This window comes from Adiantum capillus-veneris, chromosome 18, assembly GCF_014529385.1.
Source record: "Adiantum capillus-veneris isolate H3 chromosome 18, ASM1452938v2, whole genome shotgun sequence".
Taxonomy (NCBI): Eukaryota; Viridiplantae; Streptophyta; class Polypodiopsida; order Polypodiales; family Pteridaceae; genus Adiantum; species Adiantum capillus-veneris.
Window position 1 is genome coordinate 127,161,580 of NC_140948.1, and position 144,179 is coordinate 127,305,758.

Consider the following 144,179-nt stretch of genomic DNA (forward strand, 5'->3'; position numbering starts at 1 on the left):
ACATTGCTAAATTCAAAGCTGATTTGAATGCTACTTTCAAGATGAAAGACTTGGGGATTTTTCATCATTACTTGGACATACTGTTTAAGTAGTGTGATGGGGGTATGGCCTTGTGTCAAACAAGTTACATAGAGACATTACTATGTAAGTTTGACCTTGAGAAATGTAAATCTATTGCTACTCCAATGGAGACATGTTTGAAATTAATTCTTCATGATGCTGGTGATCCTGCCAATGTCACTCTTTATCATATTGTTGTTAGATGCCTAATTTATGTATGCAATATGAGGCGAAATATTCGGTTTGCAGTCTCACACATTGGCAGATTTATGCATACCCAAGGTCTAAGCATTGACATGCTATCAAAAAAATCTTTCGCTACTTGAGTGGCACTTTACATCTTGGGTTGTTTTATCCCAATGGGAGATCATTGTCACCAGATTTTCATGCTTTTTTGGATTCAGATTGGACTGGTTGTTATGACACACAAGTATCCACAAGTGGTTTTCGTTTCATGCTCGGTAGCTCATGCATATCATGGTTGAGAAAGAAGAAACCTAATGCGGCCACTTTCGATTGTGAAGTTGAGTACGGGGTAGTCTTCACAGCAGCTACAATTGAGTGTATATGGCTCAGATGCCTTATGGCTAATTTGGGTGTTGGAAAGGACACTACGAACATCATCTACACTGACAATCACAGTGCGTTGGCAGTTGAGAGGAAAGTTTTTCATGCTCTTACAAAGCACATTGAGGTGCATTATCATTGTGTCAGAGAGAGACTCTCAGCGAGAGTGATCAACTTGGCTTATGTGCCGACACAGGACAACCTTGCAAATCTGTTCACAAAGGCATTGCCTCGTGACAAGTTTGAAGTTTTATGCAAAGATTTGGGCTTGCTTCCCTTTGTGGATTGATCATGCCCTTATGTCATGGCACTTCCATATACACTATGTGATATCCCTTGTTCACTGCATCACTCCCGGGGGGTATTTGGTACCATATATGTGGTAGTGATGTGTATGAACACACTTAGGACCGTTGGAGAATTGTTTCTCTCACTAGGAGGTTTTTTCCCCCGTGCATTGTATATACGCACATCATTCTAGGGCTAACTTATCTTTCTGTTGTGCACTAAGAAACACACTCTGTTATGCGCCTTGATCTTCTTCATCTTCTCTAAGCTGTGTGTGCATCCCTGCAACCCTAATTTCAACATTATCTGTAGGGTAGTTTGACCTAACTATTTTCAATCTCAAACGCACTCTAGAGCTTAGCAATGATATCCTAATACCCCTCCTATGCATAAAATACAACTGGATATATAAAACTTGAGTTATGAGCAAATTAGACAAGGACTAGCTACAATAAAATCACAAATTTATTGCAAGGAGCTTATAATGTCACGTAGAGCTTTCAGTTGTGAATGCAATGGCACAGACAGCGCTCTAAGTAAATTCTTTGCAAGAGAGTTACAAGCTTGAGATGGAAGAATGAGAGAACATCGTGCTCAATAAGCACAGAGAATGCTTATTATAACTTTGAGTGGTTTACAAAAATTGGCCTTTATGCCTTAGCCATAATGTTTTTGGAAATGTGAAACTGGCTCGATTTGAGTAAGGATTAAAGATGACCTTAAATTTACATCTTTGGACACGACGATATTTTTATATAAAAAATGATAGAGATTACAAAAGTAGGCTCAAAAATGTGCAGAATTGTGTTGTCGGGTAAGCCTGCTTGTAAAAATTATCATAACATTTCTTTAAATGTGAATAACATACAAAAGTCCATTTTAAATCTACTTGGTAGCCAGAGAGAGAGAGAGAGAGAGAGAGAGAGAGAGAGAGAGAGAGAGAGAGAGAGAGAGAATTTCCCTCAGTAATTAGAGAGGCAATATTATTGAATAGAGCCTAACTAGAGAGCTAAATGTACACGCCACTACTTTAATTGATTCTCTATCTGATCAATGTTAAGTTAGCCAACATAATTAATGGCAAAAGGAATGTGACTAAAACCTTAAGTACATAATCACATTAACTTATCTTCTTGTGGTTAGTGAGACTGTTGCTAATTAAATCTTGTCCCCATATTATAGTAGTGTTGTATGTGAACTCACATAGGACCATAAGGGCACTTTTGTCCTTCGTTAGGAGGTCTTTTTTCCCTATCTTGTGCCCATCATTCTAGGGTTCAAAATATTCTAGATTTTGAAGAATATTTCATCCATCCTTACAAAAGAATCCAAATGACAAATAGAGAAGCTTCTAGTACATTCTACTAAATTCTTCTCTTACAAACTTCTAGATGCTTCTAACCAAATACCTATAGATCATTGTATGCCTATATAAAGGCCATTACACACACATTGTAACTTGGTGCACTTGCATAGCACCCACTTTGTAACCATCATTATGATAATGCTATCAAGCTTATTTGGCTTCATTGTGCTTAGTCTCCATCTCTCCACAATGTCCACCATGTTCCTACTCAATTAAGAAACTTTCTCGTGATTAGGCTTTTTTAATATGATCTGAAGCTTCCACATTATCTTGTCACCCTAATTATCCCAATTAGTGGTGCACATACTAAGGATTATGCTATGAAGCTCCAATCACTTAAGATGTGATTGGCATTCCCAAATAATCAGAGCTTGCCTTGAGCCTAATCTCTTCTTCCTGAAGCCCTTTATTACCCTGTTCATGAAGCCCCATCCAAGCTTTACTAAAGCAAATTTTCCACCTTATGTGTATCATTACGAGCCTCTAGTTTTATTCGCTTGGCCGTCACTTTGAGCCAATCTCACAGATCTTCCTGGATTGAGAACCTTTATCATTGAAAGCTAGATTTGTTACCCTTGTGATGATACTATTCTTAATGTGCATGAAAAAAATCAGGTCCACCCAGCAAGAAAACTATGATTAGACAAAGCAGGGGGCATGCACTTGCATGAGCACCCACCCTGAAGGTGTTAGCTTTGCAGTATTTGATTTTGTTTCTTGTTCTTTTTGTCTATGGTTGACAATAACGAAGTCTAAATAGTCATATATTGATCCATAACATAAGTTCTAGCAAACAAGTCTACCTACCATGATGTGGGAGACTTCATGAGCAGCAGAGGGCCCCAGGGTTGACAGTTCTGCTCTACCCACTGACACATTATGGAGCTGACAGTGCCATGGTTTTGGCTTGAACAGGAGGTTGGATCGGTGGGAGAGAATTCGACCTATGCAATCAAGCGCTTTTAAGCACACAGGTGGATCCATGGTATGGGATCCTATGGTGCCGGTACCACCCCTACAAGACAAAGCCCCAGTGTTTATATCGATGACCATTCAATTACAACTAGACATGCTAGATATTGCGAGAAGCTTATGACCATATAACAAGAAACAAACAAAAACATATTAGGCAATACAAAGCCTTCCATGTTTTTTGGCATTCTTAATCTTTCGCCTTTAAGCTTTTAACATTCCCCCAACAATGGCAACAAACAAATGTTTATTTACAGTACAAGTATGCAGCCACATACTCATCAAAACTGCCCATTTCCACCATAAAGAATGTTGCATAACACTTCAAATTCTGAGGGTTATGTTGAGGCCATTAAGTATCCTTACAATCCTATCACCACTAGATTATAAACAAGGGGCTTTGCAGACATTGCATCAATCTGTACAAGAGGGGACTTTAGGCAATGGTGTTTCTGCGTATGAGAGCTTGCCATCACTGTCCACCGTACGCAGATGACAAACAATACAAAGAATGTGGTGCGAACCAAGACAGCTGTCGTTTTATGACCCAAGATCAAAATCCATTGTATAGTCGTATTCGATAGTCGGGATGACTGATGCCACAAACTTCAAAAAGAGAAAAAGATACCTGGCAAATGAAGATTTTTCAAGTAAGTAGGTGACCCCCGTCTGTTTAAATGAAAAATCCAACAAATGCGAAAGCAGTTATCAATTGAGGCGTGTAGAACCTTCAAAGGAAGATGGAAAGTTCAATGAAAAGCAGAGTTACATTTCACTCAGTATCTATGGAGATTACAATACCTCTCTCTCTCTCTCTCTCTCTCTCTCTCTCTCTCTCTCTCGGAGATGACGACTGCACATGGGTTAGCCATACTTAAGCGATTTCCTGGAGCAGCCGGTTTCACATGCTTTCCACACAGACACGGGGCCAGTACAGTGGACTATGTTATGGCACAACCGAGCTTTATTCCTTGTATTCACGATTTCATAGTGGGAGCCAGACCACTGGGTGTAGCAGTGGATCATGCATGCACTTTTGACATTTTCTGTTTCATTTCAGTATAGTACAGCCCAAACATCAGGAGGTAGGTCACATACCCGTTATACATTTACACCATAGACTGACTCATTTTATACAGAGGAGATCTATAGCCGTCTATGCACAGCTGGTCTTGGCCTCTCAGTGGAGGAGTGCACCACATTACTGATTGAGACACTGCATGGTGCAGCATCAGAGGCATACCCACACACTCAGCCGGGTTGGAGGCGACATTCTGGGAGCATGCCCCAGAATAGTTGGTATAATGAGGAGTGCAGAGAGATGAGAGCCCAGCTTCAGAGGGATCTTCTTTTAGGAGTCATCACTTACAGACAATCTCGGATTGCTTCCTGACGCCTTGTGCGACGGAAGAAACAAGCTTACTTGGCCCAGATGGAGTGAGACTTGTATCAGCTGTTCTTGAGTAGAGACTCAGGAGAGGCATGGCGATTCTTTCATGAGCACTCCCCTCCCCCAGTGATTACTTCTCCTGATGTGTGGGGCCAGTATGCCTCATCGTTATATACGTTTCCTGGTCACGACCCCCTTCCAGATCCTACAGAGCCATGCCCGCCTACCAGCACCTTCTTTACCACTGAGATGGTAAAGAGAGCCATTGACACGATGAGGACCAGCAGGGCACATGATCATGATGGTTTAGTAGCAAAGCACTTTACACATGCTAGAGATATGTTGGTAGAGGTTCTTGCAGTGTTGTTCAATCGTGCCATGTGTGAGGGGTTACCTGAGACTTGGAGATTGTCTACTATTGTGCCTATCTTCAAAGCAGGTGATCCTACAAAGCATGGGAATTACCGCACTATTATGGTTGGGCACACATTGGCACAATTGTATGCATCCATTCTTAAGCAGCAGTTGAGTAATTGGACAGATGTCACGTGACACATCCAACCCTATGTGTCCGTGGACAAGCTACAGCATGACCAAGGTTCGGTTCAATCAAGTCAGTCTAGAATAGGAAGTGATCTCGCACTTTTGTGAGTCTGTTCGCAAACCGTGCATGTGTAGACACTTAGATTAGATGCATATCCTCTGGTTGCACACAGCATGATCATCAACATTTCCATCAGAATCCATAAACCTATTTTCCCTATTTTTGACATTTTTCACTTATTTATTAAGTGACTTTTGTTGGGAACTAGGTAGTGCAATTTTGCTAAGATAATACATAAGCAAACCAGAGTTAAGCACTTTCTGGCAGAGGAGGCAGTAGGAGCATTGCTCAACAGGCCCACTCTCAGCAAGAACAAGAACCCAGCAGCTGGCGTTTCCCACCAAGCAACTCAGCGTTTTTCAAGCAGCCTAATCAGCGTTTTCAGCCAGGAAATTCAGCAAGAGAGAACCTCTGCATTTCAGCGGTTTTAAAGCCTTCAAAACAGCGTTTGCAGCAGCCAGCAATTAGCGTTTTTCTACAAAAGCAGATGGCGTTTTCCAGCAGTGCAGGCCAGCGTTTTTGAACAGTATGGACAGCGTTTTGAAGCAGTAAGGATCAGCGTTTTGGGACAGCCTTAGGGCAGCGTTTTTGCACATGCTGTCCAGCGTTTCCAAGCCATAGAAACCGCGGTTCCAGCCGTAGGAAACAGAGAGTTTTCAGCCATCAAGTTCGCAGATCATCCTTCGACTTGGTGCCACAGTTACCGACTCGAAGCACTCAGTTTCAGCATTAGCCTCGTCCTCGTCATCCACACCGTCGACATCGACATCACAGCATTTAGACTCATTGCATTAGCATCTTGTATCAGATTGTGCAATCAATAGTAGAACACTCTCGCCATAGAGAGTGGGGCCTTCGGAGGAGGGTTTGACAACATCTCTGGTGTCGTATTCTCTTCTTTCTCTATCTCTCAGTCTCAGCACCTTCACGCACAGTGTCTATTCACTTTGTTTGTGATCACTTATCTCTCTCATTAAGGGTACGGAAGGCTCTCCCTTCGTAAGTAAAAGGAACCTTGAGCGCGATCGGATCACTCATTCTGAGAAAGAACATCATTCACTTCTGCTACACCTTACATTGGTATCAGAGCTTTGGCAATGTTCTGTATCACTCAAGGAAAGAACCACATTAAAAAAATTTCCTTGTTGCGGTCGCACGTCACCCAAGACCTCTTGAGCGTGTCGATTCTTAATAGTGTTTTTGAAAAGTGACAGGAAACCCAAGAAAGAAGGGCTTGTCCAACCTCCCCTTGTGCCTCTTTTCACTCATTGAGAGCAGACCGTGCACTTAGCGGCCAGCCAATCGACGTGAGGTGGGAAAAAGCAACCTTGGTGTGAGCGCAAGGCCGCCAAGGGGTGCGCCCGCGGGAAAGAGAAGAACTCGGGTGAAGAGAAGATCCTTCTCTAACACAGATTGCAAGCTAAAGAAGAACTCAAGAACCTTAAGAACCAAGAACCCAAGTTCCTCATGAACTTAAGAACCCAAGACCACAAGAACCCACTACTTCAGAATGGTCATCACTCGAAGCGGAATGGATACTTCGCTTGGAGGTGATGAGCATGAGAGAGGCGAAGAAGAACTTTTCCCACCAGGAGGTTTTTCCGACCCTCCCCCTTCCCCATCCATGGCAAGGATTGCACCAGTTCCTATGGAGGAGTTGGAGCAATTGTTTATGAAAAGGAAGTTAGAACGCGAAGAAAGAAAAGCAGAAAAAGAAGCAGAAAGAAAGGCCTACGAAGAAAGGAGGGCAGCCATAGATTGTGAATACGAAGAAAGAATGGCAGCCATAGAGCGTGAGCACGAGCGCGAGAACAAAGATAGAGAAACAGAATTTGATCGCAAGAACAAAGCAAGACAAGCAGAATTTGATCGCGAGAACAAAGCAAGAAAAGAAAAGAGCGACCAACTCATGAAAGAGTTCTTGCGACTTTGTTCTATGTTTGCACAATCAGGAAAAGGAGACTTTCTCAGTCTCTTCTTTTCCAAAGCATGACACACAGGATTTGCATGATGATTTGAATGATAATGATAAGCATGATGATTTGCGTGATCAAGATGTGATTTCTCCCAAGCATGATGAATTGCAAGATCACAATGTGATTGTTCACAAGGATGATGGTTTAGTTAATACTTTTTCTAGTGAAGCTAACCTCATTGCAGATTCGATCGATCACAAAGAACCGATCTTGGCTTTCGAGTCGAGGTCCACAGATCCCCCACAAGAAGATTCGATAGATCCCGAAGAACCGATCTTGGCTCTCGAGCCTAAGTCCAAAGAACCCCCTCAGGAAGAACCGATCTTGGCTCTCAAGCCTAGGTCCAAAGAACCCTCACAAGAAGTACTATATATTCGCATGATTAGTCAGCACGCATTGTTTGAGTGTTTCATTCGTGATCGTTTCCTGTATTTTAGTCAATGTCTTCATGTGATTCCTTTTCCTAGGCATGACATATTGTACGTTGAACACGTTTCACTCATGAATGAGCACCGATGTATGCGGATTATTCATGAAAAACTGAAAAGTATGCATTCAAGGGAGTCACATTCCATGTCTCTTCCTTGGCACGACATAGTTGTAGAAAGAGCATAAGAAAGTATAAGGCTTAAGCATCAAGCATCAGCATTTCCATTGTGTTTTTCCACAGTTGATTGATTTAGACCAAAACATCAAGATTCCACCCCATTGTTTGCATGTGCTTGATGAACGGGTTGACACTCCGTCTTTATGTTCATATACATTGCATGCACAGTTTGTTCGAAAGATTAGATTTTTTCCATTCACTTTACATGGAATGGGTATGTTCATGTTTTTGTGTTAGAAGTGGTTTCAGCCTTGGAGATTCTTGAAGAAGATGGACCTACGTCCATAGACAGAGTTGACGTATTGAAGGAGCCACAGAAGACTTTGTGTCGCTTTCGGCACAGCCCAAAGAAGCAAGCATTGCAGACCTTTATGAAGTTCAAGTATCGCATGACCCACACCTCAGGATGGGCCGGTGAAGAGTCCTTTCCAAGATTCCGGATGTTATTGGCGATCTCCCTCGACGCCATACAGTTCGGTACCAGTACCTCACTTTGAAAAGGAGGGGATGTCATGTGACACATCCAACCCTATGTGTCCGTGGACAAGCTACAGCATGACCAGGGTTCAGTTCAATCAAGTCAGTCTAGAATAAGAAGTGATCTGGCACTTTTATGAGTCTGTTTGCAGACCGTGCATGTCCAGACACTTAGATTAGATGCATATCCTCCGGTTGCACACAACATGATTATCAGCATTCCCATCAGAATCCATCAAGGGAATTTTCCAGTGCATTAAATCTATTTTTCCTATTTTTGACATTTTTCACTTATTTATTAAGTGACTTTTGTTGGGAACTAGGTAGTGCAATTTTGCTAAGATAATATATAAGCAAACCAGAGTTAGCACTTTCTGGCAAAGGAGGCAGTAGGAGCATTGCTCAACAGGCCCACTCTCAACAAGAACAAGAACCCAGCAGCTGGCGCTTCCCACCAAGCAACTCAGCGTTTTTCAAGCAGCCTAATCAGCATTTTCAGCCAGGAAATTCAGCAAGAGAGAACCTCTGCATTTCAGCATTTTTCAAGCCTTCAAAACAATGTTTGCAGCAGCCAGAAATTAGCGTTTTTGTACAACAGCAGATGGCGTTTTCCAGCAGTGCAGGCCAGCGTTTTTGAACAGTATGGACAGCGTTTTGAAGCAGTAAGGATCAGCGTTTTGGGACAGCCTTAGGGCAGCGGTTTTGCACATGCTGTCCAGCATTTCCAAGCCATAGAAACCGCGGTTCCAGCCATAGGAAACAACGAGTTTTCAGCCATCAAGTTTGCAGATCATCCTTCGACTTGGTGCCATAGTTACCGACTCGAAGCACTCAGTTTCAGCATTAGCCTCGTCCTCGTCGTCCACACCGTCGACATCGACATCACAACATTTAGACTCATTGCATCAGCATCTTGTATCAGATTGTGCAATCAATAGTAGACCACTCTCGCCATAGAGAGTGGGGCCTTCGGAGGAGGGTTTGACAACATCTCTGGTGTCGTATTCTCTTCTTTCTCTATCGCTCAGTCTCAGCACCTTCACGCACAGTGTCTATTCACTTTGTTTGTGATCACTTACACTCTTTCATTAAGGGTACGGAAGGCTCTCCCTTCCGTAAGTAAAAGGAACCTTGAGCGCGATCGGATCACTCATTCTAAGAAAGAACATCATTCACTTCCGCTGCACCTTACAATAGAGGGTGAGGATGTACGAGCAAAGGGCCAGGCGGTTTCAGGAGGGGTTTCTCCACTCTTGATCATATTCTGACACTCAGAGCCATCATTGAGGAGGGCAGGTCACATGGGAGACGGATTTATTGTTGCTTTGTGGATTTCGGCAAAAGCATTTGACATGGTACTGAGAGCTTGATTGATGCGCAGACTGCAGGAGATGGGGTGCCCATAGTGTTGATTTGGGGAATTATGGCTCTATACAGATTAGTGATGGGACATGTACGCACTCCGGAGGGGATATCTGATTTAGTTCACTCCACCATTGGGGTGAAACAAGGTTGCCCATTGTCTCCTACTCTATTTGATATGTATGTTGATGAGGTGTCTGATTACATTGACAGAGAGGGTGATAGAGGTGCCCAGCTGGCAGAGATGTGGATCCCACTGTTGTTATATGCTGATGATATTGTGTTGATCTCTGACTCACCAGAGGGTATGCAACGACAGTTGGATTCATTACACAAATTTGCAGAGGATAGTGGATTGTTTGTAAACCTTCGTAAAACCAAGGTTATGGTGTTTAACACCACACCACAGTGGATCAAGAGATCAGCACCGACTTTCACATATGGTCATGAGATTGTAGAGTATACAGATGCATACACTTACCTTGGGGTTGTCTTCATTGGGCCGAGGTTTTCTTTCGGGAGAGCAGCAGAGACTAGACTGACTAGAGCTTTTGCGGCCTTGGGAGGCTTGGAGAGGATGTGTTCACAGGTTCAGTTCCAGGAACCTCGGACAAAGTTACGGCTCTTGGATACCTTAGTAGCCTCAGCTATGTTGTATGGGGTGCAGACATGGGCACCTTCTGTAGGCCAGGATGGTTGGAGACGCATGGAGAGGCCCTTGGTATCTATGATCTCTCGACTGATCAAAGCCAAGGCCTCCGTACCCCACGCTATCATTCGAGCAAAGCTAGCTACCCCTCCTATGGAGATTGAGGCGCTTACTAGATCAGTCTCCTTTGTGCACAGCTTGTGGGATACTACTAGAGATAGATATGCTAGACTAGGCCTTGAGTCTTCCAGACAGTTAGCTCTTCAGGGAGACACATCATGCTCGAATGCACAGATGACATCATGGTTTCAGACGCATGGTTTCACCATGGACAGGCTTCCCCCTTTCCAATACTCTCTTCAAGCACCCTCGATGTCTCTTACACGGGTGGAGATTACTAGATTCATTCGTGAGGACCTAATCCAACTGGATACCGGGAGGACATGGATAGAGCCGCCACAGGCGTTGGGCACGAAGATGGCTTTCTACAGAGAGCATCTTCTCCACCTCACAGGATATGGGTTTGTGATTCGACCCAGCTACATGGACACACACATGTCTCATGGTTTGCGGTGTGCCATTAGTCAGATACGAAGATCCTCACATCAGCTTGAGATTGAGACTGGTAGATTTAGTGGGATACCAGCAGACAGCAGGATATGCTGCTTATGCCAGTTAGAGCCAGAGACAGAGCTACATTACATATGTCATTGCACAGTGTACTATGAGATACGAGGCAGTTTCCATTGCTTATTCAGAGAAGGTTTCGGTCCTTTCTCTAGGGTCATGAGTTACGAGGATCAGAGATGTCTTGGGCTATATCTACTTGAGTTACACACATATAGAGACACTTTACTGGGGAGAGATAGAGAGAGACAGTCCCAGAGACAGATTACAGATTTCTTTTCACTAGATATGGGACAGCCAGAGGAGCAGTCATCATTGCAGAGCTCGGCCCACACTCATTCGGCCATTACTGGCACTCTCATCGACCGAGCACTGGAGCTATAGAGATCCAGACGGCCACGATTCACCAACGGAGACTACAGCAAAGGATTCGATCCATACTCTCTCGATATCCAGAGTGCAAATGAGGATGGACTCTAGTAGTAGTATCCAGTTAGTTCTTTTGTACCCAGACATGGTATTAGATTCACCATTTTGTAACAGATTGGTCTCATAGGTTATTTTCGCCTTATGAAGACGTTAATATAACATTTCATTTCATTTCATCTCTCTCTCTCTCTCTCTCTCTCTCTCTCTCTCTCTCTCTCTCTCTCTCTCTCTCTCTCTCTCTCTCTCTCTCTCTCTCTCTCTCTCTCTCTCTCTCTCTCTCTCTCTCTCTCTCTCTCTCTCTCTCTCTCTCTCTCTCTCTCAGAGATGTACCTCAGAGCTATCATTGAGGAGGGTCGAGCACATGGTAGACGGATATACTGCAACTTTGTGGATTTCCGCAAAGCCTTTGACACAGTGCCGAGGGCCAGATTGATGCACCGGCTTATGGAATTGGGGGTACCCACAGAGCTGATGTGGGGGATCATGGCATTGTACAGTTCAGTGATGGGTCATGTACGCACATCAGAGGGGATATCTGACAGTTCACTCCACTATCGGAGTGAAACAGGGATGCCCACTGTCCTCTACTTTATTTGGTATGTATGTTGATGGGGTCTCTGATTATATTGACAAAGGAGGAGATAGAGGTGCTCAGCTTGCAGGGACATGGATCCCTCTTTTATTGTATGCTGACGATATCGTGTTGATATCAGACTCGCCAGAGGGTATGCAGAGACATTTGGACGCATTGCATAGTTTTGCAGAGGATAGTGGATTGTCTGTCAACCTTGGTAAAACCAAGGTCATGGTATTTAATACCACGCCACAGTGGGTTAGGAGATCAGCACCTACTTTCACATATGGGCAGGACAGTATGGAGTACACTGATGCATACACATATCTTGGGGTGGTCTTTAGTGGACCGAGGTTCACACTGAAAGTGGCAGCAGACACTAGATTGACTCGTGCCTATGCAGCCCTAGGTGGTTTAGAGAGAATTTGTTCGCAGGTTCAGTTCCAGGAACCTCAAACAAAGCTCTAGCTTTTCGATACTTTGGTCGCTTCAGTTATGCACTACGGGGTTCAAGTTTGGGGACCGTCTATTGACAGTGCTGGATGGAGTAATATGGAGAGACCCCTGATATCTATGATTTCTAGGCTGATTAGAGCCAAGGCCTCAGTCCCACATGACATCATACGAGCGGAGCTGGCTGCCCCACCTATGGAGGTTGAGGCACTCACCAGATCAGTATCATTTGTACACAGCTTATGGGACACCACCAGGGACAGGTATGCCAGGCTTGCTCTTGAGTCATCCAGACAGCTGGCATTACAGGGAGATACATCATGTTGGTATGCACAGATGAGCTCATGGTTTCAGAGGCATGGTTTCAGCATGGACAGGCTGCCCCCTTTCCAGTATTCTCTTGATGCACCATCCTTGGCTCTTACATGGATGGAGACTACTAGACTCATTCGGCAGGATCTTATCCAGCTTGATAGCAAGAGGACATGGATAGAGCCATCACGGGAGTTGGGTACGAAGAGGGTTTTCTATAGAGAACATCTTCTTCAACTCACGACAGACGGATTTGTCACACGGCCCAGTTACATGGACACACATCTATCTCATAGGTTACGATGTGCTATAGGCCAGATTCGCACATCTTCACACCAGCTTGGGATTGAGACAGGTAGATTCAGAGGCATACCAGCAGACAGTAGGATATGTCAGTTATGCCATGCAGAGCCAGAGACAGAGTTTCACTACATATGTCGCTGCACAGTCTACTATGAGATACGGGGACGCTTTCATTGTCTATTCAAAGATGGTTTTGACTCGTTAGACAGAGTCATGAAATATCAGGATCAAAGATGTCTCGGATTATTCCTACTTGAGATTCAGAGACATAGAGACGCTCTATTGAATGGGCAAAGACAGAGACAGTCCCAGAGACGCATCTCAGATTTCTTCAGTCTGAGTACCACAGAGGCAGAGGGGACACCACCACCACAGAGCTCGGTTCCCACCCATACACACACCAGCGGTACTCTCATTGATCGAGCTATAGAGTTAGGGAGATCGAGACGACCGCGACTGAGGAGGGGAGCCACGCAGCACCGGCGGAGATTGCGGCAAAGGATCCACAGGATTCTAGCACGACACCCAGAGTGTCGATCAGGATAGGCTTCATGCTACTGCTATATTGTATCATGGTGACACTTTTCCCCACTTTGTACCTTTATGGCATGATACCATTGCTCAGCCTGCCAGCCACCCATAGGAGTCGGTAGCACTCCTATCAGTTCTTTGTTTGTAGTTTTCTTTGTTTGTACCCAGACTTGGTACTAGACTCATCATTGTAATCAGTTGGTCTCATAGGTCATTTTGGCCTTTTGTAGACGTTAATATATCATTTCATTTCATTTTTCTCTCTTTTTTTTTTTTTTTTTTGGGAAAGAGTCAAGGTTGTATATTACTGAGTACAATATAATCCCAAGCGGATGCCAAAATAGCCTATCACGTGGGGTGTACAAGCTGAATGTAAGGAGGAGAGCCACTATAGTGACAACTCGACTAGAACAATCTCATGGTGGTCGGTGTGATGAGTGGAGGAGAAACCACTGAGGAGGGGCATAATGCCACGTAATCTGGCTACCTGTAAGTGTGAAGAAGAGTGGGGATCGTGCCCAACGCCGAAGGAAGGTAAATCGGTGAGTCTCGGCTGCTCGAGATGTACATGAGGAAGAATCCCACTGCCAAATCAGGGTATGAATGATGTTTAGCCAAATGGCAGTGAGGGTATCGTGAAGGAGCTGTGGAGCCGCACTTAGAATGTGGAGACAACGAGCTCTCCAAACATTCCATAGTGTAATACTAGTGATGGCTGAAAAAAATTCATCACGTGTCTGAGAACCCCCCTGCCAAGCAATCTGTGATAGCATAGCCAAAGTACCTCGCCGATAACCAGCCGATGTGAGCATAAAGGCTGGATCTGTGTCTGAGCCCTCGTAGAAAAGATGGGGGCCGGGCATCGGCATCAACCATGAGACAGATCCCCAAGTAAGAAATCCATGCTAAACACCTGCTCTGCTAAGTAGAAAGCAAACTGCAAGCCACACTACATGGGAAGCTGAGCATGACAAAAGACAGTGTGCAGGTGACTCAAGTAGTCGCAAAGGACAGCGAGTACATAACGGATCATGACCCATAGTAGCTAGCCAAGTCCCAACTGGAAGTCCCGCATGTGCAATCATCCACATGAAAAAAGAAATACGACGAGCCGCATGTAAATCCCAGATGGCGGACCAAAACTGTTGCAGATAGGCATGGGAGAGGCCTGAATGTAACCAGAAACGCATACGAGTGGGCTGCTCTGGTTGCTGTCTCATCAATGCTAACCATCCAATCCTGACACTGTACTCAAAGAAGGATACAGGTGCACCGGTGGAGTCAGAGTGAGGCCAATGCCACTCGCCTGGGTCCCAATAAAGCTGAGATAAGGCACGACCCTCCCACACCCAAAGCCTCCAAAGTGCAGCATCAGCGGAAGCGAAACGAGGGTCAACACAACGACGCTTCCCGCGGGAGCCAACTACTCTGATGGCCTCCCATCGAGCTCCGGGAAGGGCAAGGTGCGGAGAGGTGGCATCATATGTCAATCTGGCATGAATCCCCTGAGACTGGTCAGTATCAACTGTGAATAGCATGGTGTCTAAACGAGCTAATAAGAGAGTGCTCTGAGCAAAGAGGCCTTCCCAGCCACAATGGGGAGGCATCTGAACCGTGTCTCTCATGACTGCATCCCACTGTGAAGGAACGGCGGAATCAATCTCAAGCAGTCTGTCTGTCACCCCGCGACCAATGTCATAATGTTCTGCCACAAAATCAGCATCCAGCATACATGTCTCGTGAAACAACCGCATAGAGGCAGCAGGGCCAGTGTCCCAGGCAGCCCAATCAATGTGAGTCCTCTCTCCAAGCTGACGGGGTGGATCAACCGAAGAATCAAGAACTCCAGCATTCCAAATGAGAGGCTGGCGCTCAATCTCCTCACGACATGAGGGAGGTGAGCGTATGATAGCCCGTCGCATGGAAACCCAAATCTGAAGGAGCGATCGGATGAAGGGTGAGAGGGAGGCGGTGGACAAGGGGGCATCAGTAAAGAGAAAACGATACCCTGTCTGCCAAGTATGACCATCTCTAGTGCCGAGTCGTGGAGTCACTGCGCAAAGAGCGGCCTGAAGAAGCATCTTCCAAGGTTCTTGTCCGAGAAAAAGACCCCGAACAATAAGCTTGGTAAGAAGGGCGCGGCTCTGTAACTTCGGATCAATAATGCCAAGGCCTCCCTCTGACCTAGGACGAATAATCATGGACCAGCGAACTCGAGCACGGGTATCAGTAATCCCATCTGTGCCACTCCATAAAAAGTTCCGCACTAAGCGGCGGAGCGGAGCTATCACACCAGAATGTAACATCCAACAAGAAGCCGTATACCATACTGTAGCCAGAATGACCTGGTTGGCGACCAATGTACGGCCAGCCAACGACAGATGACGTGAAGACCAATGGCATAGCTTCCTACGAATAGACTGTAGTACAGGTGCAAACTGCTGCTGTGAGGTAACATCGAATCCAACCTGAAAGCCCAGATATCTGCATGTCTGACCCGGTCCGCAGCCATGTGAAACCATCAGCTACCCCCCAAGTAGGTATGTCATCACTGCCAACCAGTAACCCATAGGATTTATGCCAATTAATGTGTGCGCCACTAGCAATGCAAAAAACCTCTAGGGCCTCCCGCATAGCATCAAGAGCAGCTAGCAAATAGCGTAACATGAGCATAGTGTCATCAGCAAACTCCTGATTGATAAGGTCTCGAGCTGTAGGTACTGGCATGGTCAAGCCACAAAATGCATGACTCTGAGCACGAAGAAAGTCGGACAGTCTCTCCTACAAACAGATACAGATATGCAACTAGAGGACATCCCTGACGGACAGATCGAGAAAGCTCAAAACTGCGACTGACACGGCCACCAATAGTAATAGCACTGCTGGCAGTCCTGAAGAGAGCGGAAATGCCTGAGATCCATCTCGAAGGGAAACCCATCTTGGCTAAAGTTCCTTCAAGAAAGTCCCACTCAACACAATCGTATGCTTTCTCGAAGTCAAGGATGAAAAAAGCGAGAGGCTCAGAAGATGATCTGGCCCACTCTACTGCCTCATAAAAAGTGAAGATATTATCCAGGATGCATCGATCCATGACAAAGCCTGTCTGAGACGTATGAATAATATCTGGTAAGAACGGCCGCAAGCGATGGCTGATCACTAACGCTAATATCTTATAGACCGAAGGGAGTAGGGTAATAGGTCTCCACTGTCGGAGCTGAGTGGTGTCACCCCCCTTCAGAATAAGAGATATGAGACCTGAACAAAGATCCGAATGCATATATCCTGATGCAAAGATGTCTTGACAACCGCAAAGCAGTGGTATATGCAATACATCCCAATATGTCAAAAAGAAAGCTCTGGTGAGGCCATACTCTCCTGGACAGGAGGATGGATCAAGACTCTCTATAGCAGCATGGAGCTCTGCAAGTGTGAAGGGTGCCAACAAGATCTCTGCCATAGTGTCTGTACAACGGTGTCTCGTGTGATGCCAGATCTGTTCACGGGCAAGTAAAACCTCAGTAGTGCATACATCAGCAGTGAACAATGTCTCAAAATAATCTGCAGACATATCAAGTATAACATCAGGATGCATATGTAGTGTCCCCTGAGCATCACACAAAGTCCAAAGGGTGGTGCCAGGAGGCCGCTCTTTATGCGCAGCGAAGAAGTCTTTATTCATTCGATCAGCTTTAGCTATCCAATGAGATACTGAAGCATGATGAGTGAACTCAAACCTAGCATCCTGTACGCGACGAATCTCCTCTGTGAGCTCTGTCTGTCTAGCAGCGAGGTATGCATCCTGAGGCCACTCCTCAAGCAAGCGCTGAGTGGAACCAAGAGGGATGTGAAGATCAGACTCCCGTACTCTCAACTGACGATGAATAATAGCGGTCTGATCACAGGCAATAAATACTAGACTGAGTAATGCAATGAGCAAGAAACTCTCCAGGGGGTCCACAATAAGAAGCATCCGTGGACCATAAGTCACGAATCTGCTGCTGCAATACTTGGGTGGTGAGAACACTGTCAGGGATGCGGCAGCCTCGTCTCTGTGCAGAGGATCTAGTGAAGGAGATAAACAATGAGATGGATAAATGATCTGAGAGGCTGGTCCCTCTCCATATAGTAGTGAATCCGCCTAGAGCTGCTGCCCAAGGGCCAATGTAAAAACCATCAAGTCGCTCTAATAATCTCCCCTGCTGTCTCTGAAACCCCCAAGAGTAATGAAGTGTAGCAAGGTGATGACCAAAAGAGGGTATGTGCCAGGCGTCAACACCTTGAATAGCTAGAAGAAATCGATCCCAAGCTGGCTGCTCATCGGGAGAGATGGATGATAGAACTGGAGGTGTGATGGCTCGCCAATCAGAGTCACTCTCAATGTTGTTGAAGTCACCTCCAACAACCCAAGAGTCTACAGCAGGTAGAACAGCAGCCAAAGAGGACCAAAATGTAGCCCTCTCCCGAGGAGTAGTGGGTGCATAGACTGACATAAAACCAATGATAGATTCCCGAATCCGAATAGAAACATAAACTGCTCTGCCAGCGACAAGGGTGCCATGCTATTGAACTGAGGCCAAGTAACGTGGTCCCACTGAGATGCATACACCGCAACTCTGTCCATGAAGGCCCAGAGCAGGCTCCCAAAAAGTGCGGGCGCCCGAGGGCATGAGATTGCCAAAGGGAGTGGCAATCTTATGCTCCTGTACTAGCAATATATCCACAGTGCCCACTACATGAGTGTGTAAATCTCTGAGAAGTAAAAGCTTATGGGAACCTTTTACCCAAGAAGTCTGTAAACCATTAGCATTCCAAGAAACTACATGTAAATCCATAGACTGCATGAAAGAGTTTGAATAGCATATGACTAACTGCGCATCTTCTTGGAGGCAGCTGGGCCATCCAAGGGGTGAGCTTCAGGCGGTAGGAAAGCTACCCGCAAGCCCTCTCTAAGATATGGTGTCTCATTGCACCAACTGCGTACCTCAGCTTGTTTACATTGCATTACCGATGCTGCAGCTTTGACACCCCAAATGCGCATATACATAGGAAGCACCACATCTGAGGATACATTAATGACCATAGGCAATGAATAGCAAGCATAAACACATCACTCCACTCCATAGCACCAATACATGAAGGGTAGTGAGGAGACAAAACATCAGGAGCGGAAGTAGATGACCATAAATGAAGCTGAGCCATAGTCTGTGCGTGCACAAAATGTAGAACCTGATCCTCGGTCCATTCCTGAGCAGCGTGGAATGGAAGGAAAAAGGAATGGGTAGGCTGAGAGCAACTGCCTATTAAAGAGGGAACACAACCTGTCTTGTGATGCATAAGATAGAGCTGCACTCGCAATGGCCCTTCTGAGTCACCGCACATCTCAGCCCGATGAGTGCCCCAGGAAAGAGGACAAGAGCTGAGAAAACTGCGTGAGACGTAGGTATGAGCTGCTGAGGAGGGGGAGGACCAGAAGGCGGAGGGAGGGGAGTAAGGGCGAGAGGAAAAGGAGGAGAAGGGAGAGGTAGTAGCGGTGAATGATCCATCTGCATGGGAACAGGGACCTCGGGAAGAGGGAAGGAGCGGGCGGGGAAACTGCAGGTGAAGGAGGAGCTGGTAGCAGAGGCAAGTGATCCTGTCGCGAAGAAGAAGAATGGCGAGGAGATGCAGGGGGTAAGGGGGTGGTGGAAACTTGAGAGGGAGCAAGAGAGGTAACACTGGGAGCTGGCTGCGTTGTTGGTTTCTGACGAGGACGGAAGGAATGATTACGACCCACTGTCTGCCATGCTACCCCAGTGGGAGCTGAAGTGGAGGGAGGAACATGGACGACAGGAGCTCGAGGAGCGCCTATAGACTGTTGAGGTGCTTGAGTAGTAGATGGGAAAGGAGGAGGAACCGGCTGTTGACGCTGACCACGTGGCTGAGCATGACTGCCGCGGGCCGGCTGTTGTTGCCGCCGATGTCGTGGCAGGGTGGGGCAATCTCGCGCCAAGTGTCCCATCTCGTGACAGTGTAAGCACTGTCTTGGGCGGCCAGTGACTACCATACGGAGAGAGTAGTCTCGATCGCGCACAGCCACAGTAACTCTATCTGGTAATGAAGTATCCCCAAACACCAAGACCTGAATGCGAGGTGGGCCAGATGAGAAGATGCAGGATCCTATAACTACCGTGCCAAAATGAGCAGCAATCATCTGGAGGAGATGTTCATCGATAAAATGGAGCGGCATATCCGAGAAGGAGAGCGTCAGAGGGAATCTAGGAATAAGGTGTCGACTGTCAAACTCCTCAGTGGAAAACCCGGGATACCACCTCGTCAAGTATATCATCCTGCGATCAGAGAGTATCAGAGAGCGAGCCAGGAGAGCTGAGGCGGTGGTAGGATCTCAAAGACGTACCATGAATATGCCTCTGCCAAGGAGTATAAGCTCCGAGATCCGTCCCTGAGTAGTGCCCAATGCAATCTGACACCAATCACGGATAGAAGATCGAGGTGGAGACTGTCCGATCATCCGGCCAACTAAGGCATGCTGAGCCAAGTGTTGTACTTTGGAGTCAATGCGTGTCAATAGGTCGCCAATGCAATCCACGCGACAGGCAAGTGGTGATGGAGCACCATGAGGAGCACTCAAGACCGGCAAAGCCGCCATGAAGAATGGGCGAGACTGGCAAATGATAAAAGCAGGACCCAAAGTGAAGCTTGGTTCTCTCTCTCTCTCTCTCTCTCTCTCTCTCTCTCTCTCTCTCTCTCTCTCTCTCTCTCTCTCTCTCTCTCTCTCTCTCTCTCTCTCTCTCTCTCTCTCTCTCTCTCTCTCTCTCAGGCAGTAGGCAAATGCGCGCAGCCCACAGTTAGGGTTTCGCACAATTAGGATTTTGGACAGTTAGGGTTTCGCACAGTTAGGGTTTCGGGCTGGCGGCAGCAGCTTCGCGCAGGCAGCAGGTTCGCCACGCGCAGGCAGCAGATTCGCACGCAGCCACAGTGAAGTTTCGCTCGCAGGCAGCAGGCAGCAGGCAGAAGGCAGAATTGCGCAACAGGGGGCAGAGTTAGGGTTAGCGCGCAGAGTTAGGGTTCGCGCGGCAGGGTTAGGGTTCGCGCAGCAGGGGGCAGAGTTAGGGTTCGCACGCAGGGGCAGGGTTCGCGCAGGGTTAGGGTTCGCGCAGCAGGGGCAGGGTTCGCGTCTCTCTCTCTCTCTCTCTCTCTCTCTCTCTCTCTCGCTCTCTCTCTCTCTCTCTCTCTCTCTCTCTCTCTCTCTCTCTCTCTCTCTCTCTCTCTCTCTCTCTCTCTCTCTCTCTCTCTCTCTCTCTCTCTCTCTCTTTGTGTGTGCGCACGCGCGCGTTCTATGAAATCTCCCAAAACACCCAAATGGTGCCTATTCTAAGAGCAAGTACATATTTGTTTACATAGCAGGTCTGTAGACTTCAATCTGAAAATTCTAAAACTAGATACAACTAGGCAAACGGCCAAATGAAGAAAATGGAAGGCCAAGGTAAAACACCTCTCCTAAAGAGAGTAAAAAGTGTTGCAAGCAAAGTGGAGAGAGGATGTCAGGAGCCTCTCAAAGATAGGCACTTCGACCAAAAGCCCAGTCAGTAACTATAAATCAAGAACTAGAGCTACAAGAAGCCATCAGCGGTGAAGATGATAATGAGCAGCTACCAGAAGCTTCATGTCAGGCAAATGCCTGCCAACTGGTAAGATCTGACAGCAACACGTATTGGAGGAATAGAACGGAGAGAGCACTTGGTGACGAAGATGAGGGTGAAGAGGCAACTGACATCACCAAGATACTTCAGGAGAATGGCACAAGGTGGGTAACAAAGCACCGCACTGGAGCTGACAAGGAGCTTTCATCCAGGGGTGAGCAATCCACTTGCTGGGAAGGTGGCTCCTAAAGACCATAGTTGGAGAGGGAACTTCTAGGAGACGAGGAGAAGCTTGGTAGAGAGAGCAGAGACGACAAAAGCTAGCCACCCCGAACAAACCAGACACTCACAAGCAACAACAATAACCAAAACCCCAAACAAACAACCCAAGCCCATCACAAAAAGAAGAAAGAAGACAAAAAAAAAACAACAGCAATAGAAACCAAAAACTCAACAAAACAAGCTTCCACTTCCACGCACACCCCCCCCCCGAAAGCAAGCCCTCAAAGGGCAACGAGGGCAACAAAAGAGCACATACAAACTCTAAAGGCAAGCTTCCATGCCCACACCCCTAAAAGCAAGCCAACAAAGGGACACATAGACACACACCCACAAAAGAACAAAATAGGCAACAAAAACAGAAAGAAGCAACAAAAGAGAAAACAGAAACCAAAACCGGAACATAATGAGCACCGACGAGCCAGCAGGATCGGCATAGGGAGAAACACCTGAACAATTGCCATGTAGTCTGCAGGCCCAAGAGGGGGAAGCTGGTGTGGGAGGCAAGGTCGTGTAGACAGATACCAAGCCCATATTAATGTGGAGATCTGCTCAACTATCACTGTCGTGAAATATCTTTATAAGTATGTCTACAAGGGACATGATCGAGCCACTATTGTTCTTCAAGATTGTGAAGGAGCTACTGATGAGATCAAGAGTTATCTCAATGCACGTTATGTTTCTTCATCTGAGGCTATGTGGAGAATATTTGGCTTCGACATGCATAGTGAAAGGCCAACTATTCAACGATTGCAAGTACACCTTCCATTGCAGAATATGGTTACATTTCAAGATGGTGATGATGTATCACATTTGCTGGATAATGAGCAAAATAAAAAAACTACCTTGACAAGAATCTTAAGCAACGAAGAGGACAAGGAGGGGTCGCATGTATGGTTAAGAAAGGATTGGAAGATTTTGTGTCAATTGTGAAAGATGACAAGTACAAACGTTATGTATGGCTGAAAATTATGACACCAAAAAGAGCACCCATTTTTGTAGCCGGTTGCTACATTCCTCGTCATGATTTCCCCTTTTATGCTTGCAAGGATAGAGATCAGCCATTTTTTTATTTAGAAGAGGACATTGCTTATTTCAAAGGTGAAGGTGATGTTATTGTATTTAGGGATATGAATGCTCGCACAAAAACATTGCAACATAATACTCAACAATTTGATATGCCATACATTCCAAGGGAGTTGGAGAAAGTTCACTTGTATGATCGTTCTTCAATGGATGAGAAAGAGCCGGATCACTATTAAAAGTTACTTTTATACATGTGTAATAGCACGGGTATGCTCATTGCCCAATGGTGTATCTTTGTGGAGTGGAACCAATGGATTTACATGTAGGAGACATAATGGGGACAGTGTGATTGACTATATACTACTCTACGAAGCCATCATGTATCACATAAAGAGTTTTATGTTTGGCCAATGGACCCCGGAATCCGACCATCGCACCTTATGTATTGACCTTTCATGTGAAAAAGCAACTAAGCATGATATTCTCAACCAAAGAAAAGAGAAATTATCACTATGTATTGATTTCAAACAAGCACCAATGTACATTGAAATGGTTGAGCAAAAATTATGCATGAAGAATCTTCAATATGATACACCATTGGAAACTAAATGGGAAGCTTTCAAGAAAGTTATTTGTTCTTGTGCCGAAGAATGCTTTGTTATAAAGATCTCCATGGTATCAACAAAGATAGATCACGCAAAAGGTGGTTTAATAAAGAATGTCAAGATGCTCGAAAGTCTTTGATAAAGCTTGATGCAACTATGGACAAAAACAACTATCAAAGTCATTTGCATACATACAAGGCATTGATTCAAAAGAAGAGAAGAAGATGGAAAGTAAAGCAACAACTTTTTCAAGTCCAAGAAGAGGCACATGCATGTGGAAGATTTTGAAGAAACTTGAGGGACAAGCGGGTTGAGAATTTTGGTAACTTGAGTCTTGTGGATATATACACACATTGTAGGCAATTATATGAGCAAGCAAATGCTGAAAAAAATGCCATTTTATGGTTCACTCCCATGTATGCCTTCATTTTTACTACTGAGGATGTATGAGGTGGGCTTGAAAAGTTGGCCACTCACAAAGCGGGAGATCAGCAACGTATCAAGCCAGAGATGATCAAATGGACGGGAGATTTTACTCATGAGTTGATGTGTGATATGTTCAACCTTGCACGTCAACATGGTATGCCTTATGATTGGAGTACTAATTGGGTTAATCCTTTGCATAAAGGAAGGGATGTAAAGAATGTAAACAACTACCGGACTATAATGATTAGTATCTTATGCCAAAGTTGTTTGGGTGTATCATGGAGATGAAATTGAGTGATTGGGCTGACAAGCGTGCAAAGGGACAAGCAAGTTTTTGTCGATGTCATAGCACCATTGATCATCTTGTCACTCTTCGTGTTCTCATGGAGGAAAGTCGGTTGAAAGGCAAGCGGTTGTATTGTTGTTTTTTGGACTTTAAGAAAGCCTTTGATATGATTCCACGTAACAATTTGTGGAGAAGGATAGAAGAACTCGAAGTGCCAAGTGAGTTTATGCTTGCGGTTTCTCGAATCTATGAGAAGGTGATTTGTCAATTGCGCATAAAAAGAGAAATTTCAGAAATTTTTGTAAGCACTATTGGAGTTAAACAAGGATGTCCGTTGTCACCAACTCTCTTTGGTCTATGCATCGATCAATTGGAACAAATGGTACTTGACTTTATGCAAGAAGAAGGCATTGAAGATGTCACTATTTGCAATGCGGTAATCATGCTCTTGTTGTATGCGGATGATGTAGTGCTTCTAGCACACTTTAGAAGATGCACAAAAGCTTATGATTGTCCTTGAGAACTTTTGCTTGCATAGTGGGTTGATTGTGAATGAATCCAAAACAAAGGTTATGCTTGTGAAAACCAACCATAAGGAAAAGCCATGCATTGTGTACAACAAAGAGACACTTGAAGTTGTTGAGAGCTTTTTAAGTACCTTGGCGTTGAGGTTCCGTCCAATCACAAGTAGCATGAATGTGCTATGCGTCGTTTGGAAGCGGAAAAGAGGGCATATTATGCATTTGAGAACATGTGTAATGCAAGAAACATCAAGTGATGGATTCTCAAGAAGTATCTTTTTGATGCATTGGTGACACCGGTTCTTCTTTATGGAGTTGAAATGTGGGGCGGGAGCATCTCAAAGTCTACTTGGAAAGAGTTTGAGAATGTCCAAAAGCATTTTCTTACAAACTTTCTCCAAGTGAAGACACAAACACCATATATGCTCCTACTTCTTGAGTTGGGATGTCTTCCAATTGAGGTTATGGGCATGGAAAGGGTTGTGGAGTACATGATAAAGATGCGTCAAAACCCCTCACATCGACTTCCTACAATTGCATGGGAAGCAAGCAAAAAAGTTCAAAAGACACATAAAAGCAAGATCTTGAGCACGGGATGGATGCAAGACATAAAGAAGTGGTTTGGGAGATGGGATGCATTACACTTACTACATGATTCTTCAATTGACTCCCAAATGAATGAAGCTATTCTACAATGCCAATGTATTTACGGCTTGGGAGAAATCCGGTGGGTCACGCTTCATACATTACACCACCCAGATTGCCCCCAACTACAAAACCATGTTCTTTGTTGAAAGAGGAAACCGTACTCACACTTACATGCTTGAGCCTATCCCCTTGTCGGCGATACGCACTATCGCAGCCATTCGACTTAGCTCCCATTTCCTTCGATGCGAGACAGGGTGTTGGGGAAATGAAGAAGAGTCAAATCGACTGTGCACATTATGCTCACTGCAAGTTCAAGAGTCTGAATACCACACACTACTAGAGTGCTCAGCTTTTGGTCAACTTGCTTCTCACATTTTCAGCCATAACTTAGACCTACACACTTTCCTCTCCCAACCAAAGTGTGGGCTCTCCATTGCGACTCTCATCACCACAATTTTGGAGCATTGAGTCACTCATCAGCCATACACATACTACATCACATGTAACTTTGGTCCCATACGTCATATTTGACCTCCGAGGACGATAATAAAATCTCTCTCTCTCTCTCTCTCTCTCTCTCTCTCTCCAAGAAAAAGGGGTTGTATTCTGTGTACATAAGAGACCTCTAGAGATGCTCAATGGCCTATCACCCAAAGGAAGTACAGAAGTGGGCTAACAATGTGTAGGCTATGTAAACATCAAGGTTAAAAAAAAAAAAAAAAAAAAAATCATCATCATCAAGGAAAAACGCGAGCTCGCTACTGCTGCTCCACCTGCGCACGCCTAGCTTCACACCCCCCCTCCCCCTCCCTCCTCAACCCGCTGCCTCCCCCCCTGCCCCGCTGCCCACCCCCGCGCTGCCTGTCAACCTACGCCGCCCCCCGCCAACCCGCCCGCTGCCTGCCCGCGCTACCTCCAGCCCGCCCGTTGCCTGCCTTTTGCCGCCCGCTACCTACCCGTTGCCCCCCCCCCCCCCCCCCCGCCTCGGTTTCTCCCCGTCAACCACTGCAGTACGGCATCCTAGGCATTGCTTCATTTTCTAGGGCAGTGTCTCCTGCGCCTGATTGCAGCGTCCGCCCGTCGACCTCTTCTTACGACACAGCAGTAGACATAGATGGAGGCTCCAGCTTCGCCACAGAGGGACTCGCCAGAAGCCCCCTCACCCGACCCCGTCGAGCCCACCATTCGACTTGCTCTATCGCCGATAGAGCAAGCGAGCCTTGCCGCTGAGGTAGAGCGATTGCAGGCGACTTCGGTCATCTGCAAAATTCTCGGCACCCGACCTAGCAGAGGAGAGCTGCGAGACCTTCTCCAGGCCCCCCTTCTCGCAGAGGTGGGCAAGATCTTGGATGTCCAGATTCTCGGACGGGGGTACTATCAGATCGAGTTCGAGACCTGCGAGATGGCTTCCAAGGTCATAGCTATGAGTCCACTGGCCATCCGAGCATCACGCGCCCACTTTCGACAGCGGCGACATGGTTTTGACCCGACTTCGGAGGTGCTAGTAGAGGAGGCAGGCATCCCCATCTCAGTTTGCTTTCCAGGTTTACGAAGGGAGTACCTACCACTTCTTTCCAGGATTGGCTCCGCCATCGAGATTGTCCTGGAGACACCTCGTACGGCAGCATCAGTAGCTGCCAAGGCGGCTGGCATCCCCACAGTTCGAGTTTTGGTCAGAGATACCCACACGCTCCCGAAGGTCATTCTTCTGCCTCAGGTGAGTGGGGGTTGGTTTAGACAGAGTGTGGAGTACTCGGGTCTCCCGAACCAGTGCTTCATTTTCCGACGGATGGGCCACCTAGCGAAGGCCTGTCCACGGATGAGGCCACAAACTGCACCCCAGCCTCAGTCCCAGCCTGCCAAGGCTGGGCCGCAACCACAATCAGCGGCACAGCGCAAAGATTCAGAGCCACCCTCCGAGCCTGGGGCTCCAGCGGAGGAGGGGTGGCAGCAGGCCCGTGGCCGTCGACGCCAGGGGCCACAGCAACAGCCTGGCACTCAGAGTGGCCCTCAGGTGCCTACTCAGCAGCAGTGGGTTCCCACGGGGAACCGCTTTGGTCCTCTTGAGCAGGAGGAGTCCCCTACGCCAGCCTCCACCTCCGCTTCACCCTCGACAGTTGCTCCCCCTTCAAAGTTCCCCTCCTCCTCCTCATCCTCCTCCCCGCGTCGCCTCTCCACCTCGCCCCTCTACCTCTATCGCCCCACCCTGCTCCTCTTCCCCTCCGCTCCCCCCAGCTCCTTCTCCCCCCCCCCTCCAACTCCAGTTCCACAGTCGACTCAGGAGACTGGTCCCTTGCCGGCGGCTAGGAGATCTCTTCGCAGCACCTTTGCCACGAGTCCCCTAGCGAGAGAGGGTCAGCCCTTCTTGCGACCCCCCTGCAGATTCAGACATCTTCCCTTGCAGCTATCCACCGTGGCCTGAAGAGCATTGACCTCCGACGCCGCTGGGATTTCTTCGACTACGGGTTCACTCGCTTTCTCGGCGATTCCGCAACAGACCACGCGGCAGCCTGCTTCAGGGTCCATGCTTTGTTCCTCGCCGCTAGGGGAACCGAGGCCTTGGACTCGGCACTTGGTTTCTCCTTCCCCCTCTCTGGTAGGGCCGAGACAGAGTGGTCCCTCGACTCAGTGTTGGGATGGTTGCATACACAGGTTCTCGAGTTCTCTCATCACATGGGAGAACTTGGAGTTACAGATTTGCTGCAGACTTTGTGGCCACTGGCCAAGTTTGCGGTGACACCCCCAGACTCAGCAGGATGTAGGCACATTGTGGTGTACTTTTTTGCTGATACGCAGTGTTTGCCTTGCTATGTATACATTCATGAGGACTCATGGCCAGAGGAGGTTGCTTTACGCACGGCTCGCTCTGCTTGGGCTCGGGCTAGGCACTCACTGCAGCCTCGCCTACCTAGAGGACGCTCGGATGCGGATTACTCCCCATCCAAGCCAGCCTCGAAGATAGCCCGTCTTGCTGCTGCGGCAGCATCTGTTCTCTCTCCCTCCCCATGAGGATCGTCTCGTGGAACGTGCAGGGACTAGGTGGACCCTAGTTTCAGCGACAACGGGGCCGATTGCGTCAGGAGCTTTAGCGTAACCTTGTGGGAGGAGAGATTGATCTCCTTATGCTTCAGGAGCACCATCTGTGTGAGAGCCGCATTCGGCGATGTGATCAGATTTTGCGTGGACGATATGATACCTTTTGGTCAGCTGCTTTTGGACCTAGAGGCATCCAGGGTGGGGTATGTATGACTATTGCGGACTCATTACAGCAGGCCATTGTGGGCAGAGGGATTATTGTGCCAGGCAGAGCTCAATGGATTACTATGCAGGTTCAGGGTGGCCTTGTGGGTTTCCTGAACATCTATCCGCCCAATGTGGCCGGTGCTCGTGCAGAGTTTTGGTCACACATTGTTGAGTCTTTGCCGCAGGCCGATCATTGGTGTATAGGAAGGGACTTCAACATGTTGAAGGACCCTTCTGGCAGGATTGGTGGCAGCCATGCTACTGTGCATGGAATCGAGTTGGTAGCTTGGTAGAGGTTGTGTATGACTTTGAGGGTCTCGGATACATGGTAGTACTCTGGGTTTGTGAGGCCCCCAGACAGTCTTGCCTTCTCTAGATCGGACCGCAGAGTGGGAGGAGTGAATCTATCGCGGATAGATCGCTTCTACACTAGTGACCACTTCAGTGACTTGGGGGGATCAGTGGGCATCCTGGCAGGGACCTCCTTCTCGGACCATGCACCAGTGATCCTCACAGCGGAAAACAGGCAGAGGAGTGGGAGCACGATGCTTCACATCCCAGAGAGGGTCTTGTTGGACTCAGCACTCAGAGAGAGGGTAGAGGCTCTCTGGACAGAGGGCATGGACAGCCAGGATTCACCTGCAGACAAAGTGTCCTCAGGCCTAGCTCAGCTTAGCCACTTTTTTCTTCAGGAGTCTCTGGCTCGCCGGGCTGCAGCAAGAGAGGCGGAGTAGCGTCTCAGACGAGGCATTGCTTCACTACAGAGGATGCAGGAGCAGCATCGAGACAGTCCATGGTTGGAGGAGCACTTACAGCAGGCTCGACAGGAGCTTGCTAGCACAGAGGAGAGGCGTCATGAGTTTGCCTTCCATCGACAGGCATCTCAGTGGACTCAGGTGGGTGACAGAGTGGCTGGTGCTTTTTTTGAGAAAGTGGGACCTCGGCACTCGCATGCCAAGGTCAGTCAGTTGAGGAGGCTCGATGGGTCAGTTGCTTGTGAGCCCGAGGATATGCGTGCAGTTGCTACTGACTTTTACCGTGAGTTACTGTCCGTTGAGCCCCAATCAGAGCGGCACGATGCATGCAGGGAGCAGGTTTGGGCACAGATGCCATGTCTTGTGACTGAGGAGATGCACTATAGGCTAGAGATGCCACTCCAGCTGGAGGAGCTGCACACGGCTCTTAGGGCCCTCCCCCGTGGTAGCTGTCCAGGTGAGGATGGGTTGACTCCCAGCTTTTTCTTAGAGTACTGGGACCTGCTTGGCCCAGATCTTTGTAGTGCCTTTCAGTACATTTTGCACACAGGAGTGATGCTGGATAGCATGAGTGAGGGCCTGATTTACCTCATTCCAAAGAGGGTGGCTCCTTGGATGAGATTCGACAGTGGCGCCCCATCACCATCCTCAACTCAACCTACAAAATTCTTGCCAAGGCTCTGAGTTTGAGGATTCAGCCACTCTTGGAGAGCCTTATACATGGGACTAAGACAGGTTGTGTCAAGGAACGCAGTATCCTTGACAACATCTTTACTTTCTGGGAGGCTTCTGCCCTGGCATGGCTCCGTGTGGAGGACCTTGTGATTCTTCTTCTCGATTTTGAGAAGGCGTACGACAGAGTTGACTGGGACTTTCTAGAGGGCACTCTACGCAGGATGGGCTTCTCAGATGCTTGGATCAGAGGGGTGTCAGCTTTGTACAGACAGGCTCACAGTCAGGTGCTTTTGGCAGGAGGTAGAGGTGAGCGCTTCATGCTCACACGCTCGATCAGACAGGGTTGTCCTCTTGCCTCCTTTCTCTTTCTGTTCTATGCGGAGGCGATGAGCAGTTTTTTGGTGTCACAGCAGGTTGGTCTAAGGGGCTTAGCACTCCCTATTCGGGGAGATGAGCTACTGGACATCTCAGTTTGCCGATGACTCAGCCTTGTACTTAAGAGGGTCAAGAGGCCGATCTACACAGATGTGAGCACGCTTTGGAGACCTTCTGTTGTGCATCGAGCGCACTCATCAACTGGAGAAAGATAGTGGCTTTCTTGGTTGGCAGTGCTCCTGTGCCAGATTGGATGCCAGGAGAGGGTTTCAGGTGGATTCCCCCAAGGAGTGCAGTTCGGTACTTGGGTTGTCAGGTTGGTTTGGACTTGTCCCCCGAGTAGCAGATTGCTCCTCTTCTCCTGTCCATCAGGAGAAAGCTGTTACATTGGAGGTCAGCACGACGTTCGCTGGCTTGTAGAGTAGTAGTTGCCAACCAGGTGTTGTTGGCAACTATGTGGTACATCACTTCTTGCTGGATCTTCTCGAGTTCTTGTATCAGCCAGGTAGAGAGGCTGATCAGGAACTTCCTTTGGTCATGTCGTGACACTCAGATTGCCCGAGCCAAGGTGGCTTGGTCGGTCATCACACTTCCTTGTTCTCAGGGAGGGCTTGGGATCATTCATCCAGCACAGCAGAGCAGAGCCCTTCTTGGGAAGTTCGTAGTCAGAGGACTTCTTCCAGGAGAGGAGCCCTGGAAGGAGTTCTTGCTGCAGAGGCTTCGTGCCAGGGTGCCTCAGTCAGGAGACCCTTGGCAACCTTCGACCAGATGGATCTTTACAGAGTTGCGCCGAGTTGGTTTCAGCAGGAGATTGGAGGACCGCTTCGCTGTGAGTTTGCTTCGATCTTGGGAGCTCTTACGGCGTGGCCTAGAGCAGAGACAGCCGACGTGCATGGAGGAGCGCCTACGGCAGCCCCTCGTCTGGAACCCCATGGTTAGCACTCAAAGAGGCCACTTGGTTGGTAGTCGGCCTCATGTTTCTTGGGGTCCCATGGCAGCAGGTCCAGCGCGCTCTCTAGGTGACTGGCTAGAGTTCACAGGTTTGTCAGAGGAGGTGCAAGGTTTCCAGCTACAGGGCATGAGAGGGGTGCACAGGATGTGTCAGGACATCTCAGAGTCAGTTCGAGCTGAGTGGCTCACGCCTCTCGAGCCAGTAGCACCCCGGTGGATGGGAGCCTTCACACGACTGGAGGTTCTAATTTCAGTAAGGGCCTGCTCAGAGTCTGTCTCAGCCCTGGTCTTCGAGCTTCAAGGTGGGGGACGACTACAACGAGTTGCAGTAGAGGCCCCGCAAGTAGCAGAGTGCTGTTTTCAGAGGATCCGAGTAGTGGGCATCTGTGGGCGGACCTACGTCATAGACCCTGATCCAGCAGTTCTTGAGACAGGACACTGGAGGCTATGGGCTTGGGAGTGTTGTCCGTTGGCATGAGTACAGTGGGATCCCGGTGAGTGGCTATGGAGGGACCCCTTCTCTTCTGCAGACCACGCAGGAGCCCCGTTCTTTCAGTACACTGTTCGACTGGGACATCATATTCTAGCAGCACAGAGAGAGGCCCTCCCCGCTACAGCACGTCATTGGCAGGAGGAGGGTCTCACAGTCGAGTTCTTGGCAGACTTTTGGGAGAGGTTGTGGGACTCCAGGCAGCCGAGGCGAGTCACCTTGTTTCAGTGGTTGGTCGCACATTGAGCCACAGCAGTAGGGAGTTGGCTAGTGCATAGTGGTCTCTCGGCCACATGTGCAGCTTGTGACCATTTGGTGGAGAGTTAGCGTCACTGTCTTTGGGACAGTCCCTCTGCCCAACAGGTGTGGCTACGAGTTCTTCAGTTGATGCTTGCTCTCTCCACGGCTCGACAGTACACTTGGGGGGCAGCGGCTGGTCCACCCTTACGAGCCCGGCACTTCAGTTTGAGCTATCTTCCACCAGCAGGATGATAGTGATGCAGGGGGGGCGACCTACACTCCAGCCTGCTACAGAGCTTAATCCACAGGAGTGGTGCAATGAGAGAGAGGAGTGTTGGGAGCTCATCAGTGGCCTGACACTTTGGTTCATCTGGCGGGCCCGCTGTTTCCGCATCTTTGAGGCTCGCCCTGTGCCACCAGCAGAGACTGTTCGTGACTTTTGGCTAGAGCTGATCCATACTCTCAGAGGACAGCTTGAGGGACTACAGGGCAGCTCCGACCGCATGCGGGAGCGCCGCGAGGCTTTCCTTCGACTCTGGCGCCCTGGGCCTTTCTACACCATAGTCCAGAGGGTGCTCCGATGGCACTACTGTCCACCTGTGTGGCTCTTCCCTCCTCCCATCTCTTGATTTAGCCTCATTGTATATATGCTGTTTTTTCATTGGGAGAGTCTCCCCATCATGCTTGTTGTACCTTTCTCTTGCAGAGGTGGTTGTAGCCCTATGGGCAGTTTTCATTAACTAATAGAAGGATCTTTTTCTCGGGGAAAAAAAAAAAACATCAAGGTGGTCAGACAATGAATGCAAAAGGAACCATTGTGGGGGTGCATAATGCCACGTGATGTGGGCATGATCCCGGCAGAAAAGAACTGACAATCTCATACACGCATCGATGCTGATCCGTTGCCTTGGAGGAGCCGGCTGAAGAATCCCACTCACTGTGAAGAGTATGCAACAACTCTATCCAAATGGCTATCAAAATGGTGAACATAGCAAGTCAGGCATCGACGGGCTCGCTTCTGCTGCTGTCTTGCGCGCTCGCCATCGCTTCAATCCCTCCAGCTCCCCCTCGCGCTGCCCTAAACCCCCCCCCCCCCCCCCCCCTCTCTCTCACGCTGCTGCACTGAGCTGCCCGCCCGCCCCCCACTCCCCCCTCCTTGCGCTGCCCGCAGCCTGCCCACCATTCCCCCACTCCCACCTCGTGCTTCCTTCGGTGTTGTTTTCCAGGGACACCAGCTCGCCTCACTGTTTCATTTCGTTCTCATCAATGACCTAGACTCCCCTTCGCTCACCTTCACAGCAGCAAACATAGATGGAGGATTCTGCTGCGCCACAAAGGGACTCCAGTGAAGCCCCCTCGCCCGACCCTGCAAAACCCACCATCCGACTTGCTCTTTCGCCGACAAAGCAAGCGAGCTTAGAGGAAGAGGTGGCGCACCTTCAGGCCACCTCCGTTATCTGCAAGATTCTCGACACCATGCCCAGCAGAGGGGAGGTGTGTTATCTCCCCCAGGTCCGCCTTCTTGCAAATGTGGACAAGATCCTCGATGTTCAGCCTCTCGAACGTGGCTACTACCAGATAGAGTTTGAGACTCCTGAGATGGCGTCCAAGGTCATTGCAATGAGTCCCTTGACCATCCGAGCACTTCGAGCTTACTTTCGACAGTGGCACCATGGTTTCAACCCAGCTACCGGGGAGGCAGACCTTCTCATCTCAGTCTACTTCCCCGGCTTGAGAAGAGAGTACCTTCCGCTTCTGTCCAGGATTGGTTCAGAGATTGCGACTGTTCTGGAGACACCTCGCACGGCAACCTTTGTAGCTGCCAAGGCAGCTTGCATTCCCACAGTACTTGTAGCAGCAGCAAACAGAGTCACAGGGTACTCAGGTAGCCTCACACTCCGAGCCTGGGGCTCAGGCAGAGGAGGGTTGGCAGCAGGTTCGTGGCCGGCGTCGATAGGGACCACCACGTCAACCTCGCCCTCAAGGTGGTCGCCAGGCTCCACGCCAGCAGCAGTGGGTTCCCACAAGGAGCCGTTTTGACCCTCTTTAGCAAGACGAGGTCTCCGCTCCACCCACCACCTCAACCTCTCCTTCGACAACCCCTCCTCCCCCCAAGTTCCCTCAGTCCCCCTCCCCCTTCTTCCTCCTCCTCGCCTCCCCCTTCTCCTTCCGCCACTCCCTGCTCCCCCACTCCATTCCCAACTACCCCCCCCCCCCCCCCCCCCCGTCTTCCGCATCTCCTCCCGCTTCTACCCCGCAGCCGACCCATGGGGTAGGATCTTCCTCGACTGCTAGGAGGTCTCTTGGCAGCGCTTTTGCCACGAGCCGCTTAGCGAGAGAGGGACAGCCTTTCTTGCGAACCCCCCTTTTGATGCAGGCGTCTCCCTTTGCAGCAGTTCCTTGTGAACTTACGAGCTTCGACATTCGTCGTAGGTGGGACTTCTTCGCCTACGACTTCACTCGGTTTCTCAACGACCCTTCACCAGACTTTGAGGCAGCTTGCTTCAGAGTCCATGTATTGTTCCTTGTAGCTAGAGGGATAGAGGCCTTGGACACAGCGGTTGGCTTCTCTTTTTCCCTATGTGGCAGGAACCAGTCTGGGTGCCGAAAAGAGCTCGCTACTGCTGCCCACCTACGCACGCCTAGCTTCACACACACACCCCCCCCCCCTCCTCAGCCCGCTGCCTCTCCCCCCTACCCCTTTGCCCCGCTGCCCACCCCCGCGCTGCCTGTCATCCTGCGACGCCCCCTGCCAGCCCTCCCGCTGCATGCCCTCTGCCGCCCCCACCCATCACCCCCTCCTCCTGCTGCCGCCAGCGTTTCCGCCTTCCCCTACCCGCTGCCCCCACCCACCCCCCCCCCCCCCCGCCTCGGTTTCTCCCCGTCAACCACTGCAGTTCGGCCTCCTCGGCATTGCTTCATTTTTTGGGGCAGTGTCTCCTGCACCTTATTGCAGCGTCCGCCCGTCGACCTCTTCTTACAACACAGCAGTAGACACAGATGGAGGCTCCAGCTTTGCCACAGAGGGACTCGCCAAAAGCCCCCTCGCCCGACCCCGCTGAGCCCACCATTCGACTTGCTCTATCGCCGACAGAGCAAGCGAGCCTAGCCACTGAGGTAGAGCGATTGCAGGCGACTTCGGTCATCTGCAAAATTCTCGGCACCCGTCCTAGCAGAGGAGAGCTGCGAGACCTTCTCCAGGCCCGCCCTCTCGCAGACGTGGGCAAGATCTTGGATGTCCAGATTCTCGGACGGGGGTACTATCAGATCGAGTTCGAGACCTCCGAGATGGCTTCCAAGGTCATAGCTATGAGTCCACTGGCCATCCGAGCATCACGCGCCCACTTTCGACAATGGCAACATGGTTTTGACCCGACTTCGGATGTGCTAGTAGAGGAGGCAGACATCCCCATCTCAGTCTGCTTTCCGGGTTTACGGAGGGAGTACCTACCACTTCTTTCCAGGATTGGCTCCGCCATCGGGACTGTCCTGGAGACACCTCGTACGGCAGCATCAGTAGCTGCCAAGGCGGCTGGTATCCCCTCAGTTCGAGTTTTGGTCAGAGATACCCACACGCTCCCGAAGGTCATCCTTTTGCCTCGCGTGAGTGGGGGTTGGTTTAGACAGAGTGTGGAGTACTCGGGCCTCCCGAACCAATGCTTCATTTGTCGACAGATGGGCCACCTAGCGAAGGCCTGTCCACGGAGGAGGCCACGACCTGCACCTCAGCCTCAGCCCCAACCTGCCAAGGCTGGGCTGGCCACAGTCAGCGGCACAGCACACAGATTCAGAGCCACCCTCCGAGCATGGGGCTCCAGCGGAGGAGGGGTGGTAGCATGCCCGTGGCCGTCGACGCCAGGGGCCACAGCGATAGCCCCTAGCACTCAGAGTGGCCCTCAGGTGCCTACTCAGCAGCAGTGGGTTCCCACGGGGAACCGCTTTGGTCCTCTTGAGCAGGAGGAGTCCCCTACGCCAGCCTCCACCTCCGCTTCACCCTCGACAGCCGCCCCCCCTTTCGAGTTCCCCTCCTCCTCCTCATCCTCCCCCCCGCCCTCTCCTCCGGTCGCCTCTCCAACTCGCCCCTCTACCTCTGTCGCCCCACCCCGCTCCTCTTCCCCTCCTTCTCCCCCCCCTCCTGCTCGAGTTCCACAGTCGACTCAGGGGACTGGTCCCTCGCCGGTGGCTAGGAGATCTCTTGGCAGCGCCTTTGCCACGAGTCGCCTAGCGAGAGAGGGTCAGCCCTTCTTGCGACCCCCTCTGCAGATTCAGACATCTTCCCTTGCAGCTATCCCTCGTGGTCTGACGAGCATTGACCTCCGACGCCATTGGGATTTCTTCGACTACGGGTTCACTCGCTTCTCGGCGATTCCGCAGCAAACCACGAGGCAACCTGCTTCAGGGTCCATGCTTTGTTCCTCGCCGCTAGGGGGACAGAGTCCTTGGACTCATCACTTGGTTTCTCCTTCCCCCTCTCTGGTAGGACCGAGACAGAGTGGTCCCTCCACTCAGTGTTGGGATGGTTGCATACACAGGTTCTCGAGTTCTCTCATCACATGGGAGAACTTGGAGTTACAGATTTGCTGCAGACTTTGTGGCCACTAGCCAAGTTTGCGGTGACACCCCCAGACTCAGCAGGATGTAGGCACATTGTGGTGTACTTTTTTCCTGATACGCAGTGTTTGCGTTGCTATGTATACATTCATGAGGACTCCTGGACACAGGAGGTTGCTTTACGCACGGCTCGCTCTACTTGGGCTTGGGCTAGGCACTCACTGCAGTCTCCCCTATCTAGAGGACGCTCGGATGCGGACTACTCCCCATCCAAGCCAGCCTCGAAGATAGCCCGTCTTGCTGCTACGACAGCATCTGTTCTCTCTCGCTCCCCATGAGGATCGTCTCGTGGAACGTGCAGGGACTAGGTGGGCCCCAGTTTCAGCGACAGCGGGGCCGATTGCGTCAGGACCTTCAGCGTTGCCTTGTGGGAGGAGAGATTGATCTCCTTATGCTTCAGGAGCACCATCTATGTGAGAGCCGCATTCGGCGATGTGGTCAGATTTTGCGTGGACTGTATGATACCTTTTGGTCAGCTGCTTTTGGACCTGGAGGCATCCAGCATGGGGTATATATGACTATTGCGGACTCATTGCAACAGGCCATTGTGGGCAGAGGGATTATTGTGCCAGGCAGGGCTCAGTGGATTACTATGCAGGTTCAGGGTGGCCTTGTGGGCATCGTGAACATCTATGCGCCCAATGTGGCGAGTGCTCGTGCAGAGTTTTGGTCACAGATTGTTGAGTCTTTGCCGCAGGCTGACCATTGGTGTGTAGGAGGGGACTTCAACATATTGGAGGACCCTTCTGACAGGATTGGAGGCAGCCATGCTACTATGCATGGAGTCGAGTTAGCAGCTTGGGAGAGGTTGTGTATGACTTTGAGGGTCTCGGATACATAGCACCACTCTGGCTTTGTGAGGCCTCCAGCCAGTCTTGCCTTCTCTAGATCGGACTGCAGAGTGGGAGGAGTGAATCTATCGCGGATAGATCGCTTCTACACTAGTGACCACTTCAGTGACTTGGGGGGATCAGCGGGCATCCTAGCAGGGACATCCTTCTCGGACCATGCACCAGTGATCCTCACAGTGGCAAACAGGCAGAGGAGTGGGAGCACGATGCTTCGCATCCCAGAGCGGGTCTTGTTGGACTCAACACTCAGAGAAAGTGTAGAGGCTCTCTGGACAGAGGGCATGGACAGCCAAGTTCTACCTACAGACAGAGTGGCCTTAGGCCTAGCTCAGCTTAGCCACTTTTTTCTCCAAGAGTCTCTGGCTCGCCGCGCTGCAGCGAGGGAGGAGCAGCAGCGTCTCAGACGAGGCATTGCTTCACTACAGAGGATGCAGGAGCAGCATCCAGACAGTCCATGGTTGGAGGAGCAGTTACAGCAGGCTCAATAGGACCTTGCTAGCACAAAGGAGAGGCGTCATAGGTTTGCCTTTCACCGACAGGCATCTCAGTGGACTCAGGTGCGTGACAGAGTGACAGGTGCTTTTGTTGAGACAGTGGGACCTCGGCACTCGCATGCCAAGGTCAATCAGTTGAGGAGACCCGATGGGTCAGTTGTTTGTGAGCCCGAGGATATGCGTGCAATTGCTACTGACTTTTACCGTGAGTTACTGTCGGCTGAGCCCCAGTCATAACGGCAGGATGCATGCAGGGAGCAGGTTTGGGCACAGATGCCTTGTCTTGTGACTGAGGAGATGCGCCAGACGCTAGAGATGCCACTTCAGCTTGAGGAGCTGCACACGGCTCTTAGGGCCCTCCCTCGTGGTAGCTGTCCAGGTGAGGATGGGCTGACTTCCAGCTTCTTCTTGGAGTACTGGGACCTGCTTGGCCCATATCTTTGTACCAGATCTTTGTAGTGCCTTTCAGTACATTTTGCACACAGGAGTGATGCCGGATAGCATGAGTGAGGACCTGATTTACCTCATCCCATAGGAGGGTGGCTCCTTGGATGAGATTTGACAGTGGCGCCCCATCACCATCTTGAACTCAGCCTACAAAATTCTTGCCAAGGCTCTGAGTTTGAGGATTCAGCCACTTCTGGAGAGCCTTAAACATGGGACTCAGACAGGTTTTGTCAAGGAACGCAGTATCCTTGACAACATCCTCACTTTCTGAGAGGCTTCTTCCCTGGCACGTCTCCGTGGGGAGGACCTTGTGATTCTTCTCCTCGATTTTGAGAAGGCATACGACAGAGTTGACTCGGACTTTCTAGAGGGCACTCTACGCAGGATGGGCTTCTCAGATGCTTGGATCAGAAGGGTGTCAACTTTGTACAGACAGGCTCACAGTCAGGTGCTTTTGGCAGGAGGTATAGGTGACCTCTTCATGCTCACACGCTCGACCAGACAGGGTTGCCCTCTTGCCCCCTTTTTCTTTTTGTTCTATGCGGAGGCGATGAGCAGATTTTTGGTGTCAGAGCAGGTTGGTCTGAGGGGCTTAGCACTCCCGATTCGGGGAGATGAGCTACTGGACGCTGAGTTTGCCGATGACTCCACCTTGTACTTAGAGGGCCAGGAGGCCAATCTACACAGATGTGAGCAGGCTTTGGAGACCTTCTGTTGTGCATCGGGCGCACTGATCAACTGGAGAACGACAGTGGCTTTCTCGTTTGGCAATGCTCCTGTGTCAGATTCGATGCAAGGAGAGGGTTTCAGGTGGATTCCCCCAGGGACTGCAGTTCGGTACTTGGGTTGTCAGGTTGGTTTGGACTTGTCCCCCGAGCAGCAGATTGCTCCTCTTCTCCTGGCCATCAGGAGAAAGCTGTTACATTGGAGCTCATCACGACTTTTGCTGGCTGGTAGAGTAGAAGTTGCCAACTAGGTGTTGTTGGCGACTATGTGGTACATCACTTCTTGCTGGATCTTCTCGAGTTCTTGTATCAGCCAGGTAGAGAGGCTGATCAGGAACTTCCTTTGGTCAGGTCGTGACACTCAGATTACCCGAGCCAAGGTGGCTTGGTCGGTCATCACACTTCCTTGTTCTCAGGGAGGGCTTGGGATCATTGATCCAGCACAGCACAGGAGAGCCCTTCTTGGGAAGTTCGTAGTCAGAGGACTTCTTCCAAGAGAGGAGCCCTGGAAGGAGTTCTTGCTGCAGAGGCTTCGTGCCAGGGTGCCTCAGTCAGGAGGCCCTTGGCAACCTTCGACCAGATGGATCTTTACAGAGTTGCGCCGAGTTGGTTTGAGAAGGAGACTGGAGGACGGCTTAGCTGTGAGTTTGCTTCGATCTTGGGAGCTCTTACGGAGTGGCCTAGAGCAGAGACAGCCGACGTGCACGGAGAAGTGCCTACGGCAGCCCCTCGTCTGGAACCCCATGGTTAGCACTCAGAGAGGCCACTTGGTTGGGAGTCGGCCTCATGTTTCTTGGGGTCCCATGGCAGCAGGTCCAGCGCACTCTCTAGGTGACTGGCTAGAGTTCACAGGTTTGTCAGAGGAGGTGCAGGGTTTCCAGCTGGAGGGCATGAGAGGGGTGTAGAGCATGTGTCAGGACATCTCAGAGTCAGTTCCAGCTGAGTGGCTCACGCCTCTCGAGCCAGTAGCACCCCGGTGGATGGGAGCCTTCACACGACTGGAGGTTCTCATTTCAATAAGGGCCTGCTCAGAGTCTGTCTCAACCTTGTTCTTCGAGCTTCAAGGTGGGGGACGACTACAGCGAGTTGTAGTAGAGGCCCCGCAGATAGCAGAGTGCTGTTTTCAGCTGACCCAGCAGTTCTTGAGACAAGACACTCGAGGCTTTGGGCTTGGGAGTGTTGTCTGTTGGCACGAGTAGAGTGGGATCCTGGTGAGTGGCTATGGAGGGACCCTTTCTCTTCTGCAGACCACCCAGGAGTCCCGTTCTTTCAGTACACTGTTCGACTAGGACGTCATATACTAGCAGCACAGAGAGAGGCCCTCCCCGCTGCAGCACGTCATTGGCAGGAGGAGGGTCTCACAATCGAGTTCTTGGCAGACTTTTGGGAGAGGTTGTGGGACTCCAGACAGCCGAGGCGAGTTACCTTGTTTCAGTGGCTGGTCGCACATAGAGCCATAGCAGTAGGGAGCTGGCTTGTGCATAGTGGTCTCTCGGCCACATGTGCAGCTTGTGACCATTTGGTGGAGAGTCAACATCACTGTCTTTGGGACTGTCCCTCGGCCCAGTAGGTGTGGCTACGAGTTCTTCGGCTGATGCCTGCTCTCTCCACAGCTCGACAGTACACTTGGGGGGCAGCGGCTTGGTCCACCCTCACGGGCGCAGCACTTCAATTTGAGCTATCTTCCACCAGCAGGATGATAGTGATGCAGGGGGGGCGACCTACACTCCAGCCTGCTACAGAGCTTACTCCACAGGAGTGGTGCAGTGAGAGAGAGGAGTGTTGGGAGCTCATCAGTGACCTGACACTTTGGTTCATCTGGCGGGCCCGCTGTTTCCGCATCTTTGAGGCTCGCCCTGTGCCACCAGCAGAGATTGTTCGTGACTTTTGGCTAGAGCTGATCCATACTCTCAGAGGACAGCTTGAGGGACTACAGGGCAGCTCCGACCGCATGCGGGAGCGCCGCGAGGCTTTCCTTCGACTCTGGCGCCCTGGGCCTTTCTACACCATAGTCCAGGGGGTGCTCAGATGGCACTACTGTCCACCTGTGTGGCTCTTTCCTCCTCCCATCTCTTGATTTAGCCTCATTGTATATATGCTGTTTTTTCATTGGGAGAGTCTCCCCATCATGCTTGTTGTAGCCCTCTCTTGCAAAGGTGGTTGTAGCCCTATGGACAGTTTTCATTAACTAATAGAAGAATCTTTTTCTCGGAAAGAAAAAAGGAACCAGTCTGGGTGGACTCTAGACTCAATGATGGAGTGGCCGTAGGCACACGCCCTCGAGTTCTCTCACCACATGAGAGACATGGGGGTTACAAAACCTAGTACAGACTTTGTGGCCGTTGGCCAAGTTCTCGGTGACACCTCCGGACACGACAGGATGTAGACACATTGTGGTACACTTCTTTGTGGACACGCAAAGCCCACCATGCTATGTATACATACATGAGGACTCACGGATAGAGGAGGTTGCCTTGCGCACGGCACGCTCTTCTTGGGCCTGCGCCAGACACTCTTTGCACTCACACCTATCTAGGGGACGCTCGGATGCGGATTATTCCCCATCCAAGTTAGCCTCGAAGATAGCACGGTTAGCTGCTACTGCAGCATCAGTTCTTTCTCGTTCTCCATGAGGATTGTCTCATGGAACGTGTACGGATTAGGTGGGCTCAGTTTCAACGCAAGCAGGGTCGATTACGTCAAGAGCTTTAGCGATGCCTTGTGGGCGAAGAGATTGATATTCTTATGCTGTAGGAGCATCATCTTTGTGAGAGCCGCATTGACGTTGTGGTCAGCTTTTGCGTGGACGGTATGAGACATTTTGGTCAGTGGCAAGTTTTGCACCAATAGTATACATCACGTACTATTGAAGGCCACCAAAATCCTGCTCTTAAAGTTCGAAACAAAACCCAGTCTTTAGAACTCTTTACTCTGATACCCACTTTCCTCATGGCACTGTTGCAACACCATGCCAATTTCTTCTTTGTAAAGCACCCTTCACAACACTTCATCACATATAAACCTATACTTGCACTTTGCTGCTTGCAAGATGGTCTACTTCTTGGTTCTACTCTCTTTCCTTGCAGCGCCTTTCAGTACATCTTGCACACAGGAGAGATGCCTGACAGCATGAGTGAGGGCTTGATCTACCTCATTCCTAAGGAGGGTGGCTCCTTGGATGAGATTCGGCCAAGGTAGGATCCGTACGTACGTACCTTACCGTACGGTACGGTACGGTACCGTACCGTACGGATCCGTACTGTACAATCATTTTTTTGTTGGGAAAAAAACCACAGCGGGTCTGCAAAATTGAGTTCGCCCATCAATTTTTTGTGTGCAAATTGGCAAATCATGATCAATGTGAACTTACAAGTTCTCTACAGTAACTAGTTTGTTGTGAAACTGCAAATTTTAGGTTGTGTATATTTGAGTTGTATCTGTTCTTGTCACTTCAATGTTGATTCATTGAATGTCGAGCAAGGAGTCACGACTTGCTTCTGGTATTTGTATGAAACCTTTCCCTTGGTTTGTAGAATAGTGAACTAACATGCTTGAAGTGATACTTGTGAAATTTTTATCAAGTATGGACTGTATTGTAGGTTTTTGGCTTTTAGAAAAAAAAAACATATGAATTTTACGTACCTAACAACTCTATCCATTCGGTACTACGTACAAGACGTACCGAATACGTACCGTACCTTATGTACTTTACCACCTTGGATTCGGCAGTGGCGACCCATTACCATCGTCAAAGCCTACAAAATTCTAGCCAAGGCTCTGAGTTTGAGGATTCAGCCACTTCTTGAGAGCATTATACATGGGACCCACACAGGTTTTGTCAAGGAGTGTAGTATCCTTGCATCTTCACTTTCTGGGAGGATTCTGCCCTCCCGCGTATGCTTAGGTGAGGATCTCGTGATACTTCTTCTCGATTTTGAGAAAGCCTACGACAGAGTTGACTCGAACTTCTTGGAGGGCACTCTACACAGGATGGGTTTCTAACATCCTTGGATCACAGGGGTGTCAGCTTTCTAGAGACATGCACACAGTCAGGTGCTTTTGGCAGGAGGTAGAGGAGACCGTTTCATGCTCACATGCTTGGTCAGACAGGGCTGTCCTCTAGCCCCCTTCCTCTTTATGTTCTATGTTGAGGCGATGAGCAGATTCTTGGTTTCTCAGCAGGTTGGCCTACATGGCTTAGCGCTCCCTATTCCCGGCGATGAGCTACTGGATGTTGAGTTTGTCGACGACTCCGCTTTGTACTTGGAGGGCCTGTAGCAGACTTGGACACTCCAAGCCAAGATTCTACCGCGACACGACAAGAATTCACTTCAAAACAATTCATAGTTCACAATTGATTCGACACGGCCCCGGTGAAGTTCCGTGCCTAGAGATATTGGCCCCAAAGACTGGCGCCCCTTTCGGTATTTCTTTTTGTATTAATCTGCAACTCAAAGTACAAGGGAGTGGGAGGCTCTCACTCTCAGACCCTGCGTCCAGATGCTCTCCGAAGTGGGAGGCCTGCCCACTTATTTATTCATTACAAGGGATGTCAAAAGCAAAGCCCCAAAAGCTTCAAAGTTAAAAGCCTTTTAAAAATAAAGCAGTGCTTCAAAAACTCTCTCTCTCTCTCTCTCTCTCTCTCTCTCTCTCTCTCTCTCTCTCTCTCTCTCTCTCTCTCTCTCTCGCTTTTGCGTAAAATAAAGCAACTCCAAATTCTACCGCTGCTGCAGTGAACAGTGCCACAAAAAGCAGAAACTCCGTACACTGCCGTGAATCGCACCGCGTTTTGCGGGGGCTACCGTACAGCCATGCCACGTCAGCATTTTTCCCGGGACTGTCCATCAAAGGGAGGGTGAGTGTACTGCGCAGCCACGTCACCAGTTTGTGACATACCCCCCAGTTTGTGGTATACCCCCTACCCCCCTCTTGAAAGCATTGTAATCGCCCTCGATTACGCCTGCAAAACAAACAGAAGCCATAAACTGTCTTAGCAGACACTGACTGTTAGTACCGACGCACTAGGAACACACATCTAGTACATGTACCAATCGACAGTCACATCACGCGACATCACAAGACATCAGAAGACAAATCACATTCAACATTCATTCCGATCTCAGACCATGATTTATCGGCAACGCAATTAACAATCGCATCTAGATCCACTCAAGACCTCATAACTGCCTGATTGACTAATCCTTATTGTAACCATGTCTATCGAGATCGTTCATACCGAAATCCTGCAGTCATTTCGTCTATCAATTCCTGCACTTAAACAAGTCAAGAACAAATCAGTATCATGTTCGGGAATTCCAGTTCATAAAGTCATTCAGCAGAATACTGTCAGCTCACAATATCCTTGAAACTCAAAAGAGACTTCAGTGACTTTAGTATCAAAAATCGAGGCAATCTGTTGACAAAGGAGCGGAGCAACTCCCCTCTTGTGCATACCCATTGCACCAGACTCCGCCCAAGCTGAGTTCGGGGTTCCATTTAGAGTAGACTATGCTAAACCAAATGCTTCGAGGTAAAGATTCACAATCTAAGGAGTATCTGCCAGGTCCTCCTCCTCCATTCACTTTGCATCCAATGCGGAGTAGGTCTTGAATTTAACCAAGAACCGTCTAATCACTTTACCTTCTTTCTTTCTGTGCCAATATTTGTTCTGGAACGAGTAGCTCCTCGTTTCTTCCACTTTGGGTTGCTCATGGGGCTCCCCATCATTGGGCACATCGCCTTCAAAAGGCTTCAAGAGACTCGCATGAAAAATATTGTGAGTTCTCCAAGTATCAGGCGGCTTCAATCTAAAGGAGACATCATTTTGAAATGAAGTGATTGGTCTCATAGAGTCTCATCATGTGGAGATCTTCAAGGTATCAAGCCGGAGATGATCAAATGGACGGGAGATTTTACCCATGAGTGGATGTGTGATATGTTCAACCTTGCACTTCAACATGGTATGCCTTATGATTGGAGTACTGATTGGGTTAAGCCTTTGCATAAAGGAGGGGATGTAAAGAATGTAAACAACTACCGGACTATAATAATTGGGTCTCTTATGGAAAAGTTGTTTGGGTGCATAATGGAGATGAAATTGAGTGATTGGGCTGAAGAGAATGACAAGCGTGCAAAAGGACAAGCGGGTTTTTGTCGATGCCATAGCACCATTAATCATCTTGTCACTCTTCTTGTTCTCATGGAGGAAATTCGGTTGAAAGGCAAACAATTGTATTGTTGTTTTGTGGACGCCTTTGATATGATTCCATATAACAATTTGTGGAGAAGGATGGAAGAACTCAAAGTGCCAAGTGAGTTTATGCTTGCGGTTTCTCGAATCTATGAGAAGGTGATTTGTCAATTGCGCATGGAAAGAGAAATTTCAGAAATTTTTGTAAGCACTATTGAGGTTAAACAAGAATGTCCGTTGTCACCAACTCTCTTTGGTCTATGCATCGATCAATTGGAACAAATGGTACTTGACTTTATGCAAGAAGAAGACATTGAAGAGGTCACTATTTGCAATACGGTATTCATGCTTTTGTTGTATACGAATGATGTAGTGCTTCTAGCACACACTTTAGAGGATGCACAAAAGCTTATGGTTGTCCTTGAGAACTTTTGCTTGCATAGTGGGCTAATTGTGAATGAATCCAAAACAAAGGTTATGCTTGTGAAAACCAACCATAAGGAGAAGCCATGCATTTTGTAAAGCAATGAGACACTTGAAGTTGTTAAGAGTTTTAAGTACCTTGGCCTTGAGGTTCCGTCCAATCACAAGTGGCATGAATGTACTATGGTCGTTTAGAAGAGGGGAAGAGAGCGTATTATGCATTTGAGAATATGTGTAATGCGGGAAATAATCTTCAAGGCAGGTGATCCTACAGAACCTAGGAACTACCACACTATTATGGTTGGACACACATTGGCACGGTTGTATGCATCCATTCTTGAGCAGCAGTTGAGTAATTGGGCAAAGGGTGAGGGTGTATGAGCAAAGGGTCGGGCCGGTTTTTCAAGAGGGGTTTCTCCACTCTTGATCATATTCTGGCACTCAGAGCTATCATTGAGGAGGGCAGGTCACATGGGAGACGAATTTATTGTAGCTTTGTCGATTTCTGCAAAGAATTTGACATGGTACCAAGAGCTCGATTGATGCGCAGACTACAGGAGATGGGGCTTCCCATAGAGTTGATTTTTGGGGATTATGGCTATGTACAAATCAGTGATGGGACATGTACGCACTCCAGAAGGAATATCTGATTTAGTTCACTTTACTATCGGGGTGAAACAAGGCTGCCCATTGTCTCCTACTCTATTTGGTATGTATGTTGATGAGGTGTCTAATTACATTGACAGAGAGGGTGACAGAGGTGCCCAGCCGGTAGGGACATGGATCCCATTGTTGTTATATACTAATGATATTGTGTTGATATCTGACTCACCAGAGGGTATGCAACGACATTTGGATGCACTACACAGTTTTGCAGAGGATAGTGGATTGTGTGTAAACCTTGGTAAAACCAAGGTTATGGTGTTTAACACCACGCCACATTGGATCACGAGATCAGCACCTACTTTCACATATGGTCCGGAAATTGTGGAGTATACAAATGTATACACTTACTTGGGGGTACTCTTTATTGGGCCGAGATTTTCTTTTGAGAAGAGCAGCAGAGACTAGACTGAATAGAGCTTATGCGGCTTTGGGAGGATTGGAGAGAATGTGTTCGCAGGTTCAGTTCCAGGAACCTAGGACAAAGTTACGACTCTTTGATACTTTGGTTGCCTCTACTATGCTATATGGGGTGCAGGTTTGGGGACCTTCTGTAGGCCAGGATGGCTGAAGACATATGGAGAGGCCCTTGGTATCTATGATCCCTCAGCTGATTAGAGCCAAGGGCTCCGTACTGCATGATATCATTCGAGCGGAGTTAGCTGCCTTCCCTATGGAGATTGAGGCGCTTACCAGATCAGTCTCCTTTGTACACAGCCTATGGGATATAACCAGAGATAGATATGCCAGGTTGGCCCTAGAATCCTCCAGACAGTTAGCTCTACAGGGGGATACATCATGCTGGTATGCAAAGATGACATCATGGTTTCAGACACATGGCTTCACCATGGATAGGCTGCCACTCTCTACAAGGACCCTTGATGTCTCTAACACGGGTGGAGATTAATAGACTCATTCGTCAGGATCTGATCCAGCTGGACATGAAGAGGACATGGATAGAGCCGGTACAGGAGTTGGGGACGAAGATGGATTTCTATAGAGAGCATCTTCTCCACCTCACAAGGGATGGGTTTGTGATTCGACCTAGCTATATGGACACACATCTTACTCATGGTTTGCGTTGTCCCATTGGCCAGATACGGACATCCTCACATCAGCTCGAGATTGAAACTGGCAGATTCAAAGGGATACCATCATATGCTGCTTATGTCATCTAGAGCCAAAAGACAAAGTTACATAACATATGCCATTGCACAATGTACTATGAGATACGAGGCCGTTTTCATTATCTATTTAGAGAGGGTTTTGGGCCTCTATCTAGGCTACTTGAGCTACACAGGCATAGAGACACTTTACTGAGGAGAGCTGGAGAGAGACAGTCCCAGAGACAGATTACAGATTTCTTTACACTAGATATTGGACACCCATAGTAGCAGCCAGAGGAGCAGCCACCATTGCAAAGCTCTGCCCGCACTCATACTACCATTACTGGCAATCTCATAGACCGAGCATTGGAGCTAGGGAGATCTAGACGACTGCAATTGAGGAGAGGAGCTACACAGTATCGACGGAGACTATAGCAGAGGATTCAAGCCATACTTTCTAGACTTCCATAGTGCAGATCGGGATGGATCTCTACGATATGCGCCCCCCCCCCCCCCCCCCCCCAAATTGTACTACACATTGTATTGGGCACCTTTTGTATTAGCTGGCACATCCATACAGTCCCAGTTTGTAGTAGTTTTATTTTTTGTTTCAGTTCTTTTTTATTCCGTACATGGTATCAGATTCACTATGTTGTAACAGCTTGGTCTCATAGGTCATTTTGGCCTTCTGAAGACGTTAATATATCATCTCTCTCTCTCTCTCTCTCTCTCTCTCTCTCTCTCTCTCTCTCTCTCTCTCTCTCTTTCCTTTTTGCCTCTACATTCCTTTCACCATTGTGCTCTTGTTCTAAGTATGTAATTATTTAAGAGATGAGAGAGTAGAAAATAGTCTTATTGCATTTTTAAAGGCAATTGTTAAGTAGAAAGCTTTGTATGTTTGAACAAAGAATCCATACTTGTCGATTGCTGGTTCCACTCCACGGCTCAATAATACATCAATTATTTTTTTCATGACAGCTCCATGTCTACAGGGATGGACAGAAGCGTGCTTGCCAGCCATATGTGGATGATCCTCTATAGTGACCTGTAGAGAAAAGTATCAAATAAAAAAGCACTAGTTCTGAAGACCCTACATGCCTCATGCTACTCTACAATATACCGTTTTGCGGGCATGATCTTGGCTGACATCCTCCAAGATCAGCTCAGCTTGTAGTGGCATTCGGGACTGCAAACCAAAGAAGCGTGATACAAGTCATTAAAGGTACCCAGCAATACAGAAATGCATAAAGATACCAAGCCTAAGATGCATAAACCCAAAGCATTTTCAAAAATAGATACAAATGACATCACATCAAGCAAACCACCTTACCTCGTCATAACCTGTCAACCAAACACGAGGGGTTTGATAATATTTATCATACCTGGCCCAAAAATAAACGAGGATATGTTACTTCGGACCTTTTATTTCGCTTTACCACGCTACTGAATCAGAAAAATAAAGTCGATCACCTACGTTATGCTGACATCATATGTTCTTGTCCGAAGAATGTTATCCTCATCAGGTTCTTGAGCTGTGAAGTAAGATGGCTCCAATGTTGCCTGTGAATGAATTATCCCTTCAATTAATTAGCGCCCAACCGTTCGAACAGGAAGACCTTCAAATATCCTCATAGCCTTCTAGCCAATGAGGGCAAAACATGAGGCTTCATATTGTCTTTTCAAATAAGAATGATTGAACATGGCTTATTAATCCAGAGCACGCTATGAGCTAACAACTGTTGAAAGACTTCGTCAAAACGAGAAGAGGGGAGAAACTTATAAAATAGCATTTTCCAAAATAGATTAGAGCTTAATAACAATGACAGCATTGAAAACATTGAAGTGAATCGAAAAGAAGTATCTCTCTACCCACTTCGCGAGCTCGCTGCTGCTGCTGTCCCGTCCCCTCCCCCTGCGCTGCCTCTTGGCTGCCCGCCCCCACATTCTTTCCCCCTCGCTCCAGCCCCGCCCGTCACCGCTCCCCTCGCCCTATCCCCTCCTCGCTGCCCCCTCCCGCTGGCTGCCTCCCTCCCCCCCCGCCCGCCCTCAGCCCCCGCTGCCCTCTCCCCTGCGCCAACTGCGCTACCCTCCCGCTTGCCCCAGCCCGCTGCCCCCCCCCCCCCCTCTCGGCCCGTTCGCCCGCCCGCTTCTTTCACCTCGACAGCTCCCTGCAGTTCGGCCCGAGATGGCGTCCAAGGTCATAGCTATGAGTCCACTGGCCATCCGAGCATCACGTGCCCACTTTCGACAGTGGTGACATGGTTTTGACCCGGCTTCGGATGTTCTAGTAGAGAAGGCAGACCTCCCCATCTCAGTCTGCTTTCCGGGTTTACAGAGGGAGTACTTACCACTTCTTTCTAGGATCGGCTCCGCCATTCGGACTGTCCTGGAGACACCTCGTACGGCAGCATCAATAGCTGCCAAGACGGCTGGCATTCCCTCAGTTTGAGTTTTGGTCAGAGATACCCACACCCTCCCGAAGGTTATCCTTTTGCCTCGGGTGAGTGGGGGTTGGTTTAGACAGAGTGTGGAGTACTCGGGCCTCCCGAACCAGTGCTTCATTTGCCGACAGATGGGCCATCTAGCGAAGGCCTATCCACGGAGGAGGCCGCGACCTGCACCACAGCCTCAGCCCTAGCCTACCAGGGCTGGCCCACAGCCACAGTCAACGGCACAGCGCACACATGCAGAGCCACCCTCCGAGCCTGGGGCTCTAGCGGAGGAGGGGTGGCAGCAAGCCAGTGGTCGACGATGCCAAGGGCCACAGCGTCAACCTGGCACTCACAGTGGCCCTCAGCAGCAGTGGGTTCCCACGGGAAACCACTTTGGTCCTCTTGAACAGGAGGAGATCCCTGCGCCAGCCCCCACCTCGCTTCACCCTCGACAACCTCTCCCCCCCAAGAGTTCCCCCCCTCTTCCTCATCCTCCCCCCCCGCCTTCTGCTCCCGTCGCCTCTCCACCTCGCCCCTCTACCTCTGTCGCCCCATCCTGCCCCTCTTCTCCTCCGCTCCCCCCAACTCCTTCTCTCCCCCCTCCTGCTCCAGTTCCACAATCGACTCACGAGACAGGTTCTTCTCCAGCGGGTAGGAGATCTCTTGGCAGCGCCTTTGCCACAAGTCGCCTAGCGAGAGAGGGTCATCCCTTCTTACGGCCCCTTTGCAGATTCAGACATCTTCCCATGCAACTATCCATCGTCGTCTGACGAGCATTGACATCCGACGCCGCTGGGACTTCTTCGACTACGGGTTCACTCGCTTTCTCGGCGATTCCGCAGCAGACCACGCGGCAGCCTGCTTCAGGGTCCATGCTTTGTTCCTTGCCGCTAGGGAGACAGAGACCTTGGACTCAGCAATTGGTTTCTCCTTCCCCCTCTGTGGTAGGGCCGAGACAGAGTGGTCCCTCGACTCAGTGTTGGGATGGTTGCATACACAGGTCCTAGAGTTCTCTCACCAGATGGGAGAACTTAGAGTTATAGATATGCTGCAGACTTTGTGGCCATTGGCCAAGTCTGCGGTGACACCCCCAGACTCAGCAGGATGTAGGCACATTGTGGTGTACTTCTTTCCTGATACGCAGTGTTTGCCTTGCTATGTATACATTCATCAGGACTCCTGGACAAGGGAGGTTGCTTTACGCACGGCTCGCTTTGCTTGGGCTTGGGCTAGGCACTCACTGCAGTCACGCCTATCTAGAGGACGCTCGGATGCGGATTACTCCCCATCCAAGCCAGCCTCGAAGATAGCCCGTCTTGCTGTTGCGGCAGCATCTGTTCTCTCTCGCTCCCCATGAGCATCGTCTCATGGAACGTGCAGGGACTAGGTGGGCCCCAGTTTCAGCGACAGCGGGGCCGATTGCGTCAGGACCTTCAGCGTTGCCTTGTGGGAGGAGAGATTGATCTCCTTATGCTTCAGGAGAACCATCTGTGTGAGAGCCGCATTCGGCGATGTGGTCAGATTTTGCGTCGACGATATGATACCTTTTGGTCAGCTGCTTTTGGACTTGGAGGCATCCAGGGTGGGGTATGTATGACTATTGCGGACTCATTGCAGCAGGCCATTGTGGGCAGAGGGATTATTGTGCCAGGCAGAGCTCAATGGATTACTATGCAGGTTCAGGGTGGCCTTGTGGGTTTCCTGAACATCTATCCGCCCAATGTGGCCAGTGCTCGTGCAGAGTTTTGGTCACAGATTGTTGAGTCTTTGCCGCAGGCCGATCATTGGTGTATAGGAAGGGACTTCAACATGTTGAAGGACCCTTCTTGCAGGATTGGTGGCAGCCATGCTACTGTGCATGGAATCAAGTTGGTAGCTTGGTAGAGGTTGTGTATGACTTTGAGGGTCTCGGATACATGGTAGCACTCTGGTTTTGTGAGGCCCCCAGACAGTCTTGCCTTCTCTAGATCGGACCGCAGAGTGGGAGGAGTGAATCTATCGCGGATAGATCGCTTCTACACTAGTGACCACTTCAATGACTTGGGGGGATCAGTGGGCATCCTGGCAGGGACCTCCTTCTCGGACCATGCACCAGTGATCCTCACAGCGGAAAACAGGCAGAGGAGTGGGAGCACGATGCTTCACATCCCAGAGAGGGTCTTGTTGGACTCATCAGAGAGAGGGTAGAGGCTCTCTGGACAGAGGGCATGGACAGCCAGGATTCACCTGCAGACAAAGTGTCCTCAGGCCTAGCTCAGCTTAGCCACTTTTTTCTTCAGGAGTCTCTGGCTCGCCGGGCTGCAGCAAGAGAGGCGGAGTAGCGTCTCAGACGAGGCATTGCTTCACTACAGAGGATGCAGGAGCAGCATCGAGACAGTCCATGGTTGGAGGAGCAGTTACAGCAGGCTCGACAGGAGCTTGCTAGCACAGAGGAGAGGCGTCATGAGTTTGCCTTCCACCGACAGGCATCTCAGTGGACTCAGGTGGGTGACAGAGTGGCTGGTGCTTTTTTTGAGAAAGTGGGACCTCGGCACTCGCATGCCAAGGTCAGTCAGTTGAGGAGGCTCGATGGGTCAGTTGCTTGTGAGCCCGAGGATATGCGTGCAGTTGCTACTGACTTTTACCGTGAGTTACTGTCGGTTGAGCCCCAATCAGAGCGGCACGATGCATGCAGGGAGCAGGTTTGGGCACAGATGCCATGTCTTGTGACTAAGGAGATGCACTATAGGCTAGAGATGCCACTCCAGCTGGAGGAGCTGCACACGGCTCTTAGGGCCCTCCCCCGTGGTAGCTATCCAGGTGAGGATGGGTTGACTCCCAGCTTTTTCTTAGAGTACTGGGACCTGCCTCGCCCAGATCTCTGTAGTGCTTTTCGGTACATTCTACACACAGGAGTGATGCCTAACAGCATGAGTGAGGGCTTGATCTACCTCATTCCCCAAGGAGGGTGGCTCCTGGGATGATATTCGACAGTGGCGCCCCATCAACATCCTCAACTCAACCTACAAAATTCTTGCCAAGGCTCTGAGTTTGAGGATTCAGCCACTTTTAGAGTGCCTTATACATGGGACTCAAACAGGTTGTGTCAAGGAACGCAGTATCCTTGACAACATCTTTACTTTCTCGGAGGCTTCTGCCCTGGCACGGCTCCGTGGTGAGGACCTCGTGATTCTTCTTCTCGATTTTGAGAAGGCATACGACAGAGTTGACTGGGACTTTCTAGAGGGCACTCTGTGCAGGATGGGCTTCTCAGATGCTTAGATCAGAGGGGTGTCAGCCCTGTACAGACAGGCTCACAGTCAGGTGCTTTTGGCAGGAGGTAGAGGTGACCGCTTCATGCTTACTCGCTCAGTCAGAGAGGGTTGTCCTCTTGCCCCCTTTCTCTTTCTGTTCTATGCGGAGGCGATGAGCAGATTTTTGGTGTCACAGCAGGTTGGTCTACGGGGCTTAGCACTCCCTATTCGGGGAGATGAGCTACTGGACGCTGAGTTTGCCGATGACTCAACCTTGTACTTGGATGGCCAGGAGGCCAATCTTCACAGTTGTGAGCAGGCTTTGGAGACCTTCTGTTGTGCATCGGGCGCACTGATCAACTGGAGAAAGACAGTGGCTTTCTCGGTTGGTAGTGCTCCTATGCCAGATTGGATGCCAGGAGAGGGTTTCAGGTGGATTCCCCCAGGGACTGCAGTTCGGTACTTGGGTTGTCAGGTTGGTCTGGACTTGTCTCCCGAGCAGCAGATTGCTCCCCTTCTCCTGTCCATCAGGAGAAAGTTGTTACACTGGAGCTCAGCACGACTTTCTTTGGCTGGTAGAGTAGTAGTTGCCAACCAGGTGTTGTTGGCGACTATGTGGTACATCACTTCCTGCTGGATCTTCTCGAGTTCTTGTATCATCCAGGTAGAGAGGCTAATCAGGAACTTCCTTTGGTCAGGACGTGACACTCAAATAGCCCGAGCCAAGGTGGCTTGGCAGGTCATCACGCTTCCTTGTTCTCAGGGAGGGCTTGGGATCATTGATCCAGCACAGCAGAGCAGAGCCCTTCTTGGGAAGTTCATAGTTCAAGGACTTCTTCCAGGTGAGGAGCCCTGGAAGGAGTTCTTGCTGCAGAGGTTTCGTGCCAGGGTGCCTCAGTCAGGAGGCCCTTGGCAACCTTCGACCACATGGATCTTTACAGAGATGCGCAGAGTTGGTTTCAGCAGGAGACTGGAGGACCGCTTCGCTGTGAGTTTGCTTCGATCTTGGGAGCTCTTACGGCGTGGCCTGGAGCAGAGACAGCCAACGTGCACGGAGGAGCGCCTACGGCAGCCCCTCGTCTAGAACCCCATGGTTAGCACTCAGAGAGGCCACTTTGTTGGTAGTCGGCCTCATGTTTCCTGGGGTCCCATGGCAGCAGGTCCAGCGCGCTCTCTAGGTGACTGGCTAGAGTTCACAGGTTTGTCAAAGGAGGTGCAGGGTCTCCAGCTACAGGGCATGAGAGGAGTGCAGAGCATGTGTCAGGACATCTCAGAGTCAGTTCCAGCTAAGTGGCTCACGCCTCTCCAGGCAGTAGCACCCCAGTGGATGGGAGCCTTCACACGACTGGAGGTTCTCATTTCAGTCAGGGCCTGCTCAAAGACTGTCCCAGCCCTTTTCTTCAAGCTTCAGGGTGGGGGACGACTACAGCGAGTTGCAGTAGAGGCCCCGCAAGTGGCAGAGTGTTGTTTCCAGAGGATCCGAGTTGTGGGCATCTGTGGGAGGACTTGCATCATAGACCCTGACCCAGCAGCTCTTGAGACTGGACACTGGAGGCTTTGGGCTTGGGAGTGTTGTCCACTGGCACGAGTGCAGTGGGATCCTGGTGAGTGGCTATGGAGGGACCCCTTCTCTTCTGCAGACCACCCAGGACTCCCTTTCTTTCAGTACACTGTTCGGCTTGGACGTCATATACTTACAGCACACAGAGAGGCCCGCCCCGCTGCAGCACGTCATTGGCAGGAGGAGGGCCTCACAGTCGAGTTCTTGGTAGCCTTTTGGGAGAGGCTGGGGGACTCCAGACAGCAGAGGCACGTCACCTTGTTTCAGTGGCTGGTCGCACACACAGCTACAGCAGCAGGGAGTTGGCTAGTGCATAGTGGTCTCTCGGCCGCATGTGCAGCCTGTGACCACTTGGTGGAGAGTCAGCGTCACTCTCTTTGGGACTATCCTTCGGCCCAGCAGGTGTGGCTACGAGTTCTTCGGCTGATGCCTACTCTCTCCACGGCTAGACAGTACACTTGGGGGGCAGCAGCTTGGTCCACTCTCACGGGCCCGGCACTTCAGTTTGAGCTATCTTCCACCAACAGGATGATAGTGATACAGGGGGGGCGACCTACACTCCAGCCTGCTACAGAGCTTACTCCACAGGAGTGGTGCAGTGAGAGAGCGGAGTGTTGGGAGCTCATTAGTGGCCTGACACTCTGGTTCATCTGGCGGGCCCGCTGTTTCCGCATCTTTGAGGCTCGGCCTGTGCCGCCAGCAGAGACTGTTCGTGACTTTTGGCTAGAGCTGATCCATACTCTCAGAGGACAGCTTGAGGGACTACAGGGCAGCTCCGACTGCATGCAGGAGCGCCGCGAGGCTTTCCTTCGACTCTGGCGCCCTGGGCCTTTCTACACCACTGTCCAGGGTGTGCTCAGATGGCACTACCGTCCACCTGTGTGGCTCTTCCCTCCTCCCATCTCTTGATTTAGCCTCATTGTATATATGTTGTTATTGGGAGAGTCTCCCCATCATGTTTGTTGTAGCCCTCTCTTGCAAAGGTGGTTGTAGCCCTATGGGCAGTTTTCATTAACTAATAGAAGGATCTTTTTCTCGGGAAAAAAAAAAACCTTGAAGTGAATCAGATCACAAAAAGTGTAAACGAAAACAGAGTATCCACAATATGAGTAAAACCCATTGCCAAAAACTTATATGCATGCATATAACAAAAGATCCACTTGCATCATCATTTTCAATATAGTCTGACATGTCTGGAACATCTTCATCGTCCTCATCTTTGGCCATGTCATTTGCTACCATAGTTTTATTGTTTGGATCACGGTCTTCGGTGATTGATGGGGTAATCTCTTCAAGTTTCTGATCACCTGCAACATATAAAAAGGAAAAATTCCAATCACACCAGATAGATTTAAAGCTCGTACAAATACGTTACTGAAAGTACCAAGTATACTTAAAGAGAAAAGATGTAGCCTACCTGGTTTGCCATGGGTTGCGAGCCAACCATTGTCGTCATCATTCTCAAGTAAAACCTCGCCACCGGCAGCTTCGTAATCCTCTTCTATAGAAGATGCCCTTCTGAGACAAGGAACTGCAAGACAACAAATTATACAAGACAAGTATTTTTCCTTCTCCACAATTACGAATAGCCCATTCAAATTGATGCTAAAATCATGCTAGATATTTGGTGACAGCTTATACAACCAAATTCTAAGACAGGCTGAATTGATGTTGAATGTATGCTTAAGCATCCATATGCTTGAGACTGTGCAGCCAATTCCAAACTCTGACTCAAACATTTAATGTGTGGAAAGTCAGCAATACCATTTCTGGTGATCAAGTACTGTTTTTCTGGTGGTAGAAAACCCTTGCGCTTGTTAGGATCTCCAGCCTCCCTAAACAAAAGAAAAAAGAACTTCAAGATATACCAAAATGAATCCAGGATAAGCCCAGAATCACCTTTAAAGGAAAGTGCAAGGTATAGACTCAAAGTAGCCATGCACAAGACAAAATAATCATCAGCTCCATCATGCATAGTATTGACTAAATACTACGACATCCCCACTAACATCGTCAGTGCCCAATAGTGGGTGTAGAACTAGGTACTAATATATGCTTCTACACACACGCGCAAGCATACATCAATACAAAGAGCTACATACTGAGTTTCTGTCATAACTCTAGAGATGCAGGGCAGAGCCGGCCATAATGAAGCCTAGCACTTAAAGAGCATTAATTTGGAAAAATTAGCACAAAAACAAGGTAGTTGATAGGGCATACGCACCAGAAAGAATTAACACCATAACAATTGGTCATAACTCGGATGAAATCTTCACAAGTGTAAAGTCTGCATGTCCGTTATATGACTTAAAAACATACCTAGATGAATCTAGGATAAGCACAGATTCACCATTAAAGGAAATTGAAATATATAGACTCATGGTAGTCATCCACAAGACAAAATAACCATCAGCTCCATCATGCATAGTATTGACTTAATACTACCATATCTCCACTAACGTCGTCGGTGCCCAATAGTGGGTGCAGAACTAGGTACTAATATATGCTCCCACACACCAACACCACACATCTCCTTGGTTTCCCATCTAGATCTAGTGAGAAAAGGCTTCTTTCTAGTTGTGCCCGGACTTGTGAGGCTTTTCTAAAGTCTAAGCATCATGGGGGATTTTCTCAGATTTTGTCCAGATTGCCACTTGTTGGGTTTTTATTGGACCCCTATTTCTTGGTCAATGACCTTATATATTCCCCTCAATTATGGGTCGTAGGGTATTTTGGGGGAGTTGAGCGCCTAGAGTTCACCCCTACATAGGGGAGGGGGTGCCACCCCCATATTGGCAAATTATGTAAGCCTTGTATCTCTATTGTGATGGCATAGTTTACCCCCACAAGTCTTTGAGCACATTCTCTCTCTCTCTCTCTCTCTCTCTCTCTCTCTCTCTCCCATTGTTGGGCAAACAATTTCTATAGAAATGCCTCCCAATAGTGCTCAACACTCAAAATCAAAACCGCAAACCACATCAAAAGGAACCTTCTAAAACAAAACAAAAGCATGTGATCCCTTGGGAAGTGTCAAGGGATCACATAGAAAATGCCCACCCAAGAGACCACCATAGAAACACAAAAACAACAAACTTGGCACGGATTTATGTAACAGGCTTGGACACTCCAAGCGAGAAATCAATAGCAACACACGATCAAAAACTTCAAAATCACTGAACTTTAATAGAGAAAGAGAGAGAGTCGACACGGCACGGCGGAGTTTCGTGCCCAAAAGCACTCGCCCCAAAGATTGGCGCCCCTTTTGGTATTTCTTTAAGGTACAACATTCAAGGGTCCTCTCCTCTCAGACTCTGCGCCCAGATGCTCATCAGAGTGAGAGGCCTAAGGGCTCTTTTATTCTTACAAGGGATGCCCAAACGTAGAGCCCCAAAAGCATCAGATCAAAGCACTTTAACACAAAAGTGTATGGTCCCAAAAGCTAGCGCTAAAGCTGCCACATCACCAGTCCAACGCAAATCGCGGAAATCTATACAACCTGCCACATGGCACCAGCAACGCAAAATGCAAAAATCCGTACGGCTTGCCACGTCAGCATGTTAGCACGAACTACGGAAGTCTCTCCCAAAGTCCAAGCTTGCCTTTTAGGGTTTTGGACCCCACGACCAGTGCTTCATAACTTAATAAGTTCTTCAAGTTAGTCAGTTCAGTTTCTCTTGTCCATTTGGCCATTTCTCTTACAGTTTGTCATGCCACATCATCATATTGTGACATTAAGAATTGTAAATGCCCTCGATTACGCCTGCAAAAACACCCAAAAGACAAACTTTCTGCAGTAGACACTGACTCTATATACTCATGCACCAGCCTCTACCAATCCAGCATTTCTACAAAGACATCAATCACATTTTAATCGAGGGTCTCAGATACAAACCCTGATCATGGTAACCATTTAGTAATCACATCCAGACCACATTGATCTTTTCACAGATGTCTTGATCTACTAAATCTTGTTACTACCAGATTCATATCCTTTCATTTCACATTTTAATCAAGCAAATCATGCCCATGACCATCCTCACAAGACAAAACATCCACATAGCATGCAGTTCACAAATCACACTCAACACTTGTGTTTCAATCACTCAATCTAGCCATCTCATTCCGTCCAAAACTCTTGATGCCCCTAGATCACTATGCAGCCATCTCATACTTCTGGAACTCTTGATGCACTCGCAACAGTATCCAATCATCTCATCCAGATAGACATCTTGATGCACTAAAATTTCATTCACTTAATCATCACATCCAGATCTCACCAATCTCTAACAGATGTCGGCATACACTAAGTTCAGATTATTCATTAGACAAAATGTTGCAGACATTTCATCTTTCTCTACATGTCTCTACCAACAAAAGAGCACATGTTTTCAATTAAATCAAGGAAAGTTCCAATTCAGTGCACACAGTTCATAAAGTCATTCCGCAAAATATTGTCAACCCGTCAGTACTATAAAATCTCAAAGAGAAATTAGTGACTTTATTCAATCTAGGCAATCTATGGCAAAGGAGTGGAGTGGCTCCCCTCTTATGCAGTCCGCACCGCACCAAATTCAACCTTGCTGATTCATCGGTAACTTTTGGCATAGACACTGCTAATAGCCCAAAAGCTTCAAGGTACAGCACTCTGAAGAGAATTTTGCGAGACTCTCTTCCTTCATCGACTTTGCATCGAGGGCCAAAAAGTACCCTCGACCAAATTATCCGGTGGACCTAGCTTACCTTTCTGTTCTATTCCTATGCCCTTTGACCTATTGGTAGCCATGCTGGAACCCTGTCCTTGGCACCACCATCTGGATCTGGGGAATTCTCTAATCTACTAGCTAATTCCCTTTCCTTTCTATCCTTGCGCCCTAAGGCCTATTTTCAAATAAGAATATCCTCTCTCTTCCACTTTGGGTTGTGCTACTTTGGCTCCTTGTCCACTGGCATCTCACCTTCGAAAGGTCTCAATAGACTCACATGAAATACATTATGAATCTTCCAAGTACTTGCTAACTTCACTCTGAAGGATACATCATTTATCTTTTCCCGAATCCGGAAAGGGCCACAGTATCACATACTCAACTTTGGGAAAAGTTGCTCCTTAACCTTTTGGCTTATCCACTGCCTTCTTCTGTCGTGCTTGAGACTTCTCAAGAGCCTCGTGCACCTTGGCAAAAGAAGTATCCAGATCTAGATCATACTCATCTGCTTCAAAATCTTATCCTTGGTGCTTGGAATAGGTGGAACCTTCTTAGCACCCTCAATGATCTCAAAATGGCGCCTTCCCCGTAGATGTATGTACCGGGTTGTTGTAGGCAAACTCCATCAAAGGCAAATACTTCTCCCAGTGAGCCTTCTGATCAGAGATGTATGACTTCAACAGTCTAGAGCCACTAAATTTGCAATCTCCGACTGCCCATCCGTCTATGGGTGGAAAGAGGACGAGAATTGTAAATTCGTATTAATATTCTCCCAAATTGCCCTTCAAAACAAACTAGTAAAATGGGGATCTCTATCTAAAACTATAGACTAAGGCATGCCATGTAGTCGAAATACTTGTGAGACAAAAAGTTTAGCCAAATGATCGTGCTTAATTGTCTTCTTGACCGAAACAAAATGAGCCTCCTTATTAGATCTATCGATGGCTGTCCAAATGTCATCATGCCCACTCTGAGCCTTGGGAAGATCAAAAATGAAACCCATTGCTATACTTTCCCATGGTTGGCTAGGTACCGGTAAAGGTAGAAAAAGGCCTAGTGCCTTATGCCTGTCAAACTTGACCTTCTAGCATATCAAACAAACTCGCCCACATCCTTTTTGAGCCTCGGCCAATAGAAGAACCACTCCACACCTTTCAAGGTGGGTTCTATGCCGCCATGAGCGGCATGACCCAAAAAAAGGTGGACAGTGGCACTCTGTCAAACCCTTAATTCTCAATGCTTGTGTCACGCACAAGAAGACTCTTCAAAAACACGATTAGGAATCAACACGCCCAAGCGAACTTCGGTTCGTGCGACCGCAACAAGCAAAAAAATTCTTGTGGTTCTTTCCTTGAGTGATACAGAACACTGCCAAAGCTCTAATACCATGTAAGGTGCAGCGGAATGAAGGTTGTTCTTTCTCAAGATGACTGCTCCATAATGTGCTCAAGGTTCCTTTTGGTTCTTATGGAAGGGAGAGCCTTCCGTTCTTAATGAAAGAGTACTATGATCACAACAAAGTGAATGGACACTGTGCGTGCAAGTGTATGAGACTGACAGATAGAGAGAGAAGAGAAATACGACACCAAGACGGTTGTAAAACCCTCCTCCGAAGGCCCCACTCTCGTTGGCGAGAGTCGTCTACTATTGATTGCACAAACTCGTGATGCATGTGAATGATGCAACTCAAGGCTATGTTGGTGATGACGACGGGGATGGCGACACCGACTTAAGGGCTGAAATCTGCAATCGTTTATCTGCTGTCCAAAAACGCTATGGGCTGAAATCTGCTGCAAATCCAAAACGCTGGTTTTGGGGCTGATTTCTGCTGATCTTTGTCGCTGAAAATCTGCAGGTCTTAGGGCTGAACACTGATGTTCTTTAGGGCTGAATCTGAGACTGCTTCATTGCTGAAAAACGCTGCATGGCTGAGGTTTTATCTGCTGAAAACGCTAGGCCAGAAGTGGGCGATGTGGGGATTTTACTAACGCTAGGGCTGAGGGGTTTCTTGCGGTGAAGATCTGCTGAAAAACTCCAATGTCTGGAGTCTGCTGGGCGATGATGTCCAAAAACGCTAGGCTTGCTTGTTGAAGAAAACGCTAGGCTGATGGATCTTCTTGCTTGGAGGGGGAACCACCAAGGGGGTCTTGCTTGAGAAGTTGCCTGTTGAGCGGTGGAACTCCTGCTACCTCTTCTGCCAATTAGTGCTAGTCTAGGTTTGCTTATATACAAACTTACTCAATTTGCCCTACCTACTTTCCAACAAAAGTCACTTAAAAATAATAAGTGAAAAATGTCAAAAATAGGTGAAATAGGCTAAATGCACTGGAAAATTCCCTTGAAGGATTCTGATGGATTCTGATGTAAATGCTTACTATCATGCTATGTGCAACCAAAGGATATGCATCTACACTAAGTGACTGGGCATGCATGGTCTACGAATAGACTCACAAAAGTGCCAGATCACCTCTAAATCTAGACTGACTGGACTGACTGAACCCTTGTCGTGTTGTAGCTTGTCCACGGACACATAGGGTTGGATGTGTCACGTGACAAGCACCTTGCTCAATCGGCAACTTCTCAGCAAGACCAACCCCCGCGACAACTCTGGCGTTTTCTCACCATAAGGCCTAGCGTTTTTGCACCAGATCAGCCAACGGTTTTGCACTTGCAGATTCCCAATGACAGTAGACAGCAGATCAGCCCTAGCATTAGCAGATTTCCCCGAAACCAGAGTTACCCGGAACACGGAACGGGAACGGCGATGGGCCTCCCTGCGGAACGGGGGAACGGGAATGGGCCCGGAACGGAAACGGCGCGGAATGGGAGGCTAAAAAAACACCCAAATATTGTTTTTTTTAGTGTTATGTGTTTGAATACAAGTAGTACTAGAGTCCTTTGACTCTAATACCCACAAAAAACACGATTCGAAAACCATTCAACCTTATTATGACTTGATTGGAATGTGCGGCGCCCAAAGTACATAACACATATACAACATTGAGCAAACACAATGCCCATACACAATGCTCTCAAATAATTGCAAGAGTAGTAGTCAGAGATAACACTTTGGAATTAATTATGGCTAACAAGCCTCAAGGGCCGCCAAGGTGCTACAAAAAAAACAAAGGGGGGCAAACCAGTGACCACAATACCAAAAGACTGAAGGTGACAAATACCATAAAGATGCTAGTAGCTACAAATGGCAAAGAGGGCAAGGCTCAAGCAGCCATACAAAAAGGTAAGGATAAATGACAAAGACTCAAGACTCAAGAGCCACTAGCCTAAGAGGCCTCCCAATCCGTAGTAGCCGGCTGTAAATCATGCACATCCTCCCATTCCTCATCATCGAGCTCTAGGTCCAGCTCGATCTCAGCCACGGATGAAGTACCTGGTGTTGGTGGATGTGCATCTCCACCTACCTGAGGAGCCTCTTGCTCCATCTCCCACTGTGTAAAAGGCTCTATCTGTTTGTCTGTACTCTTGCAAAGCATTTTCAAATTTGCGCTGACGAAGACAAGATCATTAGCCTTCTCCACTCCAAGCCGATTTCTCTTCTTGGAAGCAATGTGGCTAAAGGTACTCCACAATTGCTCCAAGCATGAGGTACTAACTGACTGGCTGAGAATACGGATCGCCAATCTCTGAAGCTCAGGGCCATCATAGCCATAGTCCTCCCACCATAGCACTGAACCTATCTTCCTGCGATCAATCTGAGCATCTAGACTGCCAAATGACCTCCGCATCTCTCTGTACTGTCTCAACTGATCTCTGACAATGCGTCGCCCATCTCTGTCTAGAACCATCTTGTTTAAGATCTCTGTAAATTGGTTCATGACTTCTCTATGTGTCTCTTGCCCTGCACCTTGGAACTCTGGATCCACTATGTACGCTGCCCCGTGTAAACGAGAGGCATATGAATTCCACCTTGAGCTGCAAAGCGCATGGATCTCCTCATACCGCTCTGCGTTCGGCTCAAGCTGTGCAAGCTGCTCAATCATGCGGTCCATTGCCTCATAAATCTTGCCAATGCAAGGATCCATGCCATCCAGAACTCGAAGCAAATGAACCACCGGTTTTACCTGTGCGTCTAGACTCTTGAGCTCCTTCCATGCCATCCAGAACTCCAAGCAAATGAACCACCGGTTTTACCTGTGCGTCTAGACTCTTGAGCTCCTTCCAGAACTCAAGATCCTCTGTCTTATCCTTGCACAAAATCCCTGCAACTGTCTTTGCGTAGGGAGAGGTGGTGAACTCATCACTGATGAAGACTTGTCGGACCGCATTTTGACATTCAGACAGCCTGCGCACAAGAAGAAAGTTGAATGCGAAGCGGGTGTCTGAATACTTTAGAAGCACTTTCCCGCCCGACCTCTTGAGGTACTCACTCCGAACCAAGTTGTGATTGTTGATGAAAGTAACAATCTTCACTGCATCAGCAATGACTGGAGAGATCCAGTCTAGCTTGCCGATGTCTTTTAGAAGGTTGTTCAAGCAGTGTGCCATGCAAAAGCACACTGTCACATGCGGATAGTGGCCCTCTATAATAGTTGTTGCTGCCCTATTTGATGCCTCCCCATCTGTGACAAAGGCCACCACGTGTTGCTCACCGATGGTTGCTATCGCCGTTGTCCACTCTACAGAGAGGACATCGGCAGACTTGCCACTCTCGGTGGCATCATGAGAGTGCACAAAGTACATCTCTCCACTCGAGTATGCAATGAGACCATGGATAGATCTCTTCCTTGTATCGCTCCACCCGTCGACAATGAGGGAAACGCCATGTTTTGCCCAAAGACGCTGAATATTGAGGGTTGCTTGCTGCACGATAGCCTTCTCTCGATCGAGCAAAGTGGTTCGGAGAGCCTCTGAAGATGGCGGCACATAGCCGGTGCCATACTCTCCTATCCGTTGCACCATGACTTTCCAATACTCCGACCTATTTCGATCAAACATAGAAGAGGTTAGTATCAAAAAGGTGGAACCGACGATAACGGAAGAAATGAGAGAGAAGATTGATAAATCATAAAACAATGAACATACCTCGCCGCGACAAATGGGATATGGTCGTGATAGAAGAATCGAGCCACGGCCGCATCCACCTCTTCCTTCTTCTTTGGGTCCCAAGAGGTGGCAAGGGTCCTTTGGCGACGTTTTGGACCTTGTGAAGATGCACCAACACCTACACCGGGTAGAGAGGAAGAAGGGAAAATGAGGGTCTTTGGATCAATACCTTTGCGTGCAGGCTTGGCTTTGTGGTTGAATTGCCAATCCTTTTCCTCGAGCTCCTTCCTCTTCTCGATGGTTACGTTGGTGCAAAATCTCACCTCATGTCCCGGCACTCGAAGAAAGTGTGCCCTCACTTTGTCATGCCCCCCTTTCTGCGTGTAAGAGCATAGCTTGCATGCCCATGCACAAGAACCTCCCGCCGCCGACAAGGTGCCCTCCGAGATCACTTCATCCCACCACGACCATTCGTTCGCCTATTGAGTGTTGCCCGCATGAACGGAGGGGGTTGTACGAGAAGAAGAGGCCATGAATCTAGATGATGGAAATTGGAATGAAACTCGAGAGAGCTTGAGGCTTAAAGCCTTGAGACTCGAGAGCAAGAGAGAGCTTGAAAGTTGAGAGCCTTGAACTTTGAAAGCTTGATGCTTGAGAGCTTGAGAGCAAGATAGAAGTTGAGAGCTTGAGAGCTTGGTAGCTTGAGAGCTTGAGAGCTTGGAAGTTGGTAGCTTGAGAGATTGAAGCTTGAGCCTTGAGAGCTTGAGACTCGAGAGCAATAGAGCTTGAGAGGCTAGAGCAAGAGAGCTTGAGAGCTTGTGAAGAAAAAGGGTGAGGGGTTGGCACATATATAGCTTTTGAAGGCTTACTACCCGTTTTTGGACGTTTGAAAAATTCAAAAATCTGCCCGTTTTTGAATGTTTGAAAAGTCTGTCGTTTTTTCCGTTCCGGCGTTCCGTCTCCGTTCCGGTCGACCGTTCCGGTTTGAGTCCGCCTGTCGAAACGAACTGCCGTTCCGGGACGTTCCAAGCACTGCCGATCGGCCGGAACGCCGTTCCGGCGTTCCAGGCATGGTTTTACTCGTTCCCTAGTAACTCTCCTAGAAACAACAGATCAGCCCTAGCATTAGCAGTTCCATCAATAAGGAGAAATTTCAGCCCCTAGCGTTTTTGGTTTGCAGATCAACCGCAGTGTTTTTGCAGACCTTCGTGACAAGGACATCAAGAACACCAGTGTTTTCAGTTTTCAGCAGTCAGTACCCACAGAAGAAGTCATGAACCTCGCAGATCTCACCTTCCCACAACAGATCCTCGCCGCACCGTCAGATCCAGCGCCGTTTGCAAATTCAGCCCGGAAAACGCAGATTTCAGCATCTGCATTTTCAACGTTTCATCGTCGCATCGTCGTCATCAACATCGTCACCGACATAGAGTCAGAATTCAACAGATAAAGATTTGCAGATTTCAGCCCTTAGCATTCTCAGATTTCAGCCCGTCCCGTCTTCGTCCTCATCGTCGTTGACATCGTCGGCAAGTTCAAGCATTGTAGAGATTTGTGCAATCAATAGTAAACCGCTCTCGCCATAGAGAGCGGGGCCTTCGGAGAAGGGTTTTACAACGTCTCTAGTGCCGTATTCTCTTCTCTCTCTATCTCTCAGTCTCATGCACTTTCACGCACAGTGTCCATTCACTTTGTTTGTGTTCATTGCACTCTCTCATTAAAGAACGGAAGGCTCTCCCTTCCGTAAGTAAAAGAAACCCTTGAGGACAATTCGGAGCACTCATCTTGAGCAAAGTTCAACATTCATTCCACTGCACCTTACAGTGGACAAGCTACTTCATGACAAGGGTTCGGTTTAGTTCAGCCAGCCTAGCTTAGGAAGTGTTCTGGTGCTTTTGTGAGTCTTTTCGCAGACCGTGCATGTCTAGACACTTAGATTAGATGCATATCCTCTGGTTGCACACAGCATGATCATCAGCATTACCATCAGAATCCATCAGGAGCATTTTCCAGTGCATTAAACCTATTTTTCCTATTTTAGCCAATTTCCACTTATTATTTTTAAGTGACTTTTATTGGGAACTGGGTAGGGCAATTTGACTAAGTGAATATATAAGCAAACCTAGCGCTAGCACTTTCTGGCAAAAGAGGCAGCAAGAGTACCTTTGCTCAACAGGCACCTTCTCAGCAGGACCCCCACCAGAACCCTAGCGTTTTGCACCATCTACAACAAGCTAGCGTTTTTGGACAAGATCAACCCGGCAGCAACAGAAGGCAGATCAGCCTAGTGTTAGCAATTTGCACCAGCAGATCAGCCCAGCGTTAGCAGATTTCCACAGCAGAACAAGAATCAGCCCTAGCGTTTTTGCATCAGCCTTGCACCTCAGCGTTTTTGCAGATCTTCGCGACAGAACCAACAAAAAGACCAACGTTTTCAATTTTCAGTAGACACTCCGCAGCAGAAGTCTCGAACCTCGCAGATCTCACCTTCCCGCAGCAGATCCTCGCCGCACGATCAGATCCCGCGTAGTTTGCAGTTTCAGCATGGAAAACGCAGATTTCAGCATCTACGTTTTCAACATGTCATCGTCGCATCTTTCAGCATCTGCGTTTTCAGCGCGTCCTCGTCGCATCATCGCCATCGACATGGTCACCGACATAGAATCAGAATTCAGCAGATAAAGATTTGCAGATTTCAACCATTAGTGTTTCAGATTTCAGCCCGTCTCGTCGTCGTCCTCACCATCGTCGACATCGTCGGCAAGTCCAAGCATTCCTTAACATATACCTCTTGATCAAAACATCTTTTGCATTAGTAATCATACGTGTGGCAATTCGCAACACATGCACAATCCCTTTCTTTTGATCACAAAGGCCGCAAGCTGCACAAAGCAGACATGATCCATGACACATGAAAACCTACCTCGGTACGCATTGAACGTCTCAAGTTCCTATGATTGGTGCGTTTTGAAGAGCTAGGGACTCTATCATCTCGATCCCTCCTACTTCAGTCTCTGCCTGCACTGCTCTGGGAGGTTGAAGCAACCTGAATGGCCATCAAAAAGACCACCTCGTGGGATGCTACCCATTGCTCTTCAGCATGTAAATATTCCATCTTTGTGCCTTGCTCCATGCACCAAGCCTACGACTTGTACGACTTGAAGAATCTGTTAGCTCAGCAGTTCTTAGGCCACAGTTGCTTGCCAACCGCAGTCTCCTCGAAGAATTCTCATGGGAGCTATTTATAGTCTCCTCCGTGATGTACACCATTCTCAGGCATATTCTCAAGAGAGCTATTTATAGTCTCCTCCTCGATGTACACCATTCATTCTACACCCCACTATGGGACTGGATGGAGCCAGCTAGATTATGCTAGCTTTAGTTTTGTTCATTTGAGGTTATTGCCTGATTGATGCATTCTTCATGGTAACACCTTCTACAAGAATCAATACGTTATTTGAAGAGGCTTCTTTTAAAGAAGATGCTCTTGCCTTGGACACATCAAGGTGTTTTTTTTCAGTAAATCTTAAATATATAGATGGCAAAAAGCATACCAAGACCAAGTTGGGCACTTGCCAACAAGATTATCGCCTGCAAGAACAAACTCATCTGGAGTTAAGACGCCCTTCTCTCTGAAAGCGGAAACAGTTCGCGCTGGTGTAATTCTCTCTACAGCTCCTTTGAAAGCCTCATGAAGCCTCTGCTTAAACGCCATAGCCTGAGCTATTAATCGTTTTTTTTGCGCTTCAGCTGTTAATCGATTTTTTTTGGGGGGGCCTCAGCTATTAAGCGTTTTTTTCACCTTTTGGTGCGAGCCGCTTAAGCCGTAGCCCATAGACCTGGTGTCCGGCCCGGCCCCCCCTTTTTCATAATCTGTGGCGGCATTTGCTATGGATATTGACCTATTATCCATGGAGGAGGATATCGTCAAATTCTCGTAGAGGCTCGTGGGAAGGAAAATATATGAAGCAGATGTTCCGATGGATGAAGGGGATGGGTCAAACTTGCACATCGACCAATTCATCACCCCCTTGAGTTGGCATCGAAGAGCAAGAGGAGTTTTGTCTTGGTGTCGGTCTCAAGCGGGAGGGATGTCAGGAATTGTGGTGTAACCATTTGGAGATGGTGCAACCGACGATCCCTGGCATGGCACTCACAAGAAGTCTCACTAAGAAAGAAGTGACTAAGCTCAAGAAAGATGTGGATCTCAATGAACCTAAGGCTTGGGATCTATTCGCTCGAAGCATTCAAAAAGCGATCAAAAGCGCAGGCCCTCGGATTAAAAAAATCTATCAGGTGCACCTTGCGCATCTCTCAGCAGAGGTGGCTTTGCTAACCTCAAGAAAGGCTATTGGGCTTGCTACTGAGAATGAGCACAAGTGGTGGATTGAAGCTAAATCTAGCCTGGATGTTGAGGCTTTGAAAGTTAAGAAGATCCAGGGTTGCATCCACTCATTAAATGATGAGAAAGGGATTGTAGTTCAGAACCAAGATGAGATGGCTGGTCTAATGTTGAACTATATAAGCCAGATTATTGGGCAGCAAGAGATTGAGTCCAAGGAAGTGGATGAATCCAGAGCGGTTGTGCTTCAAAGTGTCGAGAATAAGGTTCCCTGATCGAAATCCATCCTCTTGGAAAGGACGTCCTCCGAAGATGAATGTTCTCAAGCATTGCAAGCTCTTGGCAGGGAAAAGTCCCCCTGTTGGAATGGGTCGACGATTGAATTCTTTAGAGAATTATGGGATGATCTTAAGGTCCCACTCACACAATTGGCTAACCAAGCCATTATCAAAGGGTCTTTGGATACAAGTGTGAAGAGAGGGTTTATCAAACCCATTCCCAAGCAGGTGTGTTGCTCTCAACTGAAGCATGGCACCCTATTATGATGATGTCAGTGGATTACAAAAATATTTCCAAGGTAGTAGCCCTCAGACTAGCCCCCTAATGAATAGGATCATTTCTCCCCACCTTCATTAAAGGAAGATCCATTTATGACAACATCTTGGAAGCAATGGTGGGCATCGAATACGCATCCTCTACCATGCAAGAGTGTATTTTGTTATAGATGGACCTCTCTTGTGTTGCCTCATTCACACACTGGGGGCTCGCAGCCACTTAGAGCTACTGTTTAATGATAGAATTATGGATTCCTTTGAGGTCAAAAGGTCTATTAAGCTGCAAGGTTGCCCCCTGGCTGCCTTGCTCTTAGCCATAGGATCTCATCCTCTCATCATGATGCTCGAATCCAGCGCTACACGAGGGGAGGCTCAAGGCCTGAATCTACCAGGTAATGACTAGCTCTTGGTAAAATTGTTCATAGACGATTCACTCCTCTTCTTGAAGGCGTGCCCCCAGGTTCTTAGGAAATCTCTAGAGATTGTTCAAACGTTTGTCGTGGCCTCAAGTTCCAAGTGTAATATTGAGAAGTCAAGGTTGTCCTCCCTGTCAACAAATGACTCCTTCGACCCGTCTAACTGGTTAAGTGAGATTGTCTTAAAAGGGAATATATTCAGGCACCTAGCTCTCCCCTTGGGGGTCGACATAACTCACAAACAAAGATTTCAATGGATCCTTGAAAAAGTCAGAACAAAAATGAGAAGATGGGAGTACGCTCTGCTCCCTTTCTTGAGCCGGATTAAAGCAATCAATTCATTCATGCTCCCCTATATTGCCTTCACTAGCTCACTTCTCAAAATGGCTAAGTGTCACTAGAAAGAGTTCTCAAAACCATTCAAAAGGATTCTATGGAAAAACAACACGAAATCCTCCAGACCATGGCAATGGGCCAAATGGGAGTTAGCCGCTCGATCGGTGGACCAAGGAGGTCTCGAGATTCTTGACCCGGTTGCCCATGTTGAGGCTCATTGTGCCAAATTTGTGGTTTCATTGTCTAAACAAGACCAAGCTTGGGCTATCATGACCCAATATCTGCTCTCTCTCTCTCTCTCTCTCTCTCTCTCTCTCTCTCTCTCTCTCTCTCTCTCTCTCTCTCTCTCTCTCTACCATGGTTAGTAATGTGTACACCTTGAGGACCATAGTTGTTAGTGAGAGGATGTCATTGCAATGTATGAACACTGTGTGTCTTTGCCATGCACCAAACAACAAGATGTGTTGAGGGTTTTTTTTTTCATCATTTGCATGTTCTCTCATCGTCGTGTTTTTCATTGGTTGTTGATTCCCTTTTTGATACATGATCTTGGTTATGTTTATTTTGTACACATGATGCACCTTGCTAGGTATCTCTAGCATGCATCATTTCCCTCATGATCAATGGTATGATGGGCTCAATTTCAACATGTTTGTATCCCTAGGCACAGTGAGGAGGTGCTTGATTGGCCATCACATTTTGTGTGATCAGTGTCTTTGGTGCTTCCGTTAAGTCTATTGCATCCTAGCCACACTCCCAGCTAGGTGGTGCCCATTTTTTCATCACATGCATGTGGATGTCTACATTGAAAGGAAAATATTCTATCAATAGAAGATTGTGTTCTTAGGTCCCTATAACCTATCATTTTACCTATCCTTGCTAATCACCACTCCTTTGATGTATCCATATTTATCATGTTCTAAGTCCTTGTTTTTTCCATTAACAATCATTGTAAATTATTTGAAAATTAAAAGTTTTACACTTTGTAAGTATGTGCCTTAGAGGTAAGATGGATTTCCAAAATTTCAACTAGAAGCTTGGAGAAATTGCCCCAAATACCTTAGATAATCTGGAAATGGCTTTTCTACTCTATGGGGGGGGATGACAAAGCAACCAAGGTAAAGGATTTCTCTCTAGTCTTATGGGAAGGAACCAAGGTATGGTATCAAACACGATTTGGAGAGACTAAAGGAAACCTTCCTCAACAACATTCAACAACAACAAGGATCCCCTTATGAGATTTGGAGGCAGCTACACAACAAAACAAAAACGAAGAACATTAAAAAAAAAAAGCAAAGCCAAAAGTGGATCGTGCTAGGGGTAACAATATTTCAGTAGAGGCATTATGCATTCTACACTACAATACTTCACATAAGAATATTGAAGAACACCATGAATTAAAAAAGAAGGTACTGTATTGCTCAATGATCGTCATCAACACACGATTACAAGCAACACAGAAGTAGTATGACAACAAAAAGAAGTGTCTTTGCCCAATCGTCAAGACTACCTCAAGGACTAATCTGCTCACCCCAAAATAACCCATCAACTTAACTCCACTTAAACACCAAACATTGGTGTAAAGACACCCTTAAGGTTCAAGGTTCCAACCTTTGTTACAAACAAAAAGTAAATAGACAGTCATTACTGATAGTGATGTATCAGGGCAATAACAATTGGCACACCCGGTGGGAAATGCTTGCAAAACATTGTGAGAACCCACAAAATCCTTGACAAAAAAACTTGAAAACCTAAATGAAGTCCTGCTTTAAGTTACTACTCTTGAACACCTGTATCTTCAATAACAGTTGTTCCTCCTGACTGTGCATCCACATGTACATCCACATAATTTCCAGCTTCAACCAATGTCACCTCAGTAATTGGATTTTCTGACATTGCTTCAATAAGTTTCAATAATGAATCTTCAAGTTGCTGCTGATCACCTATATTATCAATTTGTATAATTCCAACTGTTTCTGCATCCTGAACTTCAACCTGAACTGCATTCTGAACCTCACCCACTGTTGCAGTATCCATTTGCACATCCATTTGTAGCTCCTTTAACTCATCATATTGTCTCTGCAATATCATAATCTCCTCTTTTGTCTCCTCCTCTGCAAAATCTTGATAAGGTTTACTCACAACATCATACATTTTGGTCTTGATTTGTTCCCACACCCCTTTCATATATTCCATGACCATTTTTCATTTTGTCTATATCCCTTGAGCTGACATACCAACCATCTACATCCAAGTCTTCATTTGACATTTGTCTGAGCTTTCTTCAATCTTCCTGCAAGCTGCAACCCTACTCAACAACACCCTATTGTTGCTTTCCAAGGTAGCATTTACAATAGGCATTTCAGTTAACTGTGATTGCAGAACCTGAAACCATTCATCCTTCCATTGAGAAATCTTGATTGAAGTTTTCTCTACTCAAGAATGTAAGGTCCATAGATTGCTGCTCCACATATTTCTTAACCAGATTTAATGCAGTGTAATGGAAATGGCCTATGAACTTTGAGAGTAGCGGAATTAGGAAATTAGGTGAAGCACTTTTGAGAGGTTACTTTGTGAGCATAGCGGGTGAACTCAGTTGACGGTAGCAACATAAACATGGTACTTAGTTAACTTGGCATGAACAATACTTTTGCAAGAGAGAGAGTTTAGAGAACATGACAATAGTTGAGGACCAGATTCATATGGAGCCGGTCCCCCCTCCAATACGCATTTGTATTATAGTTTCTCCCATCAAGAGAGACTTGGTACAATGCAAACTTTGTGTTCCTTATGACCTACGTGATGCAATAAAGATGAAAAGCTTCATGCATCACAATCATAACATAAAGTTGTAGGAATTTGTATTATAGTTTCTCCTATCAAGAGAGACTTGGTACAATACAATCTTTGTGTTCCTTGTGACCTACATGATGCAATGAAGATGGAAAGCTTCATGCATCACAAGCATAACATAAACTTGTAGAAAGCATTCACTATCCCAAGCCTCGGTCCCAAGGCCTCAAACACCTTCGAAGGTGGAGAGAGCTAGCGGGGAATGAGGATAGGGAAGAGGAAGAAGAAACATTCCATAGGAGAAAGAAATAGTTCCTCACTTATCATTACTCTTCTTGCTAGCATACATAATAGCATAGTAATGGAGATGGAGAAGATGGCAGGCTTAAGCATTGAATCATGGCTCTTGGTTGGATTTGCATTCCATAGCCAAGAGTGTTGGTGTAGGCTTTCACTCTCACAAGCTTGGAGAAGGAGGTGGTGTTCCTCAACTTTCACCAAGAGAGAATCCCCCTAGCACCCCCCTTCCTTGCTTTGGGTGAAATTTTTTCATGCTACAAGCTCATTGGACCCCTCTCCCCTTAGCCAATCACATGTAGCATGCAGTCAAGAACATGGGTAGCTGTCGTTTGACAAGTGTCCTCCTTACCCCTTAGAGAGAGAGAGAGTTTGAAAATATCTAGATATTTGTTAGATGGAAGTAGAAGCTCATTGGACCCCTCTTTAGCCCAACCAATAGCATTCAAGAACACCATGTGGTTAAGCTTAGTGAGAGTCTGACATGTGTCCCATGTGCTCTTTTAGAATTCCCCTAACTTTGAGATTTTTATGCATAGGAAGTTTCTCAAGCAACTTCCTCATTAAGTGTGTAGGTTCTCTTTTTGACTCAAGCATCTTACCTCCCCATGCATAGGAAGCTTCTCAAGCAACTTCCTCATTAAATGTGACAAGTACCTCAAGTACCTTAGTCATCAAGCATGACAATTAGGTGGAGTTCCCACCTCAAGCATAGCCCTAGCTTGTTTAAGTTTAGGTCGGGTTCCCACCTCAAGCACAGCCCTAGCTTTCTTAAGTTTAGGTCGGTTTCCCACCTCAAGCACAACCCTAGCTTGCTTAAGGTTCCCACCTCAAGCACAGCCCTAGCTTGCTTAAGTTTAGGTCGGGTTCCCACCTCAAGCTCAGTCCTAGCTTGCTTAAGGTCAAAGGACTTTTAACACTAACCATTGGAGGTCTTTAGTGAAGCTAACCCTAAGGTCTTTTAAGCATCACTTGTTAACCTTGCTCTTTGACATACCATCTCTCATTTGGGCCCCTTTACCATTGGCCCCGTGTTGAGATAGATTCGTAAGCACATGTCTATATTCTAATCCTTGTTCCCGTTTATTATCCCATATTAAATGTTGAGTTTAATATGAGAAAATCATTTGGGTTGGTTAGATATTAGATATTTGATGACATTACCTCTCTCTTGAAATCATAGTCGTCCTCGACTATGAGGTAAAAGAGATAAAGTCATAGTCATTAGTCAATTTGTCTTAGCGGTTAGAGGATCCCTTTTTACCCTACGACATCATTCCAAGATGGATGACTAATCCATTTGGTGCTTGGGAGACATAGCTGCCGCAAGCATGTCTGCTCTTTAGTCCATTTCATCCTCCCAAGTAGAGTGACAAATTCTACATGGTGTTTCAGGGACGTCGTCATCCCAAACATGATTTTAAGCATGCATACTTTTGTGCACAATAAAAAGAGAACTAGTCTTATAAGACAAAAACATTTTTCATTTGAAATGCATTTTCATATGCTTACTCTAGTGCAGCATTGTAAGCATTCACAAGGTTCATATTATCCTTAAGCTAGGTTCCTTGCATCCATTTAACATCTCAAAAAGGATAATTCTTTAACTTAATAAGATATCGTCAGATAATCTTACCGTTTCTTAATACCTTGTCTTCATGTCATAGGATGGACTTAGATTGAAGTACTTCTTCTTGCTCTTCGATTTTTGGAGGGTCTGCAACAACTTTTGCTTCTTTTGATGGCGCTCCTTTTGTAAGGCTTATGTAGGCTCTCATGGAAAACATGGTGCATGAGCCAATGGTTGGGCAACTTTAATTGATAAACTATCTCATTGATTAGCTTAAGAATTTAAAAAGGACCATAATATCTTTTTGCTAGTTTAGCATCATATTCTTGGTGGTCCATAGGACTCTTGCCTGTAGTATGCCTCAGATGAGCCTTGAGGAACTTTAGCAAGACCCAATCATTTTCCTTAAAGGCTAAGACTCTTCTGTGCTTATTAGCAGCAACCCTTTTTGCCTTTCCTGTGAGATGGATATAGCCCCTTTAATCTTTGGAAAAAGATTCTTGTAGGTCTCGGCTATATTCATCAGCAGCGAAGATCTTCCCATGTAATTTAAGTAGTCAGGGACTTTTGGATCTTCCTTCTTTAACCTCAAAAGGTACTTTCCCCATAGAAGTATGTACAATATCATTGTACGCATACTCTATAAGAGGTAGGTACTTCTATCATTGAGAACATTGATCTACTTCCATGACATAGGCTTTTAGTAGATCAAGAATCGTTAGATTAGTTATTTCACTTTTGTCATCCGTTTGTGGATGATAGGCCGAAAGAGAAATTTAATCTACTTCCTAGATTCTCAAAGAGACCCTTCTAGAAATTACTGGTCATTCTAGGATCTTTGTCCAACACTATGGATGTTGGAAATCCATGATGCTTGAAAATTTGAGATGTGAAGAGGCTTGCCATTTGATGTGCCTCAATAGTCTTTTTGACAGGCATAGATTGTGTTTTCTTGTTAAGCCTGTCGACTGGAACAATCCAAGTTGCTTCCCTCGATCAAATTGAAACATATTCTTGTATGTTTACTTTTCATGGTAGACCAACAGAAATACATTTCTACTCCTTGAAGAGTAGATTATGGATTTCCTCTTTGCCCCGCATAAGGAGATGTATGGGATTCATACATGACGTTCTTATTGTATGGGTGATTAACACATAGCCTATTGCCATTTGGAAGATAACCATCCTTCAAGGTGAATGGTTCTTGTTACTTCCCTATTGCAAAGGCTGTAATTACGTACTTAAAGTCTCTGTCAGTAGCAGACTCATCTATCATAAAAGATAGATCATTGTGAGTTGCCATAGACACCACATTGACCTATGGTTGTTGTGAAAGTGCATCGACCACTTGATTGTGCTTGCCAACAATGTGAGAAATATGAAATTTAAATTGCAAAAGAAATTTTGCCTACCTCATTTGTTTGTCGGGGAGCTTGGTTTGCGTCATGAAGTTCTTGAGGCTTTGTGATCCATTCGTAGGATGAATGGAGTCCCCAAGAGATAGTGTTTCCACGTGTTTAGGGCATATAGAATAGCTAATAGCTTTTTTTGTATTTGCCCAATACTCACTTATTGAAGTTGAGTCTTTGACTCTCATATGCTATGGCATGCCCTTCTTGAAGCAAAATACCTTCAAGGCAATCACCACAAGCATCAGATTGGACCTCAAATGGCTTTGAGAGATCTAGTAGTGTGAACACACGTTGAGAGATAAGCGTCTTGCACTTTTGCAGTCCATGAATACTTAATGTTCTTTTTTTGTTAAGTCGTGTAATGGGCACACATACCTACAAAGCTTCGTACCTCTTGTAGATTCCTTGGACTAGGCCATCTTTTTATTACCTCTAACTTTGTTGCATCCATACGAGTGCCATCTTTAGAAATAATGTGACCTAAGTATTGAATCTCTTGTAGAAAAAAATCACTTTTCTTTTGATTAATGAAAAGCTTATTCTCTCTCACAACTTGAAAGGTTACCTGGAGGTGTTACTTGTACTCTTAAAGAGAATTTGGATGGCCTGAAGATTTTTGTCCATCATGAGTTTGAATGCGTCTGGAGCATTTGTCAGACCAAAACTTGTAAATTATCAAATAGATTTTCTACCCGTGACAGAGGAAATCTATTTTTGATAGTGATCTTATTTAGTGCTCTATAGTTGACACACATGTGATATGTGTCGTCTTTCTTTTGCACTAGAAGCAATGGTGAACAAAATGGAGAAGAGCTAGACCTCACCATTCCCCCTTTTTTTTCTTTTTTTTACGGATTCATGCACTTGCCTCATGATCTCCTCTTGTTGAGCTTGTGAAACTCGATAAGGAGGCTTATTAGGCGGTGAGCTTCTTGATAGGAGCTCAATTGCATGGTCATCATCCCTCATTTTAGAGATAGCTCACTAGGGATGTCATCAATGAAAACATCTTGGAATCCTTTTAGAAAATTAGACAACTCTAATTCCTCTTGATTCCCTTTATTGCAGGGATATGGTGTTCCCCAACTCATTAGCATCTATGTACATGCTCTTTTCCCTGTAGGTGAAGTAGATTCTCCTTTCAAGGAACTTCATGTTGGAAGCCATGCGCTTAAACCATGGTGCCCCAACGATTAAATTCTCATGTTTGAGAGGGGAGATGAAGAAATACTCTTTGTCCAAATAGCTTTGGACATGAAGCCTTAATTTTCCAATGAAAGAAGTAACTGAGACGTCTTGCCCCTTGATAGCTCCACTAGCTTTCAATGCATCTCCCATCTTGTGGGCTTGTATGCCTAGCTTAGTGGTCAACTCCATGGATATGAAGTTGTGAGTTGAACTAGGGTCAAACAAAATAAAGGCATCATGCTCTTGCATCTTTTCCCAAGCATAGGAGAGGAGAAATCCTTGGCAATGAGCATCCTCTTTTGGAGCTTCAAACATAGAGACTCTAGGAGTCTCATTGCGGGCAATTCTCTTGAGGCAAGGACGATAACCATGGCCTTGCTCCTTACACTTAAAGCATTTGTGGTCCTTACTAAAAGCTTCTAACTCTTTAGGAGAGAGTTTATATTTACCTTTGTAAACTCCCTTCTCCTTGGACCAATTGTTGTTGTTGTTGGAATAGCCTTGTAAGAATTTTGGGCATTGGTTTTCCCCTTGGCATCATTTTTGTCTTTATTTTCCATGGGCTTGACATTCCGTCTAGCCCCTTGTTGGAAATTGACGCGCGAAGCAACCATGGTGTGGTGAATTACTTTGGTGATAGAACAAGGACGTTGAGAGTTGACATACTCGGCCATCTCTTTGGGTAATCCCACACATAATTGTTGCTTTTGCTCGACAAAGTCTATCTTTTGAAAGGTAGTATCCTTGAGATGTAAATCCCAAAATGTGTCCACATATTTGTGGATAGACTCATGAGAGAGAAGCTTTAAACTTCACCATTTGGTAAGCACTTTTTCCTTTGCATCACTTGCAAGGAATTGCTTCATGATGAAAACTCGTAGAGTTTTCCATGTCTTTGGGGCTTTGCCGTTGCCACGAAGGCTAGCCCACCATTGGCGAGCCAATTTTTGGAAGTGCATAGCTACATGGTGTAACTTGGAGGACTCCGTGAAGCCCTCGTCTCCAAAGGCCCATCAAATTGTTGGATGAAGGCCAATACTTTGTCGGTAGCACTAAAGGTGCCATCATAGGTGAGAAAAGAGATACTCTTTCCTCCCTCTTTGAACTTCTTTAGCTTTTGTGACCTTCACCATGCAGGGTAAGATTTGTGATGTCCTCCCCTCTTGTATATTCTCTAGGAGAATAGCCATAGCTTTCATCGGTAGAGGAGGAAGGTGAAGAAGAAGGAGAAGAGGGTGACCTCTTTCTTGCCCTTTTCTTCCTTTGTTTCCTCTCTTTCCCTTTGGAGTGACGAGGAGAAGGACTATGGGTTAACCGTTTCCTCTTGGGAGGAGTTGGCGATTGTCTAGACCGCCATCTTCATGGAGCCACATCTTTTGAGGAACCTAGGGAGTCATGACTTTCTCATTCTTTGGATTCCTCCTCTCGTATGGCAGAGAGTCTTCTTTTGGGGGTCTCACCAAGAGGCCTCCTAAGCTCTCTCTCCTCTTTGAGAGGAAAGGAAATTCCATAATTATGAAGTTGTTGAGTAACTTCGGCTTGCAAAGAGGGGTTGCCCATAGCTTGTTGCAACCTAGTAACAAGATAATTAACAAACATGGGGGCATCATCATTATCACCTTCATGTGCAAAATCAAAGTTATCAATGTTCATTCTACTCTCTTGGTTATTGCGAGCCATGTTAATTTAACTTAGGTGTTTACTTAGTGTATGCTTTGTCAATTCAAAACCTTAGTTGCTACTCCTCTTAGCCTTTGAAAATAGGCACTTAAGTATCTACACCCACGGCTCGAATTGGTTAATTATAGAGAGTAGTGGAGTGAGTCTAACATAGCGAAGTTGCCGAGGGATAGCTTCTTTCGGACTTCTTATGGCTCAATAATAGTAAAGCCGTAGGCAAGTCTAAAAAGACTCCATTTGTCATAATAATCAATATCTAATTCTCCTAAATGATTTTCTCATGTTAAACTGATCATTTAATATGGGGAAGTGCCAGGGGAGAAAAATCTAGAATATTGGTTAAGCTAGCAGACCGGCCACATTAGGGATCCAAAGGAGGGAAAATAGGGATCCAAAGGGGGGGCCATCTGCAAAAGAGCCATGTGAAACAATGGGCTAAAAAGACCCTAAGGTTCAGCCCATTAAGACTTCCAAAATGCTAAGGTTCCAAAATTCAAAGGTTGTGTCCAAAGGTCAACCATAGGGGAATTGGATGCTTTGTGTGTGTACAAAAAAGTCTTTACAATCCCTACTTAGGAGGGGGCGAGCCTTGCATGTAGGGGATGAGAGAGAAAGCCACACACACACACACACACAAGCTCCCTTTACACAAAGGGAATGAGGGACACATGTCAGCTCCCTAGGCCAGATGCCCACAAGGTCTACCCAATTCTTATTGGATGGCCTTGGAGGTGGACCAATGAGAATTAGGCTAGAGTAAATCTAGTTTAATTAATTTAAAAACACTTAATAAAAGAACCAATGAGAATTAAGTCCTTAGAAGACTATTGGACAGTCTCCCAAGGGGTCTAATGAGCATTCAGCAGCCCAATGGCTTGCCTGATTCCTATTGGCCAGGAGGCAAAGGGGTCCAATGAGAGTTTAGTTGAATTATTAAATTACCTAAAGCTCTCACAAAAGGGGAAAGGGGGACACATGTCAGAAGGCTATCACTTATGCTGCTTAATTGTCATTGGCTAGCCCTAGGGAGGTCCAATGAGAGAATAGCAAGAGCAAATAGCAAGAGGGGTCGCCCAAGAGAGAGAGGGGGCTGATTTTTGCAAGGCATTATCACACACACACTCGCACAATCTCATGTGTGAAGTAAAGAAGACTCTCTCTCCTTCTCAAGCTTTAATGGAAAGCTTACCACCTACTCCAAGCTTGTGAGAAGGGAGGCCTACACCAATAACTCTTGGCTTTGTGATGCAAATCCAACCAAGAGCCAAGCTTCAATGCATGATCATCTCCTCTACCATGCTCCTTCTTCTTCTCAATCTACTCTCATACCCTGCTAGCTCTCACCATCTTTGAAGGTGTGTGAGGTCTTGGGTCCGAGACCGGGGATAATTGATGTTGTGTTTGCTAAGTGTTTTGCTTAGTGCATGAAGCTTTCATCTTCATTGCACTAGCTAGTCTTAAAGGAACACAAAGAATTGTATTGTACAATGTCTCTCTTGATGGGAGAAACCATAATACAAAGCCTTTTGGAGGGGGGACCGGCTCCATGCAAATCCGGTCCTCAACTGTTGTCAATAGCTTAATTTCTCTCTCTCTTTTGAAAGTATTGTTCATGCTATCTAACTAGGTGTTATGCTTTTTGTTGCTCTCTCCACCCAAGCACTCTTGTAATTCTCATTAGAAATCTATTCTAATGAAATTCCTACTATGTTCATGCTAATTTCCGCTACACACAAGTTTTTAGGCCATTAAATGTTACACCATTACTAAAACCAAAGCTCCCGAGGTGTGCACCATATCCCACATAGTGGGCTCAACAAAACCGATAATAGATCCCAGTCCCATTCACCCTAATATAATTAACAAAATCAACCATTAATAAGCTACTTAAGGACCTCTGTTCTTAAGCAAGAAAAGAGAAACCTAATGCTCTGATACCAATGGAATAGAAATGGCCTATGAACTTTGAGAGTAGCGGAATTAGGAAATTAGGTGAAGCACTTTTGGGAGATTACTTTGTGAGCATAGCGGGTGAACTTAATTGATGGTAGCAACATAAACATGGTACTTAGTTAACTTGGCATGAACAATACTTTTGCAAGAGAGAGAGTTTAGAGAACATGACAATAGTTGAGGACCGGATTCATATGGAGCCGGTCCCCCCTCCAATAGGCATTTGTATTATAGTTTCTCCCATCAAGAGAGACTTGGTACAATACAATCTTTGTGTTCGTTGTGGCCTACGTGATGCAATGAAGATGGAAAGCTTCATGCATCACAATCATAACATAAACTTGTAGGCATTTGTATTATAGTTTCTCCTATCAAGAGAGACTTGGTACAATACAATCCTTGTGGCCTACATGATGCAATGAAGATGGAAAGCTTCATGCATCACAATCATACCATAAACTTGTAGGCATTTGTATTATAGTTTCTCCTATCAAGAGAGACTTGGTACAATACAATCTTTGTGTTCCTTGTGACCTACGTGATGCAATGAAGATGGAAAGCTTCATGCATCACAAGCATAACATAAACTTGTAGAAAGAATTAACTATCCCAAGCCTCAGTCCCAAGGCCTCAAACACCTTTGAAGGTGGAGAGAGCTAGGGGGAATGAGGATATGGAAGAGGAAGAAGAAACATTCCATATGAGAAAGAAATAGTTCCTCACTTATCATTACTCTTCTTGCTAGCATACATAATAGCATAGTAATGGAGATGGAGAAGATGGCAGGCTTAAGCATTGAAGCATGGCTCTTGGTTGGATTTGCATTCCATAGCCAAGAGCGTTGGTGTAGGCTTTCACTCTCACAAGCTTGGAGAAGGAGGTGGCGTTCCTCAACTTTCACCAAGAGAGAATGGCCTTGCAAATGAGTTTTTGTGTGGAGTATATCCCCCTAGCACACCCTTTCCTTGCTTTGGGTGAAATTTCTTCATGCTACAAGCTCATTGGACCCCTCTCCCCTTAGCCAATCACATGCAGCATGCAGTCAAGCACATGGGTAGTCTTTTGACAAGTGTCCTCCTTATCCCTTAGAGAGAGAGAGATTGAAAATATCTAGATATTTGTTAGATGAAAATAGAAGCTCATTGGACCCCTCTTTAGCCCAACCAATAGCATTCAAGCACACCATGTGGTTAAGCTTAGTGAGAGTCTGACATGTGTCCCATGTGCTCTTTTAGAATTCCCCTAACTTTGAGATTTTTATGCATAGGAAGTTTCTCAAGCAGCTTCCTCATTAAGTGTGTAGGTTCTCTTTTTGACTCAAGCATCTTACCCCCCCATGCATAGGAAGCTTCTCAAGCAACTTCCTCATTAAATGTGACAAGTACCTCAAGTACCTTATGTTGGGAGATTTAGGGTGGATGCTCATGTGAAGCATTCATACTTGTGTGTGTGTGTGTGGATGAGAGAGAATGACTCTTAGACAAGAGGAAAGCAACCTTGAATGACTAGAATGAAAAAGCTTGAAATACATGCTTGAGAGAGCCTTGTTCTCAACTTTCACCAAGAGAGAATGGCCTTGCAAATGAGTTTGTGTGTGGAGTATATCCCCCTAGCACCCCCCTTCCTTGCTTTGGGTGAAATTTCTTCATACTACAAGCTCATTGGACCCCTCTCCCCTTAGCCAATCACATGCAGCATGCAGTCAAGCACATGGGTAGTCTTTTGACAAGTGTCCTCCTTACCCCTTAGAGAGAGAGAGTTTGAAAATATCTAGATATTTGTTAGATGAAAATAGAAGCTCATTGGACCCCTCTTTAGCCCAACCAATAGCATTCAAGCACACCATGTGGTTAAGCTTAGTGAGAGTCTGACATGTGTCCCATGTGCTCTTTTAGAATTCCCCTAACTTTGAGATTTTTATGCATAGGAAGTTTCTCAAGCAACTTCCTCATTAAGTGTGTAGGTTCTCTTTTTGACTCAAGCATCTTACCCCCCCATGCATAGGAAGATTCTCAAGTAACTTCCTCATTAAATGTGACAAGTACCTCAAGTACCTTATGTTGGGAGATTTAGGGTGGATGCTCATGTGAAGCATTCATACTTGTGTGTGTGTGTGTGTGTGGATGAGAGAGAATGACTCTTAGACAAGAGGAAAGCAACCTTGAATGACTAGAATGAAAAAGCTTGAAATACATGCTTGAGAGAGCCTTGTTCTCAACTTTCACCAAGAGAGAATGGCCTTGCAAATGAGTTTGTGTGTGGAGTATATCCCCCTAGCACCCCCCTTCCTTGCTTTGGGTGAAATATCTTCATGATACAAGCTCATTGGACCCCTCTCCCCTTAGCCAATCACATGCAGCATGCAGTCAAGCACATGGGTAGTCTTTTGACAAGTGTCCTCCTTACCCCTTAGAGAGAAAGAGTTTGAAAATATCTAGATATTTGTTAGATGAAAATAGAAGCTCATTGGACCCCTCTTTAGCCCAACCAATAGCATTCAAGCACACCATGTGGTTAAGCTTAGTGAGAGTCTGACATGTGTCCCATGTGCTCTTTTAGAATTCCCCTAACTTTGAGATTTTTATGCATAGGAAGTTTCTCAAGCAACTTCCTCATTAAGTGTGTAGGTTCTCTTTTTGACTCAAGCATCTTACCCCCCCATGCATAGGAAGATTCTCAAGTAACTTCCTCATTAAATGTGACAAGTACCTCAAGTACCTTATGTTGGGAGATTTAGGGTGGATGCTCATGTGAAGCATTCATACTTGTGTGTGTGTGTGTGTGTGGATGAGAGAGAATGACTCTTAGACAAGAGGAAAGCAACCTTGAATGACTAGAATGAAAAAGCTTGAAATACATGCTTGAGAGAGCCTTGTTCTCAACTTTCACCAAGAGAGAATGGCCTTGCAAATGAGTTTGTGTGTGGAGTATATCCCCCTAGCACCCCCCTTCCTTGCTTTGGGTGAAATATCTTCATGATACAAGCTCATTGGACCCCTCTCCCCTTAGCCAATCACATGCAGCATGCAGTCAAGCACATGGGTAGTCTTTTGACAAGTGTCCTCCTTACCCCTTAGAGAGAAAGAGTTTGAAAATATCTAGATATTTGTTAGATGAAAATAGAAGCTCATTGGACCCCTCTTTAGCCCAACCAATAGCATTCAAGCACACCATGTGGTTAAGCTTAGTGAGAGTCTGACATGTGTCCCATGTGCTCTTTTAGAATTCCCCTAACTTTGAGATTTTTATGCAAAGGAAGTTTCTCAAGCAACTTCCTCATTAAGTGTGTAGGTTCTCTTTTTGACTCAAGCATCTTACCCCCCCATGCAACGGAAGCTTCTCAAGCAACTTCCTCATTAAATGTGACAAGTACCTCAAGTACCTTATGTTGGGAGATTTAGGGTGGATGCACATGTGAAGCATTCATACTTGTGTGTGTGTGTGTGTGTGGATGAGAGAGAATGACTCTTAGACAAGAGGAAAGCAACCTTGAATTACTAGAATGAAAAAGCTTGAAATACATGCTTGAGAGAGCCTTGTTATATAGGCTTGAAGATGAACTTCTAGAGAGTTCTTGTCATAATAATCAATATCTAATTCTCCTAAATGATTTTCTCATATTAAACTGATCATTTAATGTGGGGAAGTGCCAGGGGAGAAAAAGCTAGAATATTGGTTAAGCTAGGAGACCGGCCACACAGTAGGGATCCAAAGGAGGGAAACTTTAGGGATCCAAAGGGGGGGCCATCTGCAAAAGAGCCATGTGCAACAATGGGCTAAAAAGACCCTAAGGTTCAGCCCATTAAGACTTCCAAAATGCTAAGGTTCCGAAATTCAAAGGTTGTGTCCAAAGGGTTAAAGCTTAGGGGGAATTGGATGCTTTGTGTGCTCTCCAAAGTCAATGCATATCCCTATATGGGAGGGGGTGAGCCCTTCTTCTAGGGGATGAGAGAGAAAGTCACACACACACACACACACACACACATGCTCCCTTTACACAAAGGGAATGAGGGACACATGTCAGCTCCCTAGGCCAGATGCCCACAAGGTGTGCCCAGTTTCTATTGGATGACCCTTGAAGTGGACCAATGAGAATTAAGCTAGAGTAAATCTAATTTAATTAATTTAAAAACATTTAATAAAAGAAACCAATGAGAATTAAGTCTCCTAGAAGACTATTGGGCAGTCTCCCAAGGGGTCCAATGAGCATTCAGGAGCCCAATGGCTTGCCTGATTCCTATTGGCCAGGAGGCAAAGGGGTCCAATGAGAGTTTAGTTTAATTATTTAATTACCTAAAGCTCTCACAAAAGCGGAAAGGGGGACACATGTCAAAAGGCTATCACTTATGCTGCTTAATGGTGATTGGCTTGACTTGGGGAGGGCCAATGAGGCTAGAGCAAGAGCAAATAGCAAGGGGGCTTGCCCAAGAGAGAGAGGGGGCTGATTTTTGCAAGGCATTATCACACACACACTCACACAAGCTCATGTGTGAAGAAAGATAAGACTATCTCTTCCCAAGCTTTAATGGAGAACTCATCACCTACTCCAAGCTTGTGAGATAGAAGCCTCCATCAACACTCTCTTGGCTTGTGGATGCAAATCCAACCAAGAGCCAAGCTTCAATGCATGCTCATCTCCTCTACCAAGCTAATTACTAAGCTAAAGCTATGATAATATGAGTGATTATGTGAGGAGATGTACATCTTTCTCGTAAGATACTCCTTCTTCCTCTCAATCTACTCTCATACCCTGCTAGCTCTCACCATCTTCGAAGGTGTGTGAGGCCTTGGGTATGAGAACGGGGATAATTCAAGTTGTGTTTGCTAAGTGTTTGCTTAGTGCATGAAGCTTTCATCTTCATTGCACTAGCTATTCTTGAAGGAACACAAAGAATTGTATTGTACAATGTCTCTCTTGATGGGAGAAACCATAATACAAAGCCTTTTGGAGGGGGGACCGGCTCCATACAAATCCAGTCCTCAACTGTTGTCAATAGCTTAATTTCTCTCTCTTTTGAAAGTATTGTTGATGCTATCTAACTAGGTGTTATGCTTTTTGTTGCTCTCTCCACCAAAGCACTCTTGTAATTCTCATTAGCAATCTATTCTAATGAAATGCCCACTATGTTCATGCTAATTTCCGCTACACATAAGTTTTTAGACCATTAAATGTTACATTGGTATCAGAGCTCAAGGTTTCTCTTTTCTTGCTCAAGAAGGGAGGTCCTCAAGCTAGCTACAAATGGTTGATATTATTAATTGCCTGTGAGTAAGTAGAATAGGGATTTTTCAGCATTGCCGTGCGCCTGCCTTTGTGCAGTTAACGGGGCATCACCGTCAAGAGCTATGGTCTTAATAGTGGAGTCCTACGGGGCTTGCCTACGGCTTAACCACTATTGAGCTATTAGAAGCTTGACAGGAGCCGGTGCTGTTTTGGTGTCGAAAGACCCTCTCTTCTATTCCTTGCAATTAATGGTATTCGAGTCGCGGGTACAGTAGCTTGAGTGCTTTTTCTAAAGGGGTAAAGAGGAGTAGCAACTAGGGCTTGAAGTGCCATAGTACACCTAAAAAGTTTACACCTAAAGGTTGTTAGAATGGCTGACAATAGTAAAGAGAGTGAAATTAATGTTGATAACTTTGATTTTGCTCATGAGCAAGCTACTAATGATGCTTCAATGATTGTTAACTATCTTATTACTAGGCTTCAACAAGCCATGGGCAATCCATCTCTCCAAAGTGAAGTGCAACGGCAGCTCCGTGCTCATGGGATTCTCCAAGCTCATCACCACGATGAGAGAACACCTAGGAAGCCTCCTTGTGAGGCTACCAAAAGAGGTCTCTCTTTGATTTGGGAAGAAGAAGAGAATCCATATGAAGGGCTCAAGAATTTACTTCTTGATGATGCATCTCCTTCCCAAAGGAGAACTCAAGAGCCTCCACCGAAGGAACGAGAAAGAAGCGAGTCTCCCGCCACCTTGGCGGAGATGGCTCCACGAAGAATGCGGGCTAAACGCTCTCCATCACCACCAAAGCGGAGAAGACCATCATACTCTTCTCTACGCCATAATTCAAAGAGGGATGATAAAAAGCAAGAGAAGAAAAAGGCGAGAAAGAGGACATCCTCTTCTCCATCTTCTTCATCCTCTTCCTCTTATGAAAGTTATGGTGAAGACGACAAAGATCAAGACAAGAAAAAGGCAAGAAAGAGGTCACCCTCTTCTCCACCTTCTTCAAATTCTTCACCTTCTGAAGAAAGTGATGGTGCAACCTTTGAACCATCAAAAAGAAGAGGCCATAGGAAATCCTATGCCACATGGAAGAGGTCGTCCAAGTTGAAGAAATTCAAAGAGGGAGGGAAGAGCGTCTCTTTCCTTACCTATGATGGCACCTTTGGTGCTACGGACAAAGTCTTGGCCTTTATCCAGCAATTCGATGCGGCGTTTGGAGATGAGGGCTTCACGGAGTCCTCTAAGCTATGCCATGTAGCTATGCACTTTCAAAAGTCCGCCAGACAATGGTGGTCTAGCCTATGAGCCAACAGTGAAGCTCCACAAACATGGAAAGCTTTAAGAGCTTCCATTATGAAGCAGTTTTTGGCCATCGATGCCAAAGACAAAGTACTCACCGAATGGCGAAGCTTAAAGCTCTCTCCCTATGAATCCATCCACAAATATGTAGACAAGTTTTGGGACCTACAACTCAAAGCCACTGTCTTCAAAAAGTTGGATGTTGGAGAGCAAAAGCAACAATTTTGTGCGGGCTTAACCGAAGAAATGGCGGAGTATGTCAACTCCCAAAGGCCACGTACCATATCGGCAGTAATACACCATACTATGGTGGCCTCTCGAATCAATTTCCAAACGGGGGCTAAAAGAAATAATAAGCCCATGGAAAACAAGGGTTCCAACGAGCCTAAGGGGAAGGACAATGTCCAAAAGTCTCCTAAGGGCAGTTCCAACAAAGCTAAAGAGAAGGGAGTTTACAAAGGTAAGAACAAACTCTCTCCTGAAGAGCTTGAGCGTTATCGCAAGGATAACCGGTGTTTCAAGTACGACAAGCAAGGGCATGCGTACCGCGCTTGTCCCCAAAAGAACAACCGCCAAGATCCTCCTAGAGCTTCCTTGGTTGAAATCCAAGAGGAGGAGACTCACCAAACTCATCACAAACGATCTCCTCTATGCCATGCTTGGGGAAAGGTAAGAGAACATGATGCTTTTATTCTCTTTGACCCTGGTTCTACTCACAATTTTATATCTATAGAGTTGGCCACCAAGCTAGGCATACAATCCTACGAGATGGGAGATGTCCTACCCGCAGACAGTGCCTTCAAGGGGCAAGAAGCTTCAGTCACTACCTTAATCGGGAAATTGAGGCTTCATGTCCAAGGCTATGTGGACAAAGAGGACTTCTTTATCTCTCCTCTCAAGCATGAGGATGTAATCCTAGGGGCACCATGGTTTGACCGCCTGGCTGCCGATGTTAAATTTCCTGAAAGGAGAATCTCCTTTAAGTTCAAGGAAAAAGACATGTATATAGATGCTAAGGAAATGGGTAACACTATTCCCATTGTACATACACCAGCTTTCAACAAGTCAATAAAGAGCTCTATTTCCGTGTACATGATTTTTGTTAAAGATTCTCAAAATGAACCTAATGCTTTAGCAAAAGAAAATAAAAGCAACCAAAAGGAATTAGAGTTATCCAATTTTCTCAAGGGGTTTCAAGATGTTTTTATTGACGACATTCCTTGTGAGCTACCTCCTAAATGAGGTAATGATGATCATGCAATTGAACTTCTTCCAGGAAGTTCATTGCCTAACAAACCTCCTTATAAAGTTTCTCAAGCTCAACAAGAGGAGATTATGCGGCAAGTGCATGAGTTAGTTGAGAAGGGTATGGTTAGGCCAAGCTCATCTCCATTTTGCTCACCTGTGCTACTAGTGCAAAAGAAAGACAGCACATATCGTATGTGTGTCGACTATAGAGCACTAAATAGGATCACTATCAAGAATAGGTTTCCCGTTCCACGGGTAGAAGACCTATTTGATAAGCTACAAGGATCGACCTACTTCAGTAGGATTGACCTAAAAAGTGGCTATAATCAAATAAGGATAGTTGATAAAGACATTGTAAAGACCGCATTTCGCACCACATTTGGTCTTTACGAATACATTGTCATGCCTTTTGGCTTGACCAATGCACCAGCCACATTCAACCGCTTGATGGAGAAGCTGTTCAAGCCTCATCGAACCTTCATTGGAGTGTTCTTTGATGATATTATCATCTACTCTAATTCATTGGAGGAACACAAGCAACACCTCCAGGTAATATTTCAAGTTTTAAGAGAGAATAAACTTTATGTTAATCGAAAGAAAAGTGAATTTTTCTTGCAAGAGATTCAGTATTTAGGTCATATTATCTCTCAAGATGGCATCCAAATGGATCCATCTAAGTTAGAGGTAATAAAAGGATGGCCTAAACCAAGGAATCTTCATGAACTAAGAAGCTTTATAGGTATGTGTGCATACTATAGACGCTTCATAGAAAAGTTCTCACAAATTGCGGGACCATTACATGGCTTAACAAAGAAAAGCGTTAGGTATACATGGTCTGCTAAGGAGAACAATGCTTTCGAAAAGCTTAAAGAAAATCTTATCTCTCAACCTGTGCTTACACTACCGGATCTCTCAAAGCCATTTGAGGTCCAATGTGATGCTTGTGGTGATTGCCTTGGAGCTGTTTTGCTCCTAGAAGGGCATGCCATAGGCTATGAGAGTCGAAGGCTCGACCCTATTGAGCAAGCTCTAGGCATATACGAAAAGGAACTCCTTGCAGTTCTACATGCCTTAGACTCATGGAAGCACTATTTATTGGGGACTCCTTCCATTCTGCGAACGGATCACCAAAGTCTTAAGTACTTCATGATGCATACCAAGCTCTCCGACAAACAAATGAGGTGGGCAAATTTCCTTTCGCAATTTCATTTTCATATTGCTCACATTGCTGGCAAGCATAATCAAGTAGCTGATGCACTCTCAAGACGACCGAGAGTGAATGCGGTTTCCATAGCAACTCACAATGATCTATCTTCAATGATAGATGAGTACACTATTGATCACGATTTTAGAGATGTGATTTCAGCCCTTGCATTAGGGAAGAAAGAAGAACCATTTACTTTACAAGATGGTTATCTTCTCTATGGCAATAGACTATGTGTTACTAACTCACTACGTGAGAAAGTAATGTATGAATCTCATGCTCCACCTTATGCGGGGCATAGAGGGATTCAGTCTACCTTAAAGGGAATTGAAACATATTTCTATTGGCCTACCGTGAAAGTGAACATACAAGAGTATGTTTCCAAATGTGTGGTATGCCAAAAGACAATATTTGATAGAGGGAAGCAACTTGGATTGCTCCAACCCTTGCCAATCCCTAATTCACCATGGGAGAGCATATCCATGGATATTATCTTTGGATTGCCTAAGTCTATCCATGGGAATACAGGAATATGGACGATAGTAGACAGGTTTAGTAAACAAGCTCATTTTATACCTGTCAAAAAGACTATCAAAGCCCATTAAATGGCAACCTTCTTCATTTCACAAATTTTCAAGTACCATGGCTTGCCAATGTCCATAGTGTCGGATAGAGATCCTAGAATGACCAGTAATTTCTGGAAGGGTCTCTTTGAGAATTTAGGAACAAGGCTAAACTTCTCTTCAGCCTATCATCCACAAACGGATGGCCAAAGTGAAATAGCTAACCTAACAATTCTCGATCTACTAAAAGCCTATGTAACGGAAGTAGATCAAAGATCCCAATGGGAGAAGTACTTACCCTTAGTGGAGTATGCTTACAATAACACTGTACATACTTCCATGGGAAAAGCACCTTTCGAGGTAATTGAGGGAAGATCAAAAAGTCCCTTGCTACTTAAAGTACATGGGAAGATCTTCACTGCAGATGAGTATAGCCGAGACCTACAAGAATCTTTCCAAAAGATTAAGGATGCTATCTCTATCTCACAACAAAGGCAAAAGGCTGTTGCTGACACCAAAAGTACTATGCTAAACTAGCAAAAAGGTACTATGGTCCCTTTCAGATTCTTAGGCCAATCAATGAGATGGCCTATCAGCTCAAGTTGCCCAATCATTGGCTCATACACAATGCTTTTCATGTGAGCCTATTAAAGCCTTACAAAGGAGAGCCACCTCAAGAACCAACTATTGAAGACCCACCGGAGATCGAGGACCAAGAGGAGGTGCTGCAGCCCATCCATTCTCCGACATGAAGACAAGGTATTAAGAGGCGGTAAGTCTATCCGACGATATCTTATTATGTTTAAGAATTATCCTTTTGAAGATGCTAGATGGATGCAAGGCATACAATTAAAGGATAACCTAAACCTTGTCAATGCTTACAATGCTTCCCAAGAGTAAGCAAATGTACAAAATGTTAAAAATGAACAAAGTTTTTGTCTTATAAGACTCTCTTTTTCTTTATTGTGCACAAAAATGAAGTAGTATGCATGCTTAGATCAAGTTTGCGGAGACGAAATCTCCCAAACACCAAGTAGAGCTTGTCACTCTACTATGGAAGATTGGTAGGACTAATGTGCAGACATGCTTGCGACAGCCTCAGGCTCTCAAGCGCCAAATGGACTAGTCATCCATTGTGGAATGATGTCGTAGGGTAACATAGGGATCCTCTACCCGCTAAGAAAAGGACTCATGAATATGCTTTATCTTCTCTACACCATAGTCGAGGACGACTATGATTTCAAGAGAGAGGTAATGTCATAATAATCAATATCTAATTCTCCTATTTCTCATATTAAACTGATCATTTAATGTGGGGAAGTGCCAGGGGAGAAAAGGCTAGAATATTGGTTAAGCTAGCAGACCGGCCACACAGTAGGGATCCAAAGGAGGGAAAATAGGGATCCAAAGGGGGGGCCATCTGCAAAAGAGCCATGTGCAACAATGGGCTAAAAAGACCCTAAGGTTCAGCCCATTAAGACTTCCAAAATGCTAAGGTTCCAAAATTCAAAGGTTGTGTCCAAAGGGTTAAAGCTTAGGGGGAATTGGATGCTTTGTGTGCTCTCCAAAGTCAATGCATATCCCTACATGGGAGGGGGCGAGCCCTTCTTCTAGGGGATGAGAGAGAAAGTCACACACACACACACACACACAGAGGCTCCCTTTACACAAAGGGAATGAGGGACACATGTCAGCTCCCTAGGCCAGATGCCCACAAGGTGTGCCCAGTTTCTATTGGATGACCCTTGAAGTGGACCAATGAGAATTAAGCTAGAGTAAATCTAGTTTAATTAATTTAAAAACATTTAATAAAAGAAACCAATGAGAATTAAGTCTCCTAGAAGACTATTGGGCAGTCTCCCAAGGGGTCCAATGAGCATTTAGGAGCCCAATGGCTTGCCTGATTCCTATTGGCCAGGAGGCAAAGGGGTCCAATGAGAGTTTAGTTTAATTATTTAATTTCCTAAAGCTCTCACAAAAGCGGAAAGGGGGACACATGTCAAAAGGCTATCACTTATGCTGCTTAATGGTGATTGGCTTGACTTGGGGAGGGCCAATGAGGCTGGAGCAAGAGAAAATAGCAAGGGGGCTCGCCCAAGAGAGAGAGGGGGCTGATTTTTGCAAGGCATTATCACACACACACACACACTCACACAAGCTCATGTGTGAAGAAAGAGAAGACTATCTCTTCCCAAGCTTTAATGGAGAACTCATCACCTACTCCAAGCTTGTGAGATAGAAGCCTACATCAACACTCTCTTGGCTTGTGGATGCAAATCCAACCAAGAGCCAAGCTTCAATGCATGCTCATCTCCTCTACCAAGCTAATTACTAAGCTAAAGCTATGCTAATATGAGTGATTATGTGAGGAGATGTACATCTTTCTCGTAAGATACTCCTTCTTCCTCTCAATCTACTCTCATACCCTGCTAGCTCTCACCATCTTCGAAGGTGTGTGAGGTCTTGGGTCTGAGAACGGGGATAATTCAAGTTGTGTTTGCTAAGTGTTTGCTTAGTGCATGAAGCTTTCATCTTCATTGCACTGGCTATTCTTGAAGGAACACAAGGAATTGTATTGTACAATGTCTCTCTTGATGGGAGAAACCATAATACAAAGCCTTTTGGAGGGGGGACCGGCTCCATACAAATCCGGTCCTCAACTGTTGTCAATAGCTTAATTTCTCTCTCTTTTGAAAGTATTTTTGATGCTATCTAACTAGGTGTTATGCTTTTTGTTGCTCTCTCCACCCAAGCACTCTTGTAATTCTCATTAGGAATCTATTGTAATGAAATGCCCACTATGTTCATGCTAATTTCCGCTACACATAAGTTTTTAGACCATTAAATGTTACAGTTCTAGGATATGTTCCCACACGGCTAAGTAGGTGGAGTGAGCATAGTGTTTATCCCCACAAATCCCCCCTTAAGCACGTGCTTCTACCACCTAAGGTTCACAATGGAAAGAGGATGAAGTACATAACGGTTCTCATATGGATACAACGTTATGTCCTTCATTACAATCATAAGGGATTCATCACTTAATGATCATAGATGGTTCTCAATTGGATTCATCATCATGTCACAAGTGGTTCACACAAAGAAAGTACTATAACCTTCACATGGATTCAACAAAGGGGTAAATAAGGTAGCAATTCCTCTTCAAAGTATGTCATCACCACTTTCATAAAAGTATGTTTTCTTACCCTTTTTGGGGTTGTCCTTAGCATGAATTTTATTAGAAAAAGAAGAGCTAGAAGAAGTGGATACACGAGGAGAAGAAGTAGTTGAAATAAAATGTAGCTCATCATTCGTGAGAGTGTCTTTGTCGTCATTGTCGTCTTCATCATCACTATGAGTGTAGAGAATACGTCTTCCCTTGGAGGAGGTGTTGCCGTTGTTGCCGCCATGACTTGGAATGCCGCCGCTACCACCTTTAGGGCAAAATTGGGGTGGATGCTCAACCTTACCGCACTTCACACACTTCTTGATCTTGTAGCAATTGATAGAAGCATGATTTGTTTTCCCACAATGGATACATGGCTTGAAGCTTTTAGAGTTAGAAACAAATAATTCTTGAGATGTAGGTGCTTCATTGGTGTGAGTGGAATGAGTATGCTTGTTCTCTTCCTCTTGAAGAGAGTGAACAATGCTCTCAAGTGAAGGAATAGGTTCCTTTGCCTTGAGCACGGTGACAATATTCTCATATTGCATAGGCATGGCTTTAAGTAGAATAGCAATTTTATCATCCTCATCAATGTTACACTCTATATAGGATAATTGAGTGCATATGCTCTTAAGCCTATTGACCATACTTGAAAGAGTTTCATTCTCATGCATAGTGAGTGCATATAATTGCAACTTGAGAGAGATTTTAGTGTGTTTTCCCTTTGCCCCAAATGTTCTTTCAAGAGTATCCCATGCATCTTTAGCGGAAGTGGCTTGATCTAAGTGATGAACAATCTCATCTGCAACACTAGCGAGTAGAATACCTAAAGCTTTCTCTTCCTTTTGGCAACGTTAACTAGAATAGCAATTTTATCATCCTCATCAATGTTACACTCTATATAGGATAATTGAGTGCATATGCTCTTAAGCCTATTGACCATACTTGAAAGAGTTTCATTCTCATGCATAGTGAGTGCATATAATTGCATCTTGAGAGAGATTTTAGAGTGTTTTCTCCTTAGCCCCAAATGTTCTTTCAAGAGTATCCCATGCATCTTTAGCGGAAGTGGCTTGATCTAAGTGATGAACAATCTCATCCGCAACACTAGTGAGTAGAATACCTAAAGCTTTCTCTTCCTTTTGGTGACGTTCTCTTTGTTGTGCAACCGTTAGGTTACCCCCCCCCCCCCCCCCCCCCCCTTCGCTAGTGATTATACTCCATAAACCCTTCTTCATTAGGTAGCCTTTAAGCTTGACTTGCCATGTATGGAAGCCAATGCCATTAAAGACAGAGATGTCGTTATTACCCATAGTGTATGCTAGATAATGTAAGCAAGGGGGTCCTATTTCGAGACTCTTGAAATGGTGTCTACCCTTTTACAAAAGCAATGTATGCAATAATGAAGAATAAAGGCTTAAAACATGCACAAATTAGCTTCAAATGTTACCGAAGTGTGCCTTGAAGTATACCAATGTGTCGAGATGATTTGTAGAAGCTCTCCCTTGATGAACAAAGCTAAAAATGAGTGCAAAACAGAGAATTAATTCTCTGATTTGAAATTGAGTCCTCGTTGAAGCAAAACGGCCTTTGAAATGAGCTCTTTTCCTCCCGAAATCGATGTAGATGGTGCCCAAATTGAACGCCCTTGTAGCTCAAGCTTCGGAATAGCTTAAGGAAGCCTCAAACAATGATTTAGAGGGCTGAAAATGAGGTTTTAATTATCTGTTTTGAAACATAAAATTAAAAACATGTATAAATAGATTAGTTTTGGTTGCATAAGCTAGCTAGTCTTGCCCTTTTGTCGTGTAGAGCTTGTAGAAGACTAATGACGAGATTAAGAGTGGATTAATGATGATCTAATGAGTTTTAATGGGCTGTTAAAACAAAAAATGAAAAGCCTCTTATTAGAGAGAGAAACTAGAGAGAGAAAATGAGCTAGTCTAGAGTTAGTTTGCACCAAAAATGATGAGAAATGGTGGGAATGGTTAGGGGCTATTTAGGAGAGCTTATAAGCTTTCCATGGAAGCTTGGGGGAGCTGAGGAAGAAGGTGAAAGAGAATGAAGAGAAAACTTTTTCTCCTTCCCTTATTCTTGGGAAAGTGAGCCACCCACTTGGCCACTTGCCTCCCTTTGTTGACTTTGGCCACCTATTGCAAAAACGTTTTTGACAAGTGGGGGATGAGAGAGAGAGAGAGAGAGAGAGAGAGAGAGAGAGAGAGAGAGAGAGAGAGAGAGAGAGAGAGAGAAGAGTGCCTACCACACTTAGCTAAGAGTGCACACACACTACCTAAAAGTGAGCTAGTGGCCCATGAGGGTCTTTAATGCTCTGATACCAGTTGTTGGGAGATTTAGGGTGGACGCTCATGTGAAGCATTCATACTTGTGTGTGTGTGTGTGTGGATGAGAGAGAATGACTCTTAGACAAGAGGAAAGAAACCTTGAATTACTAGAATGAAAAAGCTTGAAATACATGCTTGAGAGAGCCTTGTTATATAGGCTTGAAGATGAACTTTTAGAGAGTTCTAGGATATGTTCCCACACGGCTAAGTAGGTGGAGTGAGCATAGTGTTTATCCCCACACCTTAGTCATCAAGCATGACAAGCACCTTAGGTGGAGTTCCCACCTCAAGCACAACCCTAGCTTGTTTAAGTTTAGGTCGGGTTCCCACCTCAAGAATAGCCCTAGCTTACTTAAGGTTCCCACCTCAAGCACAACCCTAGCTTGCTTAAGGTTCCCACCTCAAGCACAGCCCTAGCTTGCTTAAGTTTAGGTCGGGTTCCCACCTCAAACTCAACCCTAGCTTGCTTAAGGTCAAAGGACTTTTAACACTAACCATTGGAGGTCTTTAATGAAGCTAACCCTAAGGTCTTTTAAGCTTCATTAGTTAGCATTGCTCTTTGATAGACCATCTCTCATTTGGGCCCCTTTACCTTTGGCCCCATGTTGAGATAGATCCATAAGCACATGTCTATATTCTAATCCTTGTTCCCGTTTATTATCCCATATTAAATGTTCAGTTTAATATGAGAAAATCATTAGGTTGGTTATATTAGATATTCGATGACATGCAGTTTGCACTGCACCAAATGACACAGTAGAAAAATGAGCCTTGGGACTTGGTAGGCTACTCCACAATAAGATCTCCAATCAATGCTACATGTTCCTCCCCTACAAATTTGTTCTTCAACCTTCTAATCTTGAAACCTGTTTTAACAGTTGCAGATATAACAGGTTTCTCAGTCAAGTCAATTGCATTGTCAGTAAACAATTCCCCAAACTCTTTATCCACTTTGTCCTTCACTACTTCTAAAGACTCCTGTTTTGAATAGTCTGCAGATAAAAGGTCTTGTATATCTTTATTCATTTGCAAAGACCTGTGATCAATATTTCACTTTTTGTCTTTTCTCCTTTCTCAATGTAGATCCCACATCTTCAGTAATCTGTCCATGAATTTGCAACCGTCTCCCCTGCAGAATACTCTTATTATTGACATACTGAAAGATAGTAGTTAGACAAGGCCCAAATTTTGTATTCCATCCTTCCTTCTTCGCTTTGTATAGATTTCAAATTTGATTCTATCAAATAGGATATTGGCCCGTGTTGACCGCTGGGTCAACAACACAACATAACTCAAGTTTCGTACCAAAGTCTTATCTTTTCCGAGTTATGAAATGCTGCGGATTATGGCTATAAACGTCATTTGTAATGAGTAGTTATTCTAGTTTCAGAAGCCGGGGTGCAATAGCACTTCCAGATTGTAAATACAAAGCCATTTGACCCTTTCAACCCCATTTTTGGTTAAACCTAAGGTAGACTTAGTATATAAGGTACCTAGGTCATTTTGTAAAGGAGACTTTAATCATAATCAAAACTTTAGCGCTGTCGTCTACTGTGTGTGAGAGAGAAAGAGAGTGAGCGTGAGCTTTATCCTCTCGCTACGCCCGGCTCACTCAACACATTGGAGATCCAACTGCACCATTGCTGTAGGCTCGAGGAGAGCTACGCGAAAACGCCAAGCATTCCACGCGAGACGAAGCGCACACGTCGACGCATCTACGAGCTATTTGTGGCCGTAAGTGTATCAAAGGATGTCTGTTTTCTGCGTGCTAGTAGTCTGTAGAATCGTGGCGACATAAGCTATGCATAGGTACTCATAAATTTCAGTTTCGGGCACTTTCAAAATTCTGCTCTGTCATCCTACGCGTTTTCCGCAGATGTGTTTAGAGTGAGGGTTTTGAGTGTAGAAGCTTAGGGACAGGTGTATCCTAGTGAGGAGATGGTGTTCCTTAAGTTTCATACGAATCTAGCATGATTAGGTGAGTTACCTTCCGTATGTGTGTATGTGGCTAGGTGGTGTAGTTGAGAGTTGTGAGGTTCTTGATTGTGGTATAGTTGGCCTTCCAGAGTGTTGTATGTGTAGGATGGTCTCAGCCTGACAAGCTAAAGAGATTTCCTCCGTGTGCCTATCGTTCATCTGTGTCCTCGATTGACATTATGCTGATCTAGGTAGTGTTTGCATGCACTTCATGGGTGTGTGTGTCGCTCCTCCAACATTGGCGCCGCTGTCGGGGACACAAGGAGCTAAGTAGGTTTCCTACTAACACTTGTGTGATGGTTTCTTGATTTAGTTTCGGCTAAAGAAAGCGTTTTTCTTAAGTGGATCCGGAAGAGGATATTTTGCGATTAAGTGGATAGCCAGGAAACGTGTGTCTTGCCGAGGGTCTGCGACTAGATAGGTTTAGTTAGGATCTGTGGATTAGAGTAGTTGTTGGTGCTCGAGTGATTTGAGAGGTGATAAAAGGCGTTTACTAGTCCGTGTGTGGCAGTGAAGTGTTTTTCTACTCATAGATGCAAAACCCCATATGATTTGTAGGAGTAGCTTTAGGTAAGTGATCCGATTCTGATCTAGAGCTATTCAGGACTGAATTATTTGCTAAAGTGCTTGATTGCATTTGAAATCACGGAAAAGTGTGCTTTTGAGGGTAAAAATGCATTAAACAAGATTTTGTGCATATTTTTGTATGACTGACTGATGTTGTGTATATAAAAGAGCATTTGCAAGGGTTCTGTGAAGAAAACCTGCAATTTTGTAAACATAGACATCCTACGCGTAGGATGTCTCAAGGGGGTTTTGGAGACCAAATTTTGAAATTCTGAGTTGACTAGTGTGTTCAGAGGGTAGGTTTTACCCTAGTAACATATTGACTTGAGTGTTTTTCCCTATTTTTGTTGACCAAAAGCCAAAGAACGGAGTCAGAAAACGTAAAATTTAAGAAAAGGCTTAAACTGAGTGATTTTTGCACGTTTTTGCAATTGTGAAGCATACTTGCACTTGCTGAGAGCATAAGGAAGCATCAGGGACACTTCAGTCTCAAAAAAATAAGTAGTAGACATCCTATGCGTAGGATGTCTACAGGGTGATCTGGGCACTTTTTGGAAAATCTGAGGTTACCAGTGTGTTTAGAAGGTAGGTTCTACCCTATTTTCACCTGGAAAGTGGAAATTTGACCAAATTTTGACAGATCAAAGCCAAAAGACGAGAATTGCCAGACATCCTATCCAAATTGTGTCCAAGGCCTAATTTTGAGACCAAACCATAAGATGACTCCAAAGGCATGTTCTAAATATTGTATTGAGTGCATGTGATAAATTTCATCTCATTTGGGTCAATGAAAGGAAGATTGAACAGACTTTAGCATTTTTGACTGAAAAAGGCAAGAATAGCTAGTTTTGGGGTCTTTTGACATCCAAACTCAAATCTAAGCATACCAGTGGGTTGCTGACATCAAAGGGAAGCCGTGGCTTAAGTTTGGGGCAATTCTAAGCACTTAGACATCCTACGCGTAGTATGTCTTCACCATGATTTAGCACTCCAAATCAACCTCTCAGCATATCACAGTGATCAGCACCTTAGGGAGAGTCTATGGTTCAAATTTGGGGCAATTCTGAGTAGTTAGACATCCTACGCGTAGGATGTCTAAGGCATGATTTAGAGGCCAAATTCAGTTTAGCAGGGTGTTGTATAGCCTTAGATAAGCGTCCGAGGCAAATTTGGTCCAATTTGGAGTTGATTTGACTTGGGAATTCATCAGAACGGACATCAGGCTTCTAGAACAGATTCTTGATCATTTGACCAGCCTATAAGTGTCAGAATCAAAAAATAAAAATAGCTGTGAGTTTAGCACATCAAGGGGAAGCTACAGTGCAAGTTTGAGCTGAAACAGAGCAAAAAGACATCCTACGCGTAGGATGTCTCCAGGGTCATAAAGTGGTCAAAATTCTACTTTGGCCATATAGGGAGGTTCTAAGTGTCTCAAGGATTCCAACTTTTTTCAAAACTGAATTTGGACCTTGTTTGGCCTATTTACCAAGCAAAGACAAGAATTGTCAGACATCCTACTCTTGGAGTGCACTAGAAGCTTATGCAGCCCAAATCTTGACCTATTGGCATCCAAATTCAATTCTAAGCATACCATTGTGTTGCTGAGCACTAGAAGAATCTTGGGATCAAGTTTGGACAAAATCTAAGCTGTTAGACATCCTACGCATAGGATGTCTCCAGCTTGATTTAGGACTCCAAACCAACCTATGAGCACACCACTGTGATCAGCACCTCAAGGAGAATCTGGGGTGAAAATTTCAAGTCATTCTGAGCAAAAAGACATCCTACGCGTAGGATGTCTCAAGGCCATTTTTAGGTCCAAATGAAAATCTGAGCATACCATTGTGTTGCTGGACTTAAGGGGAGTCTATGGACCAGATTTTGTTAAAAACTGAGCATATAGACATCCTACGCGTAGGATGTCTGCAGGCCAGTTTTAGGGTCCAACTATAATTTTGACCATACAGAAGTGTTCACAGTGTCACAGAGATCCCAAATCTTCTTTTAAAATTGAATTTGGACTCATTTTGACCAGTCTAAACTGCATTTCACTGTTTTGGCCATAACTTTCACAAACTGTATCGAATCGGAAAAGTTTTTATATCAAAATGTAGCATGGGAGTGGCTCTACAGATCTTAGAGCAAAACTTGAACTAAATGTATGCCAAGGGCAACCATTCAGTTCAACTTTGAAAAAAACGTCGTTTGAGGCCTCAAAATTCATCCGCAAGTTAGGGGTGTCTAAAAGCGACAATTTGCGAGAATTGTGACGAAACGGTTGCGGTTTTGGACATAGTTTCGACTTTTCCCTAACCAAAGCACTTGAACACAGTGGACTAAGTCTACTTGAACCAAGAAAAAGCTCTTAAGCCCAGAAATCATGTCTACCCTATATTCAAACGTAGCTTACACAAGCTTGGAGATCGCGACGATAGAGGAATATCCTCCCACAATGGATCTTCCAAACTTGCAATTGATAAAGATCCATCTTGTTGAGAGAGTTTGGATGATTGGTCATGAGAGTGAAGGACTATATAGATACATTGACGACAATGAGGTCAATCTTTATAGGTGCTCAGATCCATACCTAGAAGAGATAACGGATTACAAGCTCTTATATGTCTACACATACGGAGTCGACAGTTAATGGAGATCTATAGTTTTCGACAAGTATGGACGAAAATACAGATTTGTAGAAAGCACAAATCCACAGACTGTACTAGACAGAGGTGGATATTTGGTCAATGAAGGACCACAAATGCCTCCACCAAACACGAGAATTCCTATAGGAATTCCAAGAAGAGAGCCACCAGGATTCCCTTCAAGAGCGATAACGAGAGAAGGATTGGGAGAATCTCTGGTTAGACTTGTAGACAATAGACGAGTTAGACCATCCCAAGTCCAGAAATGGGTAAACAGAAAATACTCCGGAGATAAAGATCCGAGAGATCACGTAACGGCTTTTAGAAGAGTGATTAGAGCAGAGGAAGTTTCAGATTTTGCGACACAGTTTGCGGGATTTGGATTGACTCTAGAAGATGATGCAGCTACATGGTTTGACTCGGTGGAAAAATGGGATTTTGAGACCCTAGATGAGCTGTTTGAGGAGTTTATTGAAGAATTCTCGCCAAAAGGCATTGCTCACAACACGGTCTCTCAAATCCATAGATTCAAACACAAAGAGGATGAATCAGTACGCAAAGCATCATTACGGCTCAAGAGATATGTTAAGCTCTGTCCAAGAGCGGAATTACCTACGCAAGCACGACTGATGCTGATCTTTATCCAGGGAATGAGAGATGAGGGCCTTCAGAAGGATCTGCATATGATAAGGAGGATGAAGCTAAACGAGTTGATCAAAGAAGCTCTTTATCTAGTGGATAATTGTGAGGCATACAAAGAAAAGGACTTAAAGAGTCAAGGAGATGACACATCCTCTCAGCACAATGTTTCGCAGATAAGTGAGTCCGTTGCTAAGCCAACGGCACCTATTGATCAAGAAAAGCTTATCGACGACTTGGTCAAGAGGTTGATTCCTCTTGTAAGGTCTGGTTCAGGAGAGCTGAAGTGGTGTGAAATTGAGAGAAAATGGACGAACCATACGGAGGAAGAGTGCTATTATAGCATGGAAAATGCTAGGGAGAGGTATGTACAACCTGTTCCAGAAGCACCTATTCCACCTAGATACATTACGGAGAATGCGCCAGGACCAGTAGGAGTTTTAAGGCCATAGCTTGTCTTAGGACAATAACCTCCTCCGCCAGGTGCTAGAATGTCGATAGACATGAGATACATGTCAATGATGGAAGCATCAAATAAACCAACGCCAGTACCAGCTACAATGTGGTATAGCAACCAAAGTGAGTACTACCCTTCGGAGCAACAAAATGTGAGAGAAACACATGGAGTGGTGAGGCCGGTACAACCTCCACCTCCTGGGTTTCAGTCGAAAGAAAGAAGGTATGAAATGGACGAAAGGACATTGAGATTCATTGCAAATAGCGGCTTATCTAGGTCAAAGCTTGCTTATAGCCAAGAGGAAATGCTAAAAGAATCTCCTCAAACAGAGACAGATTGTCATAAAAGTCGTGACAACCACTTGGTCAAACAATGTCCTCATACGGAGATCACTGAAGTAAATGCCTATTGTCTTGAGTGTGGCATCACTCACTTGATCCCCGATTGCCCGAAAAACCCAAACCAAATCAGGAAAATCATGACAAATGTATTAGGGATTGTTCCGCTCCCTAGTAGCTCAGAAAATGAAAATGTCGTACCAGTTCAAGTGGGTACGAGAGCACAAGCTCAAAAGAAAGCTGATGAGAATCCAGAGACAAAGAACACGGAAAGTGACATGAGGCGAAAGACAGATGATGGACCAAAGACAAACGCACCTAGTCAGAAAACCAAGAGCAAACGAAATAGTTGGAAAGCTAGAAAGACTAGGATGAAAGCACACATGGAACGAGAGAAAAAATCCCTAGCTGAGAAGCTTACCGAAGCTGAGGAGAAGATAAAACAACATGAGGGAAAGGAGGCACCTTCTCTTACATAGATGGTTAAACCTCTGGAAGAACCATCCACGGATGAGAAATCGAGAAGTGCTAGTTCAGGAGGATCTGTGTTGGCAGAGAAGGTTAATGATACATTAGATGCCCTCTTGAAAGCCTATGATGTGAGGCTCAAAAACAACCAAACCCAAGAACACAGGTGGATGACATATCCCTATGCGGAACTAGAAAAGCAAAGGTTTGAAATGTGCCAGAAAATGATTCAAACAGTCCAAGCTTTACTAGAACCACCAGTTGCAAAACCTGAGGATGTGATCCGTGTCATGCCTACACAAGTAATCCCACCAAACCAGGAACTAAAAGATCCAGATTCTAATCATGAGCACAGACGAAACCTCAAAGACCCAGCATTAGAACCAAGGATAGTACTGAATACCACGTATAACTCTTCCGAGGGATTTCACCAAGCTATACCTGAGGATTGTAAAGAGATAGATGGTCTTGACGAATTGTGGAAACAAGTGAGAGAGGCCAATGAAGCCGCTGACCTAAGAAGACTAATAGACAAGACTGGTGATGAACGAGGAGTGTTTCTACTACCAATAGAGGAATTTGAGACCGGATCTCAAATGAATCTAGACGTGCAATCGTGTTGGGGCGACAAAGGATCTGTACAATCTATGAATAGTCAACCCCATTCGCTAAGAACACTACCGTCCTACATGGGAGATTACGAGACCAAGTCAGATGTGGTTGCAGTCCCATCAAAGAGACTGTCTCCCAACAAGGCCATCGATTCAAAGGGGCTAGTAGATATTCTATCTACCCCAGTCACCTGTACAATAATGTTAGTCGAGTTTCTTAGAATAAGACCAAACGTGTGGGCTAATGTGGGTAAATGTCTAGAGAAATTTGGTGTAAAAACCCCAATGACTCAAATCGAAGAAGGCATCAAAGAGCTTGAAATGCCTCAACTAAATACTAGGCCAGTGCCGTTAAACAAGGTAGGCAAGTATTATGAGGGAGAAGATGGAAACACCACCCTTCCTATGGAATTCAATGGTGTAAAAACCATGGCAATCCTTGACAGTGGAGCTGGTGTGGCCATTGCAACCAAAGAGGTTTGGAAAAAATGGGGAAAACCTGCCTTGATATCCACACGAATGACCCTGCAGCTTGCAGACGGACACAAGGAAAAGCCCCTAGGACTGCTAGAAAAAGTACTTATTACTTCTTGTGGCATTGAATATGAACACACTTTTGCTGTTGTTGACTTTGGCAAGAAGAACAACTATGACATCATTCTGGGAAGACCATTCATGCGACAATTGAAAATGGTCCAAGATTGGGGTTATGACCATATATACCTAAGACATATGGAAACCATAACAAAGATAAACTTGAGGGACCATAGCTATAAGGATGTGACGAGAACACCGGTTGAGGAGTTTGATTCCGCCACAGTAGCAGGATCAGAACTTCCAGCTTGGTTAGGTAAGCCTAAAGAACCGTGGATGTGTGGAGCTTCACAATGTGGTAGCTTGAAACGTGAGGAATGTATCCTAGAGCGAGTTATAGAGGATAGGGACTATATCCCAGAACCATTTCCTGAAGAAGAGTTAGAGCCTTTTGGATGGGAACACATCTTGGCTACTCTGGATGTGTGCGCCGTGGAGGATGCTCCCACAACAATGTTTTGTGATGAAAATGGCTATGATGTCGTTCCTTATTTTGCAGTGAGTGTAATCTAGGAAAATGAAGAGATCCAGACATCAACAAGCTCTCGAAATAAGGAGCAAACAAAGAAATGTGGAGAATCAAAAGATGAAGAAGACGACGAGTTCTATGACTCTGTAGAACACTTCGAGCTTCAAGCAGATCAACGACCCGGGAATCAATGTCATCGCTACACGAATAAAGTGCATCAAAAGTGGATTCCAAAGTCCTCCGTGAAGACACAGCCACCACAATCATCCTCATACATGGCTCCTAATAAGGATGCAAAGACTCAGCTAGGAGGAATACGACCAGAGAAACGAGCAAACAGACAGTAACTTTCCACTACCAGCAAAAAAATCAAGGGAAAATACAAGAAGTCAACCTTGCTGAGGATAGTAGCGATAGTGACAAATCTTACGACATCCCCTATCATCAACTCAGGCCATCACTATCACCAACCCCTTCATCAACAATCATGACACGTCAAAAAAACAGGACAACAAGTCAAAGCCAAAAAGCTAGACAAATCTGGATACCAAAGATCCAGATCGGCGAAAAACAGATATGGATCAAGAAGACAAAGATCTCTAATGACAAATCACAAGATCCAACACCAAAACAAAAACAAGGAAAGCGTGCACGAACGGGTAAGAATATCACAAAGTCGTAAGCTTTCACAACTCAGGTTTGGGCTCCAAAGAAGTTGATTCAAGCACCAAAAAGTCAGGAATTCATTTGGATTCCAAAACAACCATAGTATCAACTTTCAAAGCATGAATCCCGTCCCCAACCAAGCGTACAAGGGCTGAAGCAAAGACCACTGTTGACTCCCACAACAAAAAGGTGGATCCCAAAGAAGTCTCTTCAAACACAAACGAAGCACGGGAAAGTATGGGTTTCCAAACGAGCGTCAGCAACAAAATAGCCAATAATCACAAAGAAATGGGTCCCAAAGAAGAACAACAAAACTTCTGTCAGTGCATCGCCGCTTGAATTCTTACAATTCTTCCTACGATTACAGTATAGTTAGAAGAGAGCAAGTCGCTTCAATCAAGCAACGATACAAGAGCTTCAAAGACCATTACATTGCTTAGAATAGGAAGCCTCGCCAACAAATGCCAATAAGAAAATTGCTTATACCCACACCTTGCACAACATAAATCTTTTCCATGCATTGACTTTGTATGCATAATAGGGCTACATTACAAGGCCTGCATTGGCACAACTTTTAATTTCCCAAGCACAACACATACCCTTTGCGATACCCTGTCGTAAAGGATGACTCCAAATAGGAAGGGGGGAGGCATTCTGAATGCGGACCTAACATTATGACTATTAGAGGGCAATGTTTTGTGAGATGCATTGAATTATTGCGTTTTATTGTGATAATTTTTTGACGAAATTTAGAGTATATGCCCTCATAGTGATGTTACAGAGGAGTATGGGGACAAAATCCATATATGAGCCCCTAGGGACATGTGTATAGTGTACATAGCATTTAGATTTCTATTTGAATGATTTTTCTTTTGTTAAGTTTTTTTTAAATATTTTCTTTGTTTATTATTAAGAAAAAATAAAAAAAATCTATAATCCACATGAAGAAAAGACCGACGAGAGGCCTGAGCACTACAAAGAGAAGAAGGTACAGGGAAACGATGAAACTTCACGAAGTATGTCTCAGCAGCCACTACAACAGCCGAAGAACTTGTCACAAAGCAGTGTCAACAGGCAACCGACAAGTCATAAAAGTCAAAATCTAGTAGCTAAGCCACAAAATGAGTGAGGTGTTAGTCCCAAAGCTTAGAGTAATATTCTCTGTGGTCTAAGCGTCGTAGCTATTCTAGGTACTGCTCAAGCTGGAAGAGTTGAGCATATTTACGTTGTGTCGCTCATGCTGGTATAGGTGAGCAAAAGAGTCGAAGTCTAAGTACTTAAGTCTGGTGAAGTGAAGGAGAAGGTCCAAAAGACACTCACGTACTGAGCACAGTGAGATACGAGTAGAGAAACTTCTACATCGACAACCCTTCTTGGAAAGGTGGAAGTTATTGAGACATCTTTTGATGTCACATGTGCTACATTTATTCCTCGAAACACCCATCATCTCCTTCTTTCACATTGCATGCTTTTGTTGACAAATTTCTCATATGCATATAGAGTGTCCCATAATTGGCACTTGCATCAGGCAATCTTTCCGTGTTTCACCCAAGCACTCACCTTTCATGAACATGTACTTCATGTTCAAGTGCTCAACTCCAATAAGAGTGTATACCAAAGGCATTTTTTTCCCACCGGGCTTTTTTTCCTTTGGTCATCCAAGTTTTAGACCCTAATCTAAAGACACCTATCACCATCCTCTTGTACATATTCCTTCTACATCAACAATAAGGAAATGCTACTCAAATCAATTGACAAATGAATTAGAGCACCAATTTATGATCATAGCATACTTCCTCAATGGCGAGTCGAAGAATGGCCTACAATGACAAAGCTGCAGACAACACTAACAACATGATTGCACAGGAACAAAGAAGTCCCCAATGAAGAAGCGCAGACATAAAAGTAATCAGAGGATCTCAAAAGATGAATGGTTACGATGATAGATGTCCACTCTAATGGATCATAGTTCTTGTTGTGGTTCGACAAAGATACAAGTAGTGAAACAGATGAAGCCAAAACAACAGCAAAGTGTTGACCGCTGGGTCAACAACACAACGGAACTCAAGAACAAAGAAGTCCTCAATGACAAAGAGCAGACATAAGGGTAATCAGAGGATCTCAAAAGCTTGTCCTTGATAATGCGCATCGAATGCTCGGCAGGGTTTTGAACCTCAAATTAGAATAATTAAGTTTTGGAGTCGGCCTGACAGACAGACTTTGCATTAGAGTGCAACTTGGCCTAAAGAAGCTAAGGGTTTAGCCATACAATTTCTACAAAATCCTTACAAAGTCGTCATTGGCTCACAAGATCAGAAAGCCAATCACTCAATTCTACAGATTGTAGAAGTTGTTTCTGAGAATCACAAATACTCCGAATTGACAGATTTGCTGGAACAAGTGATGGATGGAGTTTTCTCTATCCATGATGATAAGAGTCAAGTTAAAATGAAATTGGGTTCTTTTTGAATTTAGATCTGGCAGTAGACCTATAATGATAGAAACAGATGCTGCAGCTCGGAGCGTGGATGTGAAAGACATAAAGTTCGTCATCAATTATGATTTTCGTGAATCAAGTGAAGACTATGTACATCGCATTGGACGAACAAGACACGCTACTGCAAAGGCTATAGTCTATACTTTCTTAACAACAACAAAATGACAGAAAAGACCACATCACCATCGATAATCAAGTCATGTCGGGGACGACATGAACGCGGAAGGGGGGAGTGTTGACCGCTGGGTCAACAACACAACATAACTCAAGTTTTGTACCAAAGTATTATCTTTTGCGAGTTATGAAATGCTGCGGATTATGGCTATAAACGTCATTTTTAATGAGTAGTTATTCTAGTTTCAGAAGCCGGGGTGCAATAGCACTTCCAGATTGTAAATAAGGTACCTAGGTCATTTTGTAAAGGAGACTTTAATCATAATCAAAACTTTAGCGCTGCCGTCTACCGTGAGAGAGAGAGAAAGAGAGTGAGCGAGAGCTTTATCCTCTCGCTACGCCCGGCTCGCTCAACACATTGGAGATCCGACTGCACCATTGCTGTAGGCTTGAGGAGAGCTACGCGACAACGCCAAGCATTCCACGCAAGACGAAGCGCACACGTCGACGCATCTACGAGCTATTTGTGACCGTAAGTGTATCAAACGATGCCTATTTTCTGCGTGCTAGTAGTCTATAGAATCGTGGCAACATAAGCTACGCATAGATACTCATAAATTTCAGTTTCGGGCACTTTTAAAATTCTGCTCTGTCATCCTACGCGTTTTCCGCAGATGTGTTTAGAGTGAGGGTTTTGAGTGTAGAAGCTTAGGGACAGGTGTATCCTAGTGAGGAGATGGTGTTCCTTAAGTTTCGTACGAATCTGGCATGATTAGGTGAGTTACCTTCCGTATGTGTGTATGTGGCTAGGTGGTGTAGTTGAGAGCAGTGAGGTTCTTGATTGTGGTATAGTTGGCCTTCCAGAGTGTTGTATGTGTAGGATGGTCTCAGCCTGACAAGCTAAAGAAATTTCCTCCGTGTGCCTATCGTGTCATGTGTGTCCTCGATTGACATTATGTTGATCTAGGTAGTGTTTGCATGCACTTCATGGGTGTGTGAGTCGCTCCTCCAATAGCCATAGATTTGTCTACCACTCTCAGCTGCCAACAAAATGCCATAGATTTTCCCTAGTGATGTATTCTGCTTTCACAAGCAAAAGCACTCTCTCTATAAACCACTTCATTTGCTGTAGTTTTACTGGATTCTTCATGCCTGAAAGTTGATAGTAATGTCTTTTCCCTTGAGATTGACCAAAGGCCTTGGTCATATCCTTCTCAGTTGCCTTACTGACTTCATTATCATCTGCAGTAGAAAGATCAAATATCTGAGCAACTCACTCTTTTGTTAAGTACTCCTCTTTGAAAATCTGACCATCATTTGTATGTAGGTGTTTCAGGTAGACTATTGCCATGTGATTTTTTCTCCAACTTACCCAAGGCAATCTTGAAAAATCAAGCAATCCAATCCTTCTAAGCCATGCAGTATTTGCTTCACTATTCTCTAAATCATACCTGAAGTTAATAAATGTGTAATAAGAGAATACTTCCTCCCTTCCAGGATGTAATATGCGGGTAGGAGTAACCATTTCCGACTCATCATCCGAACTCGGGTCTGGTATCGTAAGACTTTGATAGCGTGTCTTCCTCGTCAGAGAGCGCATTAGTGCATGTGTACCCTCATCCTCTATTCTTGTATCCAGATCAGCACTTGCAAAAGGATTACGAGCTGTCAGCATGTTAACCCCCGTCATAAAACGCAAAGGATTGGTGTCCACAAGGTTATGAATACTCGTTACCACGTCGCATGCATAAGTAGTCACTATCCCGGGTTCATCATTAATATGATTCCCTCCTTGATTCCCGACGATTTGTCCATAAAATGGCTTGAGTCTAAATCCATTAATGGGGTTTTCAATTATTTTACCTTGATCAGATACTCACAGAGCGCATTAGTGCATGTGTACCCTCATCCTCTATTCTTGTATCCAGATCAGCACTTGCAGAAGGATTGCGAGCTGTCGACATGTTAACCCCCATCATAAAACGCAAAGGATTGGTGTCCACAAGGTTATGAATACTCGTTACCACGTCGCATGCATAAGTAGTCACTATCCCAGGTTCATCATTAATATGATTCCCTCCTTGATTCCCGACGATTTGTCCATAAAATGGCTTGATTCTAAATCCATTAATGGGTTTTTCAATTATTTTACCTTCTTGATCAGATAGTATGAAAGTATTTGGTCCCACTGGCCCGACTATTTGAAATGGCCCCATATATCTGAGTTTGAGTTTACCAGGCCTCAATCCCAATTTTCTGTTATACACGAACACCCAATCACCTGGAGAGAAAATATTGAACTTGATATTTTTGCTAATCCAAGCTTGTCTTCTTTGTTGGATAATATCTGCAATGTAAAGGCTATGTATTCTGTCCTCTTCCAACCTCAGTAAAGCTTCCTTACTCTTGTAACTGACTAACTCTTCAGGGGATAATTTTTCTTGAGCTGCAACCTTGAGGTTTGGCATTATAAACTCCATGGGAACTACTGCTTCTAACCCATACACTAACTTAAATGGTGTCATGCCAATAGTCACTTTATATGTTGTCCTAAAAGCTCATAGTGCTGAGTTAATTTCTCATCCCAGTCTCTCCTGTTTTGATTGACCAGCTTCCTGATAATTCTGACCAAATCTTATTGGTACTCTCTGCTTGTCCATTGGCTTGGGGATAATACATTGTTGACTTCTTATGCAATATCATATGCGGTTCAGTCAGTTTACTGATCACCTTATTAATAAAATGTCCTCCCTGATCAGAAACTAGCTCAATGGGACAGCCAAACATGGGCATAATGTTTTTGTACCAAAAATTGGCTACACTTTTTGCTTTATTACCTCTTAAAGCCACTGCTTCTACCCACTTTGTACCAGTAGTCAGTTGCAACCAATATACACGTGTTCTATGTAAATCTTGTAGGTGGTTTGATTGGACCAACCAAATCCAATCCCCACTTGTGGAATGGGTCCAAAGCCAAAATAGGCTGCAATGGCATTCTTTCGCCTTAAGTGGCTTGCCATCCCTTTGGCACAACAAAAAGTTCCATAGTAAGTTACTCCACCCTACCAAATTCACCCAAACGCTATGGCTATCCCTACCATTTCACTGTACATAGGCGTGTGTGAGTTAGGGGGCTTTTCCCATATCTTCTTAAAAACCCTCAGCTAGCTAGTCACTGGGCTAGTTGAGCCAAAAAAATAAAAATAAAAGTATATTATGGCTTCTTTGTGTGTAAATATTTCATTGTATATATGGCCTAAATATAGGGATTTTTTATAATTATTTTGGTATTTTATTTAAATATTTCTACTTAGGTGTGTGTTTTATTAAACCTATGTACACCTTCTTTCATCCTCTTACACCATAATTATATTTTTTGCCAATATGTACATACTCTAACCTCATATTTTTTCTTTATACAAATCACTCCCACATTTTCACCCTCACCCTCGTGAAAACAAAAAATTGATTTCTACTCATTGGTTACGTTTATTATATTATTTACTTGCATACCTTTTCCTCTTTCACCCAAAATAATTCAAGGAGGGACCATATCATATGATTCCAATATCTTTCCATATCCATAACTCCTCCATATTTTTATTATTATTTTACTCATTATTCTAACACCATGTGCTCATTGAGCTAAAGTCCATGAATAGTCCATACACTAGTCCCACCATGTATATATTTCTTTATTCACCAATAATCCTCCTCCATGCATGGGTCAAGGGCAACTTGGATGCTTTGTATTATAATATGACAAAGGAGGGGCTCACTCTTGGATGCTTTGTATTATAATATGACAAAGGAGGGGCTCACTCTTGGATGCATTGTACAAATTCAACAAAGGAGGGGACCACTAAAAGACTTTTGCAGGCATAAAAACAGGCTTTTTGGTGAGAATTTTGACACCTATCTCCACTCTGAATTTGGAGCGGTGGTCAAAAGAGAAAATGTAGCCCACGCTCTGAATAATCACCTCAATTTTTTTCATGATTTTTGGAGCTACCAGCGGTGAGCTATGATTTTTTGAGTGGACCCCAGTCTGCCCACTTTTATCACAAGTAGCCCTTAGTCTTCTCTCACCCTTCCACACACCTACTCACTCTTACACATCCCTCCCTCTCCTTCCCTCACTCAAACCTGCAATTTCCATGGCTTCTCCCACCCTCTTCACCATTACCCTTCTCTCTCATCCCTATAGTTCTTTTATGAACCTCTACATACATACACCCTCTCCATGTCTCTCTCTATTGCTTCTATGTTACAATTTCATTTACCTCTCCTAAAAATATCTAAAATTCAGCATCTTAACCATGATAACTTCTGCAAATTGAGGATTTTTCATCAACAAATACTCTTTTCATCGTGGTGGTCAACCGTGGCGGCAGCGTAAAGAAGCGAAGAAGAAGAAGAAGACCAGTGGTCATTTTTTCCACAATCTACACAAGGGTGAGTTCAAGCTTCTTCAAAGCTTCACCATCTCAATGATTCTCTTTTAATTCACTCCTCTTCCTTCATCAAATCAACTCATCCTACCCATTGTAAATGTATCACTAAAAATTCTAGTGATTATTACCACTAACAACTAACTTCTCTTGTAAAAATACACCCACACTATCAACATATGGAGTAGGCAACCGCACAAGTAAACCAAATTCACTCACTCCCATGGAAGTTTCTCTCCTTTCACCACATCAATAATTCTCTTACTTGATCCCACATCCATGTGACTCAAGAGAAAAGAGAGACCCCATTCTCATTTGAAATTCATAAAAATTCATAATCCTTGATCTTTCCTAATAAAATTGATTAAGCTTAATCCTAATCAAGGCTTCTAAAACCTATAAATAGAACCCATTCCTCCTTGTAAAAGACATCACTATACCATTGCACACTAGATTGAGCGTACCACACGCCAGTTCTATCTTGGTTGTAAAGAGAGAGTAAGCTTTCTATACACCATCACCTTGGTGCATAGAAAAGCTTGAGCTAGTTTGAGTGAGTGCGAGTAGAAGATATTCTTCCTACCATTGTTGTATCTACCCCAACATCAATGAATTGGTAGTTTTGGGTGCAATTCATGTCCAAAGGCTCACGCTTCTCCTCCAATTTGGCTTGGCAAACTCATTCAGCTTCATAAGGTGACTTGTTTCATTGAAGGTTGTTGTTTTGTTGCTTGTGATTCATTGGCTATTGTTTGGCTACAATTGTAAGAGGGTGGATGGTGAGAGGGCTCCCATAACCCTAAGACAATGTGCTAGTGATGCTATAACCAAATCTTGTCACTTGATTCCGCAAGCTCTAAGTTCCTTTTGTGCAAAATATAAAGTCGAAGCTAAGTTGTACACCATCTCTCTCTCTCTCTCTCTCTCTCTCTCTCTCTCTCTCTCTCTCTCTCTCTCTCGTGTTTTAGTGTGTGAGAGTGTTCCATTGGTGTTAGGGTTAGTGTAAATTCCTTGCTTGTTTGTGGGTTGCTCTAACGATTCTCCTCTTTTGCGTCCTAGTTCGCTCTTAAACTAGGTGGTGCCCCTTGTGTAGTTGGGATTTGGCTGTGGGTTTGTTGTTTTGGTTTGTGTTGTGTTGTGCCCCAGCCCCATTGAGCAGCACGGGAGCCTTGAAGGGTGTCTAGAGGTTGCTCTTCTTGTTGCCCGCCCCGGACCGCCTCAATTTTGGTGCCCCCACTGAGGACAGGCTTGTGTATGTTTTGTGAAGGCTCAACCTTTAGTATAATCAAGTAGCTTGCATGAATCACGAGAATTTGTATGATCCCTTCATTCCCATTGCAAGGCAAAAGGTACACATAATTGTTAGTATTAAGTTGCAATTTCAGCGAGTAATTTGTAGAATTTTAGGTTCTCTTAGGTTGGTAGAGATAAATGCATCAGTAAATCCTTTTATTTTGCCTCTCATTAGGTATGACCTTAGTTTGGACGTCTATATTTTTGTTTTGTTTTAAGAATTAGGTCATGCATAGACCATGGATAATGGCCCAAGAATACAAGTTTTTCCCTTTCATTTCACTCCACACATTAGAGTAAACATTGCAATTAGTAGAAAAATCCATTTTCAACAACGTATGGTATTCATGTTTGGTGCCCAAAGAGTAGGAGAAATTCTCGCGTCACCAAACCCTGTCATTCTACCTCTTATTGATTATCATAGGTCATTTGATGTGAATATTTTTATTTTGTTATAGAATAGATTGCAATTTAGAAAATATTATTGTGTAAATCTTTTAAAGAAAGAAAAAACAAAAACGCGTCACTTTGAAATCAATTCAATGGAGAGCCAACGCCAAATGTCTGGATATCCTCTTTTCTTTGGAGAGCCTGGAGAGGATGCAGAATTATTTTTAGCGAATTTCAAGATGTCTTGCCGTATCAAGAGGATAGTAACTGATCAAGAACGTGTAGAAATGTTTGAGGTGGTCCTTAGGAAAGATGCTAGCACTTGGTTTGACTCTTTGCTTGAGGAAGTTAAAGGGAATTACACGGAAGTTTTGAATCGTTTCAAGAAATACTTCTTTGATCCTCAAAACACTCAAAAATTATGGCAAGACATTGTTTCTCATAAGCAAAAAGACTTAGATGACTACTACTTGTACAAGCAAGAGTTCCTACGTCTTTGGGCTCTATGGATACGAAATGTTGCTAACCCTGGTGATGGTGCAGAATTTCTAAAGAAGGAGAGGTTCATAGCCGGACTCTTTCCTGACCTTAAGGTAAAAGTGTTGAGATGTCGAGCTCTACACCTTGAGTTGGCATCCACTACGGGTCTTGGCCGCTTACAGCATTTACTCACTGGCGCGTTAGGTGACTGACACGGAGGATCTCTGCCAGTGATTCTACAGCTGGACTACACTTATAGTGCCAGCCTAGTACGCTTCTAGCGAGTTCACACTTAGTGACCGCATGTACATATGTGCTACTTTTCAGCTTTAGCACTTAGTCATTTTGTACTCTCTTTTCTGTTAAGAAGAAGAAGAAGCTTTCCATCGCTGTGTGCTTTGTGCTTGTCTTGGGTAGCTCTCTTGTATCCTCATTCTTTACATGGTATCAGAGCCTGGTGCAGGCAAGAGAGGCTAAGAGAGCAAGAGCATCACAATCCCTTCGTTTCTGAACAGGTCTCCAAAGTGCAGTATACAGAGATTTACTGTACAAGTACAGCGGTTGTGAAACGCTTGATTGTGGACACTCGTTGAGTGTAGAAAGCGTTACAGGAACCACGATAGCAGGTTCAACAGATTTACAGGTTTTTGCAGATTGCAGCTATTTTGTCTTGGTGCTTCAAGATGTCTGACGGTTTCAGTCAGATTGTTACTGAGAAGCTTGAGAAAAATAACTACCCTGCATGGAAGTTGAGAATAACAAATTTCCTAAAAGGAAAAGGTTATTGGGACTATGTAGAAGGAGACAATGAAAAGGAACCAGAGATTCCCGAGGCAAATGCTACAGCAGAACAAAGGAAAGCTTTGAGGGACTGGCAACAAGGCCAGAGCAAAGTGATGTATTGGCTTTCTATCAGCATCACAGATGGCATGATGGGCTATCTACAGGATGCTGAAACCCCCGCCATTGCATGGAAAAACTTAGGCAGAGTGTTCGAGGTGAACACCAAGGCCAGGAAGCTTCAACTAAAGTCGGAGCTAAATCAGGTTAAGAGGAACAACCTCTCCATCAATGATTATGCTTTGAAGATCAAGAGTATCATTGAGGCTCTTGGATCTATTAAAGTCTCAGTGGAAGACGATGACATTATCCGTGCATGCTTGGATGGTCTAGGAGATGAGTATGTACATTTTAGGTCTTCCATGAATACAAGAGACGACATCCCCGTGTTCCAAGATTTGATTTCTATGCTTATTCTTGAGGAGAAGAACCTTGACACATCTTCTTCTCATGGCAGAAATAATTCTGAACACGCCTTCTATTCTAACTCCAATAGAGGTAGAGGTAGAGGTCATGGTCGAGGCCCAAGGGGTTGCAGGGGCCAATTTCTGGAAGGTCAATCAAATCAAAACAATACAGGTGGCAGGGGAAACCAGTCTCAAGGCAGGGGGAGTGAAAGAGGTCGTGGTGCAGGATCAAGCAGGCAGCAACATACTCCAGATAGTAGAGAATGTTGGACTTGTGGTGAAAGAGGTCACATGTCACGTGACTGTCCAAAGGGAAAAGCAAGTAGAAAGAGAGAACAGGGCAACTATGCATCTACTAGCAGAGATGCAGATGACAGCAAAAACGAGCGCATGTTTGTTATGCAGCATGTAATGAATACAATGACTGCAGAGAATTCCACCCAAGATGATGTTTGGTATGTGGATTCAGGTGCCCCTAATCACATGACGTCTCATGGAGAGTGGTTTAGAGATATGCGCAAACCAGATGTGTCAGGCTATGTGCAGACAGGAGATGACACAGCTCACCCCATTGCTCATGTAGGGGACATACCTCTAAATACGAAGAGTGGGAAATCAAAGTACTTAGCAGATGTACTTCATGTCCCAAACATTACAAAGAATCTTGTTTCTGTTGGACAAATGGTTGAGCAGGGTTTGCAGGTTCGCTTCAATCCAAATGGCTGTTATGTAGAAGATTTCCAGAATGGCTGTAAGCTGATCACAGAGGGCAAATGTGTGGGCAGAATGTTTACGCTGAATGTAGACATGCCTGAGGTAAAAGCTGCATTATTTGCACAGGGCACAGGTGTTGTGGCTGATGTTGACATTTGGCACAAACGCATTGGCCATGTCAATGAGCAGAGATTGCGCAGCATGCAATCAAAACAGAATGTAAAAGGTTTGCCCAAATTCAAGGTGGATGGTATGCATAAAGTGTGTGCAGCATGCCAGTTTGGAAAACAGTCAAAGGGATCATTTCCACATGAGCGCAATGTATGTAAAAAGCCACTTGAGGTGGTGCACACAGATGTTTGGGGTCCAACCGATACTGCAAGTATACATGGTTGCAGGTATTATGTCTCTTTCATTGATGACCATACAAGGAAAGTATGGGTCTACTTCATGCGTAACAAAAGTGAAGTGTTTGGTCACTTTCAAGACTTCAAAGTCATGATTGAGAAGGAGACAGATATGCAAATCAAGACATTGAGGTCAGATGGAGGGGGAGAGTACTTCTCCAATGATTTTTCAGATTTTCTGCGAATGCATGGTATACATAGGCAGTTTACATGCAGATATACTCCACAGCAGAATGGGGTCGCAGAAAGGAAAAACAGGCACATTGCAGAGGTTGCACGTGCATTGATGAATGAGAAGAACATGCCTCATCATTTCTGGGCTGAAGCTGTAAATACAGCTGTGTACATTATGAACAGGACACCTACAGCTGCGGTGCATGATGTAACACCTGAGGAAAAGTTTACAGGTACAAAGCCTGATTTGGCACACTTGAAAGTGTTTGGCTGCATAGCTTACGTGCATGTACCAGATGAGTTGCGTAGGAAATTGGATCCTAAAGCAGAGAAATGTATTCTTGTGGGATATTCCCTTGAACAAAAGGGGTACAGGTGCTACAATCCTACTACACGAGAATTACGAGTGAGCAGAGATGTAGTCTTTGATGAGATGAGCAGCTGGTACAGTAATGCACATGGCACTATTGGGGCTGATGTAAAAGATGATGTGGTTGTACAAAATGTGAGGCCACAGTCACAGGTTTTGAGTGGACCACAAGAGTCCTCTTCTCGTGGCTATGTTGAGAAACCATGGAATGGTAGACTACGTACGCAGGTTACTCCACCAACAGGTACAGGAAATGTATCACGAAAAGGAAAGGAAAAGGTTGATGAACCTCCCTTTATGGCTGATGCATCATCAGGTTTTTCACATGTAGACATGGATTCAGATGGTTCTGAACAAAGTCTTGATGAGGAATTTGGAATTCCGGCTGTCAGGACACCTGGTGTAAGGAAAGTACAAGAAGATGCTAGAGGGCAAAGGAGTGACCCAGGACCGTGCAGATCTAATAGAGTCAGAAATCCAGTTCAGAAATTGACTTATGATGGGTATCTAGCGCATCACCAAGCCTACATGGCTAAGGTGATATAGGATGTGGAGCCCACATGTTTTGAGGATGCAGTTGGAAATGTGCATTGGGATGATGCAATGAATGAAGAGATGGCTGCATTGGAAGCAAATGACACATGGGAGTTGGTGCCATTGCCAAGTGGCAAGAAAGCTATTGGCTACAAATGGGTGTATAAAACCAAGCATAAGGCTGATGGTAACATTGAGCGTCACAAGGCAAGGTTGGTCGCAAAGGGTTATGCACAGACGTATGGCATAGACTATGAGGAGACCTTTGCTCCAGTGGCAAAGATGACGACTGTGAGAGCTGTCATAGCAGTGGCTGCATCTAGAGGATGGATTATGCATCAAATGGATGTAAAGAATGCCTTCTTGAATGGTGAGTTGCAAGAGGAAGTGTATATGGATCAGCCACCTGGTTATGTCGATCCAGGTTACCCAGATTATGTATGCAGACTTCTCAAAGCTTTGTATGGTTTGAAGCAGGGCTCTAGAGCATGGTATGACAGGATTGCCAAGTATCTTGTCAGTATTGGTTTTAGGAGAGCTCATGCTGATCATTCACTCTATGTACGTGAGAGTGATGTGGGGATTGTGGTCATTACCATATATGTAGATGACCTTATTATTGTTGGTGACAATGCTATGGAGATTGACCATGTGAAGGGTCTTCTCAAACAGGAGTTTGAAATGAAAGATTTAGGCGAGTTGCGCTACTTTCTTGGCATTGAGGTGATCAGGACTCCAGAGGGTGTATGGCTATCACAGAGACAGTATGCTTTGGACATGTTGTCAAAGTATGGTATGGCTGATTGTAAGCCAATTTCTATTCCCTTGGATGTGAATGCAAAGCTGAGTGCAGAGAAGGGTGATGTTGTTGAGGATGTCAACATGTACATGAAGATTGTGGGTAGTCTAATCTACTTGACTATCACAAGGCCAGACTTGAGCTACACAGTAGGCTTGGAGAGTCAGTTCATGCAGCTTCCGAGGAAGCCACATTTGGATGGAGTACGACGCACACTTAGGTATGTGCAAGGTACTCTTGACTACGCATTGTTCTATGCAGCAGATGCACCATTAGCATTGTATGGGTATACAGATGCAGATTGGGCAGGTAGCATTGTTGATAGGAGATCTCCGAGTGGCTTCATGTTCTCTTTTGGGAGTACTGCTGTTACTTGGAGTAGCAAAAAGCAGCCTACGGTTGCTTTATCGAGCACAGAGGCCGAGTACAGAGGTGCAGCAGTTGCGGCGTGCGAGGTAGCTTGGCTACGCACATTACTTGAGGACTTGGGAGTGCAGGTGGACCAGCAGATTTTCATCCATTGTGACAACCTCAGCAGCATGCAATTGGCTAGGAACCCAGTGTTCCATGCCATGACCAAACACATAGAGGTCCATTACCACTACGTTCGAGAGCGAGTGTTGGCGGGCGACATCGACTTGGTCTACGTCAGCACAGAGGAGCAGATAACGGATATCTTTACCAAGGCTCTCGGAGCTGAGAAGCTTCGACGTTTCCGGACTATGCTTGGACTCTGCGACATGCAGAGCTCGAGGGGGAGTGTTGAGATGTCGAGCTCTACACCTTGAGCTGGCATCCACTACGGGTCTTGGCCGCTTACAGCATTTACTCACTGGCGCGTTAGGTGACCGACACGGAGGATCTCTGCCAGTGATTCTACAGCTGGACTACACTTATAGTGCCAGCCTAGTACGCTTCTAGCGAGTTCACACTTAGTGACCGCATGTACATATGTGCTACTTTTCAGCTTTAGCACTTAGTCATTTTGTACTCTCTTTTCTGTTAAGAAGAAGAAGAAGCTTTCCATCGCTGTGTGCTTTGTGCTTGTCTTGCGTAGCTCTCTTGCATCCTCATTCTTTACAAAAAGTTGAGGCGGGTGCACCTGCTACCTTTGATGCAGCTGAAACTAGGGCTGCTGAGAAATATAGGAAACTCAAGTGCTTAAGGGGGGAGGTTCCAATAGAAGGTCTTAGACCCAAAGGTAAGTCACAAGCATCAACATCTAAGGAGCTTCCTGAGGTAACGACGGAAGTGATTGAGAAGTTAAATGAATCTTTAAGCAGCTTGTCAATTCACCTTGCACAAGCTGTAGGTCCAAAGGGACAAGCAAAGAAGTCTGAAGAGCGAGACCCACGACCTATGAGAGTCTTGCAATGTTGGAATTGCGGTGAGTCTGGACATGGGATGTATAATTGTCCTTGGCCCCGTGGGGAGCCAGGGAGACCTAACTTGAATTACCCAGTGATGAATGCAGGTGAAGAAACTAGTCAGCAACCACGGCTTATACAAAGGCCAAATGGAGCAAGACCAGCTCCACAAGGAGTGGAAGGAGTTCCACCTTTTCCAGACCCAAACGTGCATGTGGTAGAGGTGACAAATTCAAGAGAGGTTGACATGGAAGCAAATGGCATTAAGCGTGGCCGAGGGAAAGGTAAGGAGAAAGAAGGAGTTACATCACAAAGTGACCATGGACGAGAAAAGAAGGCAAAGGAGACCAAGGAAGCTAAGAGGACTCGACGTCGTATCAACCTCCAAGACTTTCCTCTTGGACATGGAATGGCTCCATACAACCTGTTGGAAGACATGAGAGGTAAGGGTCCTGATATCTCATGGCCTCAATTTCTTGCATTATGTCCACAAGTTAGGAGGGATTTAACAAGGGCAGTTAGCACTAGGAGAAAGGTAAAAGAGAGTGTGCCTCTTGTAAAAATTGCACAAGCTGAAATGAATGAGGACATTACACCTGTGCTAGATTGTTACATAAAAGGGAGATTGGTTAGGAAAGGTCTAGTGGATGGGGGTGCACAAATTTTCATCATGACAGAGGGACTCATGCAAAAACTAGGCATGCACATCCATGAGACACCTGAAATTAAGGTCAAGATGGCAAACAATAGCAAGGCTAGGTGCGTAGGCATTTGTAAAAATGTTTTTGTGGAGGCCTTTGGCATTAAGAAGGCAGTGGATTTCTATGTCATGTCTACCAAAGGAAATGGTTACCCATTTATCCTAGGGAGACCATGGCTAATGAAAATGCGAGCTTTGCAGGATTGGGAGAGTGGAAAGCTAATTTGCAAGAACGACAATCATAAGAAGGTTGTCTTTGACATGAAGGAGCAACGCCAAGAGGAGCTCCATGAAGAATCATCTCAAAGTGAGACGGAAGAAGGTTGGACCGATAACACTTCAGAAGAAGAAAGTAGCGGCAGCATTACTGAAGAGGAGTCTTCCATCGAAGTCATGGAGGTAAGGTTTAAGCCATCCAACCAAGAGACCTCTTGTCAAGGTTTGGAGGAGGTAGGTTCCCAAGAGAACCAAAAAGTGGAAGATGAAAGAATGCTAGAAGGTATTCTATCTACAACACTTACAAAGGATGAAAGAGAGGAGTTCAAATGTGTGCTAAGGAAATTTCCTAGGCTTTTTGCTAAAGACTACACCGATGTGCATGGAGTGGATGCTGTTAAACACAAAATTGAGTTGAAGCCAGAGGCCACACCTAAAGCTCAGAAGCTACGAAGGCTAGGAGTCATCAAGGAGCAGGCTTTACTCAAGGAGGTAAGAAAGCTTCTAGCAGCAGGTTTCATTTATCCAGTGGAGAATTCAGAGTGGGTCTCTCCCGTTGTTGTCACTCCTAAGAAAAACGAAAAGTGGAGGGTGTGTGTGGATTACCATCCACTCAATGAGGCAACAAAAAGAGATCACTTTCCCCTCCCATTTCAGGATGAGATACTAAATGAGGTAGCTGGTTATGAGAAGTACACTGTGTGTGATGGCTACTCAGGCTACTTTCAAATAGGTATCGCATTGGAAGATCAATTGAAAACAACCTTTATCACTCCTTGGGGTTGTTATGCTTTTAGAGTCATGCCATTTGGTCTGACAAATGCTCCTGCAACATTCCAACGTTTCATGAACATGGTGTTTCAAGCATTCTTTGGAAAGTCAATTAGGGTGTTCATTGATGATTTCTGCATTTATAGCTCAAAATCATTGCATCTACAAAGGGTAGAAAAAGGTTTAAAGAAGCTCTATGACATGGGAGGTCAACTCAACCCCGACAAGTGCCACATAGGTGAGGATGAAGTGATCTTGCTCGGTCACAAGGTTTCCTATAAAGGCATTGAGGTGGATCCTTCAAAGGCAAAGGCTCTTATTGAGCTCCCATCACCGAAGAGTCTTAAGGAGGTCATCTCTTTCATTCAGAAGGTGAAGTATATGTCACGCTTCATTCACTTAGCCTCGGAGTTGCTTCATCCTTTGCAAAAGTTGACACAACAAGTAGAATTTGCATGGTCTGATGAGCTTGAAGAGTATTTTTGTAACATTAAACTCATTTTGTCAGAGCTACCAACACTCATGCCTCCTTGTTGGGAGTACACATTCTTTGTTAGCTCTAGTGTTGGAAGGGAAACAATTGGTGCTGTGTTGCTACAACAAGATCCCCAGAGTACAAGGATGCGACCCATCTACTTTGCTAGTAGGGTCATGAATGCTTTGGAGAGAGACTACACAGAAGCAGAACTCATGATGCTTTCTCTCATGTTTGCGGTGAGAAAGTTTAGATCCTACCTGCTACCAAAACCTTTTGTAATTCTCACTGCAGAAAATTTGTTCCCTTGGGTGTCATCTCAAATGAATCTTAGTACTATGATCTCAAAGTGGATTATGGAGTTGCAAGAGTTCCAATACTCTTTCAAGGTAGAAGATAGTGTGCGTGCACAATTGGCAGGGATTCTCACTTATAGGGTACATGAGAAGGAAATTAAGGTGCCTCAAGTAAAGACCCTACCATTGCCACCACCAAAAAGTATTCCCAATGCTTTTACCTTGTTCTTTGATGGAGCTTTTCGACGAGCCACAAGGAAAGCAGGGGGAGGGCTAGTGTTGCTCAACCCAAGTGGAGAGGTGGTCATGAAAGAGAAGGTCAATCTACCAGGTTCAACTAGCAACAATGAAGCAGAATACGACACACTACTTCATGGTTTGAAGATGTGCATTGGCCAAGGGATAAAACGTCTCATGGTAAAGGGAGATGCACTTCTCATTGTTAAACAGATTTTAGGCATTTAGGCATGCAAGAATGAAAGCTTAAGGACAAAAGTTCATGCCATTCGTAGGATGTTTAATCAATTTGAAGAAGTGCAACTATGTCATATTCCAAGGAAACAAAATGAAGATGCCGATTTATTTGCACAACAAGTAGTTACATGTGTTGAGAGAGAAGTGCAGGTCATCATGGTGGCAGCAGCTGTCAAGCAACCGAGATACCAGGGATTGGAGTCATTGGCTCCCATTATTGGCTACATTTTGGAGGGTGAGTTTCCACAAGACTTCACAAAGGCTCAGAAGAGGAGACTCATGAAGAAGGCAAGTTTCTATCTCTTCTTAGAAGGCTCCCTCTACCAAAGAGGGAAGGATCAAGTGTGCAGAAGAGTACCAACTATCGAGGAAATTCCAGCCATTCCAAAAGGTTTGCATGAAGAGGCATGTGGTGGTCATTTTGCCCAAGAATCAACTGTGAAGAAGATTTTGCTTGCGGGGTATGTTTGGCCAAGCTTGCATGTGGATGTTCAACATTGGTGTAAAAGCTGTCACAATTGTCAGATAAATGGAAATAGAAGGTTGGTGCATGGCCCGAGGCAAATAGTTCTTGCAAATGGACCCTTTGAAAAGTGGGGCATTGATGCTATGGGTCCTCTGCCTAGGACAAAAAATGGTAAACTCTACATTCTAGTACCTCCCCTTTTTTTAAAAAGCATCTTGTTTGTATTACGGAGAAAATGTCAAAAAAGTGCAATAATTGCCATCTCTTTTGAGACGCTCACAAGAGGATTAAGGCTTTTAAACAAAATTGAGAACTTTAAATAGTCATGTACTCATAAGAAGTCTGCATTATTTTTTTAAACTTAATTTAACTTCATTCACCATGCAAGATATCTGAGAGAAATGACCCGATCACCATTTAATAAATCTAAGTAAAGGCTGCGTGTGTAGCTTTTTTCTAAAAGCCATTGATTAGTTTGCAGTTTACCTAAGGACTATCATATGTTGCATGTAACACCAAAGCCAAAAATTAGGCTTCATTTTTATTGAAAAAAATTGGGTAGCATCTTGTTTGTATTTTGAAGAATTTGTCAAAAAAACATATAATTGCCATTTCTTTGGCGAGGAACCTCACAAGAGGATTAAGGCGTTTAATCAATGTAGACAACTTAAAGTAATCATGCATTCATAGAAAAATGACATTATCATTTAGTTTATCCAATGTCCTTCTCTATACCAAAAACTTTGAGCACAATGTCTAAATCAATCAACCATCAAGTACGACTTATCTATATAATCCAAGTGAGTTTCTCTTGTTCCGAAAGACATTGTTTTTCGAAAAAAATCAATCAGATCTAAGAATTTTTAGATATCATTTTGCATCAATTAGAAACCAAAAAACGTTATCAACACAAGCACCCTTGTGGTCCTCAATAGGAGGATTATACAATTCATAATTAGTATCAATGTGGATGGGTTTAATAACCTCACTCATATCTGATGCAAACATAGCGAGAACCATGAACATAATTGTCAATCCATGGGAAGAAGCTGACTCGACTAGTGCATAGAGGCTACAAGAGGGTGTCAATCTCTTTGAAAACAATAGACAACTCGCACCTAACACAAGCTACACTCAAATGATCTAAGTCATCAAAAGCTAGTCACTAATAGACAAACAGAACATGAACATTACAGCATCAAATTATATCTGAATGTTACGAAACTTATAGGACAAGTATATAAGACCTAAGCACACATGCTTATGGTCTCAAATCTCACTTTTGATGAAGTGCAAAAAACGCGATTATTAATAGCAGTGAGATTTTGACGTAGTCATTTCTGACCCCGAATGCATCTTAATGCTTAGTAATGAGGCCCCAATACCCGCGTATGCTTACTTTGTGATTTTCTAGCTAAAATTACTATTTATGATGAAATTAGGTTGCGGGTTGGTGATGACAAAAGCTATGATTTACCATGATATGTTTACGTCAATGCGTAGAGCTCTTACCTATGGTTGCAATGCAATAGACGGTACTGCAATGTGACAACCGACAAGGGAGTAGGAAGCATGAGAAGGAGAGAAGTGAGCACCATTAGCTCACACTGCGTATTTCTTATCCAAAACTTAATAATAACTTTACAAAATTGGCCCTTAGCCAAAGTTTCTTTGGTCAAAAACTAATCATATGGGAGCAAGCTTATAGCTTCGGCTCATCGATTACAATATCCACTTGGCAAATAGGAGTTACAAGAACCCGATTTATCAAAAGAATAAGTATTTTTACAATAAAGCTCCCAAAAAATATTATATGGGTTAGCTTGCTGCTAACATTCCCCTCCTCCTCGATTGTGTCATCCCTTAACATAGTTTCATGGATTGAAATAGTCTTTGGGTTGACAGCTGGCGAGGCGGTCTTTAAGTGCTTGTAGAGCTTTCTAATATCTGATGCGCCGTTCGTTCTGAAGGACTTGCAAAAATTGAATAGTGACTCTGTTTTTAAGTTCAATGGCAAAATAGCTGACAAAGTTTGTTTTCTTATTGCTGATCATTGGCTAGAAAATCTTTGTACGTCATGTGAAGAATCTTATGTGAAAGGCCTCTTCAAATGACAACATATTGCTGGATGGCAGGAACATACATCTGGCGTAGAAGTTGTAGAGGACTTCTTTTGAAGGTTGTCCACTCAAATCGTGGCACAAACCTTTATTACCTTCTAAGAATGACATACATGGGGTTCCTGCTTGCTGAGGCTCATGAAAAACTTGGATGCACGTGAGAAGTATTTTGCAGATTTTATATAACATTGCACATGAGAGGTTAGGGTGTCTCTTGAAGAAGTTCATGGAACCCATTAGGGGTTTCACCATGTATTCCTCAGTTTGCGGTCCCTACTTTGGAGCTGGCAGTTTTCGGTAATTGAGTCAGGTCGGCCTTTTCTTCTTTAATGCTTCATGTGCCTGCCATGTCCTTACCCTTGGTACAGGATAGAATGTCGAGTATTTATGTATTGCTACAAGTGCTCTTGTAAACAAAATAAGGTACCTTGAGTTTTTCTTGAGCCAATTATTTCTCCATTTGGGGTGGAAAGTACCCCTCTTCTTGCATATCTTTGTAAATTATTTCTTTGACTTGCAATAACTCCACCTTTATCAAAGGGTAGGGAAGCAATTGTTGATGCCATTGAGCATTGATTTGGTTGGGAGTGAGCTGTGTTACATTGACTGAGTGAAGAACCCTCAACTCCCAATCCATTGTTGCTTTTCATTCAGCATCTACTTCATGGACAATTTGTTCTTTCGATGAATCTTCGTTAGCTTTAGAAAGCTAGACCATTGGTACTTGTTCCTCTTTAGTGATTGGTACTTGGAATTCAAAATCTCATGTCTGCCCTTCTATTGGCTGTGTTTCCATACCTGCAAAGGAGACTGATGGTATGTCTGTATTTGTCTATTCAGAGGTACCTGCCTCCTCTTGAGCTTATGTATGCCCTTCTCTCAACAACTAATTGGCTCTCTTTAAATCCTCTATCTCCTTGAGCAACTGCTCTTCTCTTTGTACTTGCATTAAGGCGAGGTCCCGTCTTTGTGCCTGTTCTAACTTCAACTCAAGTTTTAGGTCCTTGTTTCAATTTTTCAAAGTCTTGTAGACTTCATCTGTCCCCTTGAGTGAAGCTACAGCTGGGTTTTTCCTGATTTGCTTTAGGAATGCCACTTGGCCATTGATTCACTGCTCAGAGTATTGCAACGAGGCATTGGCTACATTTGATTATATTTGGAGCTTTTGGACTAACTGAGTAGTACTCAAGAGTTTGTTTGTTACTTCAGTTAGCTATTGCTCCTTGCTTTACATGCATCTAATAGCTTTGTGAGAAGCTCCCCTAAATCTTCAATCTCCTTTTGTTGCCTTTCCTTGACAATTTGGCTATGCTCTGCTTTGTTTTTTAGCTCTTTAATCTGGCCTTGAAGATTCTCGATGCTGTTCATCCTGTCTTCAAGCTCGCCCTGGAGAGCATCAATAACTTGTTCCAGCTCTTGAGCTTTAGCACTGCCAGCTAAGAGATGTTGTTCGCATTTTCTCTATCATCATCTGCATCTGCTTTGCATATTCATTAACTTGGATGATGATTTCATCTGTTGTTTCCCATTCTTCAGATTCTACCTGAGTTTGCTTAGAAGTTCCAGCAGATTCGGCTTGTGGCTCTTTAGAGGGTTCGACAGATTCTGCTTGTGGCTTTGTAGGTGGTTCAACTGATTCTGTTTGTGGTGTTGTAGAAGGTCCAGCTTCATCTTTTCCTGTTTCCTTGGGCTGTTCATAACTGGCTTCCTCCTCTTGTTTCTCTTTTCCTTTTGCTTCCTTGCCTTCATTGGATTTGGCAGTTGGTGAAGGGCTTGGACTAGGCATTGGTTGGTCTTCTTGATCAGTAGTGTGTAAGATCCCCAATTTTTTGGATCTCTTTTAAAAATAAGAAAATTAGCTTTCAATCTCTATTTTGCCAAATTTTGATTTAAGATGCTTAATTGACAGTATTGGAAGATTCTGAAGTAAAAAGCAAGGCCGTTTTCATGTTCCAGTAAGTTAGACAGAGGTTTGGTTGAGTTTTGGATAAATCCACTATTTGTAGCTTTTTCATTCTTTTTAAGCTTTCAGGCGCTTTTTTGCAAAAAGCAAGGTCGGATCCTTAATCTACATGCTCCAGGGAAGCTATGGTACAATTTTATAAAAATCTGTTTTTTGGGTGCTTTTTACGCTATTTTTAACTTTTCATGATTTCTAGTGTTTTTCAGTGAAAAGCGAGTTTGCTTTCTTATTCCAGTGGACGAGGGGAACCCGTGGTTATATTTTGGAAAATTTTGCTTTTTGTTCTTTTTACGCTATTTTTAGCTTTTTGTAATTTTTGGCGTTTTTGAAAAGATATATGCTTTTTAGGATGACCTAAACATTAAAACATTAATTTTAATCTCCATCAGATTTAAAAATGATCACCTAGAGCAAAAATGGGACCAAACAAGATTTTTAGGAGAATTATCTTTATAAAAAGCAGTATCGTAAATTTGTCGGGGCAGTACGTGAAAGTCATAATTATGTCATGACATCACGGCATGGCATAGTCTAGCTAAGGTTCCATTAGTTGGCCAGATATTGTCAACTGGTAAGTTTTATTGGAAAAATTGAATGGTAAGTGGGAGAGTTGACCACCAAAAGTTGTGCCATGTATTTAGAAAAGATTGGAGTCTTTTCCCAAAAGCAAGAAGCTAATCCTGGCTGAGAGGTAGCGCTACCTGTAGCTTGGGGCACACTTCGGATGGTTGGAGAAGCTATAAATTGGCATAGACACCTTAGTCTTCAGTGCCGTCTGTTGCGCCTACTACCGCAAGGCTATACATATCTATTATATGGAGTGGTGCAAGCTCTTCATCACCATCTCCATAAGCTCTTCTCTCTCAGGAAGAAGAAGAAGAAGAAGAAGAAGAAGGATATTCTCTCTCTACTTGCTTACTATCTCCTCTTTCGTTTCACGATGTACGCGCTCTCCGAAAGCTTTCATGGAAAATACCTCTACGTAGCTCTCATCATCGCTCTCTTGTGGCAAAGCAAGAAGCCTTTTGATAGCTGCTAATTGATTCTAAAGCACGGTGAGAATCTCTAAACTCCATAGCTATCATCATCTCTCTCTCTCTATGTCATTTTTCTGAGTAGTCACCCTCTCGGTGATTTTTTTTGTATACGAGTGCATGTATGGATTAATTGAGTATGCATGAAGTTACCCCATGCTTTTTCATCATGTTTAACACGCTGATTTATGCGCATAATGCGTTTATGATCACGTGCGTGCATAAAAAGCACTTTTTGTTTCACGTCATAGAGGCGGTAGGAACACTATTTTGGTCATAACACACAAACTGTTATGAATCAGCCCGAGCCCTTTGTGTTAGAGATTAAACACATCATTTAGAACATTTTCTCTCTTTGGTGTCATGTGAAAATCACGCACGAGCTAAGAGGTATGGTCAAAAAATAGCTTGCTAGCCACTTCACCAAATTTTCTGACTCCAGGCTCCTTGGAGAACCACTATATAGATTCACCGGATGGGCAAACCCACTTAACCAATTAAAAAGCTTGTGATGGAACTTGATGATAAATTTATTTAGGTCTCCGTTATCACCTCGGGAATGCGAGTTATTAATCGTTCCATAACCGGTTTTACCTACGCGTGTAGGGTGCTACCAAGGGGGAGTACCATATGACGCCGTGAGTTAGCCGAGCTATTTATGTATAATTTATGGTTTGTTTTGGTGAGTTGATTTCAACTATTAGACTAGTCTATATTATGGAGCTAAGCTTGATGCATTGGTTTGAGGTCAAATTTGCATGTTATGCATGCTCCCGAAAATATCAAAAAGTTGTTTTTTGCATATGTGTGAAGTTATGGTTTATGGTTGACCTAAAGGTCGAAGCTGTTTTGCATCATGTTTATGGTGATGGAATGTTATCATATGATGTATGGAAACTTATGCATTGATGTGGATACCTCATATGCATGGTTATGATTGCTTTCCACCTTTCTATGTCAAAACTAGCTCTATGTGCTAGGGAGGTGAAGTGCAGATGTGATGCATCAACTTTTCATGGTTAATATTGTCAAAAATTGTATTTTTATATCATGATTAGTTGCTGGTTGGACTCTTTTTATGCGTGAAAGAATCATGTCTTAAGGGTCATGTGTGTGTGGAATCTGGTTGACTACAGAGGATATGTCAAACTCCAAGTGTGGAAATTGATTCAGTGTGATAATGATTTGTGGTTAAGGGTTGAGATTCCCTCATGGATTATAGTTGTGATTTTACGGTGGAAGCCGGTGTGGCTCATGGTTTTCTTTCTCGATATGGTTATGCTGCCGAAATGTTGTCGAAATTTTTGCAGCCATATTATGTTCTAAAGTGGTTATGTAGGATTAGTCATGCCTCACCCAAGTTGGGTGAGGCGTGGTCTGGATGGTTTATGGTAGACATGTAAGGGTAGAGGCCCTGTACAGTCTAGCTGCTTGGAAAAGATTATTTGTGCATATGGAAACTTCTATTGTGATGAAACTCACGTATTATGTTTCTCATGGCAGCGTCGTTACAAGACTAGGATCACCTACATCGCTTAGCCTTAGACTAAAGGGTGGTTGACCTAGGGCTTTGCTGGATTAGGGGTGTTGCATAGGTCTTCTTCTTTTTGTTAGGCTCATCTACACGATTAGTGCATTGGGGGTTGTGTGACCTACACGGCTAACGCGTCGAGGATTTTGCCTTGGCTTTGCCAAAACACCTGATGCTGGGCATCGAAGAGGCATGGTGCCTAAACTAGTATGGTTGGTGTTGATACCCTGCCACCTACTAGTACTTGGGATCCTTTCAGAGCTTGGGTTCATGGAGGGAGGTGAAGCGGCCTCAACTTATGTCTAGCTCAGTAGGTTGGAGGTGTTCTGGCTTGCTCCCGGCGAAGTGAAATTCTCTATGTCCGTAGTAGAGCGGATGTGGATGGGTGGACCGGTCGATCCCTACACAGGACAGGGTCCGGTGCTCTACTAGTTATTTTTTCATAAACTTTTCTGATGATATGGTAAACCCAGGTTTTTTCATTGCTTTAATACATGGTTGCTTGTTTCATTTAGAAGGGGCATTTAAAGATTCTCTGTTGTCCTTTTTTCATGTCTCTATGTACTCTATTTCACCCTCCACTATATTCTCTCTCTCTCTCTCTCGCTTCTCGTAATGTGGTGTCCACATATATTCACCCTCCACAATGTTATATTTTTCTTGAGTACGCTTTCATTCATAACACCCATTCAGGGGTATTACTAGTCGCTAGGTGCCTCTGAATGCAGTCCAGCTCATGGCCTAAACTCCATGTTTGGTAAGGTGCTTAAATCTCCTCCCCTATGAAAATGCTTTCACAACTTTGATGTATATAGAAAATTGTATAAAAGTGTAAATTGTATATTTTGTACATAGACCCCCGGGGACGTGTATCTCTCATAGCGGGTGAAGGTGGTCTTGGAGACATCTCTCCTTAAGACATATTTAGGAATTTTGGGAAAAATGTACAAATTTGGGACAATTGTTTGTGTCCCAAGTTCTTGTGGAGAGGTTGCATTGTGCTAGGTTGTTGCAAGTCTTGAGGAAGCTGTGACATGTTCTATATGTCACCAGGCCATGGTTATAGGTTGCACTGTGCTAGGTTGTTTCATTTGAGGAAGTTGTAGCACATTATTTGTGTCACCAGTTCATACATAGGTGGCATTGTACTAGGTTGTCGCACTTGAGAAAGTTATGGCATACTTTCTTGTAGAAAGGTTATGTGGTGCTAGGTTACTCCACTTGAGAAAGTCGTGGCATAATATTTATGTCAAAAGTTTTTGCAGAAAAGTTGTATGGTGCTAGTAGGTTTCTTCATTTGAGAAAGTTGAGGCATGTTCTTTTTGTCACACATATTGCAGAGAGATTGCTTGATGCTAGGTTGTTGGACATGAACAAGCTGTGGCACAATCTTTGCATCACACGTTCTTGGAAGGTTGGTTTCAAGGTGCTAGATTATTGCACTAGGGAACGTTGTTCCATATTCTTAAGCAAATAGCTAATGAGATTGAAGAGTCTAGTATTGTACATTGTTGACAACCACAATGGAAACACTTTTGTGAACCCACATGCTACACACACACACACACACACACACACACACACACACACACACACACACACACACACACACACACACACACACACACACACACACACACACACACACACACACACACACACACACACACACACACACCAAATAGGAGGCCAACATTGCGATCATAAATCTTGTTGAAAATGGGAGAAGGGGGCAAATCTTGATTTTTTAACAAGAAACAGACATTATCTCTTTGCTCAACCTAAGGGGACTCAAATCCAATACTAATCTCATGGAGCATATGTATCCAAGCTCCTCCTAAAAAGCCCTTGATAATTGCAAAAGCACTTGGCTCTCCGAATGAGTCAAAGTGTAAAATTGTTGATTGGCTCCCATGTAAAATCCCTCTTTTGACTCCAAGATCTATTGCTACAACCTACAACAGGACACAAACATGTACACTTGTCGATATCTTAATAGTTTGGCTACTTGACTCAAACTTCTATCCTAAGGTGGGAGTAGATAGATTTGACCAAGTTATTACACCCCAAGTAAATTCATAGTAACCGACGTAATGGCACCCATAAGCCTCAAATGCCAAATCCAAATCTATTGGGCTTGAGCGAACTCCTAGAAATAATGTTATTATGTCTTGTAAGGGCATGGTTGCATCTCAACTATGCTCGAGTGTCCACTATATACTAGCCAAGGAGCCACTGCAATCCCTTTGTGAGCAGCTAGGCACAAAAAGCTAGATATCATATGAGCTTGTCGGTTAGCCACAACCGTGTTCCAAAATCTATCCCAAAGTCTCTTGATAGACCCGAGCACCTCCAATGCTCTTCCCAAAGAATTTATAGGGTCAAAAAGATAATTCAAGAGCCAACCCTTGGATCCCATTGTAATCGTTTTAGTGTTCACACTCCAAAGGCTCCTAAGGCCCAAAGTCCCCAATCTTGATCATATTTGTTGGGTCAAGTTCAAAATTCCACTTTTGAGAAGCTGCTACTACCACCTAAATTTTCTTTATATGCAGCTTGCCACCATGGAAGCGTGGCCTCTATTCTCATATTTTTTCCCTCATCCTAAGCCTTAAATAAAAGGCAGCTACTTTTCTCCATTCATGCTCTAATTGCAATCAATACATATAGACTTGAATATACACCCATGTAACCTCCTTTGAAATGTCTTAGTCTCTCCTACTACATGCTGCTCTGTCTAACCCTATGCTGCTCCTCCAATCCCCATAGTTTCCCTTTGACCAATTTCTAGGGGGACACATGCTTCACAGGGTCAGTTACAATGCATATGTCCCTAGTCAGTACGCAACACAGGGTTCCACATAATTCATTGGTACCGGTGCTCCTTAAGACATGTAGTTTGGCTTGGTCATAACAGCTCTCAGGCATGCAAAATACTCGATAAAATGAGGTCCTTGAAACCTCATTAAGGCGTATGCTCCTGATCTCTTTAGAGATCCACCAAATCTTTAGGGGCTAGGGTCCATTGGTAGTAGGGGAACCTCTACAATGGATCAAATGTAGAAGGAGCTTTCTTCAAGGCTCAACCTCTTGAACAAGTCCTTGAACAATGAGCTTGCTTAACATTTCCCTACTCTAATGCAGTCAATCAATAATACCAAACCTTTCAAGTGTTGGCAAGAGCGTAATGGTTGGCTAGCTACCCTTGGCCTAAGGAAACAAACAACCACACGTAGACCATAAAAGGTTCCCGACCAAACGTTGAGAAGGATGATCCAAGAGCTTGAGAATGGCTAACAGGAAGTGATTTACAAGAGGAGTACAACAGAGTTGCTCTAGGAGGACCTAATTTGTCACCACAATCCACCCTATTAGAAATAAGCATGCAGACCAGGTCTAGTGGAGTAACTTCCTTGTAGCTTGGTAGAAGGGGTGCAATACGATACTTTGGTGAGAAATACAAGCCTACCTTGGCAAATATCACATGCTGTGTCTAGAGAAATTCATTTGTAACTTGAGCTGGTCACCGGTAAAGGTGTGGGGAGCGACTAAATAGGCAATCAAACTGGCACCAAATGATCAATGTCCCAAAGCACCCTAATACTATAGTACTTGCAATTGAGTTTGAAGATTGTTATGTTAGTGTAGAGGGATAGGTATCCATACCCAGGTGCTGGGTCTTAAGTTCACATCCAAAATACTATTGTACCTAATTTTGTAAAGACCCAGTTTGAGCTCTTATCTATCAACATCTAAAAATGACAAGATTCAGTCTCACCAGATTTTGGTCTCACAAAGCAGGACTTGTAGGTCAAATTGAAAACTGGTACTTGGAAGAGAAACTTGATAGGCTTCTACTTTGTTGTAATAGCATTGCCCGCCTTACCTCAGCATGACATTGTCGTTGTTCACAATGTGGGGATTTATAGTAGGAATGTCTCCAACGTCTTGTGATAGTCACTTTTGTGGGTAGAGCCAATTATCATGCCACTATTGACTCTTATAGACACTCTTTGTATAAATCTTGAGCATAACAAAGAGGTACTATCATGCCCAGGGTTACCTCTTTTTTTTTAATGGCATTGCAGATCTTTGTTTCACAAGGGTTATCTTCTCTTTAAGCTGATCTTTTCAAGCTCAATGATGTGATGATTACATAATGAGCATAATCCATCAATCTTAACCAACAACTAGCTTGAATAAGAATAGATTTGTATGGATAGAAATGTGTTCCGTCTTGGATTCTTTGTCTTCACATCCCATTCAATACAATTGGCAAGCCACTTGACTCAAGTAAGGCATGAGAAATTAGTTCTGGCCATGAGCTCTAGGCTCAAACTTAAGCTCGAGCCCAAGCATGGGGTATTCCACACTAGTTGGGAAAAATGTGTCTTAGCCAGATAGGAATCGGCCACTTGATAATAAAGTAAAATAGAAAATATGCTCTTATGAAAAAAGAGAACTTGGGAGCACTCTTCACAAGGTTACCATCTTCCAATGTAGTTTAAAAAGATCAAATTGCATGTAGGCAACAAATTGCATGAGAGAGGTAGCGCCATCCTTGGCAGTTTTGTCGAGCCTGATGGTCTTGACGCCTTGCATGAGTGCAACATCTTCGACAGTGGCTGTGCAACAACCTCGCTGTGCAGCATGGAAATTTTGGTGGATGTCATGGATTGTGGCACCTTGGTATAGAAAGCCGGTGAGGGAGAAAGTCGCCAATGCATATCCCTGCCCCCGGGCCCCCACGCACATGACAGTCTAGCAAGGCAGCAGTATGCTCGTTGAATATCGCATGCTCTGAGCCTCTCTCTCTCTAGTCTCTAGTGAGCATGGGTATAGGTGCACACGTAGGGGTGTGGCACTTGACACCCCCCCCCCCTCTCTCTCTAGAATGCATAATAGTGACGATTTAGCATTAAACTGGCATCATTAGATAAGGGTCAAAGGAGACTCCTCAATTCAATTCAAATTTCAAGTGGGAGTTAGGAGCGGCTGAATTCAAATTTTGAAATTTGAATTGGGAGCTCTCTCCCCCCCTCATCCCCCCCTCCCTCTCTCTCTCTCTCTCTCTCTCTCTCCTGCCCTTTCCCTAATGCTAATCATTCTCCCAAGCTCTCTAATCAGCATCTTTTCAGTTTAATAAACCTTTAACCTATGCATTAGTTCTTTGAACTCTCTGTCCTCTCAATTTTCTCTAGGTTACAATGTGTAATCCATGTAATTGACTTTTAAGCTCTTCAATCTCTTTATAATGGATTTTCAATCACTCTAATTGCTTACTAGTCTACCTAATCACCTAATCTCTAAGTGCTAGTATCTCTAATCTATGTGTAATAGTTTTAATCACCCTCTATGATTGATCTACTCAATGTATAATCTCTAAGTACGCTTGGATTATTATCCATGCTCTCTGATCTTTATGTATTTAGCATACACATGTCCTCTTTTATTGATGAGTATTCATTTAAGTGCTATTCTTTGCTCCAAAAACAATCACCAAAGAACTTTGTGAAATCAAACAAGGAGCACACTTGGTAAGCAATAAAGATCCCCATTGCTGTTTTGATGTGGTATTTTGTCTTTGACTGCTGGCTTCTCATCCTAAACTAGGATATTTTTCTATGGGATAGAAAGTTTTTTTTTTTCATGCAACAATCCAATTTTTAGCCTTAGGGTAGCAATATTGCATGCATACGGCTTGGTACAAACCTCATATATAAGCATGCATGTGTAGAAGAGACTCATACTTAATCATGTACAAGTGCTAGCAAGATCTAGGAGCAAAGGCAGACTATACCCTCTCTTGATCTAGCATAGAGTCTCCAAGATAGTAAGGAAGGGGAAAACTTAAGCTCGAGCCTCTTCCATAAGTTGAGAAAGTAGTGTCAAGAGTGCTTCAAACTTAGGGTAGAGCTTGACTTGTACATGCTAGCTCTCAACTTGAAGGCATTCATGGATTTGAATGCATATGGCTTGATACAATGGTTCATAATAGCTAGTCCTAAACCAACATAGATTTGTTCAATTGAGTAAAGGAGGCTCAAACTTAAGTTGGAGCCTCACTTGCAAATTCTAGCCTAGTAAACATGTTTGGATATGGCTTGGTGGAGGATCAAACTTAAGCTTGAGCCTCTTGCAAGAGAAAGTAGTATCAAGAGTGCTTAAATAATTTAGGGTAGAACTTGACTTGTACATGCTATCTCTCACCTTGTAGGCACTCATAGGTGTGCACGTCCACTATGCATACATATAGCTTGATACAATGGTTCATAATAGCTAGTCCTAAACCAACATAGTTTTTTTCAAGTGAGCAAAGGAGGTCATTGTTGGAGCCTCACTTGAAAATGCTAGCATAGTAAACATGCATGGATATGACTTGGTACTATAGCCTCTCCTAATCTAGCATAGAGTCTCCAAGATAGCAAGATAATCAAACTTAAGGCCGAGGCTCTTGCATAAGTTGGGAAAGTAGTTTCAAGAGAGTTTTAAATTTAGGATAGAGCTTGAGTTCTATATGCTAGCTTTCAACTTGTAAGCATTCATAGGTGTGCACTTCCACACACTATACATGAGTATGGCTTGATATGATGGTGGATAATATTAGCTTGTCTTAAACCAGCATAGATGTTCTCAAGAGAGCAAAGGAGGCTCGAACTTAAGTTGGAGCCTCACTAGCAAAAGCTAGCCTAGTAAAGATGCATGGATATGTCTTGTTATGATAGCCTCTCCTAATCTAGCATAGTGACTCACCCACATCAAGGTCTTGATATTTATTTAGAGCCCTCTATTGCCGAGTATAAGAATTGTATCAACAACATCAAACAATGGCCACAACAATTGATCCAACTAAGCTTTCTCTCCAACACAATGGCAGGTAATCATCTCTTTGTCACTCGCAGACATCTACAGAGGCTCGGGATGATAGCAAGAGAGGATCACACTTAAGCTCGAGACTTTTGCAAGAGAAAGTAGTGTCAAGAGTGCTTTAAATTTAGGGTAGAACTTGATTTGTACATGCTAGCTCTCACCTTGTAGGTAGTCATAGGTGTGCACTTCCACTATGCATGCATATGGCTTGATACAATGGTTCATAATAGAAAGTCCTAAACTAGCATAGGTTTTTTCAAGTGAGCAAAGTAGGCTCGAACTTAAGTTGGAGCCTCAGTTGCAAATGCTAGCCTAGTAAACATGCATGGATATGGCTTGGTACTATAGCCTCTCCTAATCTAGCATAGAGTCTCCAAGATAGCAAGCGAGGATCAAACTTAAGATTGAGGCTCTTGCATAAGTTGGAAAAGTAGTTTTAAGAGAGTTCTAAATTTAGGACAGAGCTTGAGTTGTACACGCTAGCTCTCAACTTGTAGGCATTCATAGGTGTGCACTTTCACACACTATACATGCGTATGGCTTGATACAATGGTGGATAGTAGCTTGTTCTAAACCAACATCGTAGATGTTTTCAAGTGAGCAAAGGAGGCTCGAACTTAAGTTGGATCCCCACTTGCAAATGCTAGCCTAGTAAACATGCAGGGATATGTCTTGTTACTATAGCCTAACCTCATCGAGGATCGAACGTAAGCTCGAGACTCTTGCATAAGTTGAGAAAGTAGTGTCAATGGTGCTTTAAATTTAGGGTAGAAATTGACTTGTACACGCTCGCTCTCACCTTGTAGGCATTCATAGGTGCTCATGTCCACTTTGCATGTGTATGGCTTGATATGATGTTTCATAATAGACAATCCTAAACCAACATAATTTTTTTCAAGTGAGTAAAGGAGGCTTGAACTTAGCTAGTCCTAAACTAGCATATATTTTTCAAGTGAACAAAGGAGGCTCGAACTTACGTTGGAGCCTCACTTGCAAATACTAGCCTAGTAAACGAGAATGGATATGGCTTGGTACTATAGCCTCTCCTAATCTAGCATAGAGTGTCCAAGATAGGAAGGGAGGACCAAAATTAAGCTCGAGCCTCTTGCATAAGTTGGAAAAGTAGTTTCAAGAGAGCTTTAACTTTAGGGTAGAACTTGACTTGTAAAAGTTAGCTCTCAACTTGTAGGCATTCATAGGTGTGCACTTCCACACACTATGCATGTGTGTGGTTTGATACAATGGTGGATAATAGCCTGTCCTAAACCAGCATAAATGTTTTCAAGTGAGCAAAGGAGACTCAAACTTAAGTTGAAGCCTTACTTGCAAATGCTAGCCTAGTATACATGCATGAATATGGTTTGTTACTATAGCCTCTCCTTAGCTAGCATAGAGCCTCCAAGATAGCAAGGGATGATCGAACTTAAGCTCGAGCCTCTTGCATAAGTTGGGAAAGTAGTTTCAAGGGATCTTTAACTTTAGTGTAGAACTTGACTTGTAAAAGTTAGCTCTCAACTTGTAGGCATTCATAGGTGTGCACTTCCACACACTATGCATGCGTATGGCTTGATACAATGGTGGATAATAGCTTGTCCTAAACAAGCATAGATGTTTTCAAGTGATAAAAGGAGACTCAAACTTAAGTTGGAGCCTCATTTGCAAATCCTAGACTAGTAAAAACGCATGGATATGGCTTGGTACTATAGCCTCTCCTAATCTAGCATAGAGTCTCCAAGATAGCAAGGGAGGATCAAACTTAAGCTAGAGCCTCTTGAATAAGTTGGAAAAGTAGTTCCAAGAGTACCTTAAATAAAGGATAGAGCTTGACTTGTACATGCTAGCTCTCAACATGTAGGAATCATAGGTGTGAACTTCCACACACTATGCATGCATTTGGCTTGGTACAATGGTGGTTAATAGCTTGTCCTAAACCATCATATATGTTTTCAAGTGATCAAAGGAGACCCAAACTTAATTTGGAGCCTCACTTGCAAATTCTAGTAAACATGCATGAATATGGCTTGTTACTATAGCCTCTCTTAATCTAGGATATAGTGTCCAAGATAGCAAGGGAGGATCAAACTTAAGCTTGAGCCACTTGCATAATTTTGGAAGTTAGTTTTAAGAGTGTTTTAAATTTAGGGTAGAAATTGACTTGTACATGCTAGTACTCAATTTGTAGGCATTCATAGTTGTGCACTTCCACACACTATACATGCAAACTGCTTGATGCAATGGTGGATACTAGCTAGTACTAAACCAGCATAGATGCTTTCAAGTGAGCAAAGAAGACTCCAAATTAAGTTGGAGCCTCACTTGCAAATGCTAGCCTATTAAACATGCATGCATGGATATAACTTGGTATTGTAGCCTCTCCTAATCTAGCATAGAGTCTCCAAGATAGCAAGGGAGGATCGAGCTTAAGCTTGAGCCTCTTGCATAAGTTGGGAAAGTAGTTTCAAGAGTGCTTTAAATTTAGGATAGAACTTGACTTGTGCATGCTAGCTGTTGGACGGGCAGACTCACACACCCATGAAGTGCATGAAAACACTACCTAGATCAACATAATGTCAATCGAGGACACAAATGACACGATAGGCACACGGAGGAAATCTCTCTAGCTTGTCAGGCTGATACCATCCTACACATACAACACTCAGGAAGGCCAACTAAACCACAATCAAGAACCTCACTGCTCTCAACTACACCACCTAGCCACATACACACATACGGAAGGTAACTCGCCTAATCATGCCAGATTCATACGAAACTTAAGGAACACCATCCCCTCACTAGGATACACCTGTCCCTAAGCTTCTACACTCAAAACCCTCACTCTAAACCCATCTGCAGAAAATGCGTAGGATGACAGAGCTGAATTTTGAAAGTGCCCGAAACTGAAATTTATGAGTACCTATGCGTAGCTTATGTCGCCACGATTCTATAGACTACTAGCACGCAAAAAACAGACATCGTTTGATACACTTACGGCCACAAATAGCTCGTAGATGCGTCGTCGTGTGCGCTTCTTCTCGCGTGGAATGCTTGGCGTTGTCGCGTAGCTCTCCTCGAGCCTACAACAATGGTGCAGTCGGATCTCCAATGTGTTGAGCGAGCCGGGCGTAGCGAGAGGATGAAGCTCATGCTCACTCTCTTTCTCTCTCACACACAGTAGATGGCAGCGCTAAAGTTTGATTATGATTAAAGTCTCCTTTACAAAATGACCTAGGTACCTTATATACTAAGGCTACCTTAGGTTTAACCAAAAATGGGGTTGAATGGGTCAAATGGCTTTGTATTTACAATCTGGAAGTGCCATTGCACCCTGGCTTCTGAAACTAGAATAACTACTCATTACAAATGATGTTTATAGCCATAATCCGCAGCATTTCATAACTCGCAAAAGATAAGACTTTGGTACGAAACTTGAGTTATGTTGTGTTGTTGACCCAGCGGTCAAAATTCCCTCCTTCCGTGTTCATGTCGTCCCCGACATGACCTGATTTTCGTTGTTGATGTGGTCTTTACTGTCATTTTGCTTCATCTGTTGCACTGCTTGTATCTTTGTTGAACCACAACAAGAACTATGATCCATTAGAGCAGACATCTATCATCATAACCATTCATCTTTTGAGATCCTCTGATTACTTTTATGTCTGCTCTTCTTCATTGGTGACTTCTTTGTTTCTGTGCAATCATGTTGTTAGTGTTGTCTGTAGCTTTGTCATTGTAGGCCATTCTTCGACTCGCCATTGAGGAGAAGTATGCTATGATCTGAAATTGGTGCTCCAATTCATTTGTCAATTGATTTGAGTAGCATTTCCTTATTGTTGATGTAGAAGGAATATGTACAAGAGGATGGTGATATGTGTCTTTAGATTAGGGTCTAAAACCTGGATGACCAAAGGGAAAAAACCCGGTGGGGAAGAAAATGCCTTTGGTATACGCTCTTATTGGAGTTGAGCAGTTGAACGTGAAGTACATGTTCATGAAGGTGAGTGCTTGGGTGAAACACGAAAAGAGTGCCTGATGCAAGTGCCAATTATGGGACACTCTATATGCATATGAGAAATTTGTCAACAAAAGCATGCAATGTGAAAGAAGGAGATGATGGGTGTTTCGAGGAATAAATGTAGCACATGTGACATCAAAAGATGTCTCAATAGCTTCCACCTTTCCAAGAAGGGTTTTCAATGTAGAAGTTTTTCCACTCGTATCTCACTGTGCTCAGTACGTGAGTGTCTTTTGGACCTTCTCCTTCACTTCACCAGACTTAAGTATAGTAGACTTCGACTCTTTTGCTCACCTATACCAGCATGAGCGACACAACTTAAATATGCTCAACTCTTCCAGCTTGAGCAGTACCTACAATACCTAAGACGCTTAGACCACAGAGAATATTACTTGAAGCTTTGGGACTAACACCTCACTCATTTTGTGGCTTAGCGACTCGATTTTGACTTTTATGACTTGTCGGTTGCTTGTTGACACTGCTTTGTGACAAGTTCTTCGGCTGTTGTAGTGGCTGCTGAGACATACTTCGTGAAGTTTCATCGTTTTCCTGTACCTTCTTCTCTTTGTAGTGCTGAGGCCTCTCGTCAGTCTTTTCTTCATGTGGATTATGGATTTTTTATATTTTTTCTTAATAATAAACAAAGAAAATCTTAAAACAACTAAACAAAAGAAAAATAATTCAAATAGAAATCTAAATGCTATGTACACTATACACACGTCCCTAGGGGCTCTTATATGGATTTTGTCCTCATACTCCTCTGTAACACTACTATGAGGGCATATACTCTAAATTTCGTCAAAAAATTATCACAATAAAACGCAAAAATTTAATGCATCTCACAAAACATTGCCCTCTAATAGTCATAATGTTAGGTCCGCATTCAGAATGCCTCCCCCCTTCCTATTTGGAGTCATCCTTTACGACAGGGTATCGCAAAGGGTATGTGTTGTGCTTGGGAAATTAAAAGTTGTGCCTATGCAGGCCTTGTAATGTAGCCCTATTATGCATACAAAGTCAATGCATGGAAAAGATTTATGTTGTGCAAGGTGTGGGTATAAGCAATTTTCTTATTGGCATTTGTTGGCGAGGCTTCCTATTCTAAGCAATGTAATGGTCTTTGAAGCTCTTGTATCGTTGCTTGATTGAAGCGACTTGCTCTCTTCTAACTATACTGTAATCGTAGGAAGAATTGTAAGAATTCAAGCGGTGATGCACTGACAGAAGTTTTGTTGTTCTTCTTTGGGACCCATTTCTTTGCGATTATTGGCTATTTTGTTGCTGACGCTCGTTTGGAAACCCATACTTTCCCGTGCTTCGTTTGTGTTTGAAGAGACTTCTTTGGGATCCACCTTTTTGTTGTGGGAGTCAACAGTGGTCTTTGCTTCGGCCCTTGTACGCTTGGTTGGTGACGGGATTCAGGCTTTGAAAGTTGATACTGTGGTTGTTTTGGAATCCAAATGAATTCCTGATTTTTTTGTGCTTGAATCAACTTCTTTGGAGCCCAAACCTGAGTTGTGAAAGCTTGCGACTTTGTAATATTCTTACCCGTTTGTGCACGCTTTCCTTGTTTTTGTTTTGGTGTTGGATCTTGTGATTTGTCATTAGAGATCTTTGTCTTCTTGATCCATATCTGTTTTTGGCCGATCTGGCTTTTGGGTATCCAGATTTGTCGAGCTTTTTGACTTTGACTTGTTGTCCTGTTCTTTTGACCTGTCATGGTTGTTGCTGAAGGGGTTGGTGATAGTGATGGTCTAAGTTGATGATAGGGGATGTCGTAAGATTTGCCACTATCGCTACTATCCTCAGCAAGGTTGACTTCTTGTACTTTCCCTTGATTTTTTGGTTGGTAGTGGAAAGTTACCGTCTGTTTGCTCGTGGGTGGTAGTTTCTTGGAGGACTTTTCTAGCCCATTGATTAGAGCATTGTTAGCTCGTTGCTCTGGTCGTATTCCTCCTAGGTGAGTCTTTGCATCCTTATTAGGAGCCATGTATGAGGATGATTGTGGTGGTTGTGTCTTCACAGAGGACTTTGGAATCCACTTTTGATGCACTTTATTCGTGTAGCGAAGACATTGATTCCTGGGTCGTTGATCTTCTTGAAGCTCGAAGTGTTCTATAGAGTCATAGAACTCGTCGTCTTCTTCATCTTTTGATTCTCCACATTTCTTTGTTTGCTCCTTATTTTGAGAGCTTGTTGATGTCTGGACCTCTTCGTTTTCCTGGATTACACTCAATGCAAAATAAGGAACGACATCATAGCCATTTTCATCACAAAACTTTGTTGTGGGAGCATCCTCCACGACGCACACGTCCAGAGTAGCCAAGATGTGTTCCCATCCAAAAGGCTCTAACTCTTCTTTAGGAATGGTTCTGGGATATAGTCCCTATCCTCCATAGCTCGCTCTAGGATACATTCCTCACGTTTCAAGCTACCACATTGTGAAGCTCCACACATCCACAGTTCTTTAGGCTTACCTAACCAAGCTGGAAGTTCTGATCCTGCAACTGTGGCGGAATCAAACTCCTCAACGCGTGTTCTCGTCACATCCCTATAGCTATGGTCCCTCAATTTTATCTTTGTTATGGTTTCCATATGTCTCAGGTATATATGGTCATAACCCCAATCTTGGACCATTTTGAATTGTCGCATGAATGGTCTTCCCAGAATGATTTCATAGTTGTTCTTCTTGCCAAAGTCAACAACAACAAAAGTGTGTTCATATTCAATGCCACAAGAAGTAACAATTACTTTTTGTAGCATTCCTAGGGGCTTTTCCTTGTGTCCGTCTGCAAGCTGCAGGGTCATTTGTGTGGATCTCAAAGTAGGTTTTCCCCATTTTTTCCAAACCTCTTTGGTTGCAATGGCCACACCACGTCCACTGTCAAGGATTGCCATGGTTTTTTCACCATTGAATTCCACAGGAAGGGTGGTGTTTCCATCTTCTCCCTCGTAATACTCGCCTACCTTGTTTAATGGCACTGGCCTAGTATTTAGTTGAGGCATTTCAAGCTCTTTGATGCCTTCCTCAATTCGAGTCATTGGGGTTTTTACACCAAATTTCTCTAGGCATTTACCCACATTAGCCCACATGTTTGGTCTTATTCTGAGCAACTCGGCTAGCATTATTGTACAGGTGACTGGGGTAGATAGAATATCTACTAGCCCCTTTGAATCGATGGCCTTGTTGGGAGACAGTCTCTATGATGGGACTGCAACCACATCTGACTTGGTCTCGTATTCTCCCA

The 144,179-nt window shown here is 44.8% G+C and overlaps 1 protein-coding gene across 2 annotated transcripts; it reads right to left on the reverse strand.

The window, feature by feature from the left end:
* Positions 1-3,528: 3,528 nt before the first annotated feature.
* Positions 3,529-67,986, reverse strand: LOC147436380 (autophagy-related protein 3-like). 2 transcript variants are annotated; one of them, XM_086489295.1, is made up of 9 exons: positions 67,705-67,980; positions 56,208-56,278; positions 55,861-55,974; positions 55,608-55,750; positions 48,692-48,777; positions 48,548-48,599; positions 48,338-48,403; positions 48,135-48,262; positions 3,529-3,881 (listed from the first exon to the last, which is right to left on the reverse strand). In XM_086489295.1, the coding sequence occupies exons 1-9, from the start codon at positions 67,863-67,865 to the stop codon at positions 3,794-3,796; spliced, it is 909 nt and encodes a 302-aa protein (XP_086345421.1). In that variant the 5' UTR covers positions 67,866-67,980; the 3' UTR covers positions 3,529-3,793. The 2 variants fall into 2 exon arrangements, with proteins under 2 accessions (XP_086345421.1, XP_086345420.1); XM_086489294.1 differs by lacking the exon at positions 3,529-3,881 and having other exon boundaries at positions 48,012-48,262; positions 67,705-67,986.
* Between the last annotated feature and the right edge of the window lie 76,193 nt (positions 67,987-144,179).

Coding starts and splice junctions, on each gene's coding strand:
- LOC147436380 (XM_086489294.1), bottom strand. CDS start 67,865: ATGGCGTTTAAGCAGAGGCTTCATGAGGCTTTCAAAGGAGCTGTAGAG. Junction 48,778..55,607: donor ACTATATTGAAAATGATGAT/GCAAGTGGATCT, acceptor ATTCATTCACAG/GCAACATTGGAGCCATCTTA. Junction 48,263..48,337: donor AAGATCATGCCCGCAAAACG/GTATATTGTAGA, acceptor TTTTCTCTACAG/GTCACTATAGAGGATCATCC.